Here is a 144179-nt window from a genome sequence, read left to right on the forward strand (position 1 = left end):
CCAAGCGGTGATACTCCGCAGGTGGATTTTGGGGGTGTGACAATAAAATCATCAAGGAGTGGGACTAGTTATCAAGGTCTGAGTTTCACCTCTAACTTGACAACGCCGTACCCCAAAGGTTGTCGGCTCTTATCCGTAGACAAGACCTACTAGAATAATATGGAGATTTCCCCTCAAGGTTCGGATGTCACTCCTATCCTGTGGGCAAATCTCATGCTAAAATAAACACTGTGTAACAGTGTTTTCATAGTATAAGGTGTATATTATATTAGCCTTAGGAAAAGCAGGTAAGTTTAATAGGAGCATTGCTGCTAGGAAGCAGATACGGTAGAATGCATAAGTCTTAAAAACCAAATAAGAGTCAAGTTCCTAGAACTATAGACTAGGGCAAGTATCCCTACTTATCCTAATTTCCTATAGTTATGGCTCTGATACCAATCTGTCACACCCCAACCGATGGCGGAAACATCGGGGTGCGAGCACTAGGCGTTCAAATTGCTCATGAGAATTCCATAACATTATTTGTTTCGATAAAGATTAATAGATTTCATGCAAGTAGTCTAAAATTCAAATATTACCAAATATCACATTACAAAACTCAAATCATAATTGTTCAAATTGTTCAAGACTAGATTAGCTAGCGTAACGTTTCTAGGCATTCCCCTAGCTTGTTTTCCATGTTCCATCGCTACCTATCAACCTGCAACATGTATTAAATTATCAATACAAAAGTATTGGCGAGTATACAAGTTTGATAATAGAATAATAGATTAAAACAACTCATATCCATAGTGTAAGTAATAAAAAAATAGTTTTAGTCGTGCTAGTGTCGCAGTGATAGCCCAAGTATCCTGATGCTTTAGTGTTTACCCAAGACTCAAGGTAAACTAGAATCCTCCTAACAATACCCCCGAAGAATAATGGGAGAGGTGCACCCCCTATAGCGCTACTATTGTTAAGGCGGAACTAAACACCCTGGATTAAACGTCACATAGCACAAATAGAATACTAGAATGCACAAGTTTTCACCAACACACAGGATAGAGTATAGATTGCCAAAAGTATTTAGCTTAATAGAATACATGTTACACCCTAAAAGTTTAAAGTAAAAAGGGGATCGAGTATACTCAAAGTGATTGCTTAACAGTCGTAACTGTTATTGGATCAAAGGGAGCTCTTTAGGGATTAGCCTGATTGGATTGCAATAGGGTAAGAGTCGGGCAGACTATCGAGATTGAATAAAGTGTTAAACCGGTCACTAGATCGGCTAGCTGTCCGATCGGATGGTCAGTCGGTCGGTCGGATGACCTTGTGTGTGTAAGGTGACAGGGTTTGCCCGATCGGATAGCCATCCGATCGGGTTTCCACTCGTTCGGGTGAGACATTCATGAATAAAAGAAAAGACTTATGTGGCTGTCCGATCGGATGGTAATTCGATCGGATTGCCATTCGGTCCGAGTGCGCTTAACGTGGTCGCTCCATTCGGACGGTTGTTCGACCGGACGACTGTCCGATCGGACGGCTGTCCATTTAGACTTCCAATGTTGATAGTTTACCAATGTTTACGAAAATCCTAAGTTTGAAAATTAATGGTGACGTCTCAGTGCAGACTGAGGCAACCGTTACTTGTCATTTCACAGACATTTTGATCGGTCGGGAATCACCCCAGTCCGACCCGTTTGTCTGTTGGTGACGCGTTTATGCCGGAATCCATCCAGTGATCGTCTTAATCAGTGAACAATCCGTTCCTAAACCAACTCTAGACCACCGATCGAGTCTACAGTCCGTTCCGGCATGTTTATCACCGAAGTAAATCAAAAGTTTGATGAAAAGATAAAGAATAACCCAAGTTTTATATGAAAAGTATAGGTTTAGTTTAGATTTAATGTAAAAACGTATGAAATACCTTAGATTCGAGCTAAATCTTGCTTAGAATGACATCACATGGTAGTTTGTACAAACCACCATGATGACATCACCCTCAAGAACTCAGATCTGAGAGATTTCATGGTGAAAAGTGTGATTTCAAGCGAGAATCACGTGGAGAATGATGTGTAGAGTAAGAAAGTACAAAGATCTAGCTTGAAATGTGCCGAAATTGATGAGAAAATGAAGAAATAGCGTGTGCGCGTGTTCTTGGTCGAGCAGAGCTGTCACATCACTGAAAGGTGATGTGACAGGCCTATTTATAGGTGAAGGAGAAAGGAAGGGAAAGGGTGGTTCGGCTTGGGTGGTCATCCGAATGGATGGTCATCCGATCAGACGGCCACTCTGGCCAATCCATCTTCCCGCGTTCCCGATTTTGATTCGTTTTACGCGTTAGGTTAGGCGTTGAGTTATGTTGAGTGATAGAATAACTAGATTATAGCATACACATCGAAAGTTTTCAGGTTTAATAGATTCCGCCAGTGACAAGGCTCATGTCTCTCGTTCAACCAAGAATCAAGTTTCACGAGTCTAAGGAGTCAAGCACTAAATAGATTTAGGCATTCCAAACATAGCTTTAGGCATTCCCAAGATATAGATATTCCTGTAGATTTAGGCATTCCAAGTATATAGACATTCCATACATAGATTTAGGCATTCCAATATAGGTTTAGACATTTCAAGCACATAGAGTTAGACATTCCAAGTATATATAGACATTTAGGCATTCCGAGTATTGTGATTTAGACATTCCAGGCATTTAGGCAATCCGAATAGGCATTTAGTCATATAGAATTAGACAATCCCACATATAGACATTCTTCACTTAGGCTTTTCAACATTAGGCATTCCAAATAGACATTCAAATCATAGATTTAGGCATTCAATCATACAGAAGTAGGCATTCCAACATAGAATTAGGCATTTCCAACACAGTCTTAGACATTTCAAGAAAATAGGCAATCCACATAGACTAAGGGCTAATTAAAGACAAAAGTTAAACTTCAGGGACTAGTCTTGACAAGTTCCTAAAGTTCAGGGACGCTGGGCGTTACAGATACAATCTGACTGGCTCGCGGCACCCGCTCCCGGGCAGGGGTCGGGGGTTGCGACAGAAGGTGGTATCAGAGCTACAGCCACTGGTTAAGTCAAAGAAGTGTTCTGCTGACACTTAAATTCTATGTTAGGAAATATCTTATGTGATTACGTGTAAATATTGTTTTGTATTATTTGACTATTTGTTAGTTTACAGTATGAGTGAGCAAGGTACATCGGACGCTTATCGTCACTTAGCTAGTACATCAAAAGATGAAGGAATATCATCTCAACCAAATCCCTCAGGATACTCAGCGGATACTGAGGAAGGGATATTTTTTTAAGGCACAGTCTAAGGAACCGTTCCCTTCTAAAAAGAGAGGATGGTTTAATAGGGGAGCACATGAGAAAAGAAAATGATGAAGAAATTACAGCAATAGAGAGCATTAGTCAGGGCTAATAAGGACGCGAATGCACAAACTCAGGAAACAGTCAATAAGCCACCTTGGGAAGAGGAACTAGATAGACAGTTGGCAGATTTCCATATGCTAGCCACTACAGTAGTAGACTCTAACTTAAACTAAATAGCTGAACTGCCACTGTTACCTTTATTCCCAGACCAACAAATGCTAGAACCCAACCAGGAAAACCAATTCCCGATACCTGCATTTGACCCCAACGAGTTACCTAGAATCCCAACCCCAATCCCTTTAGAACATGATCCGTGGTAGGATGACGATAGAACATTTCATGAATTGAATAATGCAGACCCTTACGAGGAACCCATACCTCATTACCCTAACCCAGTAAACCCACCAATGAGTCGAGAATATGTGCAGGAACTCCGTCAGTATGGAGAAAGTTTAGTGGATGAAGGGAATAGAATTCGTCAGATAGGGGAGAAACTAGTTTGGAAATATGATGAGAATGAAATGCAGTACTAGATGAACGGCATTTAGAAAATGCATAGACATATATGTAATTTTGTATTTTGAAAAAATAATATATATATATATATATATATATATATATATATATATATATATAACCAATAAGACTAAAATAGATACGGATGCATAACTACTAGTATATTTTATTTCCAGTTGTAGTATGTAACCGATGCATATATATATATATATATATATATATATATATATATATATATATATATATATATATATATATATATATATATATAGAAAGAGTAAAAGTCGCAATGTTCGACGTTTTTGAACAATCTGTTGATGTGATTGTTTGTATTAAATTTTATTCTGTGATAATTAATACCCGATAAATGTTTCCAATCCAGATGGACAACGAAGTAAATCAGAATAATGAGAATAACGGAAACCAAATAGATAACAGTGCCATCCAACATATAGTAGCACAAGGAATTATAGATGATATGCCCTATATTATCAAGACTATTAAAGAAGCAGAAAATAATAAATCTGCAAATGGAAGTAAACGCCAACACACTGAACCAAGTCACAGTGTAAGCGATAATAATGGACCAATAATCCAAGCTCCAATTCCTAAAAGAAGAAGAACAGTTTCTTACGGTTGTTCTTATAAAGAATTCTTGGCCTACAAACCAATAGAATTCTCAGGCAATGAAGGAGCCATTGCAGCCTTACGTTGGATAGAAAAGACAGAAGTAGTCATAAAAATAAGTAAATGTGCAGATGAATATAAAATTATGTTTGCTTCTAATCTTTTCAAAAATGCAGCCTTAGAATGGTGGAATACTATTCTCCAGTCTAGAGGAAGTGAAAGAGTTTATAATATGGAATGGACTAACTTTAAGGAGATAGTCGAACAAAAATTTTGTCCTCCTAGTGAAAAGGAACAAATCGCCAATAAGTTCCTAAATCTTAAAATGACTGGAATAGAGTGCAAAGGTTACACTACCATATTCTTCGAATATGCTAGGATAGTGCCAACCTTAGCCTCACCTGAACCAGTGTTAATCTCCTGTTATGTTTGGGGATTAATTAGTGAGATTAGACACGTAGTCAAGGCAGCTAGGCCGCAAACCATAGAAGAAGCAGTAGAACTAGTCAACACCCTGACCGATGAACTGGTACGCACACAAGAAGAAAACCAGAGAAAGAACCTAGCACAAAAGCTTACCCAGGAATTTCGCTATGGTAATTCCAACAGTGGGAAAGGTACAGGTTCTTCCTCTACACCCTACTGTAAGTATTGCAAAAGAAAGCACTCTGGAAGATGTTCCATATACTGCAACTTTTGCAAAATGTCTGGACACAAGAAAGAAGACTGTAGGAAGAAACCTAGCAATAGGATATGCTTCAATTGTGGAGAAACTGGGCACATCAGACCAAACTGTCCGAAACTAGCTCTAGCAACAACCAACAAGGCTAAGACAACTGAAGGACCTAAAAAGAATGCCAAAGCGTTTGTTCTAGCAGCTGAGGAAGCCAAGATGATTCCGATTGTGATTGTCGGTACGTTCTTAGTTAATAATATATTTGCCAAAGTTTTATCAATACTTCTTTCTACAAACTTCTCGACCAACCCTTATCCAAACTTCAACAAGATTGTCTAGTAGAGACAGCAAACGGAGAATCCATTAAGATAAGTGAAATCTTGCAGGGAGCAAGAATAGAAATTTTGAATCATAACTTTTCAGCTAACCTTTACCCAATGAATCTAGCTAGATTCGATGATCTATTAGGAATGGATTGGTTGGTAGCCAATCGTGCCAGTATTATATGTGATCAAAAGTCAGTACAAGTAAGTACACCAATAGGTGAAAAGATCACAATTAAAGGAGATAAGCCAACCAGATCAACAAAATTCATCTCTGTGATGAAAGCTGCAAGTTATGAAAGGAAAGGAGAAGTAGTATATATGATTTCCGTAATCATTAATACTAAAGGAAAAGAATTAAAAGATATCCATGTGATATCTAAATTTTCAGACGTCTTTCCAGAAGAGTTACCTGGATTACCGCCTGATAGAGAGGTTGAATTTAGGATTCACCTAATACCAGGAACGGCACCGATTGCCAAAGCACCATATCGATTAGCACCAACAGAGATGCAGGAATTGAAGAAACAATTGGATGAACTTCTCTGACAAAGGTTTTATACAACCAAGTTCATCACCGTGGGGAGCACCGGTGTTATTTGTTAAAAAGAAGGATGGCTCGATGCGTATGTGCATTGATTACCGATAATTAAACAAGGTTATGATTAAGAATCGGTACCCACTACCGAGAATCGATGATCTGTTCGATCAACTTCAAGGAGCTTGATTCTTTTCTAAGATCGATTTACGCTCCGGATATCATCAACTGAAAGTACAGGAAGAGGACATTCCTAAAACTGCTTTCAGAACAAGGTACGGTCAATATGAATTTGCCGTCATGCCATTCGGTTTAACCAATGCCCCAGCCGCATTTATGGACATGATGAACAGGATATGTAAGCCATACCTGGATAAATTCATAATTATTTTTATAGATGATATTCTAATTTACTCTAAGAGTATGCAGCGCATCTGCATACACTTCTGACATTATTGAGAAAAGAGAAGCTTTATGCTAAATTCTCAAAATGTGAATTTTGGTTACAAGAAGTTCAATTCCTTGGACATCTAGTTAATCATGAAGGAATTCATGTAGATCCCACAAAGATTAAGGCAATTACTAAGTGGAAGTCCCTGAGTCCCGAACAGAAGTAAGAAGTTTCGTGGACTGGCAGGATAGTATAGACGGTTTATCCGAGATTTCTCTAGAATAGCAATTCCATTAACCAAACTCACCTGCAAATCAGTTAAGTTTGAATGGAGACTAAAACAGGAAGAGGCTCTTAAGATTCTTAAGCAAAGGTTAACCAACGCACCTATACTCGCATTACCAGAAGTAACTGAAGACTTTATAGTCTATTGTGATGCGTCTAAGTTAGGATATGGATGTGTGTTGATGCAACGCCAAAAGGTTATAGCTTATGCTTCTAGACAACTTAAGAAACATGAAGAGAATTATACGACCCATGATCTAGAGTTAGGAGCCATAGTTTTTGCCCTTAAGATTTGGAGACACTATTTATATGGAAATAAATTTGTTGTCTACACTAAAATTGGAGCCTAGGTGTAGGTCCAATAATAAAAATACATTAAAACCCAAGAGTACATACAAGGGTTAATATATATACATTGCGAAAGCAAAAATAAGCACTAAAAAGCACCCGCAGCGCACTTTAAGTGCATAATTTATATAATTCAGCAATAATTCAGCATTTAAACATATGAATACTTTGCAGAGATGTCGTTTTATTATCCATAATATTTCCCTAAGTGTTGGGAATTGAAAGGGTACAAGAAAGGTACTTACAAGACACTAAAAAAGTGTAAACTAGCACTTTAACGAACCGGTATTTACCCGAACAACCGGGCATTACCCGGAACATAAAAAATAGTACTAGAAGCATTGTTTTAATGTTTCCGAACTAGTTATGGTCCCCGAACACCATAACACCTCTTATAACATAATAACACACAAGTCCCTAAAAACTACACTTGTAAACTAACTTGTTTATAAATTAGAGTTGGAATTTACACATTACCCCCCCCTATCCTAAATGTGGATGGTTCACATGGGGTGGCCCCACCAAATAGTTGCCAAATCTTTCTATATCCCATTAGATATTGTTTGGATTTACTTTGATATTATTTAGATATTAGAAGATTACAAAAGATATGGAAAGATCTTGCAAGTAACAATTAACCCCCCCCCCCATGTGAAACTTACGGCCCAAAGAAGTATCCCCACCAAGATTTCTAAAATCCTACAAAGATCTATAATGATATTACTTAGATTTAATTTGATTTTGTCTAGATATTATAAGATATGGAAGATTGAGTTAGATCTTGTATGGATAATAAATATAACACTCCACCTCCTTCAAACCACATTCATCTCCTCCCCCTCTCTCTCTAGAAAAGCTACGGCCAAACACCCCCTCTCAATCCATCAATTTTTCGGTTTTGATCACCACATTCCAAGTCCATACAAGTATCAAGGATCCCGTATAAGGAGGCTTGGTGCAAACGGAAAGCGAAGGACCTCATTCTCTTGCTTTTATCCACCCTATTTGCGTCTAGATTCTTCCCTAGCCTCGAGCTAGTCGTATGTTGCTTAAATCACATTCTTGAACTATTTGAAGTGGTTAATATGATATGTAACGGTTAAAACTTGAAATCTTACAAGTTGATGCATTAAAGTCTACTAAAAACACTAATAATGATGGGTAAAAGCTCATATGTTGTGTAAATGTTGTGGTAATTGATTTGTGTGGTTATTTGGACCCGATCTATGTTGTGGTAGCTCGGATCATCATTTGACCCGGGTTGGTCATGATCATGGATCATGACATAAGGATGTTTTGGAAGAAACAAGGGTTAAAGGTGAAACTCTACTACACATGAATCATGAACTTGTGTAAAAAGGAATTTTTCTTGTAAAATGAAGTCTAAACTAATAGATCTAAAGATCTACAAGTGGTATTTTCGAAAAACCAACTGTAAGACGAAACCATGTTTTATAACCGGATCTTACACAAACAAAAGTGATTTTTTGTGAACAAAAAAGTGTGTGAACACTTGTGTAACAAAAGTTTTAACAAAGAAATAATTTTCGTAAATACCGACTAGAAGTTGTGGAACTTCATATTCTTTAAAAATAAAGTTTTTAAGAAATTAAACTTATTTTTAAAGATAACAAGACTTACTAAATGTGCTAGTAAATTACTACACATTTTTGTAAATATTCAAGTTCATGAAATGGGGAAAATTTGTGATTTTTGTTGATGATTATTGTTGATAATCGTTGTTGATGATTGTTGACGATTTAAAAGAAAATAAACACATGTTTTGAAAACATGGGAAACCTCCACTTTTAGGGGAAACTCTGTCAAAATTTTTATAAATATTGACACTTAGAAAAATATAAGTTTTTGAAGAACTTATTCCCTAAAAATGTATTTAAGAATATTACCAAGGTTTCCCTAATTTTTGGTGATAAGAAGTGAGGATTTCTTCAAAAATAAAAATGGATATAAGTATGTATATTTTTGAGAGAAAAATATATATTATTTTATCACCAACTTTTGTGCTAAGTGTATATAGTATGTGTTATACGTGCTAGTGTATAGAGACTTAAAAATACACATACAACATACAAGATACATAATTCGGGTGCAAAGTGCAAAACACGAGATACTTATATTAATTTTAGAAAAAAATAATATAAGTAAGATACTTAGTTAAAAATATAAAATATTTTTAACACAAGAATATATACACCAAAGAGAGTGACTGTACTTGTGCGATACAAGTCTAGTGACTAACGTTAAGAAAACGCGTATAGGTTACGACGTTAATTAAGCAAACCCGGTGAAGTTTACGACGCAAGGAAACGCAAAGTTGTGAGTTCATGCTCCCCCTTTTCTCTTAACTGTTTTCAGTTTTATAACTTCGGGGGTGAAATACATGTTACAAATATTTTTATGTTTAACAAATGGTATGATAATAAAAAGCACACTTGGTGAGAATGAGTACCAAGTGTGTAGCGATATAAGAATACAAGAGACACACTTGGTGAGAAACGAGTACCAAGTGTATGTGATATAAGAATGCGGGAAGCGCGCTTGGTGAGAAACGAGAACCAAGTAGGATGCGCTATGAAAAATGATGCGAGAAATCGTGTCACGAATAGGGTACAGAAGCACCATTAATCAACAATATACCTAGACCGCAGAACAAAAGGTTAGATCTAACGGGTACCGGGCAGCCACACTCTCGGTGAGGGCGAGTACCGAGTAGTGCTTTTGTGTCTCAGAATATACCAATTAAATGCCTAAGGTTTGGTGACTTCCTATGTCGTGTCACATGTTAATGGCTTTGCAACCCATTAACAATCCTGATACTTACAGGAATACTTTATTTACATAAAATTCATACCATACTAAAATTTGATGAGTACTTGAGTACGTCGGGTACTCAAGAAAAGCTTGAATTATACTTGAGTACGTGGGGTACTCAAGAAGAATTTGGATTATACATGAGTACGTGGTGTACACATGAAACTGGATTTATATATATGAAAACTTGATTAATTCACAAACTATGTTTTTATACAAAGTATACAAACGTGAAATACAAAACTGCATGAATTCACACCAACATTATGTTGACGTTTTTCCAAAACTCACATGTATTTCAGGTAACTAGGATGGATGTGCGCGTGGTCTTACTTATGCTCGTGGATGTCGCTTATGTTTGTCTTTCAATAAAGTGTAAACCTTTTAAGACAATGTTTTATGTTAACTCGCGATGTAAACGCTAACTTATGATTTCAAATTATGGTATTTGAAGTTATTTTCATGAGCATGTAGTATGTTTACCTTTCGTATGCAATGAGAACCTTTCATGATCACACCTCGTGCTTTCGCCGCAGAAAGGGGTGTGACAGATTGGTATCAGAGCTGCGATTGTAGTGAACCAGGATTCCTTCTCGAGTCTAGTCTACAATCTCTAGGATCCATCCACGAAAACAATTTTTCAAAAAGTTTTCATTGCATAAAACGTCCCGCGACATCCACTGCCTGAAACTGTTTACATGAGTCTAGAAAAGACACTACGAGACTTAGGGTGCACAGGAGTAGCACTTGTCTTAACTGAGAAATTACTTGCAATTATGGTGATAATTAGCATGTACTAGAAGTAGGATGACACAAGTATATGTGACGTTACCTGAAAGCAATGGCCCATCCGAAGGAAGAAATACGAGGATGAAACGAATTGTGCGGACTGTGCAAGGAGTTACGTAATTATGGATGCATACATAATTATGGAATTCAGTGCACAGAAACCACAGCAAGTCTCGTCACGTATAGATTCCCTCAGTGCAAGCCTACTATGTACTCTGCTGGAGTAATAATTGTTTGATGTCACTTATGTGGTATATATACCTGTGAATATATATGCTACTAATGTCTAGGGTGATGATATCAAGCAAATGTTTAACCCTGTCGTGTTATGTTCTGCCAGAGCATGGCACCCAGGAGAGCTGTGAATGCTCGCAATGGTAATCAACCTCCTCCTCCTCCCCCACTGCCAAGAACTGCTGAAGAACTGAACGCCCTACTGGAAGAGAGAATCTCTGCTGCTATCGCCCAGTACGAGGCGAACCGTACCCAGGACAGTGGAGGGCCAAGCAATGCCAGGCATAACGGACATGGAGATTCGTCTGGAGGAAATGCAGCTCAAGGTAACCTTAAAACAATTTACTAAGCATGAAGAAAATTATGAACGGTCCTTGTTTCATTACTTCTTCGAGTGCTCATAAGTGAATTGGTTGGGTTAATTACAGGCTGCACCTTCAAGCAGTTCCTCGACTGCAAACCAATGAACTACGATGGCACTGGAGGAGCGGTAGCATTCGTGCGTTGGACGGAGAAGACTGAGGCCACTATCCGCATGAGCAAGTGTACCGCGGATCAGCAAGTCACTTTTGCTACTGGACTGTTTGTCGATGAAGCACTGACATGGTGGAATTTGCAAGTTCAAACGCTGGGTGATGAAGCCGCGTACGGCATGACTTGGGATGAACTGAAAGAGAAAATGAGAGAGAAGTACTGCTCTCGTGCCGAACTCCAAAGATTGGAGACGGAGTTCTGGCACTTGACTATGGTGGGTGCTGACATCACTGGGTATACTCGAAGGTTCCATGATTTGTCCAGGGTGATTCCTTATATGGTGACCCCGGAATTTAAGCGTGTTGAACGCTACATTTGGGGACTGGCCCCTGAATTTCGCGGCATGGTGACTTCAGCCAAACCCCAGACAATCACTGAGGCTATAACTCTGGCCGTCAGCCTTACTGAAGACTTTGTTCGCATGGAGAAGCTATCTCTGAACCCGGCAGAAAACACCGTGACGCATGCTGAGTCGTCCGGTGACAAGAAAAGAAAACATTCAAACCTGAATCAAGCAACTCGAAACAACAAGGGTTCCAACAAGAAACGTGACACCAACCCCTCTAAGGAGGCAAATGCTACAGCGAAAGGGTACCAAGGCACCATGCCTAAGTGCCAAAAATGTAAGTATCATCATGATGGAGCTTGTCGCATTCCAAGGTGTGACAAATGTGGTAGGTTGGGTCATCAAGCGGAAGACTGTTGGGGTAAGGGAAAGAATCGAAATGGAAACGGTGCTGGTAACAAGAATGGTAACGGGAAGGGGCAGAACCAAGGATGCTTCCGTTGTGGAAGCAATGATGATTTCATGAAAGACTGCCCAAAGAAAGACAATGCTCAGGCTCGAGCATTTGTGATTGGAGCAAAGGACGCACGCGAGGACCCTAACGTGGTCACCGATACGTTTCTCATTAACAATCACTTTGCATCCATATTATTTGACACCGGTGCCGATTATAGTTTCATGTCCGTGGAATTTAAACGCACGCTTGGGATAGAGTCTAGTAGATTGGATATTCCCTATTCCATAGAACTAGCCAATGGTAAACTTGTTGAATCGGGCGAAGCTGTTAGAGGTTGCACGCTAGAACTTGGTGAACAAAGATTTAGCATCGACCTCTTACCTATTCAATTGGGTAGCTTCGATGTGGTAGTCGGAATGGACTGGTTGTCCAAGAACAAAGCAGAAGTTATTTGTCATGAGAAAATCATTCGCATCCCTTTAGCGAATGAGGAAACTCTCATCGTACATGGAGAAAAGCGAGACGCGCCACTTCGAATCATCAGTTGCATTAAGGCACAAAAGTGCTTAAAGAAAGGATGTGTTGCCTTCCTAGCACACGTTGTAGATAAGAAGGCTGAGGAGCCGAAACTCGAAGATATTCCTGTGGTGAAGGAATTCCCGGATGTTTTTCCCGAAGACCTGCCAGGACTACCTCCGCAACGACAAGTCGAATTCCGTATAGACTTGGTTCCAGGAGCCGCACCTGTAGCCAAGGCACCCTATCGACTTGCACCATCCGAGATGCAAGAATTGTCTACACAACTTCAGGAGTTGTTGGATAAAGGATTCATAAGGCCAAGCTTCTCGCCCTAGGGAGCTCCAGTATTGTTCGTGAAGAAGAAGGATGGAACTCTGCGAATGTGCATCGATTACAGAGAACTGAACAAGCTCACTATCAAAAATCGGTACCCACTACCGAGGATTGATGATTTATTTGATCAGCTGCAAGGATCAAGCTACTATTCCAAGATCGACCTTCGATCTGGATATCATCAGTTAAGGATACAAGAAGAAAGCGTACCAAAGACTGCATTCAGAACACGCTATGGACATTACGAGTTTCTTGTAATGCCATTCGGGCTGACGAATGCACCAGCGGTCTTTATGGATCTGATGAACCGCGTATGCAAACCATATCTCGATAAATTCGTGATTGTATTTATCGACGATATCCTGATCTACTCTCGGACGAAAGAAGAGCATGAGCAACACCTCAGGACCATTCTAGAGCTACTGAAGAAAGAGAAACTATTCGCAAAGTTCTCAAAGTGCGAATTCTGGATTCGCGAAGTACAATTTCTTGGTCACGTGGTGAATGAGAAGGGCATTCATGTAGACCCGTCCAAGATTGAAGCCATAAAGAATTGGGAAGCTCCCAAAACCCCGACTGAAGTTCGGCAATTTTTGGGCTTAGCGGGCTATATAGGCGATTCATCGAGAATTTCTCAAAAATAGCTCAGCCACTAACTGCCCTTACGCAGAAGGACAAGAAGTATGACTGGGGTGTTAAGCAAGAAGAAGCTTTTCAGCTACTCAAAAGCAAGCTATGCGATGCACCAATATTGTCACTACCCAAAGGCACGGAAGACTTCGTGGTATACTGCGACGCTTCGCGACAAGGACTAGGTTGCGTGCTCATGCAACGCCAAAAAGTCATCGCTTACGCTTCAAGGCAATTGAAGGTACACGAAAGAAACTATACCACTCACGACCTGGAGCTGGGCGCAGTGGTATTCGCCTTGAAAATCTGGCGACACTATCTATATGGTACTCGATGTACAATCTTCACAGATCACAAAAGCCTACAACACATATTTGATCAGAAGGAATTGAATATGCGCCAGCGGCGATGGGTCGAGCTGCTAAATGATTACGACTGTGAGATTAAGTACCACCCAGGAAAGGCAAACGTTGTAGCGGACACGTTGAGCCGAAAGGAAAGAGTTAAGACCCTACGGGTTCGAGCATTGGAAATGACTATCCGATCGAACCTCACTTCACGCATTCGTGACGCACAACAAGAAGCCCTTAAGGTGGAAAACTGCAAAGCTGAATACCTCCGAGGTGCATTGAAGTACATGGCGCCAAATGAAGAGGGAGCCTTATACTTTAAAAAGCGTATTTGGGTTCCGCTCTATGGTGGCCTACGAGAAGTCATCCCTGATGAAGCGCACAAGTCAAGATACTTGATCCATCCAGGATCGGACAAGATGTATCAAGACTTAAAAGAATACTATTGGTGGCCGAGACTCAAGAGCGACATTGCTGTTTATGTTGGTAAATGCCTAACCTGTGCTAAGGTTAAGGCTGAATATCAGAAACCGTCTGGCCTACTACAACAACCAGAGATTCCCGTGTGGAAGTGGGAACAGATCTTGATGGACTTCATAACGAAGTTACCTAGAACCCCTAGAGGGCACGATATGATATGGGTAATAGTTGATCGATTGACGAAGTCTGCGCATTTCCTACCAATCCGAGAGAAGGATAGCACTGGAAAGCTTGCTGAAATATACCTGAAAGAAATTGTGACGCGTCATGGAGTGCCTATTTCTATTATTTCAGACAGAGATGGACGCTTTGTCTCGAGGATCTGGCAATCATTTCAGGAAGCCTTTGGATCTCAACTAGATCTAAGCACGGCATTTCATCCACAGACAGACGGCCAGAGCGAACGGACTATTCAAACACTGGAAGATATGCTTCGCGCATGTGTCATGGATCTAGGCGGCAGCTGGGATACTCACCTACCCTTGGTTGATTTTTCCTATAATAACAGTTATCATACAAGCATAAGGGCCGCGCCGTTCGAAGCCCTGTATGGCCGCAAGTGCCGATCGCCCCTATGTTGGGCAGACGCCGGTGACAAGCGTATGGTTGGTCCTGAACTAGTACAAGAGACAACCGACAAGATTGCGCAGATCCGAGAGCGCATTAAGGCAGCTCGAGATCGACAGAAGAGCTACGCTGATCAAAAATGAAAACCCTTAGAATTCGAGGTGGGAGACAAGGTGTTGTTAAAAGTCTCACCATGGAAGGGCGTAGCCAGATTCGGAAAGCGTGGGAAGCTGAATCCACGATACATCGGACCATTCAGAATCTTGGAGAGAATTGGTACCGTGGCATACAAGTTGGAGTTACCGGAAGAACTTAATGGAGTACATGATACATTTCATGTGTCCAACCTAAAGAAGAGTCCAACACAAGAAAACGTGATCAACCCTGCGGATGAAGTGCATATTGATGACGCCCTCCGATTTACAGAACAACCCGTCGATGTTACTGACTGGAAAGTCAACAAGACCAGGAGGAGCAGTGTGAAACTTGTCAAAGTACGTTGGAGCTCTAAGCATGGGCCCGAATACACATGGGAACGCGAAGACCAGTTCAAGGAAAAGTATCCCCACCTCTTCAAAGAGACTCCTGCGAGGGTTAGTTCATCCTGAATTTCGGGACGAAATTCTTTTAACGGGGGGAGACTGTGACAACTGACACAAAACCGGTAACTTCCGTACACTTTAATTATTATTTAATTACTGCAATTATGTGCTTAGATGTCAGCATTGACTGATTAGATGCTAAGCAAGTGAATTCATGCACATTGTATACTACAAAATATTGCTTTATGCAAAAACGAGAGCGTTGCGTCAGAAATATTAGTAAACTCACCGGTAAGACACACTGTGTCAACGGAACTGCATAAAGCAGTCAGACAATAAAATTGGAGCCTAGGTGTAGGTCCAATAACAAAAATACATTAAAACCCAAGAGTACATACAAGGGTTAATATATATACATTGCGAAAGCAAAAATAAGCACTAAAAAGCACCCGCAGCGCACTTTAAGTGCAGAATTTATATAATTCAGCAATAATTCAGCATTTAAACATATGAATACTTTGCAGAGATGTCGTTTTATTATCCATAATATTTCCCTAAGTGTTGGGAATTGAAAGGGTACAAGAAAGGTACTTACAAGACACTAAAAAGTGTAAACTAGCACTTTAACGAACCGGTATTTACCCGAACAACCGGGCATTACCCGGAACATAAAAAATAGTACTAGAAGCATTGTTTTAATGTTTCCGAACTAGTTATGGTCCCCGAACACCATAACACCTCTTATAACATAATAACACACAAGTCCCTAAAAACTACACTTGTAAACTAACTTGTTTATAAATTAGAGTTGGAATTTACACATTACCCCCCCCCCATCCTAAAGGTGGACGGTTCACATGGGGTGGCCCCACCAAATAGTTGCCAAATCTTTCTATATCCCATTAGATATTGTTTGGATTTACTTTGATATTATTTAGATATTAGAAGATTACAAAAGATATAGAAAGATCTTGCAAGTTACAATTAACCCCCCCCCCCATGTGAAACTTACGGCCCAAAGAAGTATCCCCACCAAGATTTCTAAAATCCTACAAAGATCTATAATGATATTACTTAGATTTAATTTGATTTTGTCTAGATATTATAAGATATGGAAGATTGAGTTAGATCTTGTATGGATAATAAATATAACACTCCACCTCCTTCAAACCACATTCATCTCCTCCCTCTCTCTCTCTAGAAAAGCTACGGCCAAACACCCCCTCTCAATCCATCAATTTTTCGGTTTTGATCACCACATTCCAAGTCCATACAAGTATCAAGGATCCCGTATAAGGAGGCTTGGTGCAAACGGAAAGCGAAGGACCTCATTCTCTTGCTTTTATCCACCCTATTTGCGTCTAGATTCTTCTCTAGCCTCGAGCTAGTGGTATGTTGCTTAAATCACATTCTTGAACTATTTTGAAGTGGTTAATATGATATGTAACGGTTAAAACTCGAAATCTTACAAGTTGATGCATTAAAGTCTACTAAAAACACTAATAATGATGGGTAAAAGCTCATATGTTGTGTAAATGTTGTGGTAATTGATTTGTGTGGTTATTTGGACCCGATCTATGTTGTGGTAGCTCGGATCATCATTTAACCCGGGTTGGTCATGATCATGGATCATGACATAAGGATGTTTTGGAAGAAACAAGGGTTAAAGGGGTGAAACTCTACTACACATGAATCATGAACTTGTGTAAAAAGGAATTTTTCTTGTAAAATGAAGTCTAAACTAATAGATCTAAAGATCTACAAGTGGTATTTTCGAAAAACCAACTGTAAGACGAAACCATGTTTTATAACCGGATCTTACACAAACAAAAGTGATTTTTTGTGAACAAACAAGTGTGTGAACACTTGTGTAACAAAAGTTTTAACAAAGAAATAATTTTCGTAAATACCGACTAGAAGTTGTGGAACTTCATATTCTTTAAAAATAAAGTTTTTAAGAAATTAAACTTATTTTTAAAGATAACAAGATTTACTAAATGTGCTAGTAAATTACTACACATTTTTGTAAATATTCAAGTTCATGAAATGGGGAAAATTAGTGATTTTTGTTGATGATTATTGTTGATAATTGTTGTTGATGATTGTTGACGATTTAAAAGAAAATAAACACATGTTTTGAAAACATGGGAAACCTCCACTTTTAGGGGAAACTCTGTCTAAATTTTTATAAATATTGACACTTAGAAAAATATAAGTTTTTGAAGAACTTATTCCCTAAAAATGTATTAAAGAATATTACCAAGGTTTCCCTAATTTTTGGTGATAAGAAGTGAGGATTTCTTCAAAAATAAAAATGGATATAAGTATGTATATTTTTGAGAGAAAAATATATATTATTTTATCACCAACTTTTGTGCTAAGTGTATATAGTATGTGTTATACGTGCTAGTGTATAGAGACTTAAAAATACACATACAACATACAAGATACATAATTCGGGTGCAAAGTGCAAAACACGAGATACTTATATTAATTTTAGAAAAAAATAATATAAGTAAGATACTTAGTTAAAAATATAAAATATTTTTAACACAAGAATATATACACCAAAGAGAGTGACTGTACTTGTGCGATACAAGTCTAGTGACTAACGTTAATATAAATATCATGCTAGTTCGTCCGGAACGAAAGGGGATAGTTCGGGGTCCATGAATTCTAATGTTAAGGTGTCAAACTCATTTGAGGTGCTTGCTAATGAAAAGCACGAGGAGAAGCGGGACCCGAGTAGAGCTAAATCGATCATTGATGAAAACGGGGGTACCCGTATCCAACAACCAGATGAAGTCAAAGAGTTGAATCCGACGGAGATGGCCGATTTTATGAGTGGTAATCGGACTAGTGAAAATTCTAAGGGGGCAAGCACTCCCGGTAACAAAAGTTTTAATGGGTAGCCTAGCTGCATGGAATATAAGGGGTCTGAACCAACCCCTGAAACAAAGTGAGGTTCGTTTGTTTATTGCTGAGAATCATTTGAGTATTTGTGCAATTCTAGAGTCTCATGTGGATGTCAATAAGCTAGATAAGATTTGCAAGAAGGTGTTCCGGAACTGGAAATGGACATCGAATGGAGGTATGTGTAATAGAGGTACGAGGGTGATATTGGGATGGAATGCTGATGATATTGATCTTATGGTTATCTCCCAATCGGATCAGGTTATACATGCTCAGGTTCTATTAAAATCAATTAGAAAGAAGATATTTTGTTCTTTTGTGTATGCGGAGAACAAGTATCAGGATAGGAGAAGCCTGTGGGCTGATTTGTGCAACTTTAAAGGCATCACTCATGATACTCCTTGGGTTGTATTGGGTGATTTCAATGCTGCATTGAATATGGAGGATTTTCTCATGGGTCCGTCCTCCCACACTATAGCTATGAGAGAGTTTTATGATTGTGTTCAAACTGCGGAGTTGATTGAAGTTAAGAGTCATGGGCTGCATTATACTTGGAACCAAAAACCAAAAGATGGAGTAGGAATGCTAAAGAAGATCGACCGTATTATGGGTAATGTCAAAATGTTAGATGTTTTTTCGGATGCATATGCTATTTTTCAGCATTTTCGTGTCTCTGATCATGCTCCTGCTGTCCTGAAATTATTTTCTATGTCTACGGACCGGCCTAAACCGTTTAAGTTTCCAAACTTTATTGTGACAAAGCCTGAATTTTGCCAAGTTGTTATGTCCGAATGGAATAAAATAGTGGAGGGTGCTACTATGTTTTCAGTGGTTATGAAAATGAAGGGCTTAAAAACTCACTTTAGGAGGATCTTACGTGATCAAGGTAATCTCCATAAAAGAGTTACCGACCTAAGAAATGAACTGGACCAGATTCAAAAACGGGTGGATGCTAACCCCTTTGATGCTGCTCTTCGGTCTTCCGAAGCGATATGTTTGCGAGATTTCAAGTCAGCGGCTTATGATGAGGAGTGTTTCTTGAAACAGAAATCTAAAGTGCAGTGGTTATGCACGGGTGATTCAAACACATCCTATTTTCATAATTGTGTGAAAAGTAAAAATGCTAAAAATAAAATCAACTGCATCAAGGATGTGAATGGGAACCAATTCGAGGGAGTTGATGTGGCTGGTACCCTACTTAATCATTATTCTGGATTCATGGGCACTGAAGACCAAGTGGTTAGTTTGGATGATGACGACTTGTTTGTCAATGTTCTTCAACCACAGGTGGCGGAGAACATGGTCAGGCAAGTTACCGATGATGAAGTTAAACAGGCTATGTTCAGCATAGGCGAGAATAAGGCTCCAGGTCCTGACGGCTACACTTCAGCTTTTTTTAAGAACGCTTGGGATGTTGTGGGTGGAGAAGTTACTAAGGCGGTGCGTGATTTTTTAACAACGGTCAAATTCTTAAGCAAATCAACCATACGATTCTAGCTTTGGTGCCAAAGATTGATACTCCAAATACGGTGCTTGACTACAGACCGATCTCATGCTGCAATGTGATTTATAAATGTATTAGTAAAATAATCACTGATCGTCTGAAGGGCAGTTTGGGGATCCTAGTGAACATAAACCAGTCGGCGTTTGTTCCAGGGAGAAAGATATCGGATAATATTCTTATTACGCAGGAGCTTATGCATAATTATCATGTGGATAGAGGTCCCCCGAGGTGTGCGTTGAAGATTGATATCCAGAAAGCTTACGATACTGTTAATTGGTCTTTTTTGGAAGCTATTTTAAACCGGTTCGGTTTTCACCAGAAAATGGTTTCATGGATCATGGCTTGTGTCACAACGGTCTCCTACTCGGTTAGCATAAATGGTGAGTTGCATGGTTATTTTACCGGGAAACGGGGCTTACGTCAAGGGGATCCAATGTCCCCGTACCTGTTCACGTTAATTATGGAGGTGCTATCTCTCATGTTACAAAAGATGGCTTTGAACTCTGCGTTCAAGTTTCATAGACATTGTTCAAAAAAGAAGATTATCAACGTTTCTTTTGCTGATGACCTGTTTGTTTTTGTAAATGGGGATATTGGATCGGTTCAGCTTATTCGGAATACATTGGAGAAATTCTCTAGTGTCTCGGGTCTTGTTCCTAGTTTGCCGAAAAGTACAATTTTCTTCTGCAATGTTCCATGTCATGTTAAAGCGGAGATTCTGGGTCTGTTGCCGTTTCGGGAGGGTACTCTCCCGGTCCGCTATCTCGGGGTCCCCTTAATCTCTACTAAACTTTCGTTTAGAGATTGTCGAGTGCTAGTGGAACGCATGGAGAGAAAGGTTGATAACTGGATGTCTAAATCTTTATCATTTGCAGGTAGGTTGCAGCTTCTCAATTCAGTTCTTGCAGCTATGTATACGTATTGGGCATCGGTCTTTATCTTGTCAATGCGTATTGTGAAGGATTTGGAAAAGAGAATGAGAAGATTTCTTTGGAACGCGGGGGCTCCTGGGAATGTTCGGTCTAAAGTCGCGTGGAAAGACATCTGTATGCCTAAGGATGAGGGTGGTCTTGGAATACGTAGTATATCATATGTTAACAAAGCCCTTATGATGTCGCATATTTGGAGTATCATAACCAGCCGGGAATCTCTTTGGGTCAAATGGATCCATTCTTACAAGTTGAAAGGCAAAAACTTTTGGGAAATTCAGAGCCGCGGTAGTTTGACTTGGAGTTGGCGAAAGATCTTATCTATCCGTCTGCTGGTTAGACCATATGTATGGATGTTGATTGGTAGTGGTTCCCAGACAAATGCGTGGAGTGACAACTGGTGCTCGTGTAGTCCGATTCGCAATTTTATCACTCCTAGGAGAATAGCTCAAGCGGGTTTTAACTTGAAGACTACTGTTGCGGAGCTTATAGACGCGAATGGTAATTGGAGATGGCCTCAAGCATGGTATGATTTATTTCCGGTGCTCATAAATGTAATGGTTCTGCCTCTAGTTCCTGATTTGGATGACAGAGTTGGATGGAAAAACGTGGAAGGGAAAATTGTGCATTTTAACTCTTGGGAAGCTTGGGATAACCTTCGGGTTAGGGATAACAAGTGGCTTGGGTGAATATGGTTTGGTATGGTCAATGCATTCCAAGACACTCGTTTCATCTTTGGTTGGTTTTAAAAAATAAGCTGAAAACTCAGGATAGGTTGGCGGTTTGGGAAGCGGGGAGTGAGACAAATCTACGACTTATGTGCTGTCCCCTTTGTAATTATGGACGTGACTCTAGAGATCACCTATTCTTTCAATGCTCTTATGCGGCGAAGATATGGAACATTGTCAAGAGAAGGATCGATATGGGGAATGTAAACGACAATTGGAACTCAATAATGGTGTGGATTGAGCAGAATGCGGCTTCTAAGAAGCTGGAACACATTGTTTGTAAGCTTGTTGTTGCGGCTTCTACATACTTCATATGGCAAGAAAGGAATAACCGGTTGTTTTCAAACGTTCAAAGGAAGGAAGAGATGGTGGCACAAGTTGTTCTTGATATAGTGCGGCTTCGTATAATGGGTTTCAAGTTTGGAAGAGACGCTAACCATAGGAAGCTTTTGGAAGCATGGCGAATAATGGAAGACGAACCGGGCTGATTTCGAGTCTAGTTTTTCTTATGTATTGCGTCTAGTTAGCTGTGTTTTTTCGGGTTGTGTTTGTTGTTTGGCAGTGTGTTGGGTTGTTTGTGTTTGTGTGCCTAGACTTGGCCTGTCAAGTCTAGTAGTGTGTGTCAACTTTTGTCACACCCTGTTCTTTGATTCTTTATAAAATTTACCGGGGTAACCCTTTACCCAAAAAAAAACGTTAAGAAGACGCGTATAGGTTACGACGTTAATTAAGCAAACCCGGTGAAGTTTACGACGCAAGGAAACGCAAAGTTGTGAGTTCATGCTCCCCCTTTTCTCTTAACTGTTTTCAGTTTTATAACTTCGGGGGTGAAATACATGTTACAAATATTTTTATGTTTAACAAATGGTATGATAATAAAAAGCACACTTGGTGAGAACGAGTACCAAGTGTGTAGTGATATAAGAATACAAGAGACACACTTGGTGAGAAACGAGTACCAAGTGTATGTGATATAAGAATGCGGGAAGCGCGCTTGGTGAGAAACGAGAACCAAGTAGGATGCGCTATGAAAAATGATGCGAGAAATCGTGTCACGAATAGGGTACAGAAGCACCAATCAACAATATACCTAGACCGCAGAACAAAAGGTTAGATCTAACGGGTACCGGGCAGCCACACTCTCGGTGAGGGCGAGTACCGAGTAGTGCTTTTGTGTCTCAGAATATACCAATTAAATGCCTAAGGTTTGGTGACTTCCTATGTCGTGTCACATGTTAATGGCTTTGCAACCCATTAACAATCCTGATACTTACAGGAATACTTTATTTACATAAAATTCATACCATACTAAAACTTGATGAATACTTGAGTACGTGGGGTACTCAAGAAAAGCTTGAATTATACTTGAGTACGTGGGGTACTCAAGAAGAATTTGGATTATACATGAGTACGTGGTGTACACATGAAACTGGATTTATATATATGAAAACTTGATTAATTCACAAACTATGTTTTTATACAAAGTATACAAACGTGAAATACAAAACTGCATGAATCCACACCAACATTATGTTGACATTTTTCCAAAACTCACATGTATTTTAGGTAACTAGGATGGATGTGCGCGTGGTCTTACTTATGCTCGTGGATGTCGCTTATGTTTGTCTTTAAATAAAGTGTAAACCTTTTAAGACAATGTTTTATGTTAACTCGCGATGTAAACGCTAACTTATGATTTCAAATTATGGTATTTGAAGTTATTTTCATGAGCATGTAGTATGTTTACCTTTCGTATGCAATGAGAACCTTTCATGATCACACCTCGTGCTTCCGCCGCAGAAAGGGGTGTGACATTAAAGCTGAGCATCAGAAACCCTCATGGTTACTGCAACAATTAGAAATGCCAATATGGAAATGAGAATTGATAACAATTGACTTTGTTACCAAATTACCCAAGGCACGAAAAGGTAATGATACAATCTGGGTGATTGTTGACAGATTGACCAAATCTGCTCATTTCTTACCAATGAAGGAAACTTTCAGTATGGAACAGTTAGCCAAGCTATGTGTAAATGAAATAGTTTCATTACATGGAATTCCTTTATCTATTGTATCTGATAGAGATAGCCGTTTTACTTCTCATTTTTGGACAAGTTTTTTTTTTTTTTTTTTTTTTTTTTTTTTTTTTTTTTTTTTTTTTTTTGGGTAAAGGGTTACCCCGGTTAATTTTATTACCACCAATACCAAATAAAACCAAGTGAAGGCAAGAAAACACCTCCAGTTCTCAAGTATGACATGCCATACAAGAGTAAAACAAGTGACACAAACTATAGATCACACTATCAGTACAAACTCGAGACTTTCAACTCTAAACCACCATAACACAAACAACAAATCAGCCGCAATCATCATCCGCAACAAGCAACCCTCGCGGTAAGCTCCACTCCTGCAAGACATGCTCCGTGTGGACAGAATACCGAAACCTCATAGTGTGAAGCTTCATTCGGACCGTAAATAAAACGACCTCAATAAGCTGTTCTTTCGTTCTCCTTTTCGGTGTGAATAATCTTCTATTCCGTTCTTCCCAAACAAAGTAGACTGTTGCACCGACAACCAGCTTCGCAATAACATTTGCCGCCTTTTTTGAGTTAGCTATACTCAATAGATATTCAAATATGTCATTCCATGAATTCTGTATAGTGCCCATGCCAGCTTTTTCCCGAACCCCATACCAAATATTCTTGGCTTCATCACATTCAAAAAACAAGTGCTCATGCGAGTCAGGCCCCCTTGAACACAACGAGCAACATAACAATGGGAACCAGGTTAAATCTAAGCACATCTTATCATCCTCAAATGGACGGACAAAGCGAAAGAACAATTCAGACAATGGAAGATATGCTTAGAGTCTGTGCAATTGATTTCGGAGGAAATTGAGATGCTCATTTACCATTAATAGAATTCTCTTACAATAACAGTTATCATACTAGCATTAATGTTGCACCATTTGAAGCACTTTATGGACGAAAGTGTCGTACTCCAGTCTGTTGGGCAGAAATTGGAGAAAAGCAACTATCTGGACCAGAGATAGTGCAAGAAACAACAGATAAGATAATTCAAGTCAAGGAAAGACTAAAAGCAGCATAAGATCGTCAAAAGAGTTATGCAGATAACAGACGAAAACCTTTAGAATTTCAAGTACGAGATAAGGTATTGTTAAAAGTCTCTCCATGGAAAGGAGTAGTCAGATTCGTTAAAAGAGGAAAGCTAAGCCCCAGGTACATTGGACCTTTTGAGATTATTAGAAGAATAGCTACAACTGCCAGAGGAAATGGCAGGAATACATGATGTGTTTCATGTTTGCAATCTAAAAAAGTGTTTAGCAGACGAATCATTAGTGATACCTATTAAGGACATTGTCACACCCCCAAAATCCACCTGCGGAGTATCACCGCTTGGGAGCGTGACTGACCAGGATCAAGCCACCAATCATATAGAATAATATATATAGTAAATGTAATTGCCATTAAACCAAACCAAATCCATATGAAAGGTGTACCAAAACATGAGTAAGTTATCACTGTTTAGCGGAAGCGTATAAATAAAACCGATCGTAATAAAGTATCAAATGTCATAAGTGTTTAACAAGATGATAACGATCCAAGCCCACAACGACCAGCTCCTCCCTGTGCAAGCTCCATGTATCTAACGACCTGCAAGGCATGTAACAGAGGATCAACAACTAGTTGAGCGAGTTCACAGAAAGTAAATGCGTAATAGTAAGTTTGTTTGTAACATGTAGCTCTACTGGGCCGATAGTATGTTCTATTGGTGGAGGCTTCCCATGTTGTATAACCACTAGACTATTCGTAACCATATGTGTTCTACATATCCCGAGAACAGTAACACGTACAAGTTTACGTAGGTTTTACGTAAGTAATCCTTCACAACCGAGGATAGGGGTACGCGGGGGTTTACATAGGTTTTACGTAAGTGCTTGACACAACCGAGGCAGTAGTGAGTATAAGTTCACGTAGGTTTTACGTGAGTGTCCTTCGCAACCTGAGGACAATGAGCATTACAAGTATACGTAGGTTTTACGTATGTGTCCTGCACAACCGAGGACGATGGTATGGTAGTCTAGTAACAGTGTATATACGAATCTAGTCAATCTCATTCCTTCAATCCCATTCCCAAGCCCTTGGGAATCCCATGCCTTAGTAAGAGTGTGAACTCACCTTGGTTTGCTCGGTATGCTAACTATGTGCTCGTAAACAGTCAATCAATCAATCAAAGCCTAGAGTATGCATGTGTCCATAGTCAGTACACGTTGTAAGGTTTCGCATGTAAAGTTCATCACAAAGTGTGTGTAACAGTTAACAGCAGGCATTACAACCAGTTAATCGTCTTCATACAATTCATGCTTGATAGGAAGAACATGTAGTTAACATACTTCACCAATTTAACATACTTAACAGGATTTACACACTAGCAATATGGTACGTCTACTGAGTTAACATCCTTACAGTCGTAACAGAGTTAGCATGCTTAACTTAATATACAATCTAACGTAGTTTATCAATAATACCCCTTTACGGTTTATCAGACCAATCAATTGGCATAAATTGTACATATCCAATAAATGTAACACAGTTACATCCTACCCAGTTAGACCCTTAACAGGAAATCACAACTCAGCTAACACCCTAACATGCAAAAGTTCGGACAAAAGGTGAGGGGGGGGGGGGGGGTTCCCTGTTTGAAAGTCGGACTAAAGGGTATGGGCTTCACAAAGTCGGACATGGGGGAAATGAAACTCGGACCCCATGCCTTGCCAAAACTCGGACAACAAATAAAAAGGGGTTAAAACTCGGACATGTTTAAGAGGGAAGGTCGGACAACCACCAACCCATTAAAACTCGGACCTTCATGTTATGTGTGTATATGAAACTCGGACATGATATGCTATAAGAACTCGGACATATAAGTGATGAATACTCGGATCCTTTTGTTTAAATGAAAGTCGGTAAAAGATGGAGCTCTGGGCGATTAGGGCGATTTGGGGAAAACCGTGAAACCTTCAACTTCTTCCATCAAATCCTGGTCTCGATTGATTTTGTTTAGCAACTAGGGATTTCGATTATCATCAATCGTTTCTCTATTTCTAACAAATTGAAATCAGATTAGGGATTGTGTTTTTTCTAGGGTTTCGGTTTATTAGGTGATTTTCTGTTCGTCTGCTGTTCGATTACGGGGTTAAAGGGCTGCATTCTGTTCATTGCCGTTCAGATTAGGGTTGCGGCGCATCAGATTAGGGTTGTGCGGCACTGATTACATCTGTTATCTGATACGGTAATCCTTGTTCAACGATAATTCTTTTAGGGTTGGATTTGGTTCGTTTTTCAGATTGACGGCAGCCAGGGTTTTGATTTTCTTCATTTGTTGAGTTCGGTTGGGATTATTCACGGCTGTTTTTGTGTCACCCGGCATACTTTTTGCTGAATCTCTAGTGACGGCTGCTAGGGTTTGGCTATATTGTAATGGATGAACTTAACAATTCGGGTGGTAACCAACAAGAGACTCGTGGGAAGCCGAGATTATCGTTTGATCAAATAGCTGCACGGTTTCTTGATGTTGATGGGAACACTTTGCAGCCAAAGCGAGGGGTAACGATTGGAACACAAAGTGACACTAAGTCTTCAAACATCATCGATGATCTAACAAAGGTCACAGTTCCGGTTCGCTTGGAAAAACGGGATGTCGGAAAGTCAGACAACTTTTGGGATTACCCTAGCAAATTTACACCAAAATCAGATTTTTTTGGTGCCTCCTTCTCGGCTGAAAACAGGGCTACTCAAGGTACTTCGGGGCATGCCGATCCTGTGTCCTTTGCTCACATTGTAAAGAACACAAAGGAGAAGGTTAAAGTGAACTTCCGGGCGATGGAATCTGCCGAGAAAGTTGATGGGGCTGATGTTGTTATCCCGTTGTCGTCGGTTCAACAAGTTACTGATAGGTATGCTAACACTTTATTTGGGTATTTTCTGGGTAAACGGTTGGCATTTCCTGTGGTTGATTACTTTGCTAAAAACAATTGGGCGAAATATGGTCTTTCCCTGCTCATGATGAATGCAAACGGGTTATTTCTCTTTAAGTTTACTACTAAAGAAGGGATGAATCAATTGCTTGAGGATGGGCCTTGGCTAATCAGAAGTGTTCCCATAATTTTAAAGGAATGGTCGCCCTCTATCAAGATGGAAAAAGAGGATATTACAGCAGTTCCAGTTTGGGTCAAGATGCATGATGTGCCGTTATCTGCATTCACCGAGGATGGGCTTAGTTTAATTGCCTCTATGATTGGGATTCCTAAGATGTTGGATACGTATACTGCCTCGATGTGTGCGGAATCTTGGGGAAGGAGCAGCTATGCTAGAGCGCTTATTGAAGTGCAAGCGGGAGCTGAGCTAAAAAAGAGTGTTACTGTGGCTATCCCATCTATGGATGGTAGTGGGTTTTCTAAGGTGGAGGTCAAGATTGAATATGATTGGGAGCCTCTAAGGTGCTCCTCGTGCTGTGTGTTTGGTCATGATGACAGCTCATGCCCAAAGAACCCTCAGGTAACTTCTAGTGGGGATACTAAAAAGAAGAATGATGAGTTTCAGGTTGTAGAGGGCAAGAAGAAGAAAGTGAACAACCAGGGCATCCATATGAAAAATCAGAAGCCTAAAGTAGTTTACAGGCCAGTTGTTAACCCAAAGCCAAAATCGTCTTCTAAGAGTTCGTTGCAGAACCAGGTTTTAACGTCTAATCCGTTTGATATTCTGAAGGATGATACTGGTAATCGGGGGGATACCACTGTCGGTCGAGTGGAGAAGAAACCGTCAAGTGACAGGCAGGAATCGGATGAGGAGGTTGAAGAAGTCTACAATGAAACTAGTGCTTTTATGACATCGGGTACTCATCCTTTTTCTTCGAAAGCAGGGGCAAGCACCTCTTCTACCAAGTTATCTAATGGATAGGCTGTCCGCTTTTCGTTTGAAGGGGCTGCGGTTCTGTGGCTACTTTAGTTTTGATGATGGTGGTTGAGGATATGTTTTTGTGTTTTTGCATTGTTTTGTCTACTAGATGTCTTGTCATGATGTATAGTAGACTAGGTGTTGGGGTGTCATAGGTTTTTGGTTTTTGTTTTGTTTTACATATATGGGGCATGTCCTGTATATGAACTAGTGTGGAACACATCCTCACTACTTGTACTTAATTGCGGTTGCATTTTAATAGAATCACCGGGGTAACCCTTTACCCAAAAAAATAAATGAAAGTCGGACCCCTTGAGTTTATATGAAAAACTCGGACAAGGTCCTGTTATACATAAACATCGGACCATACATGTTAAAGCTCGGACACTAATACAATCATTAAAAGTCGGACCCTTGTTACTTAATACATAAATTCGGACCTAGCATGTTATTCAAAACTCAGACAAGTGCTCCTTGGTTTAAAATTCGGACTATAACAACACTTAAAGCTCTGACAACAAGTAAAATCAATCATCGAGCAGAACACAAGTAAAATTAGGGTTTAAAATCCAAAACCCTAATTTTCTTATGCATTCTGTATAGCGGCAATTCAACTATCAACCAATCATGTATTCTTACTTCATCAGGCAATCGATTAAACAACTTTTAAATATCACTAACATCATCATCAGAATCAAATCAAAAGTCATAGAATATTATATGAAGAACTAGGGTTTTCATGAACATATAATCATGAATCAAGAATTGATATTAATCAAACAATCAATTAGGGTTTACAAGTATCACAATAATCAATAAACAATTACCTTGAATGATTCTAGAGAGAATGTGGAAACAAAAGTGATGAATGTCTTGCCAATGATGGTGGTGATGATTGCCAGAGAATGTGAAGTACGTGCTTTGGTTTCTTGTGTGAGGTTTAGTGAAGGATTAGGGTTAAGTACCATATAAGTTTCACTAATAACTCTACACACCCTTAGCTATTATATTTTACAATAGCACACCATCTCAAACAGTTTCACAGTTTCACCACTAAGTTTATGTTTTTAACAAATTTATCACAATTAACACATAACCATGCATAATCACACAATGCACTTTATTGTATCAAAACGTTACAGTTCCATAGCCAATTATTTGTACAATTAAACAAGTAAACAATACATGAACGTGCAATAAAGGCGAAATAGAAATCTTGGAAATTCGAGTTGTCACATTATCCCCAACTTGAAAGAAATTTCATCCCGAAATTTAGCATGCGATTACTGAGGAAGCTAGGTAAGTTGTATCGTTTACTGGTTTTCCCGGGGTGTCACATCATCCCCCCGTTGATTTGGAATTTCGTCCCGAAATTCTGTAGTAGTAGCTTCAGCCTCAGTAGTAGTTGCATTGGTTCCGAATAACTGGGGGTACTTTTCTTTCATTTGGTCTTCGCGTTCCCAGGTGTACTCTGGGCCACGTCGGGAGTTCCAACGAACTCGAACAAGAGGGATTCTCTTGCTTTTGAGGACCTTAACATCCCGGTCCGTGATTTCAACTGGCTCCTCGACGAACTGCAACCGCTCGTCGATAGTGAGTTCCTTAAAAGGAACTATGAGGGTCTCATCTGACAGGCACTTCTTCAGATTTGACACGTGAAATACATTGTGAACTGCACCGAGTTCAGCTGGTAGGTTTAGCTTGTAGGCCACTTTGCCTATTTTCTCAATGATCTCGAATGGTCCGATATACCGCGGGTTTAGTTTGCCCCGTTTGCCAAAACGAACCACACCCTTCCAGGGTGAGACTTTAAGTAAAACCCGGTCCCCGACCTGAAATTCCAAAGGCTTCCTACGCTTGTCCGCGTAGGCTTTCTGACGGTCACGAGCTGCCGCCATGCGTTGCCGTATCTGTGCAATCTTTTCCGTGGCGTCCACTACAATCTCTGGACCCGTGATCTGACTATCCCCCACCTCTGCCCAACAGAGAGGTGACCGACATTTACGCCCGTACAATGCCTCGAATGGAGCGGCTTGTATGCTGGTGTGATAGCTGTTATTGTATGAGAACTCCACCAAAGGGAGGTGCTTTTCCCAGCCGTTGCCGAAATCAATAACATATGCCCGAAGCATGTCTTCAAGAGTTTGGATCGTTCGCTCAGACTGCCCATCCGTCTGAGGATGATACGCTGTGCTCATGTCTAACCGTGAGCCGAAAGATTTGTGCATTGCTTGCCATAGCTCTGACGTGAATCGTGCATCCCGATCCGAAATGCTGGAGGTGGGCACCCCGTGCCTCGAAACAACTTCTTTAAGATAAACGTCTGCGAGAGTGGAGAACTTATCCGTTTCCTTAATAGCAGGAAGTGTGCAGACTTGGTGAGTCGATCCACGATCACCCATATAGTATCATTCCCACGCTGGGATCTGGGTAGGCCTGTAACAAAATCCATGGAAATTTCTTCCCATTTCCATTGCGGTATCTTGGGCTGCTGAAGTAGGCCCGCTGGTTTCTGATACTCCACTTTGACCTTTGCACATGTCAAACACTTGCCGACGTAAGTAGCGATGTGGGCCTTCATGCTAGGCCACCAATATGTAGTTTTGAGATCGTGGTACATTTTATCCGAGCCTGGATGTACCGAGTAGCGAGACTTATTTTTTTTTGGGTAAAGGGTTACCCCGGTGATTCTATTAAAACAATCCCAATAAAGTACAAGTAGTGAGGATGAGTTCCACACTAATTCATATACAGGACATGCCCCGTATATGTAAACCAAAAACAAAACCAAACATTCTAAGACAACCCACAACCTAGCCTACATTACACCATGAAACAAAGTAGGCAAGACCAAAACACGAAAAGACCAAAAACGACTCAACCTCCATCGTCAAAGATGAAATTGCCACAAACTGGCAACCCCTTGACTCGAAACACTAGATGTCTAGCCATTGGAACCCTTTGTGGAGGAGTTGCTTGCCCGAGCTCTAGAAGATGAAGGATGTGTTCCCGAAGTCATAAATTTATTAGTTTCATTGTAGACTTCCTCGACCTCCTCCTCATCTGAATCCTGCTTGTCATTAGCATGCTTGACCTTCTTCTCTATACGACCCACCGTACTACATCCCTGACCACCATCATCGTCCTTAAGGGTATCAAATGAGTTAGACGTTGATACCTGATTGTTCATCGGCTTCCTTAACGACGAATTTGGTTTAGGGTTTACAACAGGCCTATACACTACCTTAGGTTTCTGATTTTTCATGTGGAGACCTTGGTTAGTAGCTTTCTTCTTCTTGGCACCCACAACCTGAAAATCATCAATTTTCTTCCCAGAATCCCCACTCGAAACAACTTGATGGTTCTTTGGGCACGAGCTATCTTCATGACCAAACACGCAACAAGATGAACACCTTAAAGGCTCCCAATCATATTCGATTTTTACCTCCACCTTTGAATGACCATTATCATCTAAAGATGGGATAGCAACAGTAACACTCCTCTTTAACTCATCCCCGGCTTGAATTTCAATGAGAGCTCTAGAATAACTGCTTCTTCCCCACGATTCAGCACACATTGTAGCAGTGTACGAATCTAACATTTTAGGCACCCCTATCTTAGACGCGAGCAAACTAAGACCGTCCTCAGTATACGCTGCTAACGGCACATCATGCATCTTGACCCAAACTGGGATAGCTTTAATATCTTCCTTTTCCAACTTGACAGAGGCCGACCACTCCTTCAAAATTATCGGGACATTTCTAATCATCCAAGGTCCATCCTCTACCATTTTATCCATCCCTTCCTTTGTTTTGAATTTAAAGAAAAAGAACCCGTTCGCATTCATCATTAGTCTAGAGAGACCATATTTAACCCAGTTGTTCTTTGCGAAATAATCCACCACTGGGAAAGCCAGACGTTTACCCAGAAAATATCCATACAAAGTGTTAGCATACCTGTCAGAGACCTGTTTAACCGAAGACATTGGAATAACGACATCGGCTCCATCAACTGACTCACTAGATTCCATCATCCGAAAATTAACCTTTACATTCTCCTTTGCGTTATTCACTACTTTAGCAAATGGATTCGCAGCGCCAGAAGACTTTGTACTCTCCTTATCAGCCGACAAATTCAGCCCATGGAAACCTGTTATTGGTGAGGACAAATTATCCAATTGAACCGGTGCCGAGACCTTAGTAAGTTCATCGATAATGTTTATACCACGTTTTGGCTGTATATTGTTTCCATCAACATCAAGTATACGATCCGCTATTTCTTTGAATGACAGTGGTGGCCTACCACCAGTTTTCGTGAGTTCATCCATTAAGAACCCTGACAAACCCTAGCAGCCGTCACAAAAATTCGTTCCAATCAGAAGTGTGTTGAATACGAACAGTGTGCAAACCCTAGTTTAAAGCTGCAATGAAACCCTAAACCAAGGCTGCCGCACTTCAAGAATCCACTCCTTACTTCAGCCCCTAATCTGATCACGAAAGCAAGAAAACAGATCCCTTAGAGATGTCGGCCAACAATTATGTGAAAAGCCTGAAAAACCCTAGCCGCCAACCCTATTTCAAACAAAAAGAAACCTGAAAAAACCCTAGCAGCCGTCAAGAACAAAATCGATCAAGAAAGGATGAATCAGATTGTAAATGCGGCTAACACAATCTCTCTTTGTATACCCAGTCCAGATTAACAACGAAACCAAACAACCAGCGGCAGCCAAGTGAAAAAAACGAAAAACAAACCCTAATCTTGAACAAAAAACGAATCAAAGAATGATTATATTGAATCGTAAGTGTAAATCAGAATTGATGAGACTCTAATCACACAAAACAATCCCTACAATCATCAAGAAAAACGAATTTTAGGTCAAGGTAGCAAGAGGGTCGATTTTCTCCATTAGAGAGAGAGAGAACTAGGGTTTTTTTATGTCTGGACGTGAGAGAGAGAGTAGCGAGACTTATGAGCTTCATCCATCACAAGTTCTCGTAAACCGCCGTATAGTGGGACCCAAATGCGTCCTGTTACATAGTAGGCGCCGTCTTCCTTTTGTTCTAATCGTTGCCTTGAGCCGCGTAAGGCTTCAGCCTTTACGTTTTCTGGTTTCAATGCTTCCACCTGAGCATCTCGTATTTGTGCAGGAAGATCAGACTGAATGGTGAGCTGCAAGGCTCGTACCCGCCTAGGTAAAGTATCTTTTCGACTGAGAGCGTCAGCCACAACATTGGCTTTGCCTGGATGGTACTTGATGGCGCATTCGTAATCATTAAGCAGTTCGACCCATCGTCGTTGACGCATGTTCAATTCCTTCTGCTTGAAGATATGCTCGAGACTCCTGTGATCGGTGTAAATAGTGCACCTGGTACCGTGCAGGTAGTGTCGCCATATCTTAAGCGCAAAAACAACAGCTCCCAGCTCCAAATCGTGCATCGTGTAGTTCCGTTCGTGAACCTTGAGTTGACGAGAAGCGTAAGCAATAACTTTATCCTGCTGCATCAATACACAACCAAGCCCCTGTATCGATGCGTCACAATAGACTACAAAATCGTCCGTGCCCTCTGGCAATGAGAGAATAGGTGCGCTGCAAAGCCTATCCTTTAAGTACTGGAAAGCAGTTTCCTGAGTGTTGCCCCAACGGTAGGTGACACCTTTCTGTGTCAACATAGTAAGCGGCTGTGCGATCTTCGAAAAGTCTTTAATGAATCGCCTGTAGTACCCCGCCAAACCCAAGAATTGGCGTAATTCTGTTGATGTACGCGGTGCAGGCCAGTTCCTGATCGAGTCTACCTTGGATGGATCGACATGAATCCCATCCCTGTTCACCACATGGCCTAAGAAGTGGACTTCACGAAGCCAGAAGTCGCATTTTGAAAACTTTGCGTACAATTGTTCCTTTCGAAGAAGTTCCAAGATAAGACGTAAATGCTGCTCGTGCTCCTCCTGACTCTTGGAGTAGATCAGAATGTCGTCAATGAAAACAATGACGAACTTGTCAAGATAGGGTTTGCACACCCTGTTCATAAGATCCATGAAAACTGCAGGCGCGTTCGTAAGCCCAAATGGCATGACTAGGAACTCGTAGTGACCGTAGCGAGTTCTGAATGCTGTCTTGGAGACGTCCTCATCCCGGACTCTCAGCTGGTGATACCCTGACCTTAGATCAATCTTGGAATAGTAACTCGACCCTTGCAACTGGTCGAATAAGTCGTCAATACGAGGAAGAGGATAGCGGTTCTTCACTGTGACCTTGTTCAATTCGCGGTAATCAATGCACATTCTGAATGTGCCATCCTTCTTTTTCACAAATAGTACCGGAGCTCCCCAAGGCGAAGAGCTTGGACGAATGAAGCCCTTATCCAAGAGCTCTTGTAGTTGCTTAGACAGTTCTTCCAGTTCAGTTGGAGCCAAACGACACGGTGCGCGAGCTATAGGTGCTGCTCCTGGAGCTAGCTCGACGTGAAACTCGACCTGGCGATGAGGCGGTAGACCAGGTAAATCTTTAGGAAACACTTGAGGAAAGTCGCGTACCACTGGGATGTCCTCAATTCTTTTCTCTTTCGTTGATGCATCAGTAACTAGTGCCAAAATGGCAGTATGACCCTTTCGTAAACATTTCTGAGCCTTCAAGAAAGAGATGATGCCAACCACAGCACCATTCTTGTCGCCTTGAACTTCGAGAGGTTCCTTACCCGAACGAGGAATACGAATGATCTTCTCCTTACAAAGGATCTCTGCCTGCTGCTTGGATAACCAATCCATGCCAATGACGATGTCAAAACTACCCAGAACTATTGGAATAAGATCAATCGAGAAGATCTGACCCGCTAGAACGATGTTACAACCCTTGACTACATGCGTGGCTTCTACACTCTTACCATTTGCTAGTTCTACGACATGTTTGGTGTTTAGAGGTGTTGGTGTGCGTTTTAACAATTTACTCATTTTCAAAGACATATAACTCGTATTCGCACCCGAATCAAACAAAACAGTAACGTAAATGTCGTCAAGAAGAAACTTACCCATAACGACGTTGGGATCATTTCTGGCATCACCCTGCCCCAACACAAATGCACGACCCCTTGCTTCATTGCTGTTGTTGTTCCCACCATTGTTGTTGTTGCCATTTCCCTGATTGTTGTTATTGTTGTTGTTGTTCTGGTTCCTGTTTAGCTGAGGACAGTGCCTTTTAAAGTGCCCTTCTGCGCCGCAATGAAAACACCCCTTGTTGCCCTGTTGCTGATTCTGCTGTGCTTGTGGCTGCTGCTGATTCTGGTTCGCGGCCGAGGGCTTCTACAATCTTTGGCCTCATGACCCATCTTGAGGCATCTTTGACAGCGACCCTTGTTACACTGGCCACTGTGGTGTCTGTTGCAGTTGTTACACTTTGGAAGGTTCCCTCGATATCCCCCCTGCCTGTGACTGCCTGAAGAATGCTGACTGGGACTCTGGTAACTATCAGTCTTTCGCTGCTGAACCTGTGACTGAACTGAAGCTGATCCTTTGCTAGAATCCCCATCCCATTTTCTCTTGTTGTCACTGGGAGTAGCAAGTGTAGCAGAAGTAGTAGCGGTAGCAGTAGCGCTGATACGTTTAGGCAGTCTGTTCTGATCCACTGCCTGATCTGTGATACGATGAGCGAGGCGCTGAATAGCCTGAATGTTGTCAAGATGAGCCGATGTCACATGGCTCTGAATCTCTGGCGCCAAACCTTTGAGATACAACTCAATGCGCTTGATTGGAGGGTCCACCATAGTTGGGCACAGCACGGTCAGCTCGTTCGACCGTTTAGTATAAGCTTCGATCTCTGACCCAACCATTTTCAAATGATACAACTCGTCTTCCAACTTGTGAATGTCTTCACGAGTGCAGTATTCCCTTTTTATCAGTTCCTTGAAGTCATTCCAAGGGGTGGCGTTTGCAGCTGCCAACCCTAAGACCTAACGCGATCCCTTCTAAAGTACCAGTGGCATACTTGACCCTGCGAGCCTCAGAGCATTCACACATCTCGAACACAAACTCGAGCTTTTCAAACCAGTGGAGGAGTCCAACCGCTCCTTCAGTGCCACTAAATGTGCTAGGACGACAATCCATAAAGTTCTTGAAAGTGCAGACGGGCTGCTGAGCGGGTTGACCTATTGTGTACGAATAGGACAAAGTTAAACACATGAGTTAAGGTAGGATCTAAAGATCCCAGTGTGAGTCTAAACTGCAGGATATACTACCTGCTTGAGCAGCTGCAAGTGCCGCAGCAACTTGTTCATTAACGAAAGCCGTCAACTGGGCTTGTGTCATGTTAATTCGTCCGTCCATTGATCTTGACATCAAAGGCAACATAAGTGAGAAAGGTTCGCGAATAGTGCGATGACAGAAGAGTGTAAGCACATAGGTGTTCTCAAGCAATAACAAGTAATGAGCAGTGTAATCTAAGCATACTACGAGCAAAGTTCTATGCAATTCTAGCATGCAGGTAATAAACATAAACCTTATTACCTAGTATGTTGAGTCTTGCACGTGGAGCAAAGCGTCGTTGTGGATCGTTGAGAGCACTGTTCTGGTTATAGTCTGGTTTTAATAAAAACGTTTTCCCTATATTAAAACCAAGTTCTCTATAACCAATGGCTCTGATACCAATCTGTCACACCCCCAAAATCCACCTGCGGAGTATCACCGCTTGGGAGCGTGACTGACCAGGATCAAGCCACCAATCATATAGAACAATATATATAGTAAATGTAATTGCCATTAAACCAAACCAAATCCATATGAAAGGTGTACCAAAACATAAGTAAGTTATCACTGTTTAGCGGAAGCGTATAAATAAAACCGATCGTAATAAAGTATCAAATGTCATAAGTGTTTAACAAGATGATAACGATCCAAGCCCACAACGACCAGCTCCTCCCTGTGCAAGCTCCATGTATCTAACGACCTGCAAGGCATGTAACAGAGGATCAACAACTAGTTGAGCGAGTTCACAGAAAGTAAATGCGTAATAGTAAGTTTGTTTGTAACATGTGGCTCTACTGGGCCGATAGTATGTTCCATTGGTGGGGGCTTCCCATGTTGTATAACCACTAGACTATTTGTAACCATAAGTGTTCTACATATCCCGAGAACAGTAACACGTACAAGTTTACGTAGGTTTTACGTAAGTAATCCTTCACAACCGAGGATAGGGGTACGCGGGGGTTTACATAGGTTTTACGTAAGTGCCTGACACAACCGAGGCAGTAGTGAGTATAAGTTCACGTAGGTTTTACGTGAGTGTCCTTCGCAACCTGAGGACAATGAGCATTACAAGTATACGTAGGTTTTACGTATGTGTCCTGCACAACCGAGGACGATGGTATGGTAGTCTAGTAACAGTGTATATACGAATCTAGTCAATCTCATTCCTTCAATCCCATTCCCAAGCCTTTGGGAATCCCATGCCTTAGTAAGAGTGTGAACTCACCTTGGTTTGCTCGGTATGCTAACTATGTGCTCGTAAACAGTCAATCAATCAATCAAAGCCTAGAGTATGCATGTGCCCACAGTCAGTACACGTTGTAAGGTTTCGCATGTAAAGTTCATCACAAAGTGTGTGTAACAGTTAACAGCAGGCATTACAACCAGTTAATCGTCTTCGTACAATTCATGCTTGATAGGAAGAACATGTAGTTAACATACTTCACCAATTTAACATACTTAACAGGATTTACACACTAGCAATATGGTATGTCTACTGAGTTAACATCCTTACAGTCGTAACAGAGTTAGCATGCTTAACTTAATATACAATCTAACGTAGTTTATCAATAATACCCCTTTACGGTTTACCAGACCAATCAATTGGCATAAATTGTACATATCCAATAAATGTAACACAGTTACATCCTACCCAGTTAGACCCTTAACAGGAAATCACAACTCAGCTAACACCCTAACATGCAAAAGTTCGGACAAAAGGTGAGGGGGGGGGGGTTCCCTGTTTGAAAGTCGGACTAAAGGGTATGGGCTTCACAAAGTCGGACATGGGGGAAATGAAACTCGGACCCCATGCCTTGCCAAAACTCGGACAACAAATAAAAAGGGGTTAAAACTCGGACATGTTTAAGAGGGAAGGTTGGACAACCACCAACCCATTAAAACTCGGACCTTCATGTTATGTGTGTATATGAAACTCGGACATGATATGCTATAAGAACTCGGACATATAAGTGATGAATACTCGGATCCTTTTGTTTAAATGAAAGTTGGACCCCTTGAGTTTATATGAAAAACTCGGACAAGGTCCTGTTATACATAAACATCGGACCATACATGTTAAAGCTCGGACACTAATACAATCATTAAAAGTCGGACCCTTGTTACTTAATACATAAATTCGGACCTAGCATGTTATTCAAAACTCAGACAAGTGCTCCTTGGTTTAAAATTCAGACTATAACAACACTTAAAGCTCTGACAACAAGTAAAATCAATCATCGAGCAGAACATAAGTTTCATGAACATCAGTTACATTCATACAATCCAAAACCCTAATTTTCTTATGCATTATGTATAGCGGCAATTCAACTATCAACCAATCATGTATTCTTACTTCACCAGGCAATCGATTAAACAACTTTTAAATATCACTAACATCATCATCAGAATCAAATCAAAAGTCATAGAATATTATATGAAGAACTAGGGTTTTCATGAACATATAATCAAGAATCAAGAATTGATATTAATCAAACAATCAATTAGGGTTTACAAGTATCACAATAATCAATAAACAATTACCTTGAATGATTCTAGAGAGAATGTGGAAACAAAAGTGATGAATGTCTTGCCAATGATGGTGGTGATGATTGCCAGAGAATGTGAAGTACGTGCTTTGGTTTCTTGTGTGAGGTTTAGTGAAAGATTAGGGTTAAGTACCATATAAGTTTCACTAATAACTCTACACACCCTTAGCTATTATATTTTACAATAGCACACCATCTCAAACAGTTTCACAGTTTCACCACTAAGTTTATGTTTTTAACAAATTTATCACAATTAACACATAACCATGCATAATCACACAATGCACTTTATTGTATCAAAACGTTACAGTTCCATAGCCAATTATTTGTACAATTAAACAACTAAACAATACATGAACGTGCAATAAATGCGAAATAGAAATCTTGGAAATTCGAGTTGTCACAGACATAGAGTAAATGAGAAAATTAAATTTGTAAAGAAACCCATTCAGATTGAAGATAGAAAGATGAAGAATCTTAAACACAGGAGATTAGTTCTGGTCAAAGTAAAATGGGATTCCAAGAGAGGACCAGAATACACTTGGGAGCTCGAATTAGAAATGTAAAGGAAATACCCACACCTATTCCAGTAGAGCTCGAGGCTGAGATCTAAAACAAGGTGGGGAGGATATAACAACCCTCCTAGAACCCTTAACATGACCCTAAACGTTCCTTATATAGCCTGTATACTAGAAATGAGCCCGAAATACCTTAATATTTATAAAAATCAAGAAAAACCCAAAAATAGGGTTGTCGCGGGCTGCGACCTGGACTCCCTTAGCTTTCGCGGGGCGCTAGCCCCTTCGCTTGCTCGACACTGCATGGCGCCACGTGTCTGGTGACTTGGCAAGGCTAGGCTAAAGCTATAATCGACACGCATACCCTCGCAGGCCGCGAAAGCCGAAGCCAAAACTTACGCGGGCCGCGACTCGCTGCCGATCAGGCCTATAAATAGGGTGGTCAAGCTCATTTGCAATCCGTTCAAAATATAAATTCTCTCTCTCAAATTCTCTAGGCAATTATTATACTCGGGATATAATACCCCTATAATGCGAAGCTCTGCCTCCTTGTAAGTATTATAACCTTATTTATTACCCTACATGATCGATCTAGGGTTCCGTAACGCATGTCAAGGCTCTACCTGACTCAGTCGTTGGATATCTGTCTCTTGTTACACCCGATTGATCTAGGACTCCATAATGCATGTCAAGGCTCTGCCTGACTCAGTCATTGGAGTTCTGTCTCGAGTTGTACAGTTAATATGATTTGGGTTATTTTACTAACACTTGTGCATTGTTTAAAATTAATAGATTATAACCAGGAGATTCACCTAGAAGCTTTAGTTTTACCTAAGTAAACAATGTAAGTACGTCTGCTTTTTGCCACCTTTTTGTAAATTACTTCATGAGTCAAAATGTTTCACCAAAACCTCAAATTTTTGAAATAAATACTTAACAGTAATTGAGTATTTGTGATTCTACAATTACTTCTGGTATGTTGGGGTTTTGTATACACATTGTGAAAGACGTTACCATTGGACAAAGAGTTAGCCAATGAGTAATATGACCCACAAATCAGGTGTTGACAGTACTGTGAAGTTGTAAACTATTTTGATTAAACAGGGATGCACTCGCTAGTATTTCTTGCTGATAAAACCTTTTTAAAACGCGTTTCAGGTAACAAAATATGAAAGCCAATAGAAGCCAGTTGGAGAGCACGGAAGGCTTGGAAAAGTGGCTATAAAAGTTACCTAATTAAAAAGGAGTTTTGTTTTCAATAAACTAGGGTTTATCCCTATAAATATATTGTAATGGAAACTTGGGTTTTATCCCATTTATTATTATAAAAGTTTGGTGTTTAACTCTGATAAAAATATTTCCTAACTACGGTCCTGATGTATTCTGCTGCCAAATTAATAAACACTGATACCATCTGACTGGCTTGTGGCACCCGCTCCCGGGCAGGGGTCGGGGGTTGTGACACGGATGGCATCTGGACGGATGGCCATTTGGATCGTGTGTGGGTGTTTATGAACCGTTAAAATTTTCGAAGTGTGATTTAAAAATGTTCTAACAGTCGTGGCAACAAAAGTAAGCAACGATTATTATCAGGGTTAGATCATCCGAACGGATGGTCGTCCGGACGGATGGCCATTCGGGCGGATGGTCTGTGGTTGAATTTTTGTAAAACTTTTCTTTAAACAACGGTTTTGGTTAACGGATATGGTGTGACGGCGTGTCAAGCAACGGAAAACTATTAGTTCCAGTCCATTCGTCCGGATGGCCTCTGCCCATTTTAACAAACGGGCGGTCCTTGATGAAATTTCATGTTTGACCCGTTAATCGGTCCATCTCTTTGGTGTAAAACAGTTTTCAAGTCGGCTTTCAACTAAGGAGCGAGTCGAGAATCTGATTGAGTCCAGATTCCATCAATATTGTGTAAAAACCAAGGAAAAGTTCAAAACTAGTAGAAAAATGTTGAAATCTTTCATAACTAAGTTGAAAAGTGTGAAAATCCTTTGGATCTTAGACCAATCTCGATTGAATGATGCTCCACAACAGTTTGCCTAAGCAAAACGAGTGAAAACCACCTTCGAGAGGTCTAAGATCAGTGTTTTCGAGAAAAAGTTAGTGTGTGTGTGTGTGATTTTGATGAAGAGGATGGAGTAGAAGTGAATAGAGATGAAGATTGACGAAGATTTGAGAGAATAAAGCTTACAAAAATGGGTTTGAATCATGACTGAGAATTGAGGAGCGGATGGGAGTGTCAAAGTGTTGAAATGAGGGTGTACTGCTAGTATTTATAGGGGGCGAGGTTTAAGTCAGTGTGCAAGTGGCAGTGTCCGGATGGCTCCATCCGGACGGATGGTCATCCGGGCGGCCGAGTTTGCGCGAGTTGGTTTTCCAACTTTGGTTCGTTTGTTAAGCGTTGGGTTGCGTTGCGTTTAATTCGAGTTGCGAGTGCGCGTTTGAGTGCATAGGCGTTGCGTTGATAACCACATAACATTATAACCAAGTAATGATGTGCCAAAAATTTTCATTTTTGCGTTGCGATAGCGTTTAAGTAACAAGCGTTATAAATAAGCGATGCAAATTGCGATAAAATGCTTTTAGGTGGTAAGCATTATAATAAGCATTGTAAAATGTGTTTAAAATGCGTTGAAAATATAGTCTAACCCATAGCGTTAATCGAATCCCAAGAGTACAAGTTTTTACGAAAGAAATACGATCACAGTAGGAACAACCAAAGTACGGGTTGTTACAGTCTCCCCTACTTTAGGGAATTTTGTCCCGAAATTAAGTAGTGGACGTAACAGAGAGTTGTGGATATTTAGCTTTCATATCACTTTTGAGTTCCCAAGTGAAGAAATTAGTAATATGTAGATGGGGATCCTCGTCCGCAAGCCCATGGAAGGTTGCGGAGTTTTGAAGCATTTGTATCAAATGTGGCCGAAGTTCGAAGTTGTTAGCTTCAACATTCGGTGCATTGATAGCGGCGCCGAGATTACCTACGGTGGGTCGTAGGTAATCCATGAGGGTACGTTGGTCCGCCATTGGAAGTGGATCCCCCGAAACCTTCTCTTGGTTTTTAGCTTTAAGTCTTTTTCTGAGAAAGCGTTCGGGTTCTTCCAGAGGTTCTTTTATGTCTCTACTAGAACTGGAGCTCATACACTACGTAGAAAGTTCGGATGTGGTGTCTGGTTCCAAGTCCTGCAATAGAAAACAGAAAAGAATGTTGGTCAGAAGGTTCACCACGGCCCCGTGCTCAGTGAACACGGCCCGTGGTCAGAGATACAGCGATTGTTTTCTGGATCCCTGTTACTGGAAAGTTGGACACCGCCCCGTGTTGCACCGACACAGCCCCGTGCTCAGCTCTCTGTAACTCGGAAAATAAAAACTGCCAGTGACACTGCTGGGCACGACCCCGTGTCCGACCAGGCACGGCCCGTGCTGAGCTCTGCAGAAGCTGAAAAACTAAGAAAATCCTAAAAAAAATAAAAAGAAAATAGAAAAAATGATTAGGCCGTTGATTCCTAACTTTCTTAAAATCCTTGGTTCACCACGGACAAACGATAAGGAAGAATCACCTTCAACATAAGAAACTAGTAATTAAAGTCATTAATACAAAACCAATTAAAAAGTGCAAAAGATTAAAATTAAAAAGTATTACACTAAACACTTGTCTTCACCAAGTGATGTAAGAGACTTAGGCAAACATGGCCTTTGATTGTCAAGAACTCTTATGATCAATCTTGGATCTCGAGATGACTCACACACTCTATGATGGACAATGGATGATGGTGTTATGATGGTGGTGGGTGGTGGGTGAAGTGTGAGAGAGGTGGTGTGCCAAGGGATGAGTTGCAAGAGCTCCAAGCACTCCTATTTATAGGCTGAACAGAAGCCTGGGCACGGCCCCGTGTCCGCTGGGCACGGCCCCGTGTCCATCCGCGTCTCTCTCTTCATTAATTGCAATTCGCAATTACATTAAATGCGTCTGCAGGAAGTTGACCACGCCCCCGTGTCCGCTGGGCACGGCCCCGTGGTGGGCAACAGAAGCTTCTATGACTTTGTCTTTTCTGCTGACACCTGGGTACGCCCCCGTGCTCACTGAGCACGGGGTGTGTTCAGTCTTCTGTCTTCTTTGTTTTGCTTGGGAAGATGCTGTCGGGAGGTCGGGCATCCAACTTTTGTTCCTTTTCTTGTATTTATGTTAGATTTAGTTGTCTTTTTTGCTTATTTTGTTTATTTGAGCTCATTTAATCCTGAATATACAAAAGGAAGACAAAAGCACACTTTTTCCAACATTAGTACAAAAAAAGGGTTAGTTTTATGCCACAATTGATGTAATTTATATGTTGCATTTTGTGCACATCAAATAGCCCCACACTTGAATCTTTGCTTGTCCTCAAGCAAAACTCTTTATAATGTGGCTTACACACCCAAATGGAATGGGTAGAAGAGAAGTTTTGGGCTTGTCATAGAGTGTCGGGATTTCCAAGATTTTTTATTTAGGTTTTATTTTTATTTATTTACAATCCTATTCGTCATGATTTATTAAAAACGTTTCGTAAGAAAAATTACTTATTAGGGCATAACATATCTTTTTTAAAATTCCATTTATATACAAGTTCACATACCTCACGGGGAATCACTCAACACTCGGCCGAAGGTGTATTTTTAGTGAATCACTCGAGAGCGGCATGGAACTTACTCCTACCATAGGCTTGCCAAGCAATCAATCATCCTCCTTTTTAACTATATACCTTTGTAAATATCAAGAGGACTTTTTGGGTGAAGGGTTAGGCTTGGGCTAAAGGTGGGTGGTTAGGTTAGTGGTTAGTAAAAGGGCGAAAGGCGTAACAAATGTCGATTTTTTTGAAAGACTTTTTATTTTTCATGATTTTATTTTTGTTTTGATGAACCATTTGTTTCAAACAAATTTATTTTTGATGGACTTGTTTGTTTATTTGGTTTCATCTATATATATATATATATATATATATATATATATATATATATATATATATATATATATATATATATATATATATATATATTTCAAGTCATAAGAAAACCGAACGTTGTTACTAAAAGAAAAGGTTAAAAATAAAAAGGTTTAGGTGGGTAAAAAGGGTGATTATTTTGGGTTAAGAAATGAAAAAGGTTTAGACTCAAAAGGGTTAACTAGGGGGGATTTTGGGTAGGTGGTAAAAAAAAATGAAAAATAATGGTGTAGAAAGAAAAAGGGTTAGTCCTAATGCCTCCATCATTTACTTACTTGGGTTTAAGTTGGTAAGGACCGGGAATGTATTGTCGTGGCAAGTTCTAGAGTCGTACGAACCAAGCGGCTATTCACACAAGAAACGAAAAATGAGCATTTAGTGTAAAGATATGTATTTGTATGCTCGATAAAGGCTCAAAACTCACTTTTGTGGGAAAGGGTTTTTATGTGATCAAGTATATATAATCAAATTTTAACTAAGCTTGTCATACCCTTTCATAATTTTCTTATGTTGGTTCTTTTTATCACGACGCTATTGGTTGTAAACTTGTAAAAATATAACCTTGTTAGAACTTGAATTCCCAACTTAAACTTGGACAAGTAAAAAAAATGAATTTTTTTTTTGAAAAAAATTTAGGGTGATTAGCGATTCCAATAGAGTTTTGTGTAAGGCTTGTTATTATGACTTGCAAGATTCAAGGTTTTAGCATCCCCCCACACTTAAATTACACATTGTCCTCAATGTGTCCCAAAAATAAATTTTAGGTTGATTGAATGTGTAAAAGGGTGTTAAAAGCAAAATTTTATGTTACTGGCACTCTGGACACGGCCCCGTGGTGACCGGGCACGGCCCCTTGTTCAGGTGCCAGTGACAAAAATTAGCAAAAAGATACAGAAGCCTGGACACGGGGGCGTGTTCAGTGAACACGGCCCGTGTCCAGTTACCTGAACTGGGCGATTCTTGCAGAATGTGCAGCACGGGGCCGTGTTGGGCGGACACGGCCCGTGCTGAACTTACTGTAATGAAGAAATTGTTGTCGGATGTCCCTGTTTTCGTGCATGGGGTGATGTTTCTCATTTCCCTTGTTATCCTTCACCATCCCGAGTGTGTTTTATTCCTGCAAATTAAACTAAAAATTAATCTAAGCTAAACTAAGGATAGTTCCGCGGAATGCCTCCGTGGTGCGCCACGTTTATAAGGGTCCTTGGCTAGACCCAAGGTGAGGTCATATATTTTCTGAGCGGGATGTTTTGCATCCCATGTTGCACCGTCGGAGAGCATCATCCAAACTCGAATCAATGACCTAATGTAATTGACCGGGTCATCGTCCTTTACTCTCTTCCCAACCCCGAACTTCACTTCCTTATCCCCATACATCAAAGTGAGTGTTCCGTCATTCATGTCTACCACTGCTTGCGCGGTGGCTAGAAATGGCATCCCTAGTATGAGGGGGACTTCGGTGTCTTCTTCCATATCTAGTATGACAAAGTCGGCCGGATAGACGAAATTGTCGACTTTGACCAATAGGTTTTCAGCGACACCTTGTGGGTATTTGACGGGTCTGTCGGCAAGTTGTATGCTCATCTTGGTAAGGCTCGTTTTTCCTAGGCCGAGTCGCTTGAACATTAATGCGGGCATGAGGTTAATGCTAGCCCAAGGTCGGCTAGTGCATTACGAATGGGGGATTCCCCGATCGAGCAAGGAATTGTGAAGCTTCCAGGATCAATCTTCTTTTGTGGGAGTTTGTTGAGTACGAGGGCGGAGCATTCTTCGCCTAAGTTAACTAATTGCAATGATTCAATTTTCCTTTTATGAGTGAGGAAGTCCCTCATGAATTTCGAGTATTTAGGCATTTGAGTTAGGACTTCGATAAAAGGAATATTAACATGCAATTGTTTTAGTAGATTTTCGAATTTTGCAAATTGCTCATTGGTCTTTTGACGAATTAACCTTCCGGGGTATGGAACTGGAGGAGCCTTGGTAGGCTCTTGAATTAGAAGAGAAGCCTTCTCTTGTTGGGGCAGTGTTGTGCTTCCCTCAGTTGGCGCTGGTGGAGCTTCTTCGGAACCCACGGTACGGTTTCTTAACGTTATGAGATGGACTTGTGCTTTTGGGTTTGTTTCGGTATTACTTGGTAACGCGCCTTGTGGTTTCTCGAAAAAATTTTGAGCTAATTGATTTATTTGTTTTTCAATGTTTTATATACTAGCTTGTTGATTTCTAAAATTCGATTCCAATTGTTGAAATCGATCCGAGTTTTTCTTGTCCGTGTCGGAGATGAGGCGAGATATAGTATCTTCAATCCTTTCTCGTCCACCTTGTTGTTGAGGGAAATTTTGTGACTCATTTCGTGGTTGTTGAAAGTTTGTTCGTTGGTTTAGGCTTTGTTGGTTACTACTATTGTCGGGTTCTCTCCAACCAAGGTTAGGGTGGTTACGCCATCCTTGGTTGTAGGTACCCGTTGGAGGACCCGACGGCCTAGGTCTATTATCAATGTAGTTTACCGACTCTGGTTGGTCATCTGTTTCTTTCATACAACTCCAATTTTCATGTGGCCCACCGCACCCTTCACAAGCCATAACCGAGACCGTTTTTGTCATTTCTAACTTTTTGATTTTTGAAGAAAGGGCCTCGATTTGGGCTTGTAAAGAAGTGCTTTCATCAACCTTATGGGCGCCCGGGGCAATAGATTTATTGCCTCGGGGAGTGTGCCACTGAAAATTGGTTTGAGCAATTTCCTCAATTTGATTGTATATTTCATGTGGGCGGCGATTACCTAAAAGTCCCCCGGACCTAGAGTCAAGTGTTTGTCTTGTGTGTGGCAACAATCCATTGTAGAAAGTGGATACTTGTTGCCATACCGCAAGACCGTGATGAGGACACTTTCGCAATAGCTCCTTGAACCTTTCCCAAGTTTCATATAAGGATTCCCCATCCTCTTGTGAATATGTATTAATTTCAGTCATTAATTTAGCCGTTTTAACGGGAGGGAAATACTTATATAGAAATTTTTGGGCTAGTTCATCCCAGGTGTTTACCGAACCAACTGGGAGGGCGTTGACCCAAGCTTTTGCTCGGTCTTTTAGTGAAAATGGAAACATTGGAAGGCGGATGGCGTCATTTGACGCTCCATTGATCCGAAAGGTATCACATATTTCTAAGAAATTAGTAATATGTAGATGGGGATCCTCGTCCGCAAGCCCATGGAAGGTTGCGGAGTTTTAAAGCATTTGTATCAAATGTGGCCGAAGTTCGAAGTTGTTAGCTTCAACATTCGGTGCATTGATAGCGGCGCCGAGATTACCTACGTTGGGTCGTAGGTAATCCATGAGGGTGCGTTGGTCCGCCATTGGAAGTGGATCCCCCGAAACCTTCTCTTGGTTTTTAGCTTTAAGTCTTTTTCTGAGAAAGCGTTCGGGTTCTTCTAGAGGTTCTTTTATGTCTCTACTAGAACTGGAGCTCATACACTACGTAGAAAGTTCGGATGTGGTGTCTGGTTCCAAGTCCTGCAATAGAAAACAGAAAAGAATGTTGGTCAGAAGGTTCACCACGGCCCCGTGCTCAGTGAACACGGCCCGTGGTCAGAGATACAGCGATTGTTTTCCGGATCCCTATTACTGGAAAGTTGGACACGGCCCCATGTTGCACCAACACGGCCCCGTGCTCAGCTCTCTGTAACCCGGAAAATAAAAACTGCCAGTGACACTGCTGGGCACGGCCCGTGTCCGACCAGGCACGACCCGTGCTGAGCGCTGCAGAAGCTGAAAAACTAAGAAAATCCTAAAAAAATAAAAAGAAATTAGAAAAAATGATTAGATTCCTAACTTTCTTAAAATCCTTGTGTCCCTGGCAACGGCGCCAAAAACTTGATGTGCGTTAGGTGTAATATAATTTAGGTATATATTTTAGGGGAATTGGCCTGTAATAATCTCACCTAGACTTTATTGGCCATTAATAATCCCACCTCAGAATATTCCCCCCACCAGTCCCACCTTTCACTTATTTTTCCTTCAATGGTCCCTTGTTAAAAAAACTTAACGGAGTTAAGCTTTTTTCCAAATTACAAACAGATCTTTTAGGGCTTTTGATCAGAACGATGATACGAGTCCATTGATGTAAAACTTACTTCGAAATAGTGCTCCAAGTGACTTGATTTTGGTTAATTGGAAATTTAAACACCCGAATTGAAGCGTCGTTTTCATCGTTTGGAGATCCGTTTCGAGGCAAGTTTTACATCAATGGACTCGTATCGTCGTTCTAATCAAAAGCCCTAAAAAATCTGTTTGTAATTTGGAAAAAAACTTAACTCCGTTAAGTTTTTTTAACGGGGGACCATTGTAGGAAATATAGGTGAAAGGTGGGACTGATAGGGGGAATATTCTGAGGTGGGATTATTAATGGCCAATAAGGTCTAGGTGGGATTATTACAGGCCAATTTCCCTATATTTTAAGCCCTTTTTACACTTTTTAGCGAAGTTTTAAATTTATAAAACATGATATTTACTAACACTAAACACACATATGGACAAGTGCACCCATCGTGGACGTAGTATAGTGTTGGTAAGATACCGAGGTCGTCCAAGGACACAAGAGCTTTTAGTATCGGTTTATCGTCAACGTCTAATCAATCAAAATGTTAGAAAAAAAGGTTTTTAAACTAAGAAAATAAAATTAACTAAAATGCTGAAAAATAAAATAAAAATAAAACAGATAGACAAGATGAATCACTTGGATCCGACTCGTGTGTAGTGTAACCTTTGATTATTTTCGCCCTTTTACACTTGTTTAAGAGATTATCTTAGTTATTGTAGTAGGCCCCTCTTTTGAAGGCGACGTTACCCTCAATCCAGTAGTTTGAGTCAGCAAGGATACAATCCTGAAGGGTCGGATTATTGAAAGATAACTAATTAAGTTATTAATGCATAATGTGGTAGGCCCCTCTTTTGAAGGCGACGTTACCCTCGGCTAAGTAGTCTGAGTCAGCAGGGATACAGTCCTAAGTAGCCGGGTTAAAGTTTTAATAGTAGTTTAACTTATGAGGGGGTCAAAGAGTTTGGACCCCCGCCATCCAATACCTTTGGGTATTGAAGGAGGTCCTGCTAAATTTGACCCAGGTTCTTTGCAGGATCTATACACTGAACAATGACAATACTCTTACCAAACCGTTCCCTTAACCCCCGACCAGGTAGCCAACATACCTCCATATAGACCGTGGAGATATGAATGGTGAAAATCTTTTATTTTATATAGACAGTAAAATAATGCCAAGACACCATGGACAAACGATAAGGAAGAATCACCTTCAACATAAGAAACTAGTAATTAAAGTCATTAATACAAAACCAATTAAAAAGTGCAAAAGATTAAAAATAAAAATTATTACACTAAACACTTGTCTTCACCAACTGATGTAAGAGACTTAGGCAAACATGGCCTTTGATTGTCAAGAACTCTTACGATCAATCTTGGATCCCGAGATGACTCACACACTCTATGATGGACATTGGATGATGGTGGTGGATGATGGTGTTGTGATGGTGGTGGGTGGTGGGTGAAGTGTGAGAGAGGTGGTGTGCCAAGGGATGAGTTGCAAGAGCTCCAAGCACTCCTATTTATAGGCTGAACAGAAGCCTGGGCACGGCCCCGTGTCCGCTGGGCACGGTCCCGTGTCCATCCGCGTCTCTCTCTTCATTAATTGCAATTTGCAATTACATTAAATGCGTCTGCAGGAAGTTGACCACGCCCCCGTGTCCACTGGACATGACCCCGTGGTGGGCAACAGAAGCTTCTATGACTTTGTCTTTTCCGCTGACACCTGGGCACGCCCCCGTGCTCACTGAGCACGGGGCGTGTTCAGTCTTCTGTCTTCTTTGTTTTGCTTGGGAAGATGCTGTCGGGAGGTCGGGCATGCCACTTTTGTTCCTTTTCTTGTATTTATGTTAGATTTAGCTGTCTTTTTGCTTCTTTTGTTTATTTGAGCTCATTTAATCCTGAAAATACAAAAGGAAGACAAAAGCACACATTTTCCAACATTAGTACTAAAAAAGGGTTAGTTTTATGCCACAATTGATGTAATTTATATGTTGCATTTTGTGCACATCACCTTCCCAGTGAACCTTCACTATAGGAATGCGAGAGCGTCGAAGTTTCTTGGTCTCCCGATCCATGATTTCTACTGGCTTTTCCACAAAGTGCAGGGTCTCGTTTATTTGCAAATCTTCAAGAGGCATGTGAAAATTTTCCTCAGCTAGGCACTTTTTGAGGTTCGAGACGTGGAAAGTCGGATATACGTTGCTGAGTTCCTCCGATAATTCGAGTCGGTAGGCGACTTTGCCAATTCTTTCCAGAATCTTAAAGGGGCCCGCGTATCGTGGCGCTAGCTTTCCTTTCTTACCGAATCGGATCACCCCCTGTGAAGGTGAAACCTTTAGGAGTACGTGATCACCAACTTCAAACTCAAGGGGCTTGCGGCATTTATCGGCGTAACTCTTCTGACAACTCCGAGCTTTCAAGAGATTGTCTCGTATTTGGAGGATCTTGTTAGTCGTTTCTTTTAATAACTCAGGACCGGTAATTTGAGCGTCTCCGATCTCGTGCCATACAATAGGCGATCGACATTTTCTACCATATAATGCCTCAAAGGGTGCCATTTGAATATTAGTGTGACAATTGTTATTGTACGAGAATTCTACTAAAGGTAAATGTGAATCCCAATTATCACCAAAATCTATAACACACGAACGAAGCATGTCTTCAAGGGTGCGGATCGTGCGCTCAGTCTAACCGTCGGTCTGGGGATGAAATGCGATACTGAGATGGAGGGTCGTACCGAAAGCGGCTTGGAATGTCTTTCAGAGATGTGAGGTTAAACGACCACCGCGGGCAGAGATGATGTCACGAGGCGTCCCGTGTCTACAAATGACTTCGTCGGTATAGATTTGTGCTAATCGTTCTACCTTGAAGTCTTCTCGTATCGGTAAAGGGTGAGCGGATTTCGTAAGACGATCAACGATAACCCAAATGCTATCGTGACCTGATGGCGTACGAGGGATTTTCGTAATGCATGGCAATACTCTCCCATTTCCACATCGGGATTTCGGGTTGTTCGAGTAGGCCAGAGGGTCGTTGATGTTCGGCTTTAACTTTCGAGCAAGTTAGGCACTTCGAAACGTATAAAGCGATATCCTTCTTCATTCCCGGCCACCAATACCTGGCACGAAGGTCCTGGTACATCTGGTCGGCACCGGGTTGAATCGAGTATCAGGATTTGTGGGCTTCAGTCAGCAAAATCTCTCGGAGATTATTGCGACTAGGGATCCAAATACGGTCGAGATAGTGAAAAATACCATTTGGTTTATTCACTAACTGATTTTCGGTTCCACAGATTCTTTCTTCTTTCAAGGTGTTCTCGAGAAAACAAGCGTGTTGAGTGTCGTGAATGAGGGCTTCGAGGTCGTGTTGAGCTTGAACATTTCGAACACTAAGTAAATAGCTTCGTCGGCTAAGAGCATCAGCAACGACATTTGCTTTGCCTGGGTGGTAGCGTATCTCGAAATCATAATCGTTGAGAAGTTCTACGCATCTGCGTTGGCGCATATTTAGTTCTTTCTGGTTCAAGATGTGTTGCAGGCTCTTATGGTCGGTGAAGACCGTACACTTGGTACCATACAGGTAGTGTCGCCATATCTTTAACGCAAAAACAACTGCACTGAGTTCGAGATCGTGGGTTGTGTAGTTCTTCTCGTGGACTTTGAGTTGGCGAGACGCGTATGCGATAACCTTGTCTTGTTGCATAAGAATGCAACCAAGACCTAGGTTGGAGGCATCGCAATAAACAACAAAGTCATCATTTCCATCGGGAAGCGCGAGTACGAGAGCGTTACAAAGCATACGCTCAAGAGTTTGAAAGGCATCCTCTTGTTCGGTTCCCCATACAAAAGGCTTGTCTTTATGTGTGTCACACCCCGACCGCGTAATACAACAAACTGTGGCGGAAATGTCGGGGAGTGGAGTAGCAAAATCATTGTTTCACAATACATGGTAATTGAAGTTTTGTTTTATTGAATTAATAATTGTTTTACATAGTGTTAAAGTGAAATAAACGAGTTTAAACCCATTGTCTTTCTTCGTTTATGTTACTAAGGCCCTCGTCCAATCTTATGTTTTGCATCATGATCATCTAACAACAGCACCTGAAACACATGTGAAAAAAGGTACGTCAGCATAAAAATGCCTGTGAGATACATAGGTTTTGTTGATAAAGGATTCATGACTTGTAGTTAAAAGAAATGTTTAACAAAATGTAGTCATGAACCTTATAAAAATGTTTTCTTTTATAAATCATACGAAAATCGATAAGAAAATCAGATGATATAAAAGATTAATGCATGGTTAAATTTATAACCAAGTAAAAATGAGTTTGTATAAAATATGTCGTTTGTAAAACAATTTCTTGTGAAAATATGTCATTTGTATAAAATGTATCATGTCTTTGTCAAAATGATTTAGATAACGCTACGATATGTAATATCATAAAAGCACTTATATATAGGAAGTACCAATGGCGTATCCACCATGCTTTTATCATATAACACACGTCTTGTTATTTAAATCACTTACCAAATAAACCACCAGAATGTCTTGTTTAGCTAATGTCAAATGTTCATGTATAACAATGTTTAATGTCTAAATGTCAAGTGTAAATCATGTCTTGTATAGCAAATATCAAATAACAACAATGTTTTATATGGTGAATAAAAAGTATTTACTCAAACGACATGTATATGGTAAAGTATAATCAAATGTTATGTAAAACAAAATGTCATGTGTAAAACAACGTTTTTGAATAAACAAATGTTTGAATCAAAAGTTATGTTTTGAAAAACTAATGCTTTTATTGATAAGAACATTTAATCAGTAGCGTTTATCGCATACATTCAAGCCTTGCGACTGACGGACAAACCCTTAACAAGTTAAAGGCTTATCAATTATGTATATCGGATTTTGTCATTCTTTACGTCCAAACAAACCTAGGATTCCAGGAATGGGAGTTGTTAATTCCTATGGTACCACTACATACTACCGAGCGGCGTGATCCGTGTTAATGAATGTATTTTAGTCCCGTTAAACAAACCAAATGTCATACCAAATGTAAGCATGTTATGTGAAAATAATGTACTAAGTATGCTAAGTAAACTTACGAAGCAGAAATGTAATGTAAATCAATGTGCTAGCATGCTTAGTAAACATACATAGCAGAAATGTAATGTAAATCAATGTGTCCATATGCTAAGTAAACATATGTAACAAAAGTGTTTATGAAATCAATGTGCTAGCATGCTCAGTCAACATACATAGCAAAGCGTAAATGAAATCATGTACTATGTGCGTACTAATGAACATAGCAAGTATATGTCATGAAAGCACAAAAGCACGAAAGTAACAAGTAGGCACATGTGTTTCACCCCAAAATATTTGAAAGCGGTAAAAGAGGGGACTATGTACTCACTTGATATTGCTTAATAGTCTTGAGATAACAACCAAGTAAAGCTCGAAGGATCACGGAATCAAACGGCACCTAATATAGGTAACTATGTTAATAAACCGGACCTAAACCGGAAGATCGGATAGAATGAGGTCTCGTAAACCAAATGAGTATTGGAACTCATATGATATGGTTTAACAAAGCCTACATACTAAGTCGGGACCTATCCTAAGTGCTTATGACCCATTACGACTCGTTAAGGTAGTTTACGCTACTTTAACGTGTCGTTCGCGCAAAAGCGCGTTCGGACGGTCTAACTAGCCCTATGACAAGTATTATATGCCTTAACATGCTTAATATCATTGCCTAATCAGATTAGATGTCAAAATTTAGGTTACATATGCTTAAAAAGAAATTATGTGTAAAAAGGGCATTTTGGTCATTTTCCTATGGCATATAAACTACCTATCATATAACTAACTAAACGAAGTGACCATAAGGTATAACCTCAGAAGGTTATTCCTTATACAACTATGGCCACAAAATATGTTTGGTCGGATCCTAATGATCGACCAAACGGGTTGAGTTCGAAAGGCTAATCGGTTGTTTAGACCGCTTGACTTACGACCCTAAACAATCACTAAACTAAAAGTGACGAGTTAAACATGTTAAAACATGTTTAACTAAGTTAGAAAACTGATTTGATATCAATACAAAGTGTTTTGATACCCGAAAAATAGCTTTGTCGCAAAATACGCATAAATACGCACTTTGACCGAAACTTTGACTCGTCACTACGCCTAATCAACGTGGTAATCAGTAGGTATAGTCACAAGGGACTATAACCACCGTGATTACGCTCACGTTGCAAAGCTCAAACGAACTTTGTTTTGACCAATCATGGTCAAAGCAGAAAGTCAAACACTGTTTGACTTTCATGCTTGAAATGCATAACCAAGCATGAAGGAGACTTGCAAAGGGTCCAAGCTTGGATCAAGAACAAAGAAAACTGAAGAATGGAGCCTTTAACAAGTGTGAGAGCTTCTAATGAGCAGATGTAGAAGAAGAGGAGTGAATGAGCAAGTTGGAAATGAAAATTTGGTGGGTATTTATAGATTTCTTGAATCAATAGGATCAATCCAAGTGTTTTGAGACATGATCATGGCCCTACACTTGTTGTACACTGATTAGGGGACTTGGGGAGCACTTAAACAAGCCCATAGTTTGCTAATTCTATGGTTAAAATCAGTGGGAACAGGAAGTTAAGCCAAATACAATGAATCTGTCTGCAGAGGTTGTCGCGCCCCGCGTAGGATGTAGTCTGGGCTTATGCGGCCTGCGAGGAAGTTTCAGGTTTTGTCAAAAATGGTCCCTGCAAGCATAAAACTTAGATTTTGATGCATTTAACCCCCGTTAACCCCATTTCAAGGCTCCAAAATGATGTTAGAGCATAGGGAACATGAAATATGCTTGAGAATATCTCAGATGTCAGTTCGTTTGGCCGTACGGTCACGTTATTCGGTTAATTACGACGAAACACGAACGGACGCGAAAAACGATCCAAATTGCGCGACGAGTGGTATTTTAGCATTCCAATCACTAAAATAAAATATTTTAATGATTACAAAAATTTTGGATGTCTGGATATGTTCAGAATGTAAGATATGTGCGTAAATGCAAACTTATGCACTTTTTGACGCTTTTAGTCCCTGTTGATCAAATAAGTTTATTTTCTCACACCGAACCCCTCAAAGATTATTTCAAAACTATGTAAAGGATATTTATGGTATGTTTAACTTATGATCATGTTCCGGAGTGTATGTTACTATATGAATCGGCAGACTTTCGTAGTTTGACACAAACTGTCCCTGCGAACGAATAAACTTGTTTTTGCCATACCAAATATGACAACTGTGCTCTTTGCTCGATGAACAATGCAAAACAATGTTAACTATCAATAATACAATGTGTTTTGGTGTTATTATGTGTGTATCTATGTTTGGTGATTTTTCAATTCGATTCGATTCGATTCGATTTCAAGCTTTAAATCGCTTTCTGGAAGGTTATACGCAAACTGGTGCGTAAATAAATGCGACAAACACTCCGGGATAGTGAAATAGGCTTAACATACCTTAAATAACCTTCACATAACTTAGAAATAAGTCTTGGATGGTTTGGTGTGTCGAAAACAAGTTTGTTCGATCGCAGGGACTATTTGTGTCAAACTGCGAAACTATACCGATTTGTATAGTAACGAACATTCCAGAACTTGATCATCAGTTAAACATACCCTAAATATCCTTTACATAGCTTAGAAATAGGCTTTGAGGGGTTCGGTGTGCTAAAATAAACTTTATTGATCAATAGGGACTAAAAGCGTCAAAAAGTGCACAAGTTTGCATTTTCCCGCATATTTTACGTTCTGAATATATCCGGACATCCAAAAAAATGATGTAATCATTAAAATATTTTATTTAGTGATTGGCATGATAAAATTCCATTCGTCGCTTATTTTGGATCGTACACACGTTCGTAACGACTTCCGTCGTAATTAACCGAACAACACGATCGTACGACCAAACGAACCAACATCCGAGATATTTTTGAGCATGTTTTGAGTTCCCAATACTTTAACTTCATTATAGAGCCTTGAAATGAGGTTAACGGGGCTTAAACGTATCAAAAATGGGCCGAAATACAAGTTTTGGGCTGCAGGGACCAAAACTGCCAATCTGCCAAAGATGTCAGGCGGCCCGCGTAAACCCAAGCCTTATTCTTACACGGCCCGCGTCATTGTCACAGTACAGAAACATTGAATTTGGTCATTCTACTCGTTTTTGCTGGTTTTGATCTCTAGTTTTCAATGCTAGGGGCTGGTTTGTGTGGGGAACAAGTCCCCCAATCAGTCCTTGACACTTGTATGGCCTAGATCATTCCCTCTTCTCCAAGAAATGATCCTAACGGTTTTGCGAAAACTATATATAGGCCATGATTTCATTCCATTTTCCTTGCATTTGGTCTGGGATTTCTCTAAGTGGTTGTGATATTTCACTACCTACCTGAGAATACTTGGAACCAAATCTAAATGGACCCTTTGTAAGTCCTCTTTCATTCTTTTATTGCTTTCCTAGCTCGAAAGTCAAAATTTGTTTGACTTTCAGCTTTGACCACGAGATGGTCAACTAGAAGTTCGTTTGAACTTCGCAACGTGAGCGTAATCACGATGGTTATAGTCCTTAGTGACTATACCTACTATTTACCACGTTGACTAGGCGTAGTGACGAGTCGTAGTTTCGGTCAAAATGCGCATTTAAGCGTATTTTGCAACCAAACTACTCTAGGTATCAAAACACTCTGTTTTGATATCAAAACCTGTTTTCCAACTTAGTTAAGCATGTTTTAACATGCTTAGCTCGTCACTTTTAGTTTAGTGCTTGTTTAGAGTCGTAAGTCAAGCGGTCTAAACCACCGCTTAGATTTTCGAACTCGACCCGTTTGGTCGATCTTTAGGATCCGACCAAGCATGTTTAGTGACCATAGTTGTATAGGGAATAACCATCCGAGGTTATACCTTATGGTCATCGAGTTTAAGTAGTTGTATGATAGGTGGTTTATATGCCTTAGGTAAATTACCAAAATGCCCTTTTCATGCATAATTGGACTTTAAGCATATGTAACCTAACTTCTGTCACCTAAACTGATTATGCAACTTATTTAAACATGTTTAGGCATATAATACTTGTCATAGGACTAGTTAGACATCTCGAACGCGGGTTGCGTGCACGACGCGTTAAAGTAGCGTAAGCTACCTTAATGGGTCGCAATGGGTTGAAAGCACTTAGGTTAGGTTCCGATTTAGGATGTAGGCTTTGTTAAACCATATCAAATGAGTTCCAACACTCATTTGGTTTACAAGACCTCATTCTGTCTGATCTCCCGAATTAGGCGTCTATTGTTTGACTAAGTGATTCGATTATTAGGTGCTGCTTGAGTTTCCTTGGTTTGATTGAGCTTGTTGAGTTCTTTAGATTGAGGATACTTGGCACTTCAATGTGAGTACATAGTTCCCCTATTTTACTGTTTTCAATTGTTTTGGGGTGATTCATATGTACAAAACGAATTTCGAGGTTTAAACGATGATTTCAAAAACGATTAAGATGGTTTATACAAAACTAATAACGATTTCAATAATGTGAACAAACTTGTTGGTTATAATTACATAACGAATGACATTCATTAGTTCTGATCAAGCCGACCAGTATTAGGTTATGGTACCATAGGATCTGACAAATCCCGTTATCAGACTACACCCATGGTTATGTGTGTGGGGGGTTATGTAGGTAACGACCGAATCTGTGATTATTAACTTACCCTTTGGTGGTTTGTTAATACGAGAAACGAGGTAGTCGAGTCACGAAGGTTTGAATGTTATTTGCGAGACGACCAAAAGTAGTTTCACTATTAAAACGAATACGATTTTGGGACGAATTAAACGATTTGAGACGATTTAAATGAATTAAACGATTGGATTAACGATTGGTTTTGGGCAGTGATTAGATAATAGTAGATACGCTGCTGGTACATCTTATATATATAAGTGCTTCTATCATATTACATTGCGTATCATTATTTAGTTCATGTGTGAAACGATTTGAAACGATGTCACACAACGAGGTTTTCAAAACGATATAAACCATATGAGTTTTAATAACGAGTTTTTACGGGATGTTATACGATTCGGTTTACTAAAACAAATGTTTTTGGGTTAAGAGTCATGGCTACGAGATTTTATAAACTATAATCAATTCGATTTGAGTTGGTTAACTATGTTGCAATACACTTTGCAAAACGAGGTTTGTATTTTGACTCTTGTAGTTTAACGAGGTACAGCAACATATAAACGAGCCATGAATCCCATACTCCCATAAAACCTATGTACTCGCCAACATTTCTTTGCTGACATTATTTTTACATATGTTTCAGGTGGTATTGCTTGATGTTGCTTGCTAGGAAGCTTGTGTCACTTAGGACCTGGACGAGGCCTTAGTGACTTAAAAACAGTTATAAACAATATATAGTTTGTTTGTTTTGATTTAAAGACAATGTACATTACTTAATAATTCAATAAAACGAAACATTTGGTTACCATGGTTGTGGAACAATAATTCTGTTGCAACACTCCCCGAAGTTTCCGCCACGGTTTGTTGTTTTAACGTGGTCGGTGTGTGACAGAAGAGTTGGTATCAGAGCCAATGGTTATAGGGAATTAGGTTATTAGCAATGATTTGACCTAGACTATAACTTTAGGACCCTAACACAAGTTTACTTGTGTTTAGAATTTTAAAACAATACCGTCACCTATCCTTAGGTGATAACCACAACGAGAACACAATAACGAATCCGCTTCGAAAATTAATCATTTATCCTTGGATGATTGATTACTAGGTTTTGAACCCTCTATTATATGGATTCGAACCCTTTGTTATAAGGTTTTGAACCCTTCCAGTTTGATCCATTTTTGGCTTTGTGCCTTTGAGTTTTCAAAATCTCGTCAAAGTTTGGGTCTAAATAATGTGAACACGTGCAAACTGGAAGAGTGAATGCCTGTACCCTGAGTTTTCTGTCTAAGGCTAGAGTGTTCGTACAAATCTGCATTATCAGACTAGTCACTCTTACCTGGGAACTCTTGGGGTGAGTGTTCACTTATAGGCGAGCATGTCTTCGCGATACATTATAGTGACCCATTTACTTTGATTAGTCGCCGCGTGTCGTTTGTTTGTTCGAGGTAACAAACAAATGATCGCCTTCCTTGTGTTTTGTCGATGTTTTCAATGCCTCCTTTGTTTTTTTTTTCCAATTATCGATCTCACTTGTTTCTCATGTTTCCTTGTTAGACAATGCCTCCTCGACACGATGCTCGAACCGATGCTCGAACTTATACTGCTAAGGAAGTCACAGCCCTTGTCTCTCAGCAAATGGCTGCTGTGCTTCCAGGCATTGTGACCCAAATCCACGAACTATACAACAACAACAATAATAACAACAATAATGCACCGTGTAATTTCAAGAATTTCAATTCTGCGAAGCCGCTTAAGTTTTCTGGGTTACAAGGAGCAACTGCGCTCCTGCAGTGGTTTGAGAGTATCGAGAGCACATTCAGACATGTGCAGTGTCCGAATGTGCACAAAGTTGAGTTTGCTTCAAGCGTGTTTGAGAAGCGAGCTTTTACATGGTGGAACGGAGTGATGCGTGATAGGGGTGCCGAAGTGGCACTAGCACAAACTTGGGAAGAGCTCCGAGCTCTCATGATGAGAGAGTTCTGTCCCCATCACGAGATTCGAGCTTTGGAACGGGAATTCGATGATTTGAAACAAGTCGGGGGAGAACACCGTGCTTATACGGATCGATTTGAGGAGCTCAGTTTGTTGTGTCCCACTTGTTGTGTCCCACGATGGTTACCCCGCTGGATAAAGCAATCGAGAGGCATAACGATGGTTTACCGGATTCCATGCAGGACATTATGACCGGTGTTAATCCAACTACCCTTCGTCAAGTAATCGAGTTGTCTGCTACCCTGACTGAGTCTCAAGTCAGGAAGGGTAAACTTTCCCGCAAGGGCGATCAAAAGAAGTCAACTGATTCTGATAAGGAAAAGGGTAAGGGTAAGAAGCAGGGTGAGTCTTCGAAAAAGTCAAGGAAGCGCAAGGCTTCCCAAAACTTTGTTGTCACCAATCAAACTGCTCAGAACCCACCGACTCAACCTCCTGCGAAGAAAGCATACGCTGGCACCGCACCTCACTGCACTAGATGCAACGATCACCATGTTGCTCAACAGGCCTGTAAACAGTGTACTACGTGTGGTAGACTTGGGCATTTGGCCAACATCTGTCGCTTTGGTCAAAATCAGGCCGCTCAGGTTCCGGCACAAGCTCAAGGGAATGTTGCGAGATTCCCACCTGGTTCGTGTTTTAATTGTGGAGAAATGGGTCATTTCCGCAACAACTGCCCGAGATTGGTAAACGTGAATGCGAATGCGAATGCGGATGTCAATCCGAATGGTAACGCTATAGCGAATGTGAATCCCGCTCGTGGACGAGCATTCCATTTGAACGCAAATGAGGCGAGGGCAGACAACGAAGTTGTTAACGGTACGTTCCTTGTTAACAATCAACTTGCATCTGTTCTTTTCGATTCTGGTGCCGATAGGAGTTTTGTTTCGTTATCCTTTGAGCCTTTACTTGCGATACCTAGAACTAAACTGAGGAAGCCCTTATCTGTCGAAGTTGCTACTGGTAAACCACTCGTACTCGATTCTGTTCTTCATGGTTGTCAATTAAACCTCGATGACCATCTTTTCCCTATCGACCTCGTACCAATGCAACTTGGGAGTTTCGACATTATCGTGGGGATGGATTGGTTAACCAAACATCATGCCGAGGTTGTTTGTTTCGACAAGATCGTTCGTGTTCCTCTTTCCTCTGGTGATGTTCTTGAGGTTCGTGGCGAGAAACCATCTGTTGGTTTGAAACTCATGTCATGTATGAAAGCTCAAAGCTATCTACGAAAAGGATATGTTGCTTTCCTGGCACATGTCACCGAGGAGAAAGGCAAGAGCAAGAGTATTCAGGATATTCCGGTTGTTCGGAATTATCCAGAGGTATTTCCTGATGAACTGACTGGTTTGCCTCCAGTTCGTCAAGTCGAGTTTCATATTGATCTTGTACCCAATGCTAACCCGATTGCGAAAGCACCTTATCGTCTTGCACCTTCTGAGATGCAAGAGTTATCAAAACAACTTCAAGAGTTATCTGATAAAGGATTCATCCGACCGAGTTATTCACCTTGGGGAGCTCCTGTCCTCTTTGTGAAAAAGAAAGATGGATCTTTTCGAATGTGTATCGATTATCATGAGCTTAATAAGCTTACCATCAAGAATCGATATCCCCTACCTCGAATCGATGATCTCTTTGATCAGCTACAAGGTGCTACCTGTTTTTCCAAGATCGATCTGCGTTCTGGGTATCATCAGCTTCGTGTATTCGAAGAAGATATTCCCAAAACTGCTTTCCGCACGAGATATGGACACTATGAGTTCACTGTCATGCCTTTTGGTCTGACGAATGCTCCAGCCATTTTCATGGACTTAATGAATAGGGTCTGTAAACCTTATTTAGACTAGTTCATCATTGTGTTCATCGACGATATTCTTATTTATTCAAAGTCTCGAGCCGACCACGAGCAACACCTTCGTTTGACTCTCGAACTCCTAAAGAAGGAACAACTTTTTGCTAAATTCTCCAAGTGTGAATTCTGGCTTAAAGAAGTTCAGTTCTTGGGACATATAGTCAACGAGCAGGGTATTCATGTGGATCCTTGCAAAATTGTTGCAATTAAGGATTGGAACACACCAACGACACCCACAGAAGTTCGTTCTTTTCTTGGACTTGCTGGGTATTACCGTCGTTTTATTGCAAATTTCTCAAAGATTGCGGTTCCACTCACTGCTTTGACTCAGAAGAATAAGCCTTTTGAGTGGGGACCAAAGCAAGAAGAAGCGTTCCAAACGCTGAAACAGAGACTTTGTGATGCTCCTATTCTATCTTTGCCGGAGGGAAGCGATGATTTCGTTGTCTACTGCGATGCGTCCAACTTAGGCCTTGGTTGTGTTCTCATGCAACGAGGCAAGGTCATTGCATATGCATCTAGACAATTGAAAGTTCACGAGAAGAACTACACAACTCATGATCTTGAGTTAGGTGCTGTAGTCTTTGCTCTCAAAATCTGGAGACACTATCTATATGGCACAAAGTGTGTGGTTTTCACAGACCACAAAAGTCTCCAATATATTCTTAATCAGAAGGAGTTGAACATGAGGCAACGACGTTGGGTTGAACTCTTGATTGACTACGATTGCGAGATTCGCTATCATCATGGTAAGGCGAATGTCGTAGCCGATGCGCTAAGTCGAAAAGAGCGAGTCAAGCTTCATTCAGTTCAAACTCTATCTGATCTTCAAACTCGTATTCTTCAAGCTCAGCAATTTTGTGTTTCACAAAATTTGATAAGTGAGGAATTGCCACGTCAGCTTGAGCTTAAACTCGAAGCGAAAGACGATGGTTTGCTTTATTTCAAGGATCGTTTGTGGGTTCCGAAACAAGATGATCTTTGCACTTTAGTGATGGACGAATCTCATAAGTCTCGATATTCCATCCATCCTGGTGCTGATAAATTGTACAAGGATCTTCGTACTAAGTTTTGGTGGCCTGGTATGAAGAAAGATGTTGCCTTGTATGTATCGAAATGCCTAACTTGTCTCAAAGTCAAGGCTGAACATCAACGACCTTCTTGTTTGCTTGTACAACCAGAGATACCGGTTTGGAAGTGGGAGAACATTGCTATGGATCTCATCACTAAATTACCGCGTACATCTAAAGGTCACGATGCTATTTGGGTTGTCATCGATCGATTAACGAAGTTAGCTCATTTTATTGTGATTCGCGAGGATTTATCTGCTGATAAACTTGCAAAGATTTATGTTGATGAGATTGTATCACGACATGGTGTTCCTTTGGACATCATTTCCGATCGTGATGCTCGATATTCATCTCATTTTTGGAGAACCATGCAATCTGCTATGGGAACCCAACTAAATCTAAGCACTGCTTATCATCCCCAAACAGATGGACAATCTGAGAGGACGATTCAAACTTTGGAGGATATGCTTAGAGCATGCGTGATAGACTTTGGTGGTAACTGGGATTCTCATCTGCCAATGATCGAGTTCTCTTACAACAATAGTTATCATGCTAGCATCAATATGGCACCATTCGAAGCTCTTTACGGTCGAAAATGTCGTTCACCTGTCTGTTGGAATGACGTCGGTGAGGCTCAGCTTACTGGACCTGAACTCGTGCTGGAAACAACAGACAAAATCAAGAAAATTCGCGATAATCTTGTGACAGCTAGAAGCCGTCAAAAGAGTTATGCGGATTTACGACGCAAGCCCTTAGAATTTCAAGTCGGAGACCATGTCCTACTAAAGGTGTCACCTTGGAAGGGAGTGGTGAGATTTGGAAGGAAAGGAAAACTTGCACCACGATATGTTGGACCATTTAAGATTGTTGAAAGAGTTGGAAAGGTTGCCTATCGACTAGAGCTACCTCCAGAGCTTGGAAATATTCATCCGACTTTTCACGTGTCCAATTTGCGAAAGTGTTTAGCTGACGCTGACCTTCACATCCCTCCCAACGAGATCCAAATCGATGAAACGATGCACTTTGTCGAGAAACCTGTGGAGATAGTGGACCGTACATTCAAACAGTTGAAGAACAAACGGATTAAATTAGTCAAAGTTCGTTGGGAGTCCAAACGTGGCCCAGAGTTTACTTGGGAACGTGAGGACCAAATGAAGGAGAAATATCCGCAATTGTTCTCACAAGTTTCCTCTAGTTAAAATTTCGGGACGAAATTTCCTAAAGTAGGGGAGACTGTGACAACTGTGCTCTTTGCTCGATGAACAATGCAAAACGATGTTAATTATCAATAATACAATGTGTTTTGGTGTTATTATGTGTGTATCTGTGTTTGGTGATTTTTCAATTCGATTCGATTCGATTTCAAGCTTTAAATCGCTTTCTAGAAGGTTATACGCAAACTGGTGCGTAAACGTAATCAGTTAAACACGACAAACACTCCGGGATAGTGAAATAGGCTTAACATACCTTAAATAACCTTCACATAACTTAGAAATAAGTCTTGGATGGTTTGGTGTGTCGAAAACAAGTTTGTTCGATCGCAGGGACTATTTGTGTCAAACTGCGGAACTATACCGATTTGTATAGTAACGAACATTCCAGAACTTGATCATAAGTTAAACATACCCTAAATATACTTTACATAGCTTAGAAATAGGCTTTGAGGGGTTCGGTATGCTAAAATAAACTTTATTGATCAATAGGGACTAAAAGCGTCAAAAAGTGCACAAGTTTGCATTTTCGCGCATATCTTACGTTCTGAATATATCCAGACATCCAAAAAAAATTATGTAATCATTAAAATATTTTATTTTAGTGATTGGAATGATAAAATTCCATTCATCGCTTATTTTGGATCGTACACACGTTCGTTACGACTTCCGTCGTAATTAACCGAACAACGCGATCGTACGACCAAACGAACCGACATCCGAGATATTTTTGAGCATGTTTTGAGTTCCCAATACTTTAACTTCATTATAGAGCCTTGAAATGAGGTTAACGGGGCTTAAACGTGTCAAAAATGGGCCGAAATACAAGTTTTGGGCTGCAGGGACCAAAACTGCCAATCTGCCAAAGATGCCAGGCGGCCCACGTAAACCCAAGCCTTATTCTTACGCGGCCCGCGTCATTGTCACAGTACAGAAACATTGAATTTGGTCATTCTGCTCGTTTTTGCTGGTTTTGATCTCTAGTTTTCAATGCTAGGGGCTGGTTTGTGTGGGGAACAAGTCCCCCAATCAGTCCTTGACACTTGTATGGCCTAGATCATTCCCTCTTCTCCAAGAAATGATCCTAACGGTTTTGCGAAAACTATATATAGGCCATGTTTTCATTCCATTTTCCTTGCATTTGGTCTGAGATTTCTCTAAGTGGTTGTGATATTTCACTACCTACCTGAGAATACTTGGAACCAAATCTATTTGGACCCTTTGTAAGTCCTCTTTCGTTCTTTTATTGCTTTCCTAGCTCGAAAGTCAAACTTTGTTTGACTTTCAGCTTTGACCACGAGATGGTCAACAAGAAGTTCATTTGAACTTCGCAACGTGAGCGTAATCACGATGGTTATAGTCCTTAGTGACTATACCTACTGATTACCACGTTGACTAGGCATAGTGACGAGTCGTAGTTTCGGTCAAAATGCGCATTTAAGCGTATTTTGCAACCAAACTACTCTAGGTATCAAAACACTCTGTTTTGATATCAAAACCTGTTTTCCAACTTAGTTAAGCATGTTTTAACATGCTTAGCTCGTCACTTTTAGTTTAGTGCTTGTTTAAAGTCGTAAGTCAAGCGGTCTAAACCACCGCTTAGACTTTCGAACTCGACCCGTTTGGTTGATCATTAGGATCCGACCAAGCATGTTTAGTGACCATAGTTGTATAGGGAATAACCTTCCGAGGTTATACGTTATGGTCACCGAGTTTAAGTAGTTGTATGATAGGTGGTTTATATGCCTTAGGTAAATTACCAAAATGCCCTTTTCATGCATAATTGGACTTTAAGCATATATAACCTAACTTTTGTCACCTAAACTGATTATGCAACTTATTTAAACATGTTTAGGCATATAATACTTGTCATAGGACTAGTTAGACATCTCGAACGCGCGTTTGCGCGCACGACGCGTTAAAGTAGCGTAAGCTACCTTAATGGGTCGCAATGGGTCGAAAGCACTTAGGTTAAGTTCCGATTTAGGATGTAGGCTTTGTTAAACCATATCACATGAGTTCCAACACTCATTTAGTTTACAAGACCTCATTCTGTCCGATCTCCCGAATTAGGCGTCTATTGTTTGACTAAGTGATTCGATTATTAGGTGCTGCTTGAGTTTCCTTGGTTTGATTGAGGTTGTTGAGTTCTTTAGATTGAGGATACTTTGCACTTGAATGTGAGTACATAGTTCCCCTATTTTACTGTTTTCAATTGTTTTTGGGTGATTCATATGTACAAAACAAATTTCGAGGTTTAAACGATGATTTCAAAAACGATTAAGATGGTTTATACAAAACTAATAACGATTTCAATAATGTGAACAAACTTGTTGGTTGTAATTACATAACGAATGACATTCATTAGCTCTGATCAAGCCGACCAGTATTAGGTTATGGTACCATCGGATCTGACAAATCCCGTTATCAGACTACACCCATGGTTATGTGTGGGGGGTTATGTAGGTAACGACCGAATCTGTGATTATTAACTTACCCTTTGGTGGTTTGTTAATACGAGAAACGAGGTAGTCGAGTCACGAAGGTTTGAATGTTATTAGCGAGACGACCAAAAGTAGTTTCACTATTAAAACGAATACGATTTTGGGTCGAATTAAACGATTTAAGACTATTTAAACGAATTAAACGATTGGTTTTGGGCAGTGATTAGATAATGGGATGGGTGTAGTATGATAGAATCATGGTAGATACGTCGCTGGTACATCTTATATATAAGTGCTTCTATCATATTACATTGCGTATCATTATTTAGTTCACATGGGAAACGATTTGAAACGATGTCACACAACGAGGTTTTCAAAACGATATAAACCATACGAGTTTTAATAACGAGTTTTTACGGGATGTTATACGATTCGGTTTACTAAAACAAATGTTTTTGGGTTAAGAGTCATGGTTACGAGATTTTATAAACTATAATCAATTCGATTTGAGTTGGTTAACTATGTTGCAATACACTTTTCAAAACGAGGTTTGTATTTTGACTCTTGTAGTCTAACGAGGTACTGCAACATATAAACGAGCCATGAATCCGATACTCCCATAAAACCTATGTACTCACCAGCATTTCTTTGCTGACTTTATTTTTACATATGTTTCAGGTGGTATTGGTTGATGTTGCTTGCTAGGAAGCTTGTGTCACTTAGGACCTGGACGAGGCCTTAGTGACTTAAAAACAGTTATAAACAATATGTAGTTTGTTTGTTTTGATTTAAAGACAATGTACATTACTTAATAATTCAATAACGAAAGATTTGGTACCATGGTTGTGGAACAATAATTCTGTTGCAACACTCCTCTACGTTTCCGCCACGGTTTGTTGTTTTAACGTGGTCGGGGTGTGACACCAAACCCTTCAAAACTTATTTCTAAGTTATGTAAAGGTTATTTAAGGTATGTTAAGCTTATTTCACTGTCCCGGGGTGTTTGTCGTGTTAAACTGATTACGTTTACGCATCAGTTTACGTATAACTTTCCAGAAAACGATTAAGGGTTTGAATTTGAACAAAGATTGTTATTGTGCAAGTATCATAGATAATTATACAATCCAGGAAATAAAACACAAGGTTTTATTGCTTACGAAATTGTTCGAGATTGGTTAGTGATAACTGTAGGCACAGTTGTCACAACGTGTTAAGGCATTGAGAGGAACGACGATTTTTGAGAAATCAGCGATAAATCGACGGTATTAGCCCACCAATCCGAGGAAAGAACGGACTTCGGATGGGTTTTCGGTGTAATCCAATTCTTGACAGCTTCTATCTTCGCGGGATCGACGTGAATTCCTTGACTGTTAACAATGTGACCGAGGAATTGAACCTCCTCGAGCCAAAATTCACACTTGTAGAACTTGGCGTAGAGGCGATTCCCTTGGAGAAGCTCGAGAACTAAATGTAGATGTTGCGCATGTTCAGCTCTTGACTTCGAATAGATAAGGATATCGACGATAAACACAATGACGAAGCGATCACGGAAGGGTTTACACACTCGGTTCATCAAATCCATGAAGACCGCGGCTGCGTTTGTAAGACCAAAAGGCATGACCACGAATTCGTAATGGCCATAACGGGTGTGAAAAGCGGTTTTCAGGATGTCTTGCTCCTGAATACGCAACTGGTGATAACCAGAGCGCAGATTGATCTTAGAAAAACACATAGCGCCTTGCAGTTGATTCTAATAAATCGTCGATTCGGGGTAGAGAGTAGCGATTCTTGATAGTAAGTTTATTGAGTTCCCTATAATTGTTGCACATTCGGAACGATCCATCCTTCTTTTTCATGAAAAGAACAGGTGCGCCCCAAGGAGATGTGCTAGGGCGTATAAAACCTTTATCAAGTAACTCCTGGAGTTGGCTAGAAAGTTCTCGCATTTCGGACGGTGCGAGGCGATAAGGAGCTTTAGCGACAGGGTTAGCTCCAGGGAGAAGGTCGATACGAAAGTCGATATCACGAGTAGGGGGCAGACCAGGTAAATCGTCAGGAAAGACATTAGGAAAATCACGAACCACAAGTACCTTTTCATCGGCTCTTTTCCTCCTCCGCTACTACAATTTGGGCTAAGAAAGCCAAGTATTCCTTGCGGAGATACTTGCTTGCCTGAATACACGACATAAGTTTCAATTCTTTCGAGGATACTTCACCATAAACACAGAGTTGATCATCGTTTGAAAGGGAGAAAGGAATCATCTTTTCGAAACACACAACTTCGACACGAATTTCTCGAAGAAAGTCCATGCCTACTATGACATCAAAACTACCCAGTTGCATAGGTATGAGATCGATCGGAAAGACGTGATTTTTGAGTTCGAGAGTACAATCACGGAGAATAGAACTGGCGGTGATGGCTCTTCTGGTGGCAATTTCCACGTCAAAGGTCGTTGGGAGGTTGGCGCGTTTACGTTTTATGAGCTTTTCGAATTCAAACGACACAAAACAGTTATCGGCTCCAGTATTAGATAAGCAAGAAGCATAAATACCATTAACAAGGAACGTACCATTGACAACATTGTTGTCAGTCTGAGCCTATCGGACGATGATGTTGAAAGTTCTTTCGCGGGCTGCTTGTTGTGGTTGCTGCTGAGGCTGCTGTTGCTATTGCTGTTGCTGCTGCGGGGGTTCTTGTTTCACAACGCGGTGAGGGTAGACATTGGCAAAATGATTTGGGTCACCACAAGTGTAGCAGGTTCGAGCATTAGCAACGGGTGCTGGAACTACTGGGTTACCCTGAAGAGCAAGAGGTTGAGCTGGTGGTGCTGGAAGAGCTTGAGCAGCTTGCTGACGTGGGCCTGAATGGCAGTGAGCAGTAAAGTGCCCATAGATGTTGCAGTTTGCGTAGAAGCGGCAGTTGACGCCTGCCAGATGATGATAGGTGCAAATAGGGCACAGAGGGTGGATACCAGTGTACGCACGCTTGGCAGGCGGTGCGTTGGTAATAGGAACTTGACGGTTCTGGTTGTTGGGTTGTACGGGGACGACGTTGAGTGGAGCGGCGGTAGTAGTATAGTTCTTGCTGTTGTTGTTCTTTCGCTTGCGGCTCTGGTGTGAAGACTTGAACCTTGAGATGCTGCATTGTCGGTGCTGGGTGTAGCAGTGACCTGATTGAGACTCTTGGTCGAGGTTTTGAAAGCTCCAGCCAAGACTCGTTTATCGTTGATCTCGGCTGCTAGCTGGTAAGTTTCCTCAGTCGTAGCAGGTCTTGCTGCTTGAACAAAATCAGCTACACAGTCGGGGAGAGCTCGAATGTACTTCTTGATTGTCTTATCAAGCGTGTCCACCTGACTAGGACAAATAATACTCAGCTTCTTGAAACGAGTGGTGAGACCAGCGTTGTCACCTCCTTCCTGCTTGATGTGCCAGAATTCATTCTCCAGTTTCTAGACTTCATGAGGAGGACATAACTCCTTCATCATAAGCTCCCTGAGTTCCTCCCATGAGAGGCCATAAGTTGCATCGTTACCGTGCCTGTTGCGCTCAACAGTCCACCAATCCAGCGCCCTGGACTGGAAAACTCCAGTAGCATTCACAATGCGGAGATTATCTGGGCATCCGCTTTGCCTGAAGGTGACTTCGATAGAGTCAAACCACTGAAACATAGCACTGGGTCCATCTTCACCAGTAAAACTTGCTGGACCGCAGGCTTTGAATTGCTTAAAGCTGAAGGGAGTTCTAGGCGCTTCATTCTTCGATTCAACAGATGATTTGCTGCGGGCCTCATTGATTTCACTGACAATCTGTGGTATGATCTTAGCCATTTCCTTGGCCACAAGAGAAGCGATTCGTCTGTCAGCTTTATTCCTCTGAACATTTCGGTGAGTATGAGAGCCAAAGGAAGACATTGTCGAGTGTGAGTTCTGCAGCAGATGTCATCCCAAAGGGATTAGACGAGATTCGATTATATCAGGTTTTGTTTGAAAACTTAATGTTGCGTACAACATACTTATTATCATTACGTAAAGCTCAGTAACACGTCAAACACATAGGCACATAGGCACATAGTCACGTAGGCACATAATCCACATAGGCACGTAGGAACTCATAATTCATGTCAGCACATATTTTGCACGTATTCACCTACATATTTTGCATGTATTCACCTATCCTTCAAGGTCGCGTAGCGGGTTCGAGAGTTGCGAGCGATAGTGAGTAGCGTAAGCGAGGAGTATTGCATACGAGAGTTCTTAGTTTGTTCACGATTAGTTAGCGTTTTAGATTACGAGAGTGGTGCGATCCTGAGCTTCATAATGCAGCGGGAAGCGAAAAGCGATAAAGCGTAAAATTTCCAAAATCGAAACATATAAACACATAGAATCGATGACGTGTAAAGTCGGCGAACGGCCTAATAGACTGTGATCTCACCGAAACACGGTGAACGGCACTCATCCTTCTAGTGACTACGTGACTCGAGTCATTGGAACAGTCGAGACTTTGGTGGGAGTTGTAAAATCAAAGTAGGGAGTAGAACTGCTCATTAAGATGTGGGTTTCCCCCTTACTTAACAACTTTGTCCCTAAAAGTTTGGCAAAACCACGAGATAGAGATGGAGGATTTCGCCGAGATATGGATGTCACTCCTAACTCAATGAAGATTCTCGTGCTGAGAGTAAAATACGCGTAGAGTGAGTGATCTTATCGATAGTTCTTGGTTTTCACACCTATCTCGACCCAATCACTCGGTTGTGTTATGCGAGCGTTTTCGAAAACGTGTGTATTGTGTTAGCCTTGGGAAAGGCAAAATAGTTTCCAACCTTAGGAAAGGTCGCCTTCGTACGAAGCTGTAGTATGCATGTTCGCACAAAGGTGTAGTTTTCGCGAGTTCGAACGAGAGTATCAAAAGTGGGCTCGTACAAAACCCCTACTGGGTTCACACAAAGCCGGTTTGTTGGTACTTAGACTATAGACTAGGTCAACTCTACACGAATCGACCTAATTCCCTATAGTTATGGCTCTGATACCAATATGCCATACCCCAACCGATGGCGGAATCATCAGGGTGTGGCACTGAGCGAAATAAATTGTTCATGAGAATCCATAACAATTATTAATAACAATATTTTTAAGGTTCAATATCCCATACTATTAAACAAATTAAGCATAACAGTCATTACAAATATTCAGTCTCAAAAACAAGTTCCATTCCGACAACTCAGATTTTATTTGGTGGGTTTTTAGACTCCTAACTTGTTTGCCGCACAACATCCAATCAACCTGTCACATACGTTAAAATAAAATTCAATACATAAACTAAAGGTGAGTACACAAGTTTGCATAGATAACATTATGAAAAGCATTTACGCATAACCAGCATGTATCACGTAACGGGCGAAGCATGTAACTACCGACAATGATACAACCTAACCACGAGACTGCGTTGTAGAGTATGTGCGACACTTGTTCACCGAAGCGAACACGTGAAGTAAGGTAATGTGATCCCTAGCAACCCCTGTCACAACAGGTGCTGAGTCCAAACTATAGTACTATCGTCGCTAGAGGCGGTCTAGTGTAACACTGTATAAGCATAGTAACAAGCATTCAACAAATCACGTATAGCATGCGGGAGCGGTTAGCGTTTATAAAGTGTTTGCATTGTGTGTTGTGTTTTGATATAGAACGTATGTAACACCCAAAAGTGTGTTAAACGAAAATGGGTTCGAGTATGCTCACAGTGTATGTTTAGCAAGTAAACACAATCTGGATTGGATTGAAGGGAGTCGGGTCAGCCTTTGCATGGAAACGCTAGCATAAGTATTCCTCAGGGCTGAATGGTTGTAAACATAATGTCGAACGGGTTAAGTGTTCAACAATCTATCCGAACTGATGGGTCCCATCTGGACAGATGGTCATCCGGACGGATGGCCATTCGGATCATGTGTGGGTGTTTATGAACCGTTAAAATTTTTGAAGTTTGATTTAAAAATGTTCTAACAGTCGTGGCAACAAAAGTAAGCAACGATTTTTATCAGGGTCAGATCATCCGGACGGATGGCTATTCGGGCGGATGGTCTGTGGTTGAAGTTTTGTAAAACTTTTCTTTAAACAATGGTTTGGTTAACGGAGATGGTGTGACGACGTGTCAAGCAACGGAAAACTACCAGTTCCAATCCATTTGTCTGGATGGCCTGCCCATTCTGACAAACGGGCGGTCCTTGATGAAATTTCATGTTTGACCCGTTAATCGGTCCATCTCTTTGGTGGAAAACAGTTTTCAAGCCTGCTTTTGACTAAGAAGCGAGTCGAGAGTCTGATTGAGTCCAGATTCCATCAATATTGTGTAAAAACCGAGGAGAAGTTCAAAACTAGTAGAAAAATGTTGAAATCTTTCATAACTAAGTTGAAAAGTGTGAAAATCCTTTGGATCTTAGACCAATCTCGATTGAATGATGCTCCACAACAATTTGCCTAAGCAAAACGAGTGAAAACCACCTTCGAGAGGTCTAAGATCAGTGTTTTCGAGAAAAAGTTTGTGTGTTTGTGCGTGATTTTGATGAAGAAGATGGAGTAGAAATGAATAAAGATGAAGATTGACGAAGATTTGAGAGAAAAGGCTTACAAAAAATGGCTTTGAATCGCGACTGAGACTTAGGGAGCGGATGGGAGTGTCAAAATGTTGAAATGAGGGTGTACGGCTAGTATTTTTAGGTGGAGGGCGAGGTTTAAGTCGGTGTGCGAGTGGCAGTGTCCGGATGGCTCCATCCGGACGGACGGTCATCCGGGTGAATGGTCATCCGGGAGGCCAAGTTTGCGCGAGTTGGTTTTCCAACTTTGGTTCGTTTATAAGCGTTGCGTTGCGTTTAATTCGAGTTGCGAGTGCGCGTTTGAGTACATAGGCGTTGCGTTGATAACCACATAACATTCTAACCAAGTAACCACATAATATAAATAATCCGCGTTTCGAGTTTGCGTTGCGATAGCGTTTAAGTAACAAGCGTTATAAATAAGCGATGCAAATTGCGATAAAATGCATTTAGGTGGTAAGCGTTATTATGCGCGTTGTAATATGCGTTTAAAAATGAGTTGAAAATATAGTCTAACCCATAGTGTTAATCGAATCCCAAGAGTACAAGTGTTTACAAAAGAAATATGATCACAGTAGGAATAACCGAAGTACGGGTTGTTACACACACAGTGTGTGTTTTTGTGTCTAATTGTTATTTTATTAATTCAGTTTCAAGTTTTCCCCTTTTTGGTCCCTCTTTTTATAAAATGGACAAGAATCACTTGATTCTTGATCATTTAATAACATATAATTAACTAGGTTAAATATCCCTAGTTTTATTTTCGCTAAATTATTATCAATATAATTAATTATACATATATACACATATATATAATTTAATATTTTTGGGGTGTTACAAGGCCCACAATATATTTCTGTGTAATTACTAATGTCACTAGACTGAAAGGCCATAGACCAAATTAAATTTTAATAATCCTAATTTTAACTCATTGGCCGACATTAATCCCAACATAGAAAATTTGTCATGACAGTTGTGACAACCCGAGTTTTCAAGGTCTTTCCTCGCAACTGCGTTTTCTTAATTCGTTGCGTTCTTTATGTGCACCGTGTTTTTTGATTGTAAATTGCTGTTTATTGTTAATTGATTGAATGTTAAACAAGTTTGGTTGAAAAAAAAAAAGAAAAAAAATTAAAAAACACCAAACTTGTGGTGTAAAAAACTACACCCCACGGAGCGCCGTTCGCCATGATTTTTTACGTCTGTGTTTATAATATACACATCTACTTGTAAAAAAAAATCATGGCGAACGGCGCTCCGTGGGGTGTAGTTCTCGCGGTTCTTACAACTCGGGGTGGTTCTCATTCTAGCAGCCCCCTATATATATATATATATATATATATATATATATATATATATATATATATATATATATATATATATATATATATATATATATAGGGAGGGGCTCATGCGAGAACTCCATTTATTGCGAGAACCAATGTGAACACAACCTAAAATAGCTAAAAAAAACCTAAAAAAACCTAACCACCCCCCCCCCCCCAAAAGCAAACCCCCCCCCCCCAAAAAAAAAAAACCTAAACCCCCTTCCCATCCCCCACCCCCCAAAAACCTAAACCCCCCCACCCCCCCACCCCCAAAAAAAAACCTAAACCCCCCCCCCCCCACCACCACCCACCTCCCACCCCCCAGCTAAAATGCTAAAAACTAAACCCCCAAAAACCTAAAAAAAATCTAAAAAAAATCTAAATTTTTTTTTAATATTTTTTATGCTCAACTCGCTACTTTTAGTGGAAACAAATTTTAAAAAAAAATTTGATTTTTTTTGGCTTCGAAAAGTAGCGATTTTTATATAAAAAATATTAAAAAAAAATTGTGTGTGATTTTTAGCTATTTTTAGGTATTTTTGGTTGTGTTCACATTGGTTCTCGCGGTTCTCGCAATAAGAGGTGGTTCTCGCATGATCTTCTGCCTATATATATATATACATATATATATATATATATTTAAATGTGCATCACGAAAACCAAAAGGGTTTTCGCCACTAGCCAACCCGACGAAAACCCAAGGGTTTTCGCCGTAACCCTCTCGACGAAATCATTGGATTTCGCCGGCCCTGATTTCGCCGAAGTCCATTAAGGGCCCAACACTTCATAACCCTCGTATAAAAGGATGTAGATTACGTAAACTGCATTTAGCAAAACCCTAGAGTCTCTCTCTATCCTTGTGTGCGACGGCAGCCCTCATATCATTCGAAGCTAGATTCCTTTTTGTTCTATCATTCTCATTCGAATCCCATAGTTCGGTTAGTGATTTCCACATTTAGTTTAACTTCAGTTCCAAATGTATGATTATGATGTTCTTGATTTCGGTATGCATGATTAATCGGTTACATAACTTTATGCGAAACATGATATTGATTTAGGGTTCTACGATTGATATGATTGAATGCATAATCTTGAATGATATTGATGTGATCATAGTCCAAAAGCATGCTAACATACAAATGATGTTCGGTTATGTGGTGTGTTATATTGATTGGTTTGATGTGCACATAATCTAGGGTTCATGCTAGATATCAAATGCTATGAAATATCGAAATACCGTTAAATAACAATAGATGGTTACTATAACTGGGGAATAACCATATGATCGATTGGTTTGGGAGATGATGATGATGATGATGATGATGATGATGATGATGATGATGATGATGATGATGATGATGATGATGATGATGATGATGAATGCATAATCTTGAATGATATTGATGTGATCATAGTCCAAAAGCATGCTAACATACAAATGATGTTCGGTTATGTGGTGTGTTATATTGATTGGTTTGATGTGCACATAATCTAGGGTTCATGCTAGATATCAAATGCTATGAAATATCGAAATACCGTTAAATAACAATAGATGGTTACTATAACTGGGGAATAACCATATGATCGATTGGTTTGGGAGATGATGATGATGATGATGATGATGATGATGATGATGATGATGATGATGATGATGATGATGATGATGAATGCATAATCTTGAATGATATTGATGTGATCATAGTCCAAAAGCATGCTAACATACAAATGATGTTCGGTTATGTGGTGTGTTATATTGATTGGTTTGATGTGCACATAATCTAGGGTTCATGATGATGATGATGATGATGATGAAGATGACGATGACGATGACGATGACGATGACGATGACGATGACGATGACGATGACGATGACGATGACGATGACGATGACGATGACGATGACGATGACGATGACGATGACGATGACGATGACGATGACGATGACGATGACGATGACGATGACGATGACGATGACGATGACGATGACGATGACGATGACGATGACGATGACGATGACGATGACGATGACGATGACGATGACGATGACGATGACGATGACGATGACGATGACGATGACGATGACGATGACGATGACGATGATGACGATGACGATGATGATGACGATGACGATGACGATGATGATGATGATCTCCGGCATAAAAAACCTCGGGTGATGGCAACTACCGATCACCAACTTCAATATAAGAAAAATATAGTTACAACTTCGGATGATAATGAGCTGAGTACAAGGATCACTATAGTTTCGAGTGTCTAAGCGTGTGAGAATTGTGTTGTGTGTTCTTCCGAATGAGGAAGAGTGTTATATATACAAGTGTAGGTGACCTATTTTAGGTAAAAAGACTAATAATCAGCTCATTACCCCTTTAGAAATAAAAGTAAATCTAGCCTAAATTATCGCCCTTAAATCATGCTAAGTTTCCATATCCTTCACAACGTCCATCTCCGATTAAGCACATGCCATAGTTGTGAAGACGTGTCCTTTAATTGTGATGCTAAGAGCGGATCCTGCTAGTCATTCCTGCAAAACAACATTAAATTCAACGAAAGCAACTGTTAGCATGAGGATCCTATGATGGTCCGTGATCCTGATCCTGGGAGTCTGCTGAGGATCACTATCTGCCAAAGAAACAAGGATCACTGGTTAGGATCACATGTGAGGATCATGTATTGTAAAAATTCAGCCCTAACAATTGCCCCCAAAATATAAGGAGTTTATTGTAAATTAACGAGTTATATTTTGTTTTGATCTTATCTCCAACGGGCAACTCCGAATAACTAGCCGTTACAACCGGACTAGCCGTTGCGATCATTACGTCACTGAAGTGATATCTCTGCAAATCATGATTATAAATAGGAGATAGGGTTGGGATCGATCCTCATTTAAATTCAAGATATCTTCCCTTTATAATCTCCACCGAAGGTTGATCAGGTATTCCCTTCCCTTATCTTCTCTTTCTTTCTTCTATTACTCTGTTTTCTACTCCCCTGTTTCTATTCTCCCGCAAGGATGTTGCTCCGAAATTCTCCTCATAAGGATCACAAGAAGAGTAGTTCCCTAAAAAGCCAAGGGATCATCAAGGACTCTCCTACTGAGAGATGCTGTTACACCGATGCTCTCATTGATAGGATCCGTCACTGTTTTCCGGCGGATACCGTCTTTAAATCTTTTTCTCCTATCGCCCTAAGTGATTTTATCTCCGACATCTGGGTGGCTTTTCCTGCAACTCCGTTCTCCATAGGATATTCGTATCCTTTTCCAGCCTTCACCCAATCTTTCTTTTCCTTAACCGGCATCTCTTATATCCAAGCTATGCCGATGATCTGGAGGGTTCTGTATACCTTCGAGAGGATCATCGAGCAGAAAGGGATTGACCTAGGGATGGCGGAGTTGGCCGAGCTTTATGATCTTACCTCGTTTGGCTCTTATCGATATTTGTTGAAACGGAAAGCTGGGGAGGATCACCCTGTTTTTAAGGTTACAAAAAATGATACAAATTGGAAGCGACGCTTCTTCTTTGTCAGAAGGGATACCATCCCTTATGGGAAGGATCTGCCCAAGGAGTGGGCCACTCATGGTAGGATAGAGGATCCTCGAAGGATCACTATCAGACTTGTCTCTTATGATGAGGATCACTAATGTCCTTTTTATCTTTTGTGCAGCTATATCCATTGCTCATCTTAAGTTAACCCCTGCCGCAAGAGAAAGAGTTTTAGCCTTTAAAAAGCTTGATCCTGAGGTTAGAAGTTTCCAAGTCACCGTCCAAGATTCACAAGAAGTATCCTCCGCATCTGTCACTATGTCAAGTAAGTATCCTTGTAAAAAGTAAGTTATATGTGAGATTGTTTGATTAATAAGGGAACTTATCTTGTTTTTTGATTGTGTAGGCGCTGGAAAGTCTGCCAAATCTGCCAAGTCTGCCTCCAAGTTTGGGATAGATGATCTCGCCAACGTCAAGTCTTCGAGGAGGAAGACTTCTGCTGCCAGTCCCTCCGCTTCAGCCCCTAAAGCACCCATTAGGGGTAAGGGAAAGAAGAGGAAGACTTCTGAAGATCTACATGGATTTCCTCTGCTTCGCCAACAGTTTCTCGACTATGTTAATGAGGTAAGGATCACTGCCCCTGTTGGTTATCCTTCTTGAATATCCTGCTTGCATATCCTGCTTTTTTGTGGATCACCTGATCCTGAATCTACCTTATTTCTCTTTTGCAGAAACTTGCTGAGATCGAGACCTATCTTGGACATGTCGAGGATCAGGAAAGCCAAATCGCTGACCTCCAACAAATGGGCGTGTTGAAGGATCTCAAGATTGCAGATCTTGAGAAGGAACTCCGGGCTACAAAGGATGAGGCTGCTCAAAGGCTGATTGACATGGATGGCGAGAAGCAGGAGATCACCCAGGATGCCAAGGTTTCTGCAGCAATTGCTATGTACAAGATACAACTACAGATGGCTGTGGAGGCTCAGGATCCTGCCTTTGACAAAAGCACATGGGATGTTGAGGGTTGGAAGGCAAGACTGGCGGAACTGGAGGACGAGGATGAAGCTGAGGATATCCCAATGCTGGAGGGTGGTGATGCTGACAAGGATCAGGGCGGAGAAGCTGGTGGTGATGGAGCAGCAAAGGTGTAAGCTGCATGATTGGGCGATGATGGATATTTGTGACTAGGCCGGAGCCCAATTTTTTAAGCTTGGTAGTGGTTTGTGGTTGTGGTATTTGAAACAATTGATGATCTGTAATCTTTGAACAATAGTTTTTAGGGTTAAGGATCCTGGATCCTTTGGACAATAGGTAGGATTACAAAAGGTGGAGGGATCCTCTGTTTGGGGGATGAAGCCTTTGTGATCCTGCCGCTTTTAATTTCCTGCACATGCTAAGACCGCACAGACAATGGACACCCTTTGCCAACCCATGTGGACGGGCCACGTTTTGCTGGTAGAAATGTGGGTTGGCAATTTTGACAACTTTTGAAGGGTTAATCCTTTCGTTAATAAATAAAATCTTAAACTTTTGTCGCTTATCTTGTGTTATTATCCTTTTTATTTTCAATTGTTTTGACACATGTTTGTTTGAGTAAGAAAAGTTGAGCAAATTATGTTTAAGAAATTTAGGATATGATCCTGGATCAAATATCCTATAATCGAAAATTTTCAAGGTAGTTTATTTTAAGGATCATAGGTTCAGTTGTCAAGGTCTAAAGGTTATTCAAATGAATAATGAAATTAAAAATAGTCAAGGATCATACCTGAGGATTCAAGTTAGGATCCTAACCTTTAATCGGGATAACCATAAGTAAAACTTTAATGGATAATAAGGATTAAGGATCCTTAATTGTTTAACTTCGAAAACCTGAAAAAATGGAATATAACTTGGGACTAAGCCAATATAAAAGATAAGTTAGTAACTGGGGACAAGCCCAAAGGATAACTGGGGACAAGCCCATAGGATCATTGGGGATGATCCCAAAGGATCACTGGGGACAAGCCCAAAGGATAACTGGGGACAAGCCCAAAGGATCGTATGTAAACTGGAGTATGGCCCTTACTGGCGACTATCCAAACTTAGTGACATGAAAATGTCAAAACCTTAGCTAACGTGAAAACGTTAGAAACCTTAGGAACGGATGTATGGTACGTCTACCATTATACGGAGGATCCTGGGTATAGCCAGTACGATGAGGTTGTCAGCCCCGGAAGTGGGTACTGGTCCCAAAGACGTGAACTATATCAGGATCATCGTGCGCTGCTGGCGGAAACTGGGGATAATCCCAAGGATAACTGGGGACAAGCCCAAGGATCTGCGTTGCTTTTGAAGATCCTTGACAATATGCTGTAGATACCTGAACTATCATAACTCAAATGGTTCGTGAGAAGAGGATGAAGGATACAGGATCCTTATCCTTTGGTAAAAAGTAAGGAAATGTAATAGTTTTAAGATAAGGACATTACCAGAGTAAGGATCACTGACATCACCGGGATTCTTTGAGGATACTTCAATGTAAGGATCACATGCTTGAAGGATCATGTTCACATAGAGTATCTCTTTAAGTGAACAGCATTCCAGGCTCTTGGTAACAAGTTTCCTTCCATAGTTAGCAATCTGTATGCCCCCTTTCCTGCTTCAGCTTCAATCAAGTAAGGGCCTTCCCACTTTGGTGCTAACTTCCCGTTAGCAGGATTAATAGTGTTTTGGAATGTTTTTCTCAACACCATATCTCCGACTTGAAACTTCCTTATCCTAACATTTTTGTTGTAAGCACCAGCCATTCATTGTTGGTAGCTTGCCATCCTTATCCTAGCCAGATCCCTGATTTCCTCAATAGTATCCAAATCCTGAGCCAGGATTGCAGCATTTTCTTCAGGATCACGAGCACTTGTTCTAGCAGTTGGGATCACCATCTCTGTTGGGATCACTGCTTCTGCCCCAAATACTAAAGAAAAAGGTGTTTGACCAGTGGCATTCTTGGGAGTTGTTCTATCAGCCCATAGCACATAAGGTAACTCCTCTGCCCATTTTCCCTTCTTGGATCCTAGCTTCTTCTTCAGATTGTTGATGATGATCTTGTTGGATGATTCTGCTTGGCCATTGGCCTGTGGATGAACTGGTGTTGATGTTATCATCTTGATTCCCCAACTGTCACAAAAGTTAGTAGTTCTGCTTCCAATGAATTGGGAACCATTATCACATACAATTTCAGAGGGAATGCCAAATCTAGTTATAATGTTTCTTTTGATAAAGGATATAACTTCTTTTTCTCTGACTTGAGCAAAAGCTTCAGCTTCTATCCACTTAGAGAAGTAGTCAGTCATGGCAAGCATAAATACTTTTCCACCAGGTGCTTTAGGGAGCTTGCCAACTATATCCATCCCCCATCTCATGAATGGCCAAGAGGATGGTATAGGGTGTAGCAGTTCAGCTGGTTGATGAAGGATATTGCTGTGTCTTTGACAAGGATCACATTTCCTAGCATATTCTACAGCATCCCTTTTCATGGTTGGCCAGTAGTATCCTGTTCTAAGGATCCTTGAGAACAATGCCCTGCCCCCAGTGTGGTTTCCACAATCTCCTTCATGGAAGTCTCTCAATACTTCTTCAATTTCAGGATCCTCGATACATCTTAAATATGGTCCTGCAAGAGATCGTTTATACAATACATTATTTAAGATTGTGAATTGAGATACCTTAATCCTGAAAGCTCTAGGATTTTCTCCCATCGGAATCTCCCCGTATTGCAAGTATCTCATGATTGGTGAGATCCATGATCCTGAATAAGATTGAGCTTCTTCACTAGGGATTACTGCAGTATCCTCTTCTATTTCCATGGCCACCTGATTTTCAATAGCAGGAGCCAGGATATGGATGATAGGGATACTTATGTCTTCTGGAATTTTTAAGGATGATCCTAAGTTGGCCAATGCATCAGCTTCCGTGTTATCCTCCCTTGGTACCTGTGTTAAGCTGAAAGAAACAAAATAGAGTGCCAATTCTTTGACTATCTCTAAATATTTGGTTAGTTTTTCACCTTTAACAGCATAGGATCCATTAAAGTGATTGGTGATCCATAATGAGTCTACATATACTTTAAGATATTTTACCCTCATATCCTTAGCAATTTGCAAGCCAGCAATTAAGGCTTCATATTCAGCCTCATTGTTAGTTGCTTGGAACTCACAGGCTATGGAGTGGGTATTATGTCCCCCTGTGGCGATTTTAGTAGTATCCCGAGCCCTGTGCCCTTGACATTTGAGGATCCATCAGTGTGTAGTATCCAAGGATCCTTGGTCTCATCCAGCTGTTGGACTTCCAATTCTGCTTCTTTTTGTAGATCACTACTGAAATCAGCCACAAAGTCAGCTAGTGCTTGGGATTTAATGGCTGTTCTTGGCTCATATCTTATATCATGGGCACTAAGCTTTACTGCCCACTTAGCCATTCTTCCTGACATCTCTGGTTTCCTGAGGACATTCTTAATTGGAAAGTTAGTTCTAACAACAATAGTATGGGTTTCAAAATAATGCCTTAGCTTAGTTGATGCCATGATTAATGCAAGAATAAGTTTTTCGAGGTGTGAGTACCTGGATTCGGCATCAAGTAAACTCTTACTTACATAGTAGATAGGATATTGTGTACCTTCGTGATCCTTAACAAGGACAGCACTTACAGCGGTTGAGGATACCGCCAAATATAAGGATAACACATCTCCTTTTTCGGGCTTTGATAATGCTGGTGCTGAGGACATATATTCTTTAAGGGCTTGTAAAGCATTCTCATGTTTCTCAGTCCATTCAAACTTCTTGTTCTTCCTTAGGATATCGTAAAATTCTTTACATTTTTCTGAGGATTTTGATATGAACCTGTTCAGAGCTGCTATCCTGCCTGTTAGCCTTTGCACATCCTTAGCATTGGCAGGGGACTTGATGTTTACTAGTGCTTTAATTTGCTCCGGACTTGCCTCAATGCCCCTCTGGGTTACCATATATCCTAGGAATTTACCTGCCTTAACACCAAAGTGGCACTTTGAAGGATTAAGCTTCATGTTATAATTATCAAGGATATCAAATGCTTCCTCCAAATCCCTTAGGTGATCCTCAGCTTTCTTTGATTTGACTACCATATCATCTATGTATACTTCCATAGTTTGTCCAATTTGATCTTTGAACATCATATTCACCAGCCTTTGATATGTTGCACCTGCATTTCTTAATCCAAAAGGCATGGCAATATAACAATACAAACCTGTTGGGGTCATAAAGGCTGTATCCTCTTGGTCAGATGGTTCCATCTGAATTTGTTGGAATTCAGATGATGCATCCATAAAGGTTAACAGTTCATGCCCCGCTGTTGCATCCACCATGGAGTCAATGTGGGGTAATGGGAAAGGATCCTTGGGACATGCCTTATTTAAATCAGTGAAATCGACACATACCCTCCACTTTCCGTTTTTCTTTTGGACAACGACCACATTGGCTAACCATTTTGGATATTTTACCTCTCTGATCATACCTGCTCGAAGTAGTCTCTCTACTTCTTCTTGGATAATGGCATTCCTTTCCGGTGCAAACTTCCTCCTTTTTTGATGGATTGGTTTGATAGACCTGTCAATGCCAAGTTTGTGAGTAATAATATCCTTAGATATACCTGTCATATCTTCATGTTTCCAGGCAAAGGTAGATTTTCTTCTTTTGAGGAAGGATATTAAGTCTTCTTTCATCTTGCCAAGGATCCCTGATCCGATATAGATTTTTGATTCAGGATCACTAGGATCCAAGAGGATTTCGTCCACATCTTGTTCCCTTGCCTCCAAGACATTCCTCGGAGGATACTGTAATTGCTATTGCTCCCTTGGCTTCGAGGTTGGCTTCATGGATGAGGTATAACAATCCTTAGCCTCCTGCTGATCACTGTCGATCTTGATTATTCCCCATGGGCTAGGGAGCTTCACACATTGATGGTAGGTGGATGGGACTGCTTTCATATCATGTATCCAGGGACTGTCAAGGATAACATTGCAACAAGATAAACAGTCAATAACGCAAAATTTTTGATAATTATGTAATCCTTCCACGTAGATTGGGAGTTTGATGTCCCCCAGAGTTTTCTTCGTTTCTCCACTGAATCCTACAAGCACGGAGGATCTTGGTGTGATGTCTGATTCTGGGATACCCATTTTCTTCAGAACATCAAGCTGGATAATGTTTACTGAGCTTCCTCCATCGATAAGGATCCTGCGGACAAAATGGTTAGAGATAAAGAGAGTAATAACTAAACTATCATGATGAGGATCCTGAATGTTAATGCGATCATCCTCATCAAACGTTATCATCTTCCCCTCTGAGACACTTGATGTTCTAATAGGTCTTTCTCCATTATCCATTTTTGACTCCTTTGCATGCCTTTTGGCCGCCGAGAAGGATGTACCACAGATGTCTGATCCTCCGGAAATAAAGTTGATCACTTGTGCATTTGCCGGAGGTGCTGGAGCCTTTTCAGGGATCCTTTCAGGATCCTGAGTCCTTTGCTTTTTTCTTCCCAACAGTTCTTTTAGGTGCCCCTTGCTTAACAGATATCCAATCTCTTTTCTTAAAGCTATGCATTCTTCGGTTAGATGCCCGAAATCCTCATGGTATGCACACCATTTTGACTTGTCTTTAGTCCCGGATGGTTTATCATTCTTCCTGGGCCACCTAGCTTTTTCACCTAGATTCTGCATTGCAAGGATTAGTTCCTGATTATCAACGGAAAAACAATATTCTGAGATTGGAGGATAATCTTCATCATCCTCTTCTTGGTCAACAGCATGCACATTCTGGTTTGAATTTCTATGGTAGGATTTGAATTTGTTGTTCTTGAAGGAGGATCCTTGCTTCTCCTGTTTTGAGGATCCTACTTGTCTCTCCTGGATCCTCTTGTCATCCTCTAGCCGGATGAACCTAAGTGCCCGAGTTCTTACTTCATCTAGGTTCCTGCATGGTGTCATAACAAGATCATCATAGAATAATGAATCCTTAAGCAGTCCCATTTTGAAGGCTTCAACAGCCGTAGCCATATCCAAGTTGGGAATGTCCAAGGATTCTTTACTAAATTTAGTTATGTAATCCCTTGATGATTCATTATGACTTTGAGTTACTCTATATAAATCACTGGTTAATCTTTCAAATTTTCTACTACAAGAGAATTGGTTATTGAATAAATTAACTAAATTAGCAAATGAAGTAATAGAGTAAGGGGGAAGACTTAGCAGCCACTTAAGAGCTGATCCAGTAAGAGTGGATCCAAATCCTTTACATAGGCATGCTTCCTTCAGCTTTTCTGGGATAGGATTGATCTCCATCCTCTCCCTGTATTGTGCTATGTGCTCCTCTGGATCCGTTGTACCATCATACAGCTTCATAGTAGGGATATGGAACCTTTTGGGTACCTCTGCATCACAAATTGGTGGTGCAAAGCGAGATACCTTGTGGCTTCCATCTGCAATCTCTGGGATAGGCTTGACTACCCCTGGAACACTTGAGATCATATCTTTTAGCTTCTGCAATTCTCTGGCCATAGCATGATTGACACCTGTATCCTGCATGAATCCATGGTTAGTAGTAAGATGATTATTTAAAGTGTTACATCCCATTGAGTTCAAGTTAGTGAATCCATATTGCTGGGATTCGGGGATAACGGAGGGACCAGTGGAAGCAATGGTCTGCATTGGAATGAAGTCCCCTTGATGGACATTTAGACTTCCTGTTTGCAAACTTTTTAGGGATCCTGGCATTTGGAAGGATCCTGGTATTTGGAAGGATCCTGGTATCTGGGATGATCCTGGAACGAAGGAGGATCCTTGAACCTGGGATGATCCTGGAACGAAGGAGGATCCTTGAACCTGGGATGATCCTGGAATAAAGTAGGATCCTTGAAACTGCTGTGCTCCCGGATAGGCTCCCGAATTCATGAAGGATCCCATATGCTGGGGATAGGATCCTGCCGGCTGAAAGTGTGAGCCTGATGCCTGAGTCATTGCTGTCGATCCGAGGTGCAGTCCTCTTGATTCTCCCATAATTTGCACGTCTGGAATTCCTGATGGCTGAGAAGTAATCATTGGAGTATCAAAACTCAAGGATTTGGGCATCAGTGGAGAATGATCCTCTGCCGTTTTCTTTTGTCTTTTGAGATCTCCAATTTCCCTGAGGATCCTTTCATTAGTTTCATCCTGCCGCTGCATACGATCCTTCATCTGCAAAATCAAAGTAAATACATCACTAGTACTGGGAATGTAAGAATTCATAGCAGAAGGAGATGGAGTTTTAGAATTAGTAGGAGTTTGTCTCTTCTCAGCATTATTCTGGGATCCTGCCGGTGGTGGAGGCAGAATGTTCTGGGACGAGGTGACTGCAGACATTGCCGTGGACATGTTTTTCAATGATGAAGCCATGTAATTCTTTGAAATGATTTCGAACAAAAGGTTTTCTTACGAATGAAGCACCAATTGCCCCACGGTGGGCGCCAAACTGTTTTGGTCAAAAATCACACAAGGATAATGTAACCAAACTTTATGTAAACGGGGTATGATGCTTGGTTAATTATAAAAGTAAAGGATCACTTTTATGAGAAATATGCAAAGACACAATGATTTATACGAGGAAAAAGCCCTTGATCAATGTATGATCTCCGGCATAAAAAACCTCGGGTGATGGCAACTACCGATCACCAACTTCAATATAAGAAAAATATAGTTACAACTTCGGATGATAATGAGCTGAGTACAAGGATCACTATAGTTTCGAGTGTCTAAGCGTGTGAGAATTGTGTTGTGTGTTCTTCCGAATGAGGAAGAGTGTTATATATACAAGTGTAGGTGACCTATTTTAGGTAAAAAGACTAATAATCAGCTCATTACCCCTTTAGAAATAAAAGTAAATCTAGCCTAAATTATCGCCCTTAAATCATGCTAAGTTTCCATATCCTTCACAACGTCCATCTCCGATTAAGCCCATGCCATAGTTGTGAAGACGTATCCTTTAATTATGATGCTAAGAGCGGATCCTGCTAGTCATTCCTGCAAAACAACATTAAATTCAACGAAAGCAACTGTTAGCATGAGGATCCTATGATGGTCCGTGATCCTGATCCTGGGAGTCTGCTGAGGATCACTATCTGCCAAAGAAACAAGGATCACTGGTTAGGATCACATGTGAGGATCATGTATTGTAAAAATCCAGCCCTAACAATTGCCCCCAAAATATAAGTAGTTTATTGTAAATTAACGAGTTATATTTTGTTTTGATCTTATCTCCAACGGGCAACTCCGAATAACTAGCCGTTACAACCGGACTAGCCGTTGCGATCATTACGTCACTGAAGTGACATCCCTGCAAATCATGATTATAAATAGGAGATAGGGTTGGGATCGATCCTCATTTAAATTCAAGATATCTTCCCTTTATAATCTCCACCGAAGGTTGATCAGGTATTCCCTTCCCTTATCTTATCTTCTCTTTCTTTCTTCTATTACTCTGTTTTCTACTCCCCTGTTTCTATTCTCCCGCAAGGATGTTGCTCCGAAATTCTCCTCATAAGGATCACAAGAAGAGTAGTTCCCTAAAAAGCCAAGGGATCATCAAGGACTCTCCTACTGAGAGATGCTGTTACACCGATGCTCTCATTGATAGGATCCGTCACTGTTTTCCGGCGGATACCGTCTGAGAGATGCTGTTACACCGATGATGATGATGATGATGATGATGATGATGATGATGATGATGATGATGATGATGATGATGAACTGTTAGATGATGATTGAAACGTTGTACGCTTAAGAATAATGTAACTGCTGTAACATCATGTCGACGAAAACCCAGGGACCAGACGAAAACTCACTCACGACGAAAACCCTATGTGATTTCGCCATACCTTAAGTTCGACGAAAACCCTTTGGGATTTCGTTGCCCAAGGGATTTCGTCGCCTGGGTGTTTTCGCCGAAGGGTTTTCGTCGAGTATCTTGTCAAGTTGGGAAACAGTAACTCAGTTAAGTCTGTTAGGTCTGTTAATGGATAGCTAGGTTAGAATAAACTGAGAAATCAACTATGTGAAGCATGAATTGTATGAACTTGATTAACTGTTTACGTGTTACATGATGTTAACTGCCAAGCACACTTTGTGATATTAGATTGCATGTGAGTCATTACGAACACAAGCTGATTGTGTATACATGCATACTATAGGCTTTAACTGAATTGTTTGTGCAAGTAGATAAGCATACCGAGCAAACCAAGGTGAGTTCACACACTTTCTAAGGCATGGGATTCCCGGTGGTTGGGAATGGGTTAAAGAATTAAAACGGAAGCTACATATCCTCCTTGGGTAGGATATGTACGTCCATCCTCCATGGGTAGGATGCCAATGTTAATCATGCGTATTCTCCTTGGGTAGGACAACAACCTTAAACTTACTAGACAAAACTCTATCATAAGTCCCTCATTTTTATATTGACTTAATCGTCGGGCCAATGGCGAGCGGGTCATTAGTTAATAGCGCTATTAGGATTGACAAGCCTCACACTGTGCCAGTAGGACGGGCGTGTACTAATGGATCTGGGCACTTAGTCAATGATGATAGACATTGACGTAGGGCACAACTTATTTTCGACAGTTGTCGATATAGTAACGGTCTAGTGGTTCACATAGGGAAGCCCCCACTGATTATGGATATGGTTTGGGAAACAAAGATACTGGTTAACTCGTGGTTTATGAAACAACTTATGGTTTTCAAAACAAACTTGTAAAACTAAACAACCAACTGTGAACTCGCTCAACTTTGTTGTTGACTCGTTGTTACATGCCTTACAGGTCGTTAGGTGCTTATGGAGCTTGCACGAGGAGGAGGTCGTTGTGGGATATGGACTGTTATGTCCCGTACTTAACATTTGAACTTTAAACTATGTTTTGGTTATTTAGACATTACTATGCTTCCGCTGATTACTTAAACATGTTTGGTTTCTTTTAAACACCAGTTATATTGGGTTTGGTTTTATTTACTTAATTGCATAGTTCAATATGATTGGTGGCTGGATCCTGGTCAGTCACGCCTCCATGCGGTGATACTCCACTTGTGGATTTTGGGGGTGTGACAGATTGGTATCAGAGCCATTGGTTATAGTGAACTTGTTTTTTTTTTTAAAAGAGAAAAGCTTTTTGACAAAACCAGAATATAACCTGTATAGTGCTCAACGATCCACAACGACGCTTCGCTCCACGTGCAAGACTCAACATTCTAGGTGATATGGTTTATGATTATATTACCTACCTGTTAGTTACATAGTGCATTGTTCATGGTATGATTAGATAAATGTAACAACTATTGTTTGAAACATATGTGTGCTTACTCTCTTCTGTCATTGCACTTTCGCGACACCTTTCTCACTCATGTTTCCTTTAATATGAAGATCATGAGTGGACGTATCAACCTAACTCAAGCCCAGCTGACGGCTTTAATCAATGAACAAGTTGCTGCAGCCGCTCAGGCAGTAGGTATAACCTGCCATTGCAACTTACTCTAGGATCTCTAGATCCTACTCTCGTAAACCAACACTTGTGCTTAACCTTGTCTCTTCTTACACACACGACAGATCAACATGCTCAGCCTCCTGTGTGTACTTTCAAAACTTTTATGGACTGCCGACCTACTACTTTCAGTGGCACTGAAGGAGCTGTAGGCCTCCTCTACTGGTTTGGGAAACTCGAATATGTTTTCAAGATGTGTGAATGCCCTGAGGCTCGTAGGGTAAAGTATGCTACTGGTACCCTTGAAGGTGTAGCGCTCACGTGGTGGAACGCTCAGGTCCAAATGCTGGGGTTGGTTGCTGCTAATGCCACCCCATGGAACGATTTCAAGGAATTGATCAAGGAAGAGTACTGTAATCGTGATGACATCCACAAGCTGGAAGTAGAGTTCTACAACTTAAAGATGACGGGGTCGGAAATTGAAGCGTACACGAAAAGATCGAACGAGCTGGCTATCTTGTGTCCTACTATGGTGGATTCTCCTACCAAACGTATCGAGCTGTACCTTAAAGGTTTAGTGCCAGATATCCAGAGCCATGTGACTGCAGCAAACCTCGCCTCTATCCAGCAAGTTATTCGTTTGGCTCATCGTCTCACTGATCAGGCAGTAGAGCAGAACAGGTTGCCCAAGCGTATTGGTACTACTACTACTTCTGATGCCCCCAGCGACAACAAGCGTAAATGGGATAGAATCTCAAGCAAGGGTTCAACATCAGCTCAGTCTAAGTCTCAGCAGCGAAAGACTGATGATTACAAGAGCCTTGTTCAGCAATCTTCGGGTAGTCAGGGGCAGGGTCGATACAGAGGAAATCACCCCAAGTGCAACCGATGCAACATGCATCATAGTGGGCCGTGCAACAAGGGTCGTTGTCTGAGGTGTAACAAGCTTGGTCATGAAGCAAAGGATTGCAGGAGCGCACGACCGGCTAACCAGAATCGTCAACAACCGCCACCAGCTCCACAGAATCAGCAGCAGCAACAGCAGGGTAACAAGGGATGCTATCAGTGTGGTGCTGAAGGTCACTTCAAGAGAAACTACCCCCAGTTGAACCAGAACCAGAACAACAACAATAATCAGGGGAACGGGAACAATAACGGGGGCAACAATGATGGCAATGGTGCTAGGGGACGTGCTTTCGTGCTGGGTCAGGGTGACGCGAGGAACGATCCCAACGTTGTGATGGGTAAGTTTCTTCTGGATGACTTCTTTGTTACTGTTTTATTTTATTCGGGTGCCGATACCAGTTATGTGTCCCTAAAAGTTAGTCAAATGCTTAAGCGCACTCCAACACTTTTGAACACCAAACACATGGTAGAACTAGCAAACGGTAAGAGTCTTGAAGCCACTCATATAGTTAAGGGTTGCAATCTCATCTTAGCTGGTCAGACCTTCTCTATCGATCTTATTCCTATCGTTCTTGGTAGTTTCGACGTCGTTATTGGGATGGATTGGCTATCTCAACACCAAGCGGAGATTATTTGCAAGGAGAAAATCGCCCGTATTCCTCGTTCTGGTGAAGAGCCTTTAGTGATTCATGGCGACAAGAGTGGTGCTGTTGTGGGCATCATATCTTTCCTTAAGGCCCAGAAGTGTTTGCGAAAGGGCCACACTGCTATTCTAGCCCTCGTTTCTGATGCATCCTCGAAAAAAAGAAGATAGAAGACATTCCTATTGTGCGCGACTTTCCTGAGGTATTTCCTGAGGAATTACCTAGTCTTCCGCCTCATCGTCAGGTTGAATTTCAAATCGAGCTAGCTCCTGAAGCAGCGCCTATAGCTCGAGCACCTTATTGTTTAGCTCCATCAGAACTTGAAGAACTGTCCACGCAACTACAAGAGCTCTTGGATAAGGGTTTTATTCGCCCTAGCTCTTCGCCCTAGGGAGCTCCAGTATTATTTGTGAAGAAGAAAGACGGTACCTTCAGAATGTGTATTGACTACCGCAAACTCAACAAGGTGACTGTGAAGAATCGTTGTCCCCGCCCACGCATTGATGACTTATTCGACCAGTTGCAAGGGTCGAGTTTCTACTCAAAGATTGACCTGAGGTTAGGCTACCATCAACTGAGAGTCCGAGACGAGGATATCTCTAAGACAGCATTCAGGACTCGGTATAGGCACCACGAGTTTCTGGTTATGCCTTTTGGATTGACAAATGCACCTGCGGTCTTCATGGATCTTATGAACAGAGTGTGCAAGCCTTACCTGGATAAGTTCGTTATTGTATTCATCGACGACATCCTGATCTATTCTAAGAGTCAGGAGGAACACGAACATCACCTGCGGCTTATTCTGGAACTCCTTCGAGCAGAGCAGTTGTACGCCAAATTTTTGAAATGTGACCTCTGGCTTCGCGAAATCCATTTTCTAGGCCACGTGGTAAACAAGGATGGGATTCATGTTGATCCATCCAAGGTTGACTCGATCAAGAACTGGCCTGCACCCCGTACACCAACAGAAATCCGCCAATTCTTGGGTTTTGCGGGCTACTACAGAAGGTTCATCAAGGATTTATCCAAGATCGCGCAACCTCTCACTTCACTAACTCAGAAGGGTGTCACCTATAGTTGGGGTGATGCACAGGAATCTGCATTTCAGCACTTAAAGGATAGACTTTGTAGCGCACCAATTCTCTCATTGCCTGAAGGCAATTACGATTTTGTGGTTTATTGCGACGCGTCCATCCAAGGACTTGGTTGTGTGTTGATTCAACGTGACAAGGTCATTGCTTATGCATCGCGCCAACTTAAAATTCACGAAAGGAACTACACTACGCACGATCTGGAGCTGGGAGCAGTTGTTTTCGCACTTAAGATAAGGAGACATTACCTGTACGATACCAAGTGTACCATTTATACCGATCACAGGAGTCTCGAGCATATCTTCAAGTAAAAGGAGTTAAACATGCGACAACGTCGATGGGTCGAGCTCTTGAATGATTATGAATGCGCGATCAAGTACCATCCGGGCAAAGCCAATGTTGTGGCCGCCGCCCTCAGTCGAAAGGATACTACACCTAAGCGAGTGCGCGCGTTATAACTTGCCATCCAATCTAGTCTTCCTACTCAGATACGAGATGCTCAGGTTGAAGCGTTGAAAGCAGAGAACATCAGGGCTGAGTCCTTACGAGGATCAAGGAAACGATTAGAACAAAAGGAAGACGGCGCTTACTACGTAACAGGGCGCATCTGGGTCCCATTTTATGGCAACTTACGCGAGCTTGTGATGGAAGAAGCACATAAGTCTCGATACTCAGTACATCCTGGTTCGGATAAGATGTACCACGACTTAAAGACTATATACTGGTGGCCTAGCATGAAAGCCAACATAGCAACCTACGTAAGTAAATGTTTGACTTGTGCGAGAGTCAAGATCGAATATCAGAAACCATCAGGCCTACTTCAACAACTAGAGATCCCGACATGGAAATGGGAGCAAATTTCCATGGATTTCGTTACTGGCCTGCCTAGATCTCAACGCGGAAATGACACTATTTGGGTGATAGTGGATCGATTGACTAAGTCTACACACTTCTTGGCTATCAAAGAAACAGACAAGTTTTCTACTTTAGCAGACGTTTACTTAAAGGAAGTGGTTTCGATGCACGGGGTGCCAACCTCTATTATTTCCGATCGTGATGCGCGTTTTACCTATGAATTGTGGCAAGCGATGCACAAATCTTTTGGCTCTCGATTAGACATGAGCACAGCATATCACCCGCAAACGGATAGGCAGTCTGAACGCACCATCCAAACACTTGAAGACATGCTTAGGGCATGTGTGATTGATTTTGGTAACGGCTGGGAACGACACCTCCCTTTGGTGGAATTTTCGTATAATAACAGTTACCACACCAGTATCCAGGCCACTCCGTTTGAGGCATTGTACGGACGTAAATGCCGATCACCTCTTTGCTGGGCAGACGTTGGTGACAGCCAAATCACAGGCCCAGAACTTGTGGTAGACACAACTGAGAAGATTGCTTAGATACGACAACGAATGGCGGCAGCTCATGACCGCCAGAAAAGCTACGCTGATAAGCTCAGGAAACCACTCGAGTTCCAAGTTGGGGATCGAGTGTTACTCAAAGTCTCACCCTGGAAGGGTGTAGTTCGTTTTGGTAAACGAGGTAAGCTCAATCCGCGTTATGTCGGACCGTTTGAAATCACTGAGAAAATTGGCAAAGTCGCTTACAAGTTGAATCTACCCAAAGAACTCAGTAGAGTTCACAACGTATTCCACGTGTCAAATCTAAAGAAGTGTCTGTTAAATGAGACCCTCATAGTTCCTTTGAAGGAGCTCACAATCGACGATCAGTTGCGATTCGCCGAGGAACCAGTTGAAATCACAGACCGAGACGTTAAGGTTCTCAAGCGCACCAAAATACCTCTTCTTCGAGTTCGTTGGAACTCCCGTCGTGGCCCAGAGTTCATCTGGGAACGAGAAGACCAAATGAAACTCAAGTATCCCCAGTTGTTCGAGAAAAGTGCAACCACTGCTGAGGCTGAAGCTACTGCGGAATTTCGGGACGAAATTCCAAACCAACGGGGGGATGATGTGACGCCCAAGGAAAAACCAGGAAACAACGCAACCTATCTAGCCTCCTCAGTAACCATGTGCTAAATTTCGGGACGAAATTTCTTTCAAGTTGGGGATGATGTGACAATCCGAGTTTTCAAGGTCTTTCCTCGCAACTGCGTTTTCTTACTTCGTTGCGTTCTTTATGTGCACCTTGTTATTTGATTGTAAATTGTTGTTTAGTGTTAAGTGATTGAATGTTAAACATGGATTTTTTGAAATATGTGATGTGCTACTAATATATATATATTAATGTGCATGACGAAAACCAAAAGGGTTTTCGCCACTAGCCAACCTGACGAAAACCCAAGGGTTTTCGCCATAACCCTCTCGACGAAATCATTGGATTTCACCGGCCCTGATTTCGTCGAAGCCCAATAAGGGCCCAACACTTCATAACCCTCGTATAAAAGGATGTAGATTACGTAAACTGCTTTTAGCAAAACCCTAGAGTCTCTCTCTATCCTTGTGTGCGACGACAGCCCTCATATCATTCGAAGCTAGATTCCTTTTTGTTCTATCATTCTCATTCGAATCCTATAGTTCGGTTAATGATTTCCACATTTAGTTTAACTTCAGTTCCAAATGTATGATTATGATGTTCTTGATTTCGGTATGCATGATTAATCGGTTACATAACTTTATGCGAAACATGATATTGATTTAGGGTTCTAGGATTGATATGATTGAATGCATAATCTTGAATGATATTGATGTGATCGTAGTCCGAAAGCATGCTAACATACTAATGATGTTCGGTTATGTGATTTGTTATATTGATTGGTTTGATGTGCACATAATCTAGGGTTCATGCTAGATATCGAATGCTATGAAATTATCGGAATACCGTTAAATAACAATAGATGGTTACTGTAACTGGGAAATAACCATATGATCGATTGGTTTGGGAGAAACGGATGATGATGATGATTAGGTTAACTGTTAGATGATGATTGAAACGTTGTACGCTTAAGAATAATGTAACTGCTGTAACATCATGTCGACGAAAACCCAGGGACCAGACGAAAACTCACTCACGAAGAAAACCCTATGTGATTTCGCCATACCTTAAGTTCGACGAAAACCCTTTGGGATTTCGCCGCCCAAGGGATTTCGTCGCCTGGGTGTTTTCGCCGAGTGTCTTGTCAAGTTGGGAAACAGTAACTCAGTTAAGTCTGTTAGGTCTGTTAATGGATAGCTAGGTTAGAATAAACTGAGAAATCAACTATGTGAAGCATGAATTGTATGAACTTGATTAACTGTTTACGTGTTACATGATGTTAACTGCCAAGCACACTTTGTGATATTAGATTGCATGTGAGTCATTACGAACATAAGCTGATTGTGTATACGTGCATACTATAGGCTTTGACTGAATTGTTTGTGCAAGTAGATAAGCATACCGAGCAAACCGAGGTGAGTTCACACACTTTCTAAGGCATGGGATTCACGGTGGTTGGGAATGGGTTAAAGAATTAAAACGGAATCTACATATCCTCCTTGGGTAGGATATGTACCTCCATCCTCCATGGGTAGGATGCCAATGTTAATCATGCGTATTCTCCTTGGGTAGAATACGTACGTTCGTCCTCCTTGGGTAGGACAACAACCTTAAACTTACTAGACAAACCTCTATCATAAGTCCCTCATTTTTATATCGACTTAATCGCCGGGCCAATGGCGAGCGGGTCATTAGTTAATAGCGCTATTAGGGTTGACAAGCCTCACACCATGCCGGTAGGACGGGCGTGTACTAATGGATCTGGGCACTTAGTCAATGATGATAGACATTGACGTAGGGCACAACTTATTTTCGTCAGTTGTCGATATAGTAACGGTCTAGTGGTTCACATGGGGAAGCCCCCACTGATTATGGATATGGTTTGGGAAACAAAGATACTGGTTAACTCGTGGTTTACAAAACAACTTATGGTTTTCAAAACAAACTTGTAAAACTAAACAACCAACTGTGAACTCGCTCAACTTTGTTGTTGACTCGTTGTTACATGCCTTGCAGGCCGTTAGGTGCTTATGGAGCTTGCACGAGGAGGAGGTCGTTGTGGGATATGGACTGTTATGTCACGTACTTACATTTGAACTTTTAACTATGTTTAGGTTATTTAGACATTACTATGCTTCCGCTGATTACTTAAACATGTTTGGTTTCTTTTAAACACCAATTATATTGGGTTTGGTTTTATTTACTTAATTGCATAGTTCAATATGATTGGTGGCTGGATCCTGGTCAGTCACGCCTCCATGCGGTGATACTCCGCTTGTGGATTTTGGGGGTGTGACAACAGTCCCAACTTTCAAACTATCTTTTTCCACCAGAGTTTTTTTTTTTTTTTTTTTGTCTAACTGAGGTCTAACTTTGATGACGTGGATAATGATGTGAATGTTGTAGCAGATTCTCTCTCTCTCTCTCCATTAAACACCACCACCTAACTCTAGTAACCCGACCACCTAACTCTGGCTACCATCCCCATCGTTCACCACCATCTCAGACCATCATCATCTTCACCACCTTTCATCACTGTTCCCATCCTAAGCCAACGTCGTCGTCACCACCGTATCTGACCCTTCCCTTTCTCTCACACATAGAGATTTGTGAACGTCGAAAAAACGAAGATTTGAGTAGAAACCAGATCGGTGACCAAGGTTGAAAACAAACGAGATGGGTTATAGGTAACCAAGAGATGTAAGCATTGGATCGGAGATGTAGGTGGTGAAGAAGTTCGCCGGAGTGGTGAAGAAGCTAGATAGAAAACGATGGTGTTGGAGGGGTGGTGGTCGCCAGTTTCAAAGAAGGGGTGGTAGTGGCTACTCTGTCAAGATGGCTGGAGATGGTAGTTGTTTAATTATGGCTGGCTCAGACAATGGAGCGGCACAGTGTGGTGGTAGTGGTGGCGGTGGTTGTGAGGGTCTAGTGTAGTGGTGGATGTTCCTAAGAGAGTTTCTATAGAGGAAGGGTAACATGGGGTTAGATGTCTCACGTCATCAAAAACTAATTGGGTTAGACCTCAGTTAGAAAAGGATTGATGGAAAAAATAGTTTGAACGTTGGATTATCTGAGGAATTTCTTAAGGCCCTGTTTGGTTCGTGGAATTCTAAGGAATTAGAATTGGATTTGGAATTAATTTCGCCTAAAATCATGTTTGGTTAGGTATTAGAATAGAATGAATTCCATCAAATTCCTTTGTTTAGAGGAATTCAAGAATCCTTTAACCTACCCAAGGAAAGTTTTAATTCCAATGGAATGTTTGACTAATGACACTAATGTCCTTGGAAAACAAAATCATCTCCATTTATATTTCTTCTTGATCAAAACAGATGCTTGCAATAACAAATTCATAATCGAATGACAAGTGGGCCGCACAGTCTTACACGTTGGGCCGCACAGTATGATATATGGGCCCATTCTAGTGGACCGCACACTAGAATAGCCCAAACCCTTATATGACCACACACTGGCTAAGCCCAATGCTTTTATAAGCCGCACACTATCCACTGTTATGTCTAAATTATTGATTGTTAACTGTTTATGTATACTTACATGAATGAATTGATCTACTTGTACATTACTTGATTGAATACGTATCTTACATGAATGAATTGATCTACTTGTACATTACTTGATTGAATACGTGTATAATATACGTGACTTACTTATATACGGTCCTAATAAATGGTAACTTTAGTAGGGCGAGGTTAACCAATTTAGGATAAATACTCTATCAACCGAGCAATCAAAAGTGAGTTCACACTATCACTTAAAGCATGTATTCCCGGTGGTTTTGGGAACATAATATTTCGGGGGCACGGAATAGTAATTAAACAAATACTCATAAATCATGTTCTAGTGTACTAAACGACACTCTATCATGAAGTCCCTAACACTTATACCGATTAGTCGTCGTATATGGCGAACGGAATATTAGTTGATAGCGCTATTAGGTTTGACAAACATCACACCGTGCCTTGGAGGACGGGAGTGAACTAGTATGGCCTCATAACCAATCGATGATGATAGACATTGATCAAGGGCAAATGCACTATAAGTCTCAGTTTCGGTACTACACAGTTTGGTAACTTACATGGGGTAGCTCCCCGTGGCATGTTTTATAAACGGTAACTTAAACAAATGAAGTTTTGGGATAAAACAAGAAAACTCTTTTTAAATCGTGAACTCGCCAACTTTATGTTGACATATTGATGCATGCTTGCAGGTCCGTAGATGCAGTGCTGGAGCTTTTAGCTGAAGGAGTGTGGTATCATTTTGAAATCCGTTATGGACTCTTAGACTTATGTTTTAAACTATTTTGGACCTTGTGTTTAATGCTTCCGCTAAATACTTTAACTTTATCAACGTTTTTAAACCCGGTCCGGGCCGGCCGGTCGGACGGACCGGTCCGACCGGGATCCAGAAGGTGCAGCGGGCCGATTCAGCTAGTTAGGCTGTTTCAACATTGACCCGAGGGTCGAGCCGGGATCCGGGCGGTTGGGCTGACGGTTCTTCACAAAAGGTCGGGCCGGCCAAAAGAAGCAAAAGAAGCTGTTGAAGTGAAAAGAAAAGGAGTGAAAAATGGCATAGTAGAACATCTTCTGTTCAACGAGTTCTGCAAATAAAAGAAGTAAAGAAGTTTGGAAGAAGATAACCAAATGTTTAAGAAGCTTGTTGTATGTTGGAAAGTGAGAGGGGGACCAAGATAAACCGTTGGATGGAATGTGTATTATTGTGAATTGAGATATGCAAATTACAAAGCATAAATAAGGAGAATAGGATCTCACTCTCACAATAAAGACAATGCATATCTTGGTTTTAATATTTTGGCATACTAATTTAGACTTATAGTTTTCTTAAAACATGTTGCACTAAACTATTTATTTTTTTATTTTTTACTTTCATTTTTTTCTTTTGTTATTTCTTTTTAATTATAGGTAACTAATTTAACTTTTCGTTTCAATTTGGTTTTCTTTTTATATGATCTAAAATATTAATTAGAAAAAAGACTTTATATAAACTTTTTCATAGGTTTCTTGTCTTATTATAAAATATTTAGTACAACTAGAATGAAGGGTAAATTATACTTTTCATCCTTTATGTTTGTACCGGATTACAACAAATAGCCTTTAACTTCAATAATTAGTCACAATCCTTTATTTACAAAACATGTTACACTCTACATCCTTTCGTACTAACCAGTTTAGAATTTTCAGTTAAGTTTATTCACTTAAGGGTATTTTGGTCAATTCATGTTTTTATTTAAATGTTTAATATATAAAATATATTAAAACAACTAAACCCATATCTCTCTCTCTTTCTCTCTCTCCAGCGAACCCCTACCATCATCCCATCCACCATCGTTTTTCTAGATCTGCCCATATCTTTATGGATCTTGTTATAAATATAAAAACAACCTACATTTTCAAGTTTCTTTTATTAAGAATCCAGAATCTGAAATCATACGTTGTTTGTTCTTTTATCTCAAAACTAACATACATAAAATTTTTCCTAAACAATCCAAATTTGTTCTTTTATATAAAAACCTCAATCATATTTTAGTTAAACCTAATTTTGAAAACAACAGAAATTCAAGTTTGCTCTTTTAGTATCATTCACAGTGAATTAAAACAAAACTCACCATATAGGGTTTGAGAGTATCAAATCCAAGAACAATATCGCCCAAATTTCCTCAAAAAAAGATCAAATATCATAAATCAGCAACAATTACGGAACTTGAAGCGGGAAAATCAGAGAGAAAGTAGAAAGGAATGATACCGTGTTTATCAGGGACGAACAAGGAGGCAATGGGTTTGGTGGTGGTCGGTCGGCCAACGAGTTCACAGGTGTCACATATCTGGCCACATTAAGAGGCGGCGGAAGAAAGAGTGATGAAGAAGAGAGAGCTCCGGTTTTAGGTGGCGGCGGAACAGATCTGGAAAGCGTCGGTTTTAGGTGGTGGTTGCCAGCTAGAGGGGGTTTCAGGTGGTGGTGGCTATGGAGAAAAAAGTGAGATGGAGAAGAGAAGGAGAGAGAGTTCCGGTGATTTCCTGCATTTGATGGTGATGATGGTTATGGCAGTTTTGTGGTGGTGCAATGGCGGTAGAGGTGGAAAACCATACTGTAGAGAGAGAGAGAGATTATATACTGTGGGTTTAGGGTTAGGAAATTAGGGATGATATAGTGTATATGCAATTAAACTTCATAAAAACATGAATTCATCAAAATACCCTTAAGTAAATAAGCTTAACTGAAAATTCTAACCTGATTCGTATTAAAGGATGTAGAGTGTAACAGGTTTTGCAAATAAAGGATTTTGCCTGTTATTATTGAAGTCAAAGGTTATCCGTTGCAATCCGGTACAAACATAAAGGACGAAAAGTGTAATTTACCCCAGAATGAATCATTAATGTATGTATTTATATATATATATATATATATATATAGGATAAGGATCATGTGAGAAGTGATAGGCTAGTTGAGAAACTTGAGAAGCATTCTGGACCACACATTTTTCTAAGCCTTTCGTAATATACACATATGTATAGTTTAAAATTGACTATATACATATATGTATATTGAGTTATACACATATGTATATAGTCAATTTTAAACTATACATATGTGTATATTACGAAAGGCTTAGAAAAATGTGTGGTCCAGAATGCTTCTCAAGTTTCTCATATAGGATGGACTTCTCTTAGGATCCCTACCCTATATATATATATATATATATATATATATAATATATGACGTAATCCGGGTCTTGAATTCGGTTGAACCGGTCGAACCGGTCCGACCTTTGACCCGCTAAGGCGACCGGGTCGACATCCGGTCCGGTCATGAAAACATAGAACTTTATTTTAAGACTTAAATGGTGACGTCACTAATCGTATTTTAAGCGTTGGTTTTACTTTAAAATTCCTTGTATGTTCAATATGATTGGTGATATGATTCGGTCAGTCGCACGTCTCGCAATAGTACTCCAAGTCTTTTAAAAAAAAGGAGAAAAAAAAGATAGTACTCCAAGTAAATGCTTCTGTCACTAACTAGCATCGATTCTCGATTAGCAACAAAAGTCAAAAACTTTTTTCAACAATCTGTCACAAACAAAAAAATAAAAACAAAAGTCATTGATTAACTAAACCAAGCATGAAATACGTTTTGCAAAACGTAAATAAAAAACAGATGGATGATTTTGTAAACTAAAATTGAAATCAAAATCAATATTACCATGGTTCAGATTCGTTAAAGAAAATAAACCAAACGGAAAATCTAGACTGAAATAAAAGCAAAGATGGAATGGCACCACAAATGAACATGAAATGAAACGATGGATAGATTAGTTCCAAACCAAATAGAAATCACGTAAATAGGAGTATTCATAATTTAGCCATGGTGATAATGGCAAAATCACAGATTTATCTTTCGTGGGGTGGGGGTAATTTTGTCTATTAGGTTCTTTAACCTTCTAATTCCATTAACAAATTTACCAACCAAACAAGTTTATTGTAATTTTTAAAGGATTCCATTCTGATTCAATTTCCAATTCACAAATTATACCAACCAAACGCCTCCTAAGCTGGAATTAATTAAAGGCAAATTGTAAAATAATAATCCCATCTTCTGAAATTAGCCGATAATAATCCTAAGTCAGTAATAATCCGACCTCGTCCATTTTTTTTTTTTTTGCAAAATAGTCCATCGTTAAAATAACTTAACGGAGTTAAGTGTTTTTCCGAATTACAAATGGATGTTTTAGGGTTTTTGATCAGAACGAGGAAACGATCGATTGATGTAAAACTTACCTCGAAATATTGCCCCCAACCCACGAAAACGGTGCTTCAATTCGGGTGTTTAACTTCCAATTAACAAAATTCAAGCCATTTCAAACACAATTTCGAGGTAAGTTTTACATCATTCGACTCGTATCCTCGTTCTGATCAAAAGCCCTAAAACATCGGTTTGTAATTTGGAAAAACACTTAACTCCGTTAAGCTTATTTTAACGACGGACTATTTTACAAAAAAATTAGACGAGGTCGGATTAGTATTGGCTAATATAACTGACTTGTGATTATTATCAGCCAATTTCAGAAAGATGGGATTATTATTTTCCAATTTGCCTTAATTAAAATCCAATTTCCCTATATTCTACAACAAAACTCTATACCCATTCCAATTACGCATTCCTTATATAGAGTCCAATTGTACTTTTTATGAACAAGTACAGTTGCACTTCTACTTTATATATTGTAGTTGTGGCGTGTAGCTAGGGTTGAGAAACACCGATTAATTAAACCAAAACCCTATTGACCAACCCGAACTAATAACTGATAGCTTAGTTTTTTTCCTTCGGCTATTCCTCGTTTCAAAACTTTGTAATTAGATTTTGATATGTGATAAATAGTCTAGGGTCTAGTGTGTCAGCAATTCAAAGTATAGGGACTGATCTTGTAAATTGTAAAAGGGTCTGTTAAATACTGTTGGAAAGAGATTAGTAGGACAGCTTTGATTTGGGATTATTCCTCTTCTTTCTCTGTGATTCTTCTTCATCTTCTAATCTTAGCTCATGAACTCTTGATCACCATTTTCACACCTATCAATGGTATCAGAGCTCTCCTTCCTCTCGACCGTGGGTTAGAGTTAGGGCAACAATCAATCGACAATTTGTAATCATCTGTGTGGATTGAATTGAACAAAGATTCAAGATTTAGGGCAACAACGGGTTCTTGACAACAAAAACTGAAGGCAATTATTAAGTCTTCTTGAAGAATTCAGCGAGCAATCTCTACAGTATCGACAACAATGGTATTCTTATGTTCGTGCGGGGGTTTGATATGGGAGAACAGGGTGCACATTTGTGGAACTAGTAGGTGTTCATGTGGTGGGTTACAATTCGAAGGCAGAGTTCATTGCTGTGGCTACAATCCAGATTATTCCAAACCACCAACTGATTATGAACTTTGGAAGGGTTTTCGAACTTATGATGAATGGATGGGATCACCAAAGTGGGGAAACCAGAGTCCTACCTTGTTCAGCCCCAAGAATCAATATACAAGAATTCTAAATAGTGCATCAGCTATGGCAGAAATCAGGAACTTACAACAGACAGGTTCATTTCAAGATTATTGTGATTCGTTTGATTTTCTCCTTACTAAAGTGGTTTTAAGCGAAGATTATGCTACAAGTTTATTCATGGGGGGTCTTAAACATGAAATTGGGTGCTGGGTTAAGTTGTTTGGACCAAAGACACTCAAAGAGGCTTATGAAATGGCAAAGAAACAAGCTAATTTTCTTTCAATTCTTAGTAATGGCAATAAAGGACTTAAGAAGGTAGAAAGTCAATCTTCTAGTGAAATCAAGATGCAACTTGATGAATATGAAAACAAGATTGACATTCAAGAAAACAATGGTCAAGTTTCAAGCAACAATGAAGATTTAAAAGAAAATGAACATGGAAAGAGTTTCTTAAGTGAAGATAGCAGTATAGAAGTGGTTTTTGAAGTACCCAGGGAAGTTAGTGAAGAGATAAAAGGAATTTTGGATGATTCAAGTGATTTTGAAGAATTAGTAAATGAAATGGAGAAGGATGTTATGCAATCAGAAAATGAAATAAAAACAAGTAAAAGAAATGGAGAAATTGACTCAAAGAAATATGAAAAGGTAGGGGAACCAACTCAGGTGGGAAAAACAGTAAGGTTAAATGACATGGATCATGGTTATCTTAAAGTTTGGCTATACAAGACAAAGGCTAAGTGTAACCAAGAGACTGTGAGAAGCTGGCTATTAAAGTGGAAATATAAAGTCAAAAGGATTAGGGAGGATGATATGAAAGTAGGCTCTGGTGAGATTGTGAAGAGATGGCTTTCCAAATGGAAATATAAATTTAAATTTAAATTGAGTAGGGAGGATAATATGAAAAATGGCATTGACATTCAGTTTGTAAGGAGTCTAAAGAAGGGAAGTTGTTGTAAACTTGAGGAACTTGAATTCTTCAAGTTGTTGGCAAAAAGGTATAGATGGCATAAATGGAAATCTAAGCAGTATATTTTCATTAGGATGTTTAATGGGTGTTGTTTAAAAAGGAAGGTATACAGGTTGCTCGTTTGGAAATATAGAGGGTTAACAGAGAAGTACTTCTGGCACAAAAGGGAAGCTAAATTCATGTTTTTCAGGAGTATATATGTCAACTGCTACTATGTTCTATTTGTGGTCATATGTGAATTGAAAAGAGCTGCACAATCTGGCTGCTGGAAATAGGCCATGGGTATCTCGTATGCTTATCGTCTATGGGAAGAAATGGAGGGTGTAGATGATTCAAAACTGATCCAGGAACAAATGATGATGATGATGATGATACATTGTGGTCATACAGATTGTTAAAAATAAGTGCACAATCTGTTTCATCTATGGGTCAGACATTCAGTTTGGGAGCTGCAAAGGGGTCAATAGAGAAGAAAATAGTTCTGGTTGGATCATTGGAGCTACAAAATAAAGCATAAAATTTTTTACAATTTCCTTTTGAGACTTTTGATTAGAATTTTTTTTTTTTACCATTTCTGATTTTTGGGACAAAAATCTTGAAGGGGGGAGTATTGATATGTGATAAATAGTCTAGGGTCTAGTGTGTCAGCAATTCAAAGTATAGGGACTGATCTTGTAAATTGTAAAAGGGTCTGTTAAATACTGTTGGAAAGAGATTAGTAGGACAGCTTTGATTTGGGATTATTCCTCTTCTTTCTCTGTGATTCTTCTTCATCTTCTAATCTTAGCTCATGAACTCTTGATCACCATTTTCACACCTATCAGATTTATGGTCTCGATTCGGTCCAAAAGATTATTACTCGAATTCATTACTAATAAGTAGTTAACAAGTACTTTTGGCAACATGTAAAAAGGAAAATCCAGCTGTAGCCTAAGCATGCATACGTAAAACGGAAATCCGAAACCGTTCGGTTTTGGTTTGGTTTGAACCCAAAAGAGATCGATCCTGCAGGTGAATATAACTAAACAAAAAGCAAAAGCAAAAGCAAAAGCAAAAGCAAGACTATATACATAAGAGATGTAAACATACAGCATGCCAACGCTTAAAACACACCCACCGATTAACCAAGCCGGATCTAAGCTCTATGATATAAAAGCAGGAGTAAATACTAGGTAAGCTTCAAAATCGTTTCTTGTTCCTGTTCCTGTTCCAAATCGAACACTTTGTCATTCATACCTTCCTTCTTATAAGCTTCAATCATAATGGCAAAAGTGGTTGCATCAGCCCTACACTGCTGCTTATCCTTCATCCTCCTGTAAACTCTCTCCATTTCCATCAGATCATCCGCCTTGGCACACGCGTAAAGCACTGCATTATGGAACGATGTATTCTCCGGTATCCCCAATTTCCCAGCTAATTCCACCATGCTTATCACCTTATGAAAGAGGCCTGCATTTGCATACCCTCTGATCAAACAACACAACGTCTTGGTGTCCGCTCTCATACCCTCGGCTCTCATCTGGTCAAAGGTGTACTCCATGTTCTTTGCATCACCCACATCTGAAAACGCCTCAATCACATTGTTGTAGGTAGATGTGGTCCATGGAAAAGAAAGCTTTCTCATGTATTCCATGACCGTCGACATTTTATCATACATCTTTTTCTTCCCATATGCGCCTATTAAGATGTTAAACGTGCGCGTTTCAGGCTCGATTCCAAAGTTTCTGAACTTTTCATACCATCGTTCCATGGTTTCAACCTGACCCATGTTGCCAAACAAGCTAAGAATTGTGTTCATGGTCCATACATCTGGTTTCGATGATGTGCTATCAAGCATTCCGAGAAGCACTTTCTCCATTAAATCAAACTCGCCCGCCTTACCATATCCCGCAAGAACCGTATTTTGGGTGACTGTATTTGGAGTTATACATCTCTCAGCCATTTCTTGGTAAAGAGATTTAACAAGATCGAATCGTGAAGCATCAACACAGGCCTTGATGAGGATACTGAAAGTATAAACATCGGGTTGGCATAAAGGAAGCTTCTTCATTTGCTCAAGAACTTTGAACGCCTCGTCAATGAGATTGCTTCGACAGTAAGCAGCAAGCAGTGCCGTGTAGATTTGTGCGGTCGGTTCCAGTCCCTCTTCAATCATCGAGTTAAAAAGATTCCGAGCGTGTTGGGGTTGCCCACATCTCCCCACTAGAACAATCAGCTTCATATAACTTCCTTCTTTCGGTTGATAAAATGGCTGTTCCTTCAGCATCTTGAATATCTGAAATAAGAAATTAAACCTTTTTTCCATCAAATCAATGCATTATACAATCGGGTTGGGTTGGTTGCAAACACCGTTTTTCAGGTTTTATATATTTATACATCCCCATTACAAAAACAAGCAAATGGGATTTTAATAATTCAAACTATGACACACCGGCCGATAGCAAACTATACTAACAATGTGATTGATGGCACTCCTAATTTTCGCTTTCATTGCCAAACGCAGGTAACTTCGTCAAGCTTCGTTGGTTACATTCGCTATATTAATTATTATTATTATTATAGGGCATTAGGTTATAGTTTGGATTATAAAATCCAATTTGCCTACATATATAAACATACTTTATCTATTTACCCAAATAAAAATCAAGTCCCAAGTACTTGACTACTTGTGAACAAAAACTTAGAATAATGACTAGTCAAATTTTGGTAAAGCTTCATTCCAGACTTGAAAAAATGGCGGACATGAATAACATTTTCCCATACAAAATTGTATATATAGCTATCAAATATTAATAAGGGGTGGAGATACAATAGGAAGTTTATTTGGCTAGGAAGTGATCTTGACCATCCATTAAGTTAATCAAGAGCTAAGATTAAATCAGGGAAATTGAAAGGAATAAAAGAGGCGCGTGAGTTTGTTCAAGGGCATTCTAGTCAATCCAAGCCAATAGTTTCTCTCTCCTCCAATTCCCCCCCATTTTTTAAACGTTAATAACTCTTTCATACGACATTATTTTTTTATAAAAATTGCACCAAAAAACGAGCGTTTTTTTATCTTTAAAACGAGTATACTATTGCTATATTTTAAAAAAAAAAAATTAAAACCCAGTTGCGTAAAACGCAATAGAAAAACCACCAGTTACGTAAAACGCAATGAAAAAAAAACCTAAAAAATGACATTTTTCTAAAACGCAATGCACCAAAAACACAAAGAAATGACTTATTTGTAAAACGCAATGGCCAGAAAACACACATAAATGTCTTATTTGTAAAACGCAATGGCCAGAAAACACATAAAAAAGTGTTTTACCTAAAACGCAATGCACCAAAAACACAAAGAAATGACTTATTTGTAAAAAGCAATTGCCAGAATACACTTAAAATGTCTGTTTTCTAAAACGCAATGAACTGAAAACACATAAAAAAGTGTTTTACCTAAAACGCAATGCACCAAAAACACAAAGAAATGTCTTATATGTAAAACGCAATGGCCAGAAAACACTTAAAAATGACTCATTCTAAAACGCAATGGACTGAAAACACCTAAAAAATGTGTTTTACCTAAATGAGCCAATTTATGGAAAATTAATTTTTCTGATGCGTTTTTAGTACAACAATTTAATCGAAAAAAAAATTTTCCGAGCTGACCTAGACCCCAGCCAGGGGCTCTGCCCCTTGGACCCCGCCAGGGGTTGCCGCCCCTGGGACCCCGCTACCGGGGGCTGCCGCCCCCGGACCCCGCAAAGATCGTAAAACGCAATGACTAAATCAAAAACCCAGATCATGAAAATGAAATTAAAGAATTTCTTACATGGATCGAAGCCGATTTCTTCATCAATTGACAAATTTTGAATGATAGAAACACTTATCAACGTTCGAATCAAACGAATCGAGTGATTATCTCCAAAATCACCGGAAAAAACGAGATTTTTTATGAAATTAAACTGGGTTTTTTTCAAAAAAAAGCTGAAGAACACGTTGATCGGGTTCTGAATCATTGATTGGTGATGAAAATCGCACTATAATGTAGTGATTATTGAGATAGAAAGTGAAGAAATAGTTGAAGATGGTGGGTTTTGAAAATGGTGGGTTTTTGAATTTACTGGGTTTTGAAAAAGGAAGAAGAAGGAGTTGGATAGACTAAAATACCCTTTCTCTTTATTTTAAAATTTGCCACATGTCATAATCCTATGGCTTCCTATCCTTCCTAGCGAAAATTAACTTCCTATTTGTTCTTTTCCCTATTAATAAGATAGTGTAGACGATTGTGCTAGCAGTATCTAATGATTGCCCTGGGAAGTAAATAGTGTTTTATATATATGTACATTTCCTTTTAGACTACGCGGGTATGGGGCGCGAGGCCCATGCCACCTCACCTAAAGAGGCACGATCAACACGTTCTAGACAACATCTTAAACGAGATCGGATTGGTGCTCACAACAGTTTGGTTAGTGATTATTTTGCGGAAAATCCGCTATACAATGAAGATCAATTTCAACGCCGCTTTCGTATGAGCCGCCGTCTTTTTTTGCAGATTAGTGGCGATTTAGAGCGCGAATATACTTTTTTAAACAAAAAGTGGATGCACGGGGTAAATTCGGATCCTCTCCGTTGCAAAAATGTACCGCCGCCATTCGACAACTAGCGTTCAGAATGACGAGCGAAGCTTGGGACGAGTATCTACGGATGTCGGCACGAACGTTTAGAGAAAGTATTCACAATTTTTGTGAAGGTATATTTGTTTTGTTTTTTTTACGTTTATTATAGTTTCTATTGTTATTCTTAATATTTCTAAGACGTCCTATTTGTCAATATTATTATTAATTATTATTAACATTCTTACTATTGTATTTTTAGGTGTCATTGATTTATATGGACTGCGATGTCTGAGGTGTCCCACCTCCAGCAACATCGCGCTTTTATACACGGCCCATCAATGAAACCATAGTTGTTAAAAGCCATCGACTCTTGCGCCTAGACCCAATTTCCTAGTAAGGCGAGGCAATTGCGCCTTAAGTCAAGGCAATTGCGCTTTAATTCTCCTGGCGATGGTTCATGCGCATATTCTAGCTAGATTCCTAGATTCTGGAGAGTTTCTGGCCAAAGTCATTAACTGGCAAGATTCCAGCTAGATTTCTACTTTTATCTAATAAACTAGCATTTATAACTTCTGGTACTAAATAGACAATATAAAATGTTATATAATAGTTTTAGTTTTATTTTATTTGAAAATAGTATTAATTTTCTATTATATAAAAATATTTTAAGTTTTTTTGTTGTGCGCTCTTTTTTCTCAGGCCCGTGCTTTTTTTGCGCCTAGGCCACAGGCAAGACGTGTGCGCCTTGAGTGCGCCTAACGCCTTTAATAACTATGATGAACACACGGTCTTCCTGGGATGTTGGGTATCCTTGATTGCACGCATTTGGATTGGCCGGCACGTCCAACTGCTTGGAAAGGCCAACACACTTGGGGTGATCACGATGGTCCAACCCTAATCTTACAAGCAGTCATGTCTCAAGATCTATGGATTTTTCATGCGTACTTTGGCATGGCCGGTTCAAACAATGATCTTCAAGTTGTATATTCATCAAACTTTTCGATGATGTCATAGACGGGGTCACACTGGATTCGTCATTTTATGCAATCGATGTGCACTACAAATACGGGTATTATCTTGTTGATGGTATATATCCGGAGTTGCCTGTCTTGATGAAAAGTCTTTCTTGCTCTGATGATGAAAAACGATCACACTACACGAAAAAACATGAATCGGTGAGAAAGGATGTCAAACAAGCCTTTGGGGTGATAAAGAAGCGATGGATTATCATTGCCCAACCATCGGCTATAGTAGAAAAAAAAGAACGTGAAATGTAATGTATGCTTGCTTATATTACATAATATGATTTTGGAGGACTCGGGCCGAGCTATCTGGTCCCGAATATGATGAAACCGTGGAGCCGGAGAACCCAATCCTAACCTATGCCGAGAAAGAAGAAATCTGCCTTAAGATGCGAAGGAGAGATGCAAATTTGGATCTTCGATCGGATTTGGTCTGATATCTATGGTTGGATCGCATGCTAAATAACGACAACGACAACGAGTAGTATAAATGGGGGATAGAAAGGGTTGAGAGGGAAATTACCATTTTAACCTCATGTGCATTGCACATGACAGTTTTTAACTGAGATTTCTAACTAGGTTTGGCTTAAAAGACAAAACGTGCAAGATTTTGAAAGGTTAAGGACACCGCCTATAAACTTTTGGCCAAAAGGACAGCCTGCAATTTGATGTAAACATAAATGCCAAAACTTGTAATTTACTCTTATAACTTAGTTTTTATTATTTTTTAGTTCTTTAATTGTATTTTATTTTTATTATTTGGGAGTAATTTATTTATTATTTAGAATTAAAAAATAAAAATAATGATCAAGTAATGATGGTGGGTCTCTAAACCATACCAGGAGCCTTATTCGGAAAATGCAAATTGTTATCCTATGTGAAGGCTACGTGACGATGAGAACCAGCAGCAGCCTGGGGGTGCTAGTAGCTAATAATATTTTGTACTTGTATCATTTGGCAAAATAAAAAGTAAGAAAAGGGTTACCTACCTCTAGGGCTGTTAACCAGTGCTTTGTGTCGATGGCCTCAGATAGCGCCTGAGTAACAGTATTCACCCAGGGATTGAGGTTACTCTTACGATCCAGCTTCTTCTTAATGTTCTTAATTGGTGTTCGTCTCTGGTTCCTATCAAAGCTGGAAACGTCTCCGGGGTACTCCCCCTGCTTCCATACTTTCTTCTTCTTCATTGGTTCAGCCACTGCACATCGCACTTGGAACCTAGGAGACCTCAAGATGCGATGCCGCGCATTGTCCAGCGAAGAAGAAGACGAGAACCAAAGAGACCACGCCGCCGCCGCAGCTGAAGACGACATCCTTTCCTTTCAACTCTTTCTTTCTTTCTTTCTTTTCTTTTGACAAGTCCGTTTATAGAAGATAAGGTTCACAATTTTACTCTTTCACCCTTCACTGTGTTCTTATTGGTCAATATAACCCTCATACCTCTAATATTTAAGCTAAAGAGAAAAAAGATTGAATTACAAATTTGGTCACTTATCTAGATATCATATTTCAAGCAGTGTTTTTGTAAATAAAATTGACGAGTTTTGTACTTATTGTTTTAAAATCTTGCATGGTATATCATTTAGGCCTAACCTAGTAAATTTTTTCTTTTAAATCAAATCATGTGCAAGGCACATGAGCGTATAATTGTCTTTTTATCCTATTATTTAAAAACACAATTTAAAGAAAAAAAATATATCAATGACTTGATAAGTGTCGGGAATGAAAACTGTCATAAAAGGTATCTCATAGCACACTAAACTAGTAAACTGCGCAATTTAGCACCTTAACGAACCGGTAACCAAATAAACAACCGGACATTACCCGAAACACCAAAATTTAACTAGAAGCATTGTTTTACTGTTACAAAGCTAGTTATCACCATGAAACATCATATTACGTCTTATAACACCTAAACATACTAAACCCCTAAACTTAAACACTTAAGATGTAACTAGATAGTTATGTTACCTTTGAAATCCAACTAGAGACCCCCCCCCCCCTTGACGGTTACAATAGGGGTCCCACCCCATGATTTTCTTTGATTATTTTATATGATTTGTTGTTTAGATATGAAACACATTAACCATCGTCTAAACTCTTGTTGGAAGAAAGTTCTTATAAACCAATAAACATAAACACTCATCATTCTAACACATTCAGACCAACAAAAACTCTTCTTCTCCCTCACTAAACTCACGGCCCAACACACCCTCCTCTCATCTTCATCTTTCAAACAATTTCTAAGCAATCAAAGGTGTTCATAAGGTGTCTCAAGCATAGTTAGGAAGGTTGGAAGCAAGGAAGGAATCAAGAAGATCAATTTTCGTAAAAGTGTCTTACAAGTTGTAAAGGATGAAAATTCATAAGAATGAGTTTTATGAAACAAAAACCATGGATTTAGTGTTATTAAACCTTATTAAACAACATGTTAAAATACTACAAGGTTTTGTTAAACTTCAAGTTCATATCATCTCATAAAATTGCATGATTATGGCTTATGGTAAGTTGTATGATAAATGTTGATGATTGGTGATGAATTTTTGAAAAGAAAATGATATGCTAATAAGCATCGAAACCTCCATTTTCAAGGGAAACTATGGCAAAAATTTTGTAAAAATTCAACACTTAGAAAAATATTTCTAAACAAGTGTTACAAGTAATTTTGATCATGGTTTTAAGATAAAAATTTGCCATAATTTTTGTTATAAAAATTAGGGGCTTTTACATATTTCCCCCTCCTAAGCTAGCTTATTACGTATTTTCCCAAAAAAAAAAAAAAAAACAATTACATATTTCCCCTCCCTAACCCTTATATATTACATATTTTCCCTTTTCATTAAAATTACTCTATTGAATGACTATTTTACCCTTAATGAACTATTAAATAATTATTTACATTTTCCCCTTTCTAATTACATCAATTTATTACATATCTCTCGATTCATATAATATTTCCTCAATTTTTCTACTTGCTACTCTTGTCAAACAATACTATAATACTCATAATAAATAACACAAACTTTCATTAAAATATAATCCTTAGTTATTCATAATAAATTTAAGAAGTAAAAATGTGATACCAAATATTTAAAATCAATTGCTCAAAATCATTCATGTTGTTTAAAAACATAGGTGTTCCATAGGTTTTGAAGGCCTGTATTACAGGTGGTATTGGTAAGAAATTATAATATTTAGTACTTTATTGAATTTAGTAGAAAACCAAGACTTGTTTTCTAAAAAATAAATTAGCAACTTACAAACCTTAACTGACAACTGTTTGAAAACCCAGCTGCAATCCTAATTCCACTATACCACCATTACGCATGACCATGTAAATGAAGTATTTGTATTTCTCTCTCCGGGTAAAACCAGCATAAAATCACCAAAAAGAAGAGCTGATGAATTATGGGTTTTTGGAAGGGTAATTGGGTAATTTTTTCAAAAAAGGGGAAATATGTAATTGTTTTTTTTTTTTTTTGGGAAATACGTAATAAGTCATCTTAGGAGGGGGAAATATGTAAAAATCGCTAAAAATTATAAGTATTGGAGGTTGATTTTTAATAATTCAAATGACTAAGTATATATTTAGAAGTCACAAAAATTATGTGCTACATATATATTGCTTGTATTAGTTATATTAAAATTAGAGACTTGGAAATAATATATCACACCAAAATACTAAAAGTTGTAATTCGAAATATTACAAAAATCACAAGAAAATAAATATATAACTTATACACAAATATTGGACAATTCGGACAATGGACACTTTGGACTATATATGTATATTCCGGAAATAAATTTGTATCTTGACAATTTGGTAAACGATATTTTTGAAACCGAACAAACGACAAAGTATGAATTTTTGCAACTATTATAAAATATATCATACTTTGTCAAGATAGAAAATATATTATTTTTGAAGTGGAAGAAAATATATTATTCGTTTTCGGTTTTTCAACCACACAGGGTGTCGGATCATTCGGCCTGTGTTCTAAAGTTGCCGGCAGTCATGAGAACCAAGCATAAACCGTTTAAGTTCCCTAATTTTCTGACACATAAAGCTGAGTTTTTGAATGTCATTAAGGATGGCTGGGATACAAATATTGATGGGTTCCCTATGTTTAGAGTGGTGAAAAAGCTTAGACTTTTAAAAAATCCAATCAGGTCTCTTCTTTGGCAACAAGGGAACTTGCATGAGCGTGTGTCTAACATCAGGAAGGAGCTGGATGACTTGCAAGGCAAGGTGGATAAGGATCCGGATAATATTACTCTAAGGAACTTAGCGGCTGATTGTTAGAAAAAGTTCTTGGAGGCTAGTTTAGATGAAGAAAGATTCTTAAAACAAAAGGCGAAACAGAACTGGTTGCAAGTTGTGGATGCAAACACAAAATTTTTTCATAATATGGTTAAAAGCAGGAATCATATTGCTCAAATTCAATTTATTAAAGATGTCAATGGTAATGAATTTGAAGGAAAAGAAGTGGCTAATGTTCTAGTGGAGCACTATAAAGCGTTTCTAGGAATCAAGGGTAATGTGACCATCCATCAAATATTAATTGTTTTCCTAGACGTGTTAGTGATGTCTAGGCTGATTTGATGATTCGAGAGGTTACTAATGAGGAAATCAAGTCTGTTTTCTTTGATGTTGGAGATGACAAAGCTCCGGGCCCAGATGGCTATTCGTCAGCTTTCTTTAAAAAGTCTTGGCAGATTATTGGTGAGGAGGTGTGTTTCGCTATCAAAGATTTCTTTAGAAGTGGCCGGCTTTTACAGGAAATCAACCATACTTTTCTAGCGATTATTCCAAAAGTGAACACTCCAACGTATGTTACTGATTACCGCCCTATCTCATGTTTTAATGTTATTTACAAAGCTATTAGTAAGATCCTTACTAATAGACTTCTTGAGGGGATTAATGATGTAGTGAGCATAAACCAGTCAGCTTTTGTTCCTGGTCGTAGAATTTCAGACAATATCCTGTTAACTCAGGAATTGCTACATAATTATCACAGAAATACGGGCCCTCTAAGGTGTGCTTTCAAAGTGGACATACAAAAAGCATATGATACTGTGGATTGGGATTTCCTCCGTGCGACGCTGCTGGGCTTTGGATTTCATGTTAAGATGGTAAATTGGGTTATGAGTTGCGTCACTTCTACTTCATACTTGATCAGCATTAATGGGGATATCCACGGGTATTTTAAAGGTCAACGGGGTTTGATGTGACAACTCGAGTTTCCGAGATTCCACTTTCGCATTTATTGCACGTTCACTGTTTGTTTAGTTGCTTACTTACACAATTGGTTTGCTTTGTAACTGTATACGTTGTGATTTGATGAAGTGTATTGTGATTGTTGCATGGCTATGTGTTATTTTACGAATGATTTGACAAATACATGAACTTGGTGATGAAACTGTAAATTATATTGTGATGGGTGTGTTTTATGTAAAAGATGATACTTAGGGGCGAGTAGAGTAGTTAGTGAAATCTTAATAACTCTTAACCCTAATCTCCCTCACAATCATCTCATAATCATCATACGTACCTTCAAGATTCCTCTACAATCCTCTCCTACAATCATCTTCTTCATCATTGGCACAAGCTCTCAATCATCACTCTTGATCTTCCAATCCATCTAGAATCAATCTAAGGTAAACGTTTAATGATTGTTTGTTGTTAATCCTTGATTATGTGATTCATGCAAAACCCTAGTTCTACATACAATAGTTCTGTGTTTATTGATTGATTCTGATTATTATGAAATGGATATGATTAGTTGTGTAATCAGTTGCCTGACAATGAGATGCATGATATGTTAGAACTGTTGATTGTTAATTGGATTACAGCACTGGCCAATGTATGAAAATTAGGGTTTCTTGATCGTAAAAAATGTAACTGTTCCATTGAACTTGAATATTCGCATGACTGATTGTTGATCTGAGTTTTATAAGCATCGCAAGGTCCGAACTTTGTTATTACATGAAGGTCCGAATTTTAATAGTGGGGTTGGGTCCGAGTTTGTTAAGGGGATGCTTGTCCGAGTTTGTTAAGGGGATGCTTGTCCGAGTTTGTTAAGGGGATGTTTGTCCGAGTTTTATTATAAGAATGCTTAGTCCGAGTTTTGTATAAATACATGGAGTCCGAATTTTATGAGATATGCCATGTCCGAATTTTATGTGATATGCTTTGTCCGAACTTTATGTGAAATGCCTAGTCCGAGTTTTATGTTATGTATGGTCTGAGTTTTTGGATTGAACATATAGTCCGACTTTTGTGATATAAGGTATGGTCCGACTTTTAAGTATTGTTACATGATCCGACTTTTATCAAAGGGATGCCTGGTCCGACTTTTATAAGGGACATATAGTCCGACTCTTGTTACTTGTATAGTCTGAACTTTATTGATGCACAACGTGTCCGAATTTTAGATGGAATGCATGGTCCGTGCTTTTGATTTAATACTTGATCCGAGTTACTTGTAATGCCAAGTTCAAAACCCTGTATGAGGAACAACACGTTACTGTATATCATTGTATATAACTGTATGCTACTGTATGTAACTGGATGATACTGTATGTGTGAATAATCTATCTCATGTCATTCTGTACTCAATTATCACACGGATCACAGTTATTTGGACATCAAGGAATTGTAAACCCTAACTGAACGTAAACACTTACATCGAGTTTATGTGCAATGTACCCTAGGTCGTGTGTAACGGACCTAACCCTTAATTAACACTAGAAGCAATAACACACCGAGCAAACCAAGGTGAGTTCACACTCTTACCAAGGCATGGGATTCCCGGGGTTGAGAATGGGATTGAAGGAATAGATTTGTACTTACACTGTTACTAGACTATCTACCATCGTCCTCGGATGCGCAGGATACATACGTAAAACCTACGTATACTTGTACACATCACTGTCCTCAGGTTGCGAAGGACACTTACGTAAAACCTACGTAAACTTATACTCACTACTGCCTCGGGTTGTGTCGGGCACTTACGTAAAACCTACGTAAACCCCCGCATACCACTGTCCTCGGTTTGTGAAGGACACTTATGTAAAGCCTACGTAAACCTTGTACGTACTACTGTTCTCGGGTTAAGAAGAACACTTATGGTTACAAATAGTCTAGTGTATATGCAACTATGGGAAGCCCCCACTAATAGAACATACTACCGGCCTAGTAGAGCCACATGTTACGAAACAAACTTACTATTACGAACTTACTTACTGTGAACTCGCTCAACTAGTTGTTGACTCTCTGTTACATGCCTTGCAGGTCGTTAGGTATACATGGAGCTTGCACAGGGAGGCGCGGTCGTTGTGGACAAGGATCGTGAATGCTTGATTAAACATTATGACATTACATACTTTATTTATGTTGGGCTTTTACTCATATGCTTCCGCTAAACGTTGAATTTATACTTATGTTTTGAACACCTTTCATATGGATTGCTGATGTGTGTAAAATGCAACATATAAATCACATCAATTAAGGCATAAAACTAACCCTTTTTAAGTACTAATGTTGGAAAAAGAGTGGTTTTGTCTTCCTTTTGTATTTTCAGGATGAAATGAGCTCAAAATCACAAAAGAAGCAAAAAGACAACTAATTCTACCATAAAATACAAGAAAAGGAACAAAAGTGGATTGCCCGGACCCTCAACGGCACCTCCCAAGGCAAAGGAGAAGAAACAGAGTCTGAACACGCCCCGTGTCCAGCGAACACGGGGGCGTGCCCAGGAAGCAGCAGAAAAGACAAACCAGTAGAAGCTTCCATTGCCCACCACGGGGCCGTGTCCAGTGAGCACGGGGGCGTGGTGAAAGTACAGCAGGCGCATTAATTGTAATTCGCAATTACAATTAATGAGAAGAGAGAGTGTCAGGCGGGCACGGGGCCGTGTCCAGCGGACACGGGGCCGTGTCCAGCCTTCTGTTCAGCCTATAAATAGAGGAGCTTGGCTTCATTCTCTCTCATCCCTTGGCACACCACCTCTCTCACACTTCATCCACCACCCACCACCACCATAACACCATCATCCACCACCATCATCCATTGTCCATCGTAGAGTGTGTGAGTCGTCTCGGGATCCAAGATTGATTGTAAGAGTTCTTGACAATCAAGGCCATGTTTGCCTAAGTCTCTTACATCACTTGGTGAAGACAAGTGTTTAGTATAATACTTTTTATTTTTAATCTTTTGCACTTTTTATTTGGTTTTGTATTAATGACTTTAATAACTAGTTACTTATGTTGAAGGTGATCTTTCCTTATCGTTTGTCCGTGGTGTCTTGGCATTATTTTACTGTCTATATAAAATAAAAGATTTTCACAATTCATATCTCCACGGTCTATATGGAGGTATGTTGGCTACCTGGTCGGGGGTTAAGGGAACGGTTTGGTAAGGGTCTTGCCCTTGTTCAGCGTTTAGAGGTCCTGCTTGGGACCTGTGTCAAATTTAGTAGGATCTCCTTCAATGCCCATAGGTATTGGATGGCGGGGATCTAAACTCTTTGACCCCCTCATAAGTTAACTACTATTAATACTATAACCCGGCTATTTAGGACTGTATCCCTGCTGACTCAGACTACTTAGCCGAGGGTAACGTCGCCGCCAAAAGCGGGGCCTACCACAATTTGCATTAATAACTTAATTCATTATCTTTCAATAATCCGACCCTTTAGGATTGTATCCTTGCTGACTCAAACTACTGGGTTGAGGGTAACGTCGCCTTCAAAAGAGGGGCCTACTACAATAACTAAGATAATCTCTTAAACAAGTGCAAAAGTGCGAAAATAATCAAAGGTTATACTAACACACGTGTCGGATCCAAGTGATTCATCTTGTCTATCTGTTTTTATTTTATTTTTATTTTCAGCATTTAGTTAGTTTTTACTTTTCTTAGTTTAAAACATTTTTCTAACTTTTTGATTTGATTAGACGTTGAGGATAAACCGGTATTAAAAGCTCTTGTGTCCTTGGACGACCTCGGTATCTTACCAACACTATACTACGTCCACGATGGGTGCACTTGCCCATATGTGTGTTTAGTGTTAGTAAATATCGTGTTTTATAAATTTAAAACTTGGCTAAAAGTGTAAAAATGGCTTAAATATATATCTAAAAACATATTACACTACACACGCATCAAGTTTTTGGCGCCGCTGCCGGGGACACAAGGATTTTAAGAAAGTTAGGAATCAACGGCCTAATCATATTTTTATTTTTCTTTAATTTTTTAGGATTTTTCTTAGATTTTTAGCTTCTGCAGAGCTCAACACGGGGCCGTGCCCGCTGAACACGCCCCGTGCTCAATCATTGGAACTGGCAATCCTGTTTTAAGTCAGACAGTAGGCTGAACACGGGGCCGTGTCCACTCAACACGCCCCCGTGCCCAAGATTCAGTTGCTGAAAACAGAACCGTTAGATCCCGGCGGTTGGTAATTTCTGACACAAACATGAGTGATAGTAATTCTTTTTAGTTTCGGCACTCTTATGGTTTGTGGTGTCGAATATGTGGAGGCGAACATGAGAAATTAAAATGTTTTTTCCTCACTTATAGACCCCACTATATAGACCCACCGATTCCTTGTAACCTTAAGAGGGGCGAAAGTAAAGATAAGCACTATTTCTCCCTCGAATGCGCCCAGCCAGATATTCTAGGAGAAATGCTCCTTGACGAGCTATTTCAACTAGAAGAACTACTTCTCAATTGGTCAAAAGAACTTAGAAAGGATTTTTTAGATCCATCCCAAGATGATGACCATGAGGAAATGTTGGAACCGCATTCCGACAACCTCGTTGCTCCCGAAAATACCTTCTTACCTAGAAAAGACGCGGACGATAGTCGTCCCTGTGCCGATTGTGCCGTGAAGGACTCCCCATCGACTTCGTTCGATGCATACATAGACCTGAGCGATTCGGCATACACCTTCTTTAACGAGAGCCCGGGAAAGGGTTGGACTTGTCCACCTAGAATGAAAATAGGAATTACCCTCACCGACAACCTCTTGCGTTCTCGCCTTAGTATAGGACAATTAAGGTATCTTAGGCACTTTGGGGTTGTTCCAACAAGTCAAGAGCCACCCGATATAGATTAGCTCCTTAGTAAAGACAAAACTTCATAAGACAGCTTTCCGACACGGGGCCGTGCCCGGCCAACACGCCCCCGTGTCCACCAAAAGATTCCCCTCTGATCAGAACGTCAGAATACGGACAAACTGTGTCAGAATTTCATCTGCACACGGGGCCGTGTCCAGCGGACACGGGGCCGTGTCCAGCAGGCTGTCGTTTTCTATAAATGCAGCCAAAAATCCTGCACATTTGGACCAACTTGGGGACAGAGATTTGAAGGAATCTTCTCTCAAACAATCCTAGGTAAGTCTAAAAGAAGTTTCCAACAACCCATCTTGTCCTTTCCTCTTCTAGACATTTCCTTCTTCTTCATCTTTCTTCAAGAACTACCATGAAAAGTTTGAATTTTCAATCTTTGTGGTAGGGAACAATGAGTTTTGATCATAGAATCTTGGTAAAAACATGTTATGTAACATTGTTTAAAGTTATTTACTGTCAAAAAGCTTGCATAAACTCAGAAAATAACTTAAAAACCCAAGATTCCTTGCTCCAAAATTCTGTAGAAAGATGAACACGGGGCCGTGCTCAATGAGCACGGGGCCGTGTCCAGAAACTGTTTCGTCATATAAACTGCTTTTGGTTTATTTTTCGTAGAATGGCGAGTGAAAACAGCGAAACATCATCCGTTCATTCATCAAACAGCCGAAGGGGAAGGAGGCCCTCCGTTGAAGCTACACTTGTGCACTACGTGATAGCGCTAAGAGAAGCTCTCGACGAAATGACGTCAGTAGAGGAGGTCCTCATTGACCGTATTAACGATCTTACAACGGGACTTGAAAGCAGCTTCCAAGAGATTAACCTTTTGCACCAAAGGTTAAACATTTTGGTGGCACCCCCTGTGGAACCAGTCCTTCCACAACAAGACTGGAACTTGGCACTCGGTGTTAACAACCCTACCGGGTGGGAAGACTTTCCCGCAGAACCTCCTATGGGAAACCCACAAGAAGTTCCAGCGGAAGTTGAAACTCCTCAAACCAATGCAAACGAGCCCTCTTTTCTCCTTCCAAGGGAGGTAGAGGAGTGGCTTGCCGACATATGAGGAGAACCGCACCCGAAGGGAGGAGTTCTACAAAGCCTTATCTAACCAAGACTAGTAGCTTCATGGAAATTTTGCTAAATTAAAATAAAACATAGGGCTAGAACTCCATAAGTTTAATATTTATGTAATTTTTATGTAATGTCTCTCTATGATTTGAAATGCTATGATGGTTTTTATGATTGATGGTTGTCGTGAGAATAAAACACACTCATGGTGGTAATGGATGAAAAAGGGAACGAGAAAAATGGAACCATGCACGAAGAACAGAGCAACCCGACAAAAATCTCCATCACAGAAGGCTCAACACGGGCCGTGCCCAACCAACACGGCCCCGTGCTGAGCCCCTGCAGAAAATCACCCAGTTCAGGTAACTGGACACGGGCCGTGTTCAGCGGACACGCCCCCGTGTCCAGGCTTCTGTTTCAATTCTATAATTTTTGTTACTGGCACTTGACCACGGGGCCGTGCCCGGTGAACACGGGGCCGTGTCCAGGATGCCAGTAACATAAATCTTTGCTTTTTAACCCACTTTTATACATTCTAATCAACCAAAAACATTATTTTTGGACACATTGAGGACAATGTGTAATTTAAGTGTGGGGGGGATGCTAAAACACTTGAAATTTTGCAAAATCCTAAACACAAGCCTTACACAAAACTCTATTGGAACCGCTAAACACCCCAAATTTTTTTCAAAAACTTTTTCATTTTTTTTATTTACTTGTCTTAGTTTAAGTTGGGAATAACAAGTTCTAAAAAAAAGGTTATATTTTTACAAGTTTACAACCGATAGCGTCGTGATAAAAAAGGAACCAACATAAGAAAATTATGAAACGGCATAACAAGTCTAGTTTAAAATTCGATTATATATGCTTGGTCACATTAAAAACCCATTCCCACAAAAGTGAGTTTTGAGCCTTTATTGAGCACAAAAATACACATATTTAGATTAAATGCTCATTTTTCGTTTCTTGTGTGAATAGCCGCTCGGTCCTTACAAATCTAGAACTTGCCACGACGATACATTCCCGGTCCTTACCAACTTAAACCCAAGTAAGTAAATGATGGAGGCATTAGGACTAACCATTTTTCTTTCAAAACCATTATTTTTCATTTTTTTTACCTACCCAAAATCCCCCTAGATAGCCCCTTTGAGCCTAAACCTTTCATTTCATTACCCCAAAACCCTTTTTACCCACCAAAAACCTTTTTATTTATTTTTTTTTAGTAACAAGTTCGCTCTTTCGTAAACTCACCTTTTTATGTGACAAAAAAAAATGATGAAGTCAAAAAAAAAAAAAAACAAACAAAAGCTATAAAAGCTTGTTTGGAGAAATACTTCAAAATAAAAAGTCACTAAAAAAAAAAGGGTACTTCACGAAAACCGACGCTTGTTACGATTTTCACTAACCACTAACCAACCACCCACCTTTAAACCCAAGCCTTCACCCAAAAAGTCCTCTTGATATTTACAAAGGTAAAAAGTTAAAAAGGAGGAGGATTGATTGCTTGGCAAGCCTATGGAAGACGTAAGTTCCGTGCCGCTCTCGAGTGATTCACTAAAATATACACCTTCGGCCGAGTGTTGAGTGATCTCCCGTGAGGTATGTGAACTTGTATATAAATGGAATTTTAATAAGGCATGCTATGCCCAAATAAGTAATTCATCTTATGAAAAGTTCAAAATAAATCATAACGAATAGGATTGTAAATAAATAAAAATAAAACCTATAAAAACCTTGGATTCCCGACACTCTAGGACAAGCTAAAAAACTTCTCTTCTACCTATTCCATTTGGGGAGTGTAAGCCACATTTAAAGAGTTTTGCTTGAGGACAAGCAAAAGTTCAAGTGTGGGGGTATTTGATGTGTGTAAAATGCAACATATAAATCACATCAATTAAGGCATAAAACTAACCCTTTTTAAGTACTAATGTTGGAAAAAGAGTGTTTTTGTCTTCCTTTTGTATTTTCAGGATGAAATGAGCTCAAAATCACAAAAGAAGCAAAAAGACAACTAATTCTACCATAAAATACAAGAAAAGGAACAAAAGTGGATTGCCCGGACCCTCAACGGCACCTCCCAAGGAAAAGGAGAAGAAACAGAGTCTGAACACGCCCCGTGTCCAGCGAACACGGGGGCGTGCCCAGGAAGCAGCAGAAAAGACAAACCAGTAGAAGCTTCCATTGCCCACCACGGGGCCGTGTCCAGTGAGCACGGGGGCGTGGTGAAAGTACAGCAGGAGCATTAATTGTAATTCGCAATTACAATTAATGAGGAGAGAGAGTGTCAGGCGGGCACGGGGCCGTGTCCAGCCTTCTGTTCAGCCTATAAATAGAGGAGCTTGGCTTCATTCTCTCTCATCCCTTGGCACACCACCTCTCTCACACTTCATCCACCACCCACCACCACCATAACACCATCATCCACCACCATCATCCATTGTCCATCGTAGAGTGTGTGAGTCGTCTCGGGATCCAAGATTGATCGTAAGAGTTCTTGACAATCAAGGCCATGTTTGCCTAAGTCTCTTACATCACTTGGTGAAGACAAGTGTTTAGTATAATACTTTTTATTTTTAATCTTTTGCACTTTTTATTTGGTTTTGTATTAATGACTTTAATAACTAGTTACTTATGTTGAAGGTGATCTTTCCTTATCGTTTGTCCGTGGTGTCTTGGCATTATTTTACTGTCTATATAAAATAAAAGATTTTCACCATTCATATCTCCACGGTCTATATGGAGGTATGTTGGCTACCTGGTCGGGGGTTAAGGGAACGGTTTGGTAAGGGTCTTGCCCTTGTTCAGCGTTTAGAGGTCCTGCTTGGGACCTGTGTCAAATTTAGTAGGATCTCCTTCAATGCCCATAGGTATTGGATGGCGGGGATCTAAACTCTTTGACCCCCTCATAAGTTAACTACTATTAATACTATAACCCGGCTATTTAGGACTGTATCCCTGCTGACTCAGACTACTTAGCCGAGGGTAACGTCGCCGCCAAAAGCGGGGCCTACCACAATTTGCATTAATAACTTAATTCATTATCTTTCAATAATCCGACCCTTTAGGATTGTATCCTTGCTGACTCAAACTACTGGGTTGAGGGTAACGTCGCCTTCAAAAGAGGGGCCTACTACAATAACTAAGATAATCTCTTAAACAAGTGCAAAAGTGCGAAAATAATCAAAGGTTATACTAACACACGTGTCGGATCCAAGTGATTCATCTTGTCTATCTGTTTTTATTTTATTTTTATTTTCAGCATTTAGTTAGTTTTTACTTTTCTTAGTTTAAAACATTTTTCTAACTTTTTGATTTGATTAGACGTTGAGGATAAACCGGTATTAAAAGCTCTTGTGTCCTTGGACGACCTCGGTATCTTACCAACACTATACTACGTCCACGATGGGTGCACTTGCCCATATGTGTGTTTAGTGTTAGTAAATATCGTGTTTTATAAATTTAAAACTTGGCTAAAAGTGTAAAAAGGGCTTAAATATATATCTAAAAACATATTACACTACACACGCATCAATTGCTTTGGGTTTAATTACTTTTACTTTTACTATTTACATTGTTCTATATGATTGGTGGCTTGATCCTTGTCAGTCACGCTCCCAAGCGGTGATACTCCGCGTGTGGATTTTGGGGGTGTGACAGATTGGTATTAGAGCCATTGGTTATAGAGAACTCGGTTTTAATAAGGGAAAAACGTTTTATTAAAACCAGACTATAACCAGTACAGTGCTCAACGATCAACAACGACGCCTCGCTCCACGTGCAAGACTCAACATTCTAGGTAATATGGTTTATGTTTATTGCCTACATGCTAGAATTGCATAGAACTTTGCTCGTGGTATGCTTAGATTACATTGCTTACTATTCGTTATTGCTTGAGAACACTTGTGTGCTTACTCTCTTCTGTCATCGCACTATTCGCGAACCTCTCTCACTTATGTTACATTTGCTATGAAGATCATGGCCGGACGTATTAACATGACTCAAGCCCAGTTGACGGCTCTCATTAACGAACAAGTTGCTGCGGCACTTGCAGCTGCACAAGCAGGTAGTATACCCTGCAGTCGTGACTCATACTAGGATCTTTAGATCCTACATTCCTAAACCAACTCTTGTGTTTAACCTTGTCCTATTCTTACACACTAGGTCAACACGCTTAGCAACCTGTTTGCACTTTCAAGAACTTCATGGACTGTCGTCCTAGCACGTTTAGTGGCATTGAAGGAGCGGTTGGACTCCTCCATTGGTTCGAAAAGCTCGAGTCGGTATTTGAGATGTGTGAATGCCCTGAGGCTCGCAGGGTGAAATACGCCACTGGTACTTTAGAAGGAATTGCGCTGACTTGGTGGAACGCGCAAGTTCAGATTTTAGGGTTGGCAGCTGCTAACGCCACCCCTTGGAATGATTTCAAAGAGCTGATTAAACGAGAATACTGCACACGTGATGACATCCACAAGCTGGAAGTGGAGCTCTACCATCTGAAAATGACAGGGTCGGAAATTGAAGCTTATACGAAACGGTCAAACGAGCTGGCCATCTTGTGCCCAACTATGGTGGACCCTCCAGTCAAGCGTATTGAGTTGTATCTCAAGGGGTTAGCACCTGAAATTCAGAGCCATGTGACATCGGCTAACCTTAATAACATTCAGGATGTTCAGCGTCTAGCTCATCGCCTCACGGATCGGGCAGTGGAACAGGACATGCTGCCTAAACGTATCAGCGCTGCTACTACCGTTACCACTTCTGCTACTCCTGCTACCCCCAGTGACAACAAGAGAAAATGGGAGGGGGATTCCAGCAAAGGTTCAGCTTCAGTTCAGTCTCAGGTGCAGCAGCGAAAAACTGACAACTATCAGAGCCCTAGTCATCAATCTTCGGGCAGTCACAGGCAGGGTGGATATCGAGGGAACCTCCCAAGGTGTAACAATTGTAACAGACACCACAGTGGCCAGTGCAACAAGGGTCGTTACCAGAGGTGTCTCAAGATGGGTCATGAGGCCAAGGATTGTAGGAGCCCGTCTGCGAATCAGAATCAGCAACAGCAGCAAACACCACAGAATCAGCAACAGGGCAACAAGGGATGTTTTCATTGTGGCGCTGAAGGTCACTTCAAAAGACACTGCCCTCAGTTAAACCGAAACCAGAATAACAACAACAACAACAGCAATAACCAAGGCAACGAAAACAACAACGGCAACGAAGCTAGGGGACGTGCATTTGTGCTGGGGGCAGGGTGATGCCAGAAATGATCCCAACGTAGTTATGGGTAAGTTTCTTCTTGACGACTTTTATGTTACTGTATTGTTTGATTCGGGTGCGGATACAAGTTATGTGTCTTTGAAAGTTAGCCAAATATTAAAACGTGCACTAACTCCCCTAAACACCAAACATGTCATAGAGTTAGCTAATTTTAAAAGTCTAGAGGCCACACACATAGTTCAGGGTTGTAATCTTATCCTCGCTGGTCAGACTTTCTCCATCGACCTCATTCCTATAGTTCTGGGTAGTTTCGACATCGTCATTGGTATGGACTGGTTATCAAGGAGAAGATCATTCGTATTCCCCGTTCTGGTAAAGAACCTCTCGAAGTTCAAGGCGACAAGAGTGGTGCTGTGGTTGGCATCATCTCCTTCCTGAAGGCTCAGAAATGTTTGCGAAAGGGTCACACTGCCATTTTGGCACTAGTTACTGATGCATCAACGAAAGAGAAAAGAATAGAGGATATCCCAGTTGTACGCGATTTTTCTCAAGTGTTTCCTGAAGATTTACCTGGTCTACCGCCTCATCACCAGGTCGAATTCCATATTGAACTAGCTCCAGGAGCAGCACCAATAGCTCGCGCACCGTATCGATTAGCTCCAACCGAACTGGAAGAACTGTCAAAGCAACTACAAGAGCTCTTGAATAAGGGCTTTATTCGTCCTAGCTCTTCGCCTTGGGGAGCTCCAGTATTGTTTGTGAAAAAGAAGGACGGTACCTTCAGGATGTGCATTGATTACCGCGAGCTGAACAAGGTGACAGTGAAGAACCGATACCCTCTGCCGCGTATTGATGACTTGTTCGACCAGTTGCAAGGGTCGAGCTACTACTCCAAGATTGACCTGAGGTCAGGTTACCACCAGCTGAGAGTCCGGGATGAGGACGTCTCCAAAACAGCTTTCAGAACTCGCTACGGCCACTACGAGTTTCTAGTCATGCCGTTCGGGCTAACGAACGCGCCTGCAGTTTTCATGGATCTTATGAACAGGGTGTGCAAACCCTACCTAGACAAGTTCGTGATTGTTTTCATTGACGACATCCTGATCTACTCCAAGAGTCAGGAGGAACACGAGCAGCATCTACGTCTTATCTTGGAACTTCTTCGAAAGGAACAACTGTACGCCAAGTTTTCAAAATGCGACTTTTGGCTTCGTGAAGTTCACTTTTTGGGCATGTGGTTAACAAGGATGGGATTCATGTCGATCCATCCAAGGTAGATTCGATCAGAAATTGGCCTGCACCGCGTACACCAACGGAAATACACCAATTCTTGGGTTTGGCGGGTTATTACAGACGGTTTATCAAGGATTTCTCAAAGATTGCGCAGCCGCTTACATTGCTGACACAGAAGGGTGTCACCTATCGTTGGGGTAATCCCCAGGAAGCCGCTTTTCAGCACTTAAAGGATAGACTTTGCAGCGCACCTATCCTCTCATTGCAAGAGGGCACGGATGATTTTATGGTCTATTGTGACGCATCGATACAGGGGCTTGGTTGTGTATTGATGCAACGGGATAAAGTCATTGCCTACGCTTCGCGGCAACTCAAAGTTCATGAACGGAACTACACGACGCACGATTTAGAGCTGGGAGCTGTTGTTTTCGCGCTCAAGATATGGCGACACTACCTGTACGGTACCAAGTGCACTATCTATCCCGATCACAGGAGTCTCGAGCATATCTTCAAGCAGAAGGAATTGAACATGCGTCAACGTCGATGGGTTGAGTTACTCAATGATTACGAATGTGCCATCAAGTACCATCCAGGCAAAGCCAATGTTGTGGCTGATGCCCTCAGTCGAAAAGATACTACACCTAGGCGTGTACGAGCCTTGCAACTCACAATTCAGTCTAGCCTTCCTGCACAGATACGAGATGCTCAGGTAGAAGCATTGAAACCAGAAAACGTCAGGGCTGAAGCCCTACGCGGCTCAAGGCAACGATTAGAACAAAGGGAAGACGGCGCCTACTATGTAACAGGACGCATTTGGGTTCCACATTATGGCAACTTACGCGAGCTGGTAATGGATGAAGCTCACAAGTCTCGCTGCTCGGTACATCCAGGTTCGGACAAAATGTACCACGATATTAGAACTACGTACTGGTGGCCTAGCATGAAGGCCCACATAGCAACTTACTTCGGCAAGTGGTTGACCTGTGCGAGGGTCAAGACGGAGTACCAGAAACCCTCAGGCCTACTTCAGCAACCCAAGATACCACAGTGGAAATGGGAAGAAATTTCCATGGATTTTGTTACTGGCCTGCCTAGATCCCAGCGTGGGAATGATACTATTTGGGTGATCGTGGATCGACTCACTAAGTCTGCTCACTTCTTGGCTATCAAAGAAACGGATAAGTTCTCTACCTTAGCAGACGTCTACTTGAAAGAAGTTGTTTTGAGGCACGGAGTGCCAACCTCTATTATTTTGGATCGGGATGCACGATTCACTTCAGAACTATGGCAAGCAATGCACAAATATTTTGGCTCTCGATTAGACATGAGCACAGCTTACCACCCTCAGACAGATGGGCAGTCTGAGCGCACTATCCAGACTCTAGAAGACATGCTTCGGGCGTGTGTTATTGATTTCGGCAGCAGCTGGGAAAAACATCTCCCGTTAGTGGAGTTTTCGTACAATAACAGTTACCACACCATCATTCAGGCCGCTCCATTCGAGGCATTGTACGGACGTAAATGCCGGTCACCTCTCTGTTGGCAGAGGTGGGGGATAGTCAAATCACAGGTCCAGAAATGGTAGTTGATGCTACTGAACGGATTGCACAGATACGACAACGCATGGCGGCAGCTCGTGTCCGTCAGAAAAGTTACGCTGATAAGCGCAGGAAACCGCTCGAGTTCTAAGTCGGGGATCGAGTGCTACTCAAAGTCTCACCCTGGAAGGGTGTGGTTCGTTTTGGTAAACGGGGCAAGCTCAATCCGCGGTACGTTGGACCGTTCGAGATCATTGAAAGAATAGGCAAAGTGGCCTACAAACTGAATCTACCAGCTAAACTCAGTACAGTTCACAACGTATTCCACGTGTCAAATCTGAAGAAGTGTCTGTCAGATGAGACCCTCATAGTTCCTTTGAGGGAACTCACTATCAACGAACAGTTGCATTTCGTCGAGGAACCTGTTGAAATCACGGACCGGGATGTCAAGGTCCTCAAGAACACCAGAATACCTCTTGTACGAGTTCGTTGGAACTCCCGTCGTGGCCCAGAATATACCTGGGAACGAGAAGACCAAATGGAACTCAAGTATCCCCAGTTATTTGGAAACCATGCAACCACTGCTGAGGCTGAAGCTACTACAGAATTTCGGGACGAAATTCCAAATCAACGGGGGGATGATGTGACACCCCAGGAAAACCAGTAAACGATACAACTTAACTAGCTTCCTCAGTAACCGCATGCTAAATTTCGGGACGAAATTTCTTTCAAGTTAGGGAAAATGTGACAACTCGAGTTTCCGAGATTCCACTTTCGCATTTATTGCACGTTCACTGTTTGTTTAGTTGCTTACTTACACAATTGGTTTGCTTTGTAACTGTATACGTTGTGATTTGATGAAGTGTATTGTGATTGTGATGGCTATGTGTTATTTTACGAATGATTTGACAAATACATGAACTTGGTGATGAAACTGTAAATTATATTGTGATGGGTGTGTTTTATGTAAAAGATGATACTTAGGGGTGAGTAGAGTAGTTAGTGAAATCTTAATAATTCTTAACCTGAATCTCCCTCACAATCATCTCACAATCATCATACGTACCTTCAAGATTCCTCTACAATCCTCTCCAACAATCATCTTCTTCATCATTGGCACAAGCTCTCAATCATCACTCTTGATCTTCCAATCCATCTAGAATCAATCTAAGGTAAACGTTTAATGATTGTTTGTTATTAATCCTTGATTATGTGGTTCATGCAAAACCCTAGTTCTACATACAATAGTTCTGTGTTTATTGATTGATTCTGATTATTGTGAAATAGATATGATTAGTTGTGTAATCAGTTGCCTGACAATGAGATGCATGATATGTTAGAACTATTGATTGTTAATTGGATTACAGCACTAGCCAATGTATGAAAATTAGGGTTTCTTGATCGTAAAAAACGTAACTGTTCCATTGAACTTGAATATTCGCATGACTGATTGTTGATCTGAGTTATATAAGCATTGCAAGGTCCGAACTTTGTTATTACATGAAGGTCCGAATTTTAATAGTGGGTTGGGTCCGAGTTTGTTAAGGGGATGCTTGTCCGAGTTTGTTAAGGGGATGCTTGTCCGAGTTTGTTAAGGGGATGTTTGTCCGAGTTTTATTATAAGAATGCTTAGTCCGAGTATTGTATAAATACATGGAGTCCGAATTTTATGAGATATGCCATGTCCGAATTTTATTTGATATGCTTTGTCCGAACTTTATGTGAAATGCCTAGTTCGAGTTTTATGTTATGTATGGTCTGAGTTTTTGGATTGAACATATAGTCCGACTTTTGTGATATAAGGTATGGTCCGACTTTTAAGTATTGTTACATGATCTGACTTTTATCAAAGGGATGCCTGGTCTGTCACACCCCCAAAATCCACCCGCGGAATACCACCGCTTGGGAGCGTGACTGACCAGGATCCAGCCATCAATCATATCAAACATAGCATTTAATATAAAAGTAATTAATGTAAATCATCATGACATGATTGATGTTCAAAACCAAACATCGTTTAAATAGCGGAAGCATAGTATGAAATCTCAAAATAGTTATAAGTTCAAATATCGTTCATGATCCGTATCCCACAACGCCCTGCTCCTCCCTGTGCAAGCTCCATAAAGTACCTAAGGTCCTGCAAGGCACGCAGCAAATAATCAACAAACTAGTTGAGCGAGTTCACAGAAAGTAAGTTCATAGCATAATGCATAAGTGTAGCTAGTGGGGGCTTCCCATACTAGTGATCATCATACTGGTGGGGGCTTCCCATGTTTATCCTGGCTAATGAGGGCTTCTCATTAACGGTACTTACTAGACTAACTTCCGACCATGTGTTCTTCTTTACCAAGAACAGGAAAACGTACAGGGTCACGTAGGCTTTACGTGACGTGCCCTTCCCCGAGGACAGTGGTACGCGTGGGGGCTACGTAGGCTTTACGCAGCGTGGTCTTCCGACCTGGAAGCCAGTAGATGGTATTGGGTTACGTAGGTTTTACGTAACGTGTCCTCCCGACCCGGGAGACATATGGAAAATATACTGGGTTACGTAGGCTTTACGTAACGTGTCCTGACTAACCTGAGGACGATGGTCTATAGTCTGGTATATGCGTAAGTACGAGTAACTCCTTTTACAATAACATATCCAACCCAATTCCCAACCCGGGAATCCCATGCCTTGGCTGTGTGAACTCACCTTGGTTTGCTCGGCAGATACACAGAAAGTACAAGTAGCAAGTAAATGGTCACTCACGTCCTATCATGGTTATTATACGAGTCAGGTTCGTATATAGCACGTATATAGTAATCACGTATAGTCATGGCAAACATGTACGCACGTAAGCAGATAAGACATAGCATGTGAGGATCCAATTGTCTAAGTCCAACAATACCCGGCCCAATAGCATAACAGCCTAGATTCTCATTCGGCCCAAATAGTAAACGTATACCGGTCCAATAGCAAACAGTCCACAATTCAAATCGTTGGGCTCAATAGATTGGGCCCGTGGCAGTGAAGGCCCAACAGTGTGCGTGTAAAGGGTGGTCTCGACTCGCAACGGGGTTACGAGTCGCAACGAGGATCTCGAGTCGTAACGGCTGGATACGAGTCGCAATAGATGGTCTCGGTTCATCCTGGTTTGGTTACGAGTCGCAATCTGACTCGCAACCATGATTGCGGCTTGTGCTGTTTGTGGTCTCGAGTGGGGTTCCGACTCGCAATCCGAGTCGCAACCGAACGTGTAACTGGTTTCCATAATTTTAGTCCATTAAACCCCGAGATTTCAGCTAACAGTTTGGTCAGTTCGGTAATCAGATCAATTAACATAATTTTTAACAAATCATTTAGCATGATATCAATCAAACATAACAATTGCAACACAAATTCATAAGAACCCTAATTATATCATGCATGAACACATCTAACAATTCATCGACAAACCAACATTCAAGTTAACCCGATGCATACTATAGCCGATTACTTGATCATTCGGTAATACCACAAGATCATTGATTCTTATGTAGATCATGCATTCATATATATCCGATTTATGTCCAAGTCAATCACATAGTCATAATATATCATAAAAGCCGATTTCTTTATATCTAAACATTCGATTCTAAGTTAACCACAACTACAAACTGATTATATAACAATCAATTCGAGGACCAACATAACCACAATATCTAACCGGCCCTAGTTCATCATCATGCAAATTCTAATCGGTTCGATCTAAGCATGTAATCAAAACATCACTTAACACACAAGCATAAACATCATACTAACCGATTACAAGAAGGAGAGTGTGATCCGATCGAGATGATGGTCCTGCCGTCGAGTTCTAAGCAAGCCGAGAGAGAGAGCAAAGCTTCTAGGGTTTGTGTGTGTGTTTGTGATTTGCAAAAGTGGTAAAACAATCCCCTAGTTCCGGTTTTGTGTGTTGCGAGTGGGGAGTGGGCCGAGCCCAACTCGGGTATCAAGTGGAGTCCGATTTCAAGATGGCCCAAACGAGCTTGTATGACCGGTTTGCTTTGTGCAATCGGTTTTAGTGTGTGGTTTGGGTTCGGCTCAATTAACATACAAATACATCACACAATACACATAACGACATCTCATAAATCACGTAATATTCATTAGCTCAAAATGTCACATAAACACGTAACGTTACATCAAGCAAGCCTAAAGTTCGAGTTGTCACATTATCCCCAACTAATTGGAAATTTCGTCCCGAAATTTGGTATGCACTCACTGAGGAAGCTAGGTAAACTGTACTGTTCACTGATTTTCCTGGGGTGTCACATCCTCCCCCCGTTGATCTGGAATTTCGTCCCGAAATTCCGAAGTAGTAGCTTCAGCCTCAGTAGTGGTAGCATTGGTTTCGAATAACTGGGGGTACTTTTCTGTCATCCTGTCTTCGCGTTCCCAGGTGTACTCTGGGCCACGTTTGGAGTTCCAACGAACTCGGACAAGAGGGATTCTCTTGTGTTTGAGGACCTTCACATCCCGGTCCGTGATTTCGACTGGTTCCTCAACGAACTGCAACCGCTCGTCGATAGTGAGTTCCTTAAAAGGAATGATGAGATTTTCATCTGATAGGCACTTCTTTAGGTTCGATACATGAAAGACATTGTGAACTGCCCCGAGTTCAGCTGGTAGGTTCAACTTGTAGGCTACCTTGCCAATCTTATCTATGATTTCGAATGGTCCGACGTACCGCGGATTCAGTTTACCCCGTTTGCCAAAACGAACCACACCCTTCCAGGGTGAAACTTTCAATAAAACCCGGTCCCCGACCTCAAATTCCAATGGCTTTCTACGCTTGTCCGCGTAGGCTTTCTGACGATCGCGTGCTGCCGCCATGCGTTGTCGTATCTGTGCTATCTTTTCTGTGGCGTCCACTACAATCTCTGGACCCGTGATCTGACTATCCCCCACCTCTGCCCAGCAGAGGGGTGACCGGCATTTACGCCCGTACAATGCCTCGAATGGAGCGGCTTGAATGCTGGTATGGTAACTGTTATTGTATGAGAACTCCACCAAAGGAAGATGCTTTTCCCAGCCGTTGCCGAAATCGATGACGCATGCCCGAAGCATGTCTTCAAGCGTTTGGATCGTACGCTCAGACTGCCCATCCGTCTGAGGATGATAAGCTGTGCTCATGTCTAATCGTGAGCCGAAAGATTTGTGCATCGCTTGCCAAAGCTCTGACGTGAATCGTGCATCGCGATCCGAAATGATAGATGTGGGCACCCCGTGCCTTGAAACAACCTCCTTAAGATAGACGTCTGCGAGTGTGGAGAACTTGTCCGTTTCCTTAATTGGCAGGAAGTGTGCAGACTTGGTGAGTCGATCAACTATGACCCATATTGTATCGTTCCCACGCTGGGATCTAGGTAGGCCTGTAACAAAATCCATGGAAATTTCTTCCCATTTCCATTGCGGTATCTTAGGCTGCTGAAGTAGGCCAGCTGGTTTCTGATATTCAACCTTGACTCTCGCACAGGTCAAACATTTTCCAACGTACGTAGCGATGTGGGCCTTCATACTAGGCCACCAATAGGTAGTGCTGATGTCGTGGTACATTTTATCCGACCCTGGATGTACCGAGTAGCGAGACTTGTGTGCTTCTTCCATTACAAGTTCGCGTAGACCGCCATAAAGTGGGACCCAAATCCGGCCCGTTACATAATAAGCGCCATCTTCCTTCTGTTCCATTTGCTGCCGTGAGCCGCGTAAGGCTTCAGCCTTGACGTTTTCGGGCTTCAGTGCTTCTACCTGAGCATTTCGTATCTGTGCAGGAAGGCTAGACTGAATCGTAAGTTGTAGCGCTCGCACGCGCCGTGGTAAAGTGTCCTTTCGACTGAGGGCATCAGCCACAACATTGGCTTTGCCTGGATGATACTTGATAGCGCATTCGTAGTCATTAAGTAACTCGACCCATCGTCGTTGACGCATGTTCAAATCCTTCTGCTTAAGAATATGCTCGAGACTCCTGTGATCGGTGTAAATCGTGCACCTGGTACCGTACAGGTAGTGTCGCCATATCTTAAGCGCAAAAACAACAGCTCCCAGCTCTAAATCGTGTGTCGTGTAGTTGCGTTCATGAACCTTGAGTTGACGAGAAGCGTAAGCGATAACCTTGTCGCGCTGCATTAACACACATCCCAGTCCCCGAATGGATGCATCACAATAAACCACGAAGTCGTCTGTGCCCTCTGGCAATGAGAGGATAGGTGCACTGCAAAGTCTATCCTTTAAGTGCTGGAAAGCAGTCTCCTGGGGCTCTCCCCAGCGATAGGTAACACCCTTCTGTGTCAGTAACGTAAGCGGCTGAGCAATCTTCGAAAAGTCTCTAATAAACCGTCTGTAGTAACCTGCCAGACCCAAGAATTGGCGTATTTCTGTTGGTGTACGCGGTGCAGGCCAGTTCCTGATCGAATCTACCTTGGATGGATCAACATGGATCCCATCCTTGTTTACCACATGGCCTAAGAAGTGGACTTCACGAAGCCAGAAGTCGCATTTAGAAAGCTTGGCGTACAGCTGTTCCTTCCGAAGGAGTTCCAAAATAAGGCGGAGATGCTGCTCGTGTTCCTCCTGACTCTTGGAGTAGATCAGAATGTCGTCGATGAATACTATGACAAACTTGTCAAGATAGGGTTTGCACACCCTGTTCATAAGATCCATAAATACAGCAGGCGCGTTCGTTAACCCGAATGGCATGACAAGAAACTCGTAGTGACCGTAACGAGTTCTGAAGGCTGTCTTGGAGACGTCCTCCTCCCGGACTCTCAACTGATGGTACCCTGACCTTAAGTCTATCTTCGAGTAGTAGCACGACCCTTGCAACTGGTCGAATAAGTCGTCGATGCGTGGAAGAGGATAACGGTTCTTCACCGTCACCTTGTTGAGTTCGCGGTAGTCTATACACATTCTGAACGTACCGTCTTTCTTTTTCACAAAAAGTACTGGAGCTCCCCAAGGCGAAGAGCTTGGTCGTATGAAACCCTTTTCCAAGAGTTCCTGCAGTTGCTTTGACAGTTCCTCCAATTCCGATGGAGCTAGACGATATGGTGCGCGAGCTATGGGTGCTGCTCCTGGAGCGAGCTCGATTTGAAATTCGACCTGACGATGAGGCGGTAAGCCAGGTAAGTCTTCAGGAAACACCTGAGGGTAATCACGTACAATTGGAATATCCTCCAATTTCTTTTCCTTCGCTGATGCGTCTGTAACGAGTGCCAGAATGGCAGTGTGACCCTTACGTAGGCATTTCTGAGCCTTCAAGAAAGAGATGATGCCAACCACTGTACCACTCTTGTCGCCTTGAACTTCTAGAGGTTCTTGACCAGAACGTGGAATGCGAATAACCTTTTCGCTGCATAAAATTTCTGCCTGGTGTTGGGACAACCAATCCATCCCAATCACGACGTCGAAGCTACCCAAAGCTATGGGAATGAGATCGATAGAGAAGGCTTGACCAGCTAGGATAAGATTACAACCCTGAACTACGTGCGTGGCTTCTAGACTTTTACCGTTAGCTAACTCTACTACATGTTTGGTGGGTAAAAGTGTTGGTGCACGTTTTAGAAGTTGACACATTTTCACAGACATATAACTTGTATCCGCACCCGAATCAAACAGAACAGTAACGTAAATATTATCGAGGAGAAACTTACCCATAACAACGTTGGGATCGTTCACTGCGTCTCCTCTTCCCAAAACGAAAGCTCGACCTCTCGCCTCGTTGCCATTATTGTTGTTGTTTCCGCCGTTGTTGTTGCCGTTGCCCTGGTTGTTATTGTTGCGATTCTGGTTCAATTGAGGGCAGTCGCGTTTGAAATGACCTTCAGCCCCACACTGGAAACACCCCCGGTTTCCACGCTGTGGCTGCTGCTGCTGCTGCTGGTTCTGTGGAGCTGGTTGCTGAGGCTGCTGATTCTGATTTGCAGGCCGTGGACTCCTACAGTCTTTGGCCTCGTGACCCATCTTAAGACACCTTTGACAACGACCCTTGTTACATGGGCCGTGGTGATGCCTGTTGCAGTTGTGGCACCTAGGTTGACTACCCTGATATCTCCTCTGTCTGTGACCACCAGAGGATTGCTGACTGGGACTCTGATAGTGGTCAATCTTCTGCTGCTGAGCTTGTGGCTGAACAATCGCTGAACCTTTACTAGAATCTCCATCCCATTTTCTTTTACTGTCACCAGACGTAGCAGGAGTAACTGAGGTGGTGACGTTAGCAGTAGCATTAACACGCTTGGGCAGTTTATTCTGATCCACTGCCTGATCGGTGATACGGTGAGCGAGACGTTGGATTTCCTGGATGTTTTCGAGGTTGGCCGACGTCACGTGGCTCTGAATTTCTGGCGCCAATCCCTTGAGATACAACTCAATGCGCTTGTATGGAGGGTCCACCATAGTTGGACACAGAACGGCCAGCTCATTAGACCGTTTAGTATACGCCTCGATTTCCGATCCAACCATTTTCAAGTTATACAGCTCGTCTTCCAGCTTGTGAATATCTTCCCGCGTGCAATACTCACGCTTGATGAGTTCCTTGAAATCGTTCCATGGGGTGGCGTTAGCAGCTGCCAACCCTAAGATTTGAACTTGGGCGTTCCACCAAGTCAATGCTATTCCTTCCAAAGTACCGGTGGCAAACTTGACCTTGCGAGCCTCAGGGCACTCGCACATTTCGAATACCGATTCTAACTTTTCAAACCAATGGAGGAGTCCCACTGCCCCCTCTGTGCCGCTGAAAGAGTTTGGACGACAGTCCATGAAGTTCTTGAAAGTGCAGACAGGCTGCTGCGCGTGTTGACCTATTGTGTACGAATAGGACGAGAGTTAAATACGAGAGTTAGTGTAGGATCTAAAGATCCTAGTGTGTGCCTATACTGCAGGATATACTACCTGCTTGAGCTGCTGCAACTGCCGCAGCAACTTGAGCTTGAACGAGAGCCTCTAGCTGGGCTTGTGTCATGTTGATTCGTCCAGACATGATCTTCATAGTAACAAGTAGCATACGTAAGAATGGTTCGCGAATAGGGCGATGACAGAAAAGCGTAGGCATATAGGTGTTCTCACGTAATCAAAGCATGTGTATCTAAGCGTAATGCGAGCAAAGTTCTAAGCAGTTCTAGCAAACAGGCAATAAACATAAACCTTATTACCTAGTATGTCGAGTCTTGCACGTGGAGCGAAGCGTCGTTGTGGATCGTTGAGAGCACTGTACTGGTTATAGTCCGGTTTTAATAAAACGTTTTCCCCATATTAAAACCAAGTTCTCTATAACCAATGGCTCTGATACCAATCTGTCACACCCCCAAAATCCACCCGCGGAATACCACCGCTTGGGAGCGTGACTGACCAGGATCCAGCCATCAATCATATCAAACATAGCATTTAATATAAAAGTAATTAATGTAAATCATCATGACATGATTGATGTTCAAAACCAAACATCGTTTAAATAGCGGAAGCATAGTATGAAATCTCAAAATAGTTATAAGTTCAAATATCGTTCATGATCCGTATCCCACAACGCCCTGCTCCTCCCTGTGCAAGCTCCATAAAGTACCTAAGGTCCTGCAAGGCACGCAGCAAATAATCAACAAACTAGTTGAGCGAGTTCACAGAAAGTAAGTTCATAGCATAATGCATAAGTGTAGCTAGTGGGGGCTTCCCATACTAGTGATCATAATACTGGTGGGGGCTTCCCATGTTTATCCTGGCTAATGAGGGCTTCTCATTAACGGTACTTACTAGACTAACTTCCGACCATGTGTTCTTCTTTACCGAGAACAGGAAAACGTACAGGGTCACGTAGGCTTTACGTGACGTGCCCTTCCCCGAGGACAGTGGTACGCGTGGGGGCTACGTAGGCTTTACGCAGCGTGGTCTTCCGACCTGGAAGCCAGTAGATGGTATTGGGTTACGTAGGTTTTACGTAACGTGTCCTCCCGACCCGGGAGACATATGGAAAATATACTGGGTTACGTAGGCTTTACGTAACGTGTCCTGACTAACCTGAGGACGATGGTCTATAGTCTGGTATATGCGTAAGTACGAGTAACTCCTTTTACAATAACATATCCAACCCAATTCCCAACCCGGGAATCCCATGCCTTGGCTGTGTGAACTCACCTTGGTTTGCTCGGCAGATACACAGAAAGTACAAGTAGCAAGTAAATGGTCACTCACGTCCTATCATGGTTATTATACGAGTCAGGTTCGTATATAGCACGTATATAGTAATCACGTATAGTCATGGCAAACATGTACGCACGTAAGCAGATAAGACATAGCATGTGAGGATCCAATTGTCTAAGTCCAACAATACCCGGCCCAATAGCATAACAGCCTAGATTCTCATTCGGCCCAAATAGTAAACGTATACCGGTCCAATAGCAAACAGTCCACAATTCAAATCGTTGGGCTCAATAGATTGGGCCCGTGGCAGTGAAGGCCCAACAGTGTGCGTGTAAAGGGTGGTCTCGACTCGCAACGGGGTTACGAGTCGCAACGAGGATCTCGAGTCGTAACGGCTGGATACGAGTCGCAATAGATGGTCTCGGTTCATCCTGGTTTGGTTACGAGTCGCAATCTGACTCGCAACCATGATTGCGGCTTGTGCTGTTTGTGGTCTCGAGTGGGGTTCCGACTCGCAATCCGAGTCGCAACCGAACGTGTAACTGGTTTCCATAATTTTAGTCCATTAAACCCCGAGATTTCAGCTAACAGTTTGGTCAGTTCGGTAATCAGATCAATTAACATAATTTTTAACAAATCATTTAGCATGATATCAATCAAACATAACAATTGCAACACAAATTCATAAGAACCCTAATTATATCATGCATGAACACATCTAACAATTCATCGACAAACCAACATTCAAGTTAACCCGATGCATACTATAGCCGATTACTTGATCATTCGGTAATACCACAAGATCATTGATTCTTATGTAGATCATGCATTCATATATATCCGATTTATGTCCAAGTCAATCACATAGTCATAATATATCATAAAAGCCGATTTCTTTATATCTAAACATTCGATTCTAAGTTAACCACAACTACAAACTGATTATATAACAATCAATTCGAGGACCAACATAACCACAATATCTAACCGGCCCTAGTTCATCATCATGCAAATTCTAATCGGTTCGATCTAAGCATGTAATCAAAACATCACTTAACACACAAGCATAAACATCATACTAACCGATTACAAGAAGGAGAGTGTGATCCGATCGAGATGATGGTCCTGCCGTCGAGTTCTAAGCAAGCCGAGAGAGAGAGCAAAGCTTCTAGGGTTTGTGTGTGTGTTTGTGATTTGCAAAAGTGGTAAAACAATCCCCTAGTTCCGGTTTTGTGTGTTGCGAGTGGGGAGTGGGCCGAGCCCAACTCGGGTATCAAGTGGAGTCCGATTTCAAGATGGCCCAAACGAGCTTGTATGACCGGTTTGCTTTGTGCAATCGGTTTTAGTGTGTGGTTTGGGTTCGGCTCAATTAACATACAAATACATCACACAATACACATAACGACATCTCATAAATCACGTAATATTCATTAGCTCAAAATGTCACATAAACACGTAACGTTACATCAAGCAAGCCTAAAGTTCGAGTTGTCACATTCCGACTTTTATAAGGGACATATAGTCCGACTCTTGTTACTTGTATAGTCTGAGCTTTATTGATGCACAACATGTCCGAATTTTAGATGGAATGCATGGTCCGTGCTTTTGATTTAATACTTGATCCAAGTTTACTTATAATGCCAAGTTCAAAACCCTGTATGAGGAACAACACGTTACTGTATATCACTGTATATAACTGTATGCTACTGTATGTAACTGGATGATACTGTATTTGTGAATAATCTATCTCATGTCATTTTGTACTCAATTATCACACGGATCACAGTTATTTGGACATCAAGGAATTGTAAACCCTAAATGAACGTAAACACTTACATCGAGTTTATGTGCAATGTACCCTAGGTCGTGTGTAACAGACCTAACCCTTAATTAACACTAGAAGCAATAACATACCGAGCAAACCAAGGTGAGTTCACACTCTTACCAAGGCATGGGATTCCCGGGGTTGAGAATGGGATTGAAGGAATAGATTTGTACTTACACTGTTACTAGACTATCTACCATCGTCCTCGGATGCGCAGGATACATACGTAAAACCTACGTATACTTGTACACATCACTGTCCTCAGGTTGCGAAGGACACTTACGTAAAACCTACATAAACTTATACTCACTACTGCCTCGGGTTGTGTCGGGCACTTACGTATAACCTACGTAAACCCCCGCGTACCACTGTCCTCGGTTTGTGAAGGACACTTACGTAAAGCCTACGTAAACCTTGTACGTACTACTGTTCTCGGGTTAAGAAGAACACTTATGGTTACAAATAGTCTAGTGTATATGCAACTATGGGAAGCCCCCACTAATAGAACATACTACCGGCCTAGTAGAGCCACATGTTACGAAACAAACTTACTATTACGAACTTACTTACCGTGAACTCGCTCAACTAGTTGTTGACTCTCTGCTACATGCCTTGCAGGTCGTTAGGTATACATGGAGCTTGCACAGGGAGGCGCGGTCGTTGTGGACAAGGATCGTGAATGCTTGATTAAACATTATGACATTACATACTTTATTTATGTTAGGCTTTTACTCATATGCTTCCGCTAAACGTTGAATTTATACTTATGTTTTGAACACCTTTCATATGGATTGGTTTGGGCTTAATTACTTTTACTTTTACTATTTACATTGTTCTATATGATTGGTGGCTTATTCCTGGTCAGTCACGCTCCCAAGCGGTGATACTCCGCGTGTGGATTTTGGGGGTGTGACATTTGAGACAAGGAGACCCCATCTCTCCTTATTTGTTCACGCTAGTCATGGAGGTTCTCACTTCCATTCTCCAGCATGCTGCCAGCAATAATGCAGGTTTTCGATTTCATAATAATTGCAAGAAACAAAAAATCATTAACTTATGTTTTGCAGATGACTTGTTTCTGTTTGCAAGAGGAGATACTGAGTCTGTGAAAGTCATTATAGAATCTCTGAATATGTTTAGAGACATGTCTGGGCTGGTTCCTAGCTTGAGTAAAAGCACTTCATTTTTTTGTAATGTTCTGACTCGTGTTAAAACTCAGATTTTATCCATTGTGCCTTTCTGTGAAGGTTCGCTGCCAATTAAATATCTTGGAGTCCCTCTTATTGCTTCTAGACTTCTCAAAAGTGATTTGCAAGGTTTTGGTGGAGAGAATTTCTAAAAGACAAATGGATTGGAAGACGAAGTTTCTTTCATTCGCGGGAAGATTACAATTGGTTAACTCAGTCTTAGCTGCTATGTATTCTTATTGGGCTGCTGTCTTCAGTCTCCCGGCTAGCATCATCAAGGATATAGAGAGGATTATGAAGGATTTTTTATGGAATCAAGGGTCTTTGGGTTCGAATAAAGCTAAGGTGGCATGGAAAGATGTTTGCCTTCCCAAATCTGAATGAGGGTTGGACATTAGAAGGGTTTCGGAAGTGAACAAGGCTTTAATGACTTTTCATATTCACAGCATTGTCTCGGGTCAGAAATCGCTTTGGGTCGAATGGATTCATGCTCATCGGCTCAGGGGTAGAAGTTTTTGGGATGTTAAAGTGCCGCAAAACTCAACATGGGGTTGGAGGAAATTATTGTCATTCAGGAGTTCCGTTCGCAAATTCTTTTGGAAGCAAATAGGGAATGGAGAGTCTACGTCGATATGGCATGATACTTGGTGTCTCGATTGTCCGCTCAGCCATTATATTTCTCCTAGAAATATGTCTCAACAAGGTTTTTCAGTTTTCTCTAAATTGGCTGATGTTGTTAGCAATGGCGTTTGGCTTTGGCCAGACGCTTGGCTGGATCTTTTTCCGGTTCTGTTTCAATTGAGGTCGATTAATCTGATTCCGAATAAACAAGATGTAACTCTATGGCGAACCAATGCTGGTAAACTGATGCCGTTCACCTCCAAGCTGGTATGGGAGACTACTCGTTCTCGTGGTAATGAAGTAGATTGGTCAAAGGTTGTTTGGTCGGGATGTAATATTCCTAGGCACTCTTTCCATTGCTGGTTGATTTTCCGAAGGAAGTTATGGACGCAAGACAGAATTCGAAAATGGAACTGCATCACTAGTGGCTCTATGAACATGATGTGTTGCTTATTGTGTCAGCGGGAGATGGATTCTCACGAGCATTTGTTTTTTGAATGCACTTATCCTCTAAAGTCTTGGACGCAATTAAGGAGAAGTCTTGTATGAAGACGGTGCTTAACAAATGGGAAGACATCATGAGGTGGCTGATGCCGAACGCTAACTCCAGATCATTGAACTCGGTTATTGCTAAACTTTCTATTAAGGCGGCTGCATATTTTGTATGGCAAGAAAGGAACTCTA

General features: G+C 40.7%; 3 protein-coding genes, 1 long non-coding RNA gene and 1 other non-coding gene across 5 annotated transcripts; 2 read left to right on the top strand and 3 right to left on the bottom strand.

Annotated features, from left to right (window-relative positions):
- The first annotated feature begins 21666 nt into the window (after positions 1–21666).
- LOC110870638 lies at positions 21667–22191 on the top strand. The gene has a single exon (XM_022119818.1). The coding sequence runs from the start codon at positions 21667–21669 to the stop codon at positions 22189–22191; it is 525 nt and encodes a 174-aa protein (XP_021975510.1).
- A 9433-nt stretch (positions 22192–31624) lies between these two features.
- On the bottom strand, positions 31625–33007 carry LOC110870639. The gene has a single exon (XM_022119819.1). It carries the CDS (start codon positions 33005–33007, stop codon positions 31625–31627), a length of 1383 nt encoding a protein of 460 aa, XP_021975511.1.
- A 14825-nt stretch (positions 33008–47832) lies between these two features.
- On the top strand, positions 47833–47939 carry LOC118481374. Its single transcript, XR_004865581.1, has one exon. It is a non-coding gene; the product is annotated as a small nucleolar RNA R71 (small nucleolar RNA).
- Positions 47940–53007: 5068 nt separating this feature from the next.
- LOC118481220 lies at positions 53008–101058 on the bottom strand. The gene is made up of 2 exons (XR_004864939.1): positions 100566–101058; positions 53008–53159 (listed from the first exon to the last, which is right to left on the bottom strand). It is a non-coding gene; the product is annotated as an uncharacterized LOC118481220 (long non-coding RNA).
- Positions 101059–105821: 4763 nt separating this feature from the next.
- On the bottom strand, positions 105822–111883 carry LOC110873804 (pentatricopeptide repeat-containing protein At3g06430, chloroplastic). Its single transcript, XM_022122816.2, has 2 exons — positions 111521–111883; positions 105822–107186 (listed from the first exon to the last, which is right to left on the bottom strand). Exons 1-2 carry the CDS (start codon positions 111842–111844, stop codon positions 106080–106082), a joined length of 1431 nt encoding a protein of 476 aa, XP_021978508.1. The 5' UTR covers positions 111845–111883; the 3' UTR covers positions 105822–106079.
- Between the last annotated feature and the right edge of the window lie 32296 nt (positions 111884–144179).

This window comes from Helianthus annuus, chromosome 8, assembly GCF_002127325.2.
Source record: "Helianthus annuus cultivar XRQ/B chromosome 8, HanXRQr2.0-SUNRISE, whole genome shotgun sequence".
In the NCBI taxonomy this organism is placed as follows: domain Eukaryota; kingdom Viridiplantae; phylum Streptophyta; class Magnoliopsida; order Asterales; family Asteraceae; genus Helianthus; species Helianthus annuus.

Coding starts and splice junctions, on each gene's coding strand:
- LOC110870638 (XM_022119818.1), top strand. CDS start 21,667: ATGGTTTGGTATGGTCAATGCATTCCAAGACACTCGTTTCATCTTTGG.
- LOC110873804 (XM_022122816.2), bottom strand. CDS start 111,844: ATGTCGTCTTCAGCTGCGGCGGCGGCGTGGTCTCTTTGGTTCTCGTCT. Junction 107,187..111,520: donor ACTGGTTAACAGCCCTAGAG/GTAGGTAACCCT, acceptor TTCTTATTTCAG/ATATTCAAGATGCTGAAGGA.
- LOC110870639 (XM_022119819.1), bottom strand. CDS start 33,007: ATGGATGAACTCACGAAAACTGGTGGTAGGCCACCACTGTCATTCAAA.